The 140646-nt window shown below is 48.6% G+C and overlaps 4 protein-coding genes across 10 annotated transcripts in view; 3 read left to right on the plus strand and 1 right to left on the minus strand.

Annotated features, from left to right (window-relative positions):
• Positions 1-8350: 8350 nt before the first annotated feature.
• MRPL45 (mitochondrial ribosomal protein L45) lies at positions 8351-34373 on the plus strand. 2 transcript variants are annotated; one of them, XM_032163391.2, is made up of 8 exons: positions 8351-8505; positions 9708-9885; positions 10620-10737; positions 18109-18207; positions 30121-30169; positions 32019-32168; positions 33523-33696; positions 33904-34373. In XM_032163391.2, exons 1-8 carry the CDS (start codon positions 8371-8373, stop codon positions 33988-33990), a joined length of 990 nt encoding a protein of 329 aa, XP_032019282.1. In that variant the 5' UTR covers positions 8351-8370; the 3' UTR covers positions 33991-34373. The 2 variants fall into 2 exon arrangements, with proteins under 2 accessions (XP_032019282.1, XP_032019283.1); XM_032163392.2 differs by lacking the exon at positions 32019-32168.
• Positions 34374-36465: 2092 nt separating this feature from the next.
• Positions 36466-54624, minus strand: GPR179 (G protein-coupled receptor 179). The gene is made up of 11 exons (XM_032163394.2): positions 53663-54624; positions 51413-51521; positions 49627-49714; positions 48972-49207; positions 48070-48138; positions 47581-47690; positions 47023-47261; positions 46694-46832; positions 45928-46033; positions 45246-45392; positions 36466-43521 (listed from the first exon to the last, which is right to left on the minus strand). The coding sequence occupies exons 1-11, from the start codon at positions 54454-54456 to the stop codon at positions 38473-38475; spliced, it is 7086 nt and encodes a 2361-aa protein (XP_032019285.1). The 5' UTR covers positions 54457-54624; the 3' UTR covers positions 36466-38472.
• Positions 54625-62428: 7804 nt separating this feature from the next.
• Positions 62429-110907, plus strand: SOCS7 (suppressor of cytokine signaling 7). Of its 4 annotated transcripts, XR_009215175.1 has the most exons (11): positions 62514-63608; positions 72784-72848; positions 75825-75929; positions 76381-76482; positions 77359-77489; positions 78951-79119; positions 90155-90283; positions 106097-106232; positions 106640-106790; positions 108033-108072; positions 110601-110907. XR_009215175.1 is itself a non-coding variant. In XM_032163395.2 (10 exons), the coding sequence occupies exons 1-9, from the start codon at positions 62638-62640 to the stop codon at positions 106758-106760; spliced, it is 1929 nt and encodes a 642-aa protein (XP_032019286.1). In that variant the 5' UTR covers positions 62429-62637; the 3' UTR covers positions 106761-106790; positions 110601-110907. The 4 variants fall into 4 exon arrangements, 1 of the variants encoding a protein (XP_032019286.1); XM_032163395.2 differs by lacking the exon at positions 108033-108072 and having other exon boundaries at positions 62429-63608; XR_009215176.1 differs by lacking the exon at positions 76381-76482 and having other exon boundaries at positions 62511-63608.
• Positions 110908-129989: 19082 nt separating this feature from the next.
• ARHGAP23 (Rho GTPase activating protein 23) overlaps positions 129990-140646 on the plus strand; it is a 95720-nt gene continuing 85063 nt past the window's right edge. Inside the window, exon 1 of one of the 3 annotated variants that reach the window (XM_032163399.2) lies at positions 129990-130133. In XM_032163399.2, coding sequence (XP_032019290.1) covers positions 130125-130133 — 9 coding nt within the window. In that variant the 5' untranslated portion in view covers positions 129990-130124. Of the gene's footprint in view, positions 130134-138991; positions 139256-140646 lie in introns of those variants that run through there. The other 2 variants (XM_032163398.2, XM_032163402.2) reach the window with 2 other exon arrangements.

Consider the following 140646-nt stretch of genomic DNA (forward strand, 5'->3'; position numbering starts at 1 on the left):
AGTAGAGATATGGTTTCACCATGTTGCCCAGGCTGGTCTTGAACTCCTGAGCTCAGGCAATCCACCTGCCTTGGCCTCCCAAAGTACTGGGATTACAGGCGTGAGCCACTGCGCCCGCCCGGAACGTAGATTTTTGTATAGCAGGGTCATGCAGGGTAGAGGAAGGAATACAGACTAGAGAAAATGTGTGCCAAGCACTTGGTTCACAAGGGACCCCCAAAATGAGTCACTGTCAGTATATAAATGAGCTTAGGCCTTTGTACATTATTAATAGGGGCTCAATATACATAACACAGGACTGTAGGCCTTTAGGGCTCTAGAGGGAGACTTTTTTTGAGACGGAGTATCACTCTGTTGCCCAGGTTGGAGTGCAGTGGAGTGATCTCGGCTCACTGCAACCTCCACCTCCCGGGTTCAAGTGATTCTCCTGCCTCAGCCTCCTGAGTAGCTGGGACTACAGGCACACGCCACCATGCCCAGCTGTATTTTTAGTAGAGACGGGGTTTCACCATCTTTGCCAGGCTGGTCTCAAACTCCTGACCTCGTGATCCGCCCGCCTTGGCCTCCCAAAGTGCTGGGATTACAGGCGTGAGCCACTGTGACCGGCTAAGACTTTTTTTTTTTTTAATGGAGAAAATTAGTGATCAGAGAACAAAGTGACTTTGGGCAAAATGATTTGCCAAAGGCCAAAGGGCAAATCAGTGTCGGCAATGGTGGTACTAGAATCCATGTCTCCTGTCTCCCAATCCAGAGGTCTTTCCACTCTATCACCCTTCCTTATTTGTTGGTTGATTGATTTTAGCCATAAATTCGTGTGCATACAAGGACATAAAGGTTGTAGGTATAACCAGGAAATTATTTCTGCCTTCATCTGCCCACAATCCATACATTTTTCATTCTTTCATCCAACAGGCACATTTATAGAGTGCCTATTCTTGCCACACTAGGCATTGCTTTTCAAGTTTGTGGACCCTGTTACAGGGTACTCCAGCATATGAGAAGTTCCCAGGCTACTGGAACCCCATGCCTACAGCCCTCTAAGGCACTCCTGGAGCTTCTTTCCCAAGTTTCTAGCACTAAATTGTTAGGTTTATTTCTGTCTCCCTCCCCCTGGAGAGGTAATCCCTGGGAATGGAAGTGGGTTAGAAACAGATTACTCTGATCCAGGGGCTTTGCTCTCTCCTCCCTAAACATGGTGTGGGAGGTGGTGAATGTGGGGAGTTGAAAATAGCCTGAAATTCCCTTTTAGGATTATTGCTTGATTTAGCCATCTGGGGTGAAAGTGTAGCAAGAAGAGGTGAGGGATTAATTCTAGACCTAGCTTGAGCAATGGGATGCATGGGCTTCTTTTCTGGCTCAGCCAAGGTGAGTAAGCAACATCTCTTCTGAAACCTGTCTTTAGAATAAGGAATCTAGGGCAAACAAGCAGAAAGAGGTAAAGGAAAAGGATTTGTCCCCAGCAGCAGGGGTGAGTGGAAGGATAGATGGGAAAGAACAGCAGCTAAGAGAAGAAAGACCTTCAGCACAGGAATAAGGAATGACTTTTGGGCTTGGAAGCTACCTGCATTTCAGTGGTCTTAGCTTCAACAAAGGTGAGAACTGCTCTCTAGGGGAAGAGAGCTAACGCTCAGGGCTTCCTGTGGACTTCTTGTTCATCCATCCAACAGGAACTCTCTTGCTTTAGGCACACTGCACTGGGGTGGACTCTGGGGGCAGGGATGTTGTCTGTGTCCAGCACAAAGGGCAGTTACACTTACCAGGTTTCTGCTAGGCTCCTTATATCCCTTTCAGGGCTATGATGGGGCTCAGAAGCAGTAATTATAACTAACCAGAGTGGGACCATATATGAATTCACTTTATGAGTTAATAATGATTCTACTTAATAACCCCCTTCCTTTCTTACTTTTTTTTTCTTTGATACAGACTCTTGCTCGGTCGCCCAGACTAGAGCACAATGGTGCAATCTCGGCTCACTGAAACCTCTGCCTCCTGGGTTCAAGGGATTCTCCTGCCTCAACCTCCCGAGTAGCCGGGACTACAGGCACGCGCCACCACACCTGGCTAATTTTTGTATTCTTAGTAGAGATGGGGTTTCACCATGTTGGCCAGGCTGTTCTTGAACTCTTGACCTTGTGACCCGCCCGCCTCAGCCTCCCAAAATGCTGGGATTACAGGTGTGAGCCACCGCGCCCAGCCCCCCCACCTTTTTTTTGAGACGGAGTCTTGCTCTGTCGCCCAGGCTGAAGTGCAGTGGCGCGATCTCAGCTCACTGCAACCTCCAACTCCCAGGTTCAAGCGATTCTCCTGCCTCAGCCTCCTGAGTAGCTGGGGCTACAGGCATGCACCACCACGCCCAGCTAATTTTTGTATTTTTAGTAGAGACAGGGTTTCACCATGTTGTCCAGGATAGTCTCAATCTCTTGACCTCGTGATCTGCCCACCTTGGACTCCCAAAGTGCTGGGATTACAGGCGTGAGCCACCGCGCCCGGGCAATAACCCCCTTTCTATAGGTGAGGAAAAAAGGTGAAGCTAAGATGTAAACTCAGGCACTATAGCATTCTTAACCACTTTCACTATGTGAAAGCCATATACAGTCAACTCGAGTGACAAACAAGCTCTACTAATATTGCTAGCTAAAGATCAGCTGAAGCCGAGTGTGGTGGCTCACGCCTGTAATCCCAACACTTTGGGATACTGAGAGGTGAGGATTGCTTGAGCCCAGGAGTTTAAGACCAGCCTGGGCAAAATGGCAAGACCTTGTCTCTACAAAAAAAAAAAAAAAGCTGGATATGGTGGCATGCTCTTGTAGTCCCAGCTACTAGGGAGACTGAAGCAAGAGGATCCCTTGAGCCCAGGAATTTGAGGCAGCAGTGAGCTATGATGGTACCACTGCATCCCACTCCACCCCAGCCTGGGTGACAAAGCGAGACCCCATCTCTAATTAACTAATTAACTAAAGCTCAGTTGAGAATATTTCTTAGAAAGTCAGGATCCTTGTTTCTTCTACGGCACCTTATTTTGGACAATTCACTTATTTTGCTCTCCATAGTCTCACTTTAGGGAAGGGAAGTACAATATAAATACATGGCAAGCCTAGTACTTGCTTCAATTCTAGTATCATATTGTTTAGAATTGGATTCTTCCCAATTCTCCAGAAGAATTTTCCTGGTTCAAATCAGCTGTGCTTCTCCTAGAAAGTAGGTCACTATGCAGAATTTCAGAAGTTTCCATCTCTGATGTCATCTGCCACTGGGAGGGGAAAAAATGTAAGTGTGTGCTCCACTGCTTACATAGGAAGAGTCTCATTCTCTTTGGGCTCCATCTATTTTATTTATTTATTTTTTGAGACAGAGTCTCACTCTGTCACCCAGGCTGGAATGCAGGGGCACAATCTTGGCTCACTGCAGCCTCTGCCTCCCAGGTTCAAATTATTCTCATGCCTCTGCCTCCCAAGAAGCTGGGACTACAGGCTCATGCCACCACGCCTGGCTAATTTTTGTAATTTTACTAGAGATGGGGTTTCACCATGTTGGCTAGGCTGGTCTCGAACTCCTGGCCTCAAGCAATCCACCTGCCTCAGCCTCCAAAAGTGGTGGGATTAGAGGCGTGAGCCACTACACCCAGCCCTCTTTGGACTCCATTTAGAAATTTCAATAGGACAACAAGGGATTCCAGTAACCCACTTTACTAGGAAAAAGAGGAAATCAACTTTTCCTTCTGCCTCATCACATTTCTGGTTTTTTTTTTTTTTGAGATGGAGTCTCGCTTTGTCGCCCAGGCTGGAGTGCAGTGGCCGGATCTCCGCTCACTGCAAGCTCCGCCTCCTGGGTTCACGACATTCTCCTGCCTCAGCCTCCGGAGTAGCTGGGACTACTGGTGCCTGCCACCGCGCCCGGCTAATTTTTTGTATTTTCAGTAGAGATGGGGTTTCACCGTGTTAGCCAAGATGGTCTCGATCTCCTGACCTTGTGATCCACCCACCTTGGCCTCCCAAAGTGCTGGGATTACAGGCGTGAGCCACCGCGCCCAGCCTGCCTCATCATACTTCAACTGGGATTCTTCACATCTACTTATTGTATAAATAAATATTGGAGTGTCTACTATGTGCAAGACTGTTCTTTGCAAGACTGAGCCCCTAACAATTGATTCCTTCCTCTACTTGTACAATGAGTTCTCTTCTCTTGCTCCCATCATCATGACAAGATCTTTTTATCTTGCTTTTTCTGAAATGTGAACTACTAAGATTGTAGGATTAAGAAATACCCTTTTTGGCTGGGCACAGTGGCTCACGCCTGTAATCCCAGCACTTTAGGAAGACAAGGCAGGTGGATCACCTGAGGTCAGGAGTTCGAGACCAGCCTGACCAACATGGTGAAACCCCATCTTTACTAAAAATAGAAAAAATTAGCCAGGCTTGGTGGCGGGCACCTGTAATCCCAGCTACTTTGGAGGCTGAGGTAGGAGAATCACTTGAACCTGGAGGCCGACGTGGCAGTGAGCCGAGATCGTCCCACTGTACGCCAGCCTGGGCAACAAAATGAAACTTCATCTCAAAAAAAAAAAAAGAAAAGAAAAAAGAAATATCCTTTTGGTGTTACTTCTCTAGCAGACAGCTCCCAATTTTCTTCTCTTTCTTGCTTTTTTTTTTTTTTTTTTTTGAGACAGAGTTTTGCTCTTGTTGCCCAGACTAGAGTGCAATGGCATGATCTCGGCTCACCGCAACCTCCACCTCCTGGGTTCAAGCAATTCTCCTGCCTCAGCCTCCCGAGGAGCTGGGACTACAGGCATCCACCACCACGCCCGGCTAATTTCTTGTATTTTTAGTAGAGACGGGGTTTCTCCATGTTGGTCAGGTTGGTCGTGAGCTCCTCACCTCAGGTGATCTGCCTGCCTCAGCCTCTCAAAGTGCTGGGGTTACATGCGTGAGCCACTGTGCCTGGCCAGCTCCCAATTTTCCATGAAGCTGATGAGGCAGGAAGATATGAATTTTCCAAAACAGTAGCTCATCAAACAACAACAAAACTCACTTATAGCTCATCTCTAAGCAATTAAATGATATTGACTCCCCTATCATTATTTCATCCAGACTGATATGGAACAAGTTTGTATTAACTGAGAAACTGATCAGAGGGTGGGCAGAGATGATCTGGCATGTGCTGGCTACCGTGTGAGGCTAACATAAAACTCAATGGTGGAGGAAGTAATCTAAGATAAATTATATTAATGTTCTGCATTAATCAATAATCTCGGCCAGGCGCGGTGGCTCACGCCTGTAATCCCAGAACTCTGGGAGGCCGAGGCGGATGGATCACCTGAGGTCAGGAATTAGAGATCAGCCTGGCGATGTGGTGAAACTCCATCTCTACTAAAAATACAAAAATTAGCCAGGCATAGTGGCAGGTACCTGTAATCCCAGCTACTCTGGAGACTGAGGCAGGAGAATCGCTTGAACCCAGGGGGCAGAGGTTGCAGTGAGCCGAGATCAAGCTATTACACTCCAGCCTGGATGACAAGAGTGAAATTCCATCTAAAAAAAAGAAGAAAAAACAAAACAAAAAAAACTCTCTCATCCATGGAGTAAGGTTTCCTCACTTTGGTTGGGAATACCAGTAAAAATAATTCATGTTTTGGCCGGGCACGGTGGCTCACCCCTGTAATCCCAGCAATTTGAGAGGCCGAGGCAGGCGGATCACCTGAGGTCAGGAGTTTGAGACCATCCCGGCCAACATGGTGAAACCCCATCTCTACTAAAAATACAAATAATTAGCCAGGCATGGTGGCGGGCACCTGTAATCCCAGTTACTTGGGAGGCTGAGGCAGGAGAATTGCTTGAAGCCGAGAGGTGGAGGTTGCAGCAAGCCAAGATTGTGCTACTGCAGTCCATCCTGGGCAACGAGTGAAACTGTGTCTCAAAAGAAAAAAAAAATTCATGTTTTATTTTCTAGGGATTAGAGTAGATGGACAGGAGTCTGTTAAATAATCAGACATAGCTTATTTAAATGCTTAATAATATATATTCTATTTTTTTCTTTTTTCTTGTTTCCCTATGCTTCTATAGGCACTGAATAGCTCTGTTGCCCAGGCTGGAGTGCAGTGGTGGGATCTTGGCTTACTGCAACCTCTGCCTCCTAGACTTAAGCCATCCTACCACCTCAGCCTCCCCAGTAGCTGGGGCCACCATGCTCAGCTATTTTTTTGTGTTTTTTTTTGAGACGGAGTCTTGCTCTGTCGCTCAGGCTGGAGTTGAGTGGCACGATCTCGGCTCACTGCAAGCTCTGCCTCCAGGGTTCACTCCATTCTCCTGTCTCTGCCTCCTGAGTAGCTGGGACTACAGGCGCCTGCCACCACGCCCGGCTAATTTTTTTTGTATTTTTAGTACAGATGGGGTTTCACCGTGTTAGCCAGGATGGTCTCAATCTCCTGACCTCGTGATTAGCCCGCCTCGGCCTCCCAAAGTACTGGGATTACAGGTGTGAGCCACCGCACCCGGCCTAATTTTTTTATTTTTTGTAGAGATGGGGTTTTGCCATGTTGGGCAGGCTGGTCTCGAACTCCTGGGCTCAAGGGATCTAACCCACTTCCGCCTCTCAAAGTGCTGGGATTACAAGTGTGAGCCACCCCACACGGCCCCACATACTCTTCAACACATACATACAGCACCTAATTTCATGTCACTATTAATGTGTTGTGCTATAGGTTCAATACTGTGGCTAGAACTTGTAGGGAAATTCTTACCATGAAAGAATGCACAACATAGCTGAGAAGTCAAGCTTTAAAAAACGCCTGTGATCCCTGCACTTTGGGAGGCCGAGGTGGGCGGATTGCCTGAGCTCAGGAGTTAGAGACCAGCCTGAGCAACCGGTGAAACCTCGTCTCTACTAAAATAGAAAAAATTAGCCGGGCATGGCAGCGTGCACCTGTAATCCCAGTTACTCTGGAGGCTGAGGCAGGAGAATCGCTTGAACCTGGGAGGCGGAGGTTGCAGTGAGCCGAGATTGTGCCACTGCACTCCAGCCTGGGTGACAGAGCGAGACTCTGTCTCCAAAAACAACAACAACAACACGTGACCTCCAAACCCAAAAGTAATCTTTCATTTCCTCTGATAGTCCCCAGCACTTTGCTTCGACCTTTGTAGCAATTCTACTTCAGCCTGAAATTTCTTGTATGTACAGCCTGTAGCTCCTAACTTATTGCAAAGTGTTGTAGATAAGAGCTCTGTAAGCTGTAATTGGCAGAATAATAACCAACGGCTAAGTGTGGAAAGTGTCTGCCTTTCAGCAACGTTTACACTACTGAATTTACCAGGGTGATCCCAACATCACGAATCCTTTAACAACTTAACGTGAAGCAGCACGTAGCAGTTACCTGCATGGGTTCTGGAATTAGACTGCTTAGATTCGAATCTCGGTTCTGCCAGTTATTATCTATCTAACCTTAAGTAAATTACGTAATTGCTCTGTGACTCTTTTCCGAAATGACAAATCACAAATATTTTTGTCAATTCACGTGTCTTCTGCTTTAGTAAACATAGTAGAACATAGTAGTCAATCTCTTTTTTTTTTGAGACAAAGTCTTTCTCTGAGACCCAGGCTGGAGTGCAGTGGCGGGATCTCAGATCACTGCAGCCTCCGCCTCCTGTGTTCGAAGGATTCTCCTGCCTTAGCCTCCCAAGTAGCTCAGACTACAGCCGCCTGCCACCAAGCCCGGCGCTCTCTTGCTGGCGCATGACAACCGTGCGTTCCACTCTACGCCCAATTTTTTTTTTTTTTTAGACGGAGTCTAGCTCTGGCTGGAGTCAGTGGTGCGATCTCGGCTCACTGCAACCTCTACCTCCTGGGTTCAAGCGATTCTCCTGCCTCAGCAGCTGCGACTACAGGCAGCTGCGACTACAGGCAGCTGCGACTACAGGCGCGCGCCACCACGCCCGGCTAATTTTTGTATTTTTAGTAGAGACGGGGTTTCGTCATGTTGGCCAGGCTGGTCTCGAACTCCTGACTTCAGGTGATCCACCGGTCTCGGCCTCCCAAAGTGCTGGGATTACAGGCGTGAGCCACCGCGTACGGCCTACTTCTCCTTTTTTAACTAATGGAATAAACGGCAATGTGCCAAGCATACAGCAATGCCCATTCCCCGGCCTTCAGAAAGCCTCGCGCGCAGGCGCAGCTCGCGTTCAGGCGCTCTCGCTGGCGCGTGACAACAGTGCGTTCCACCCTACGCCAAACGCTGTCTCCCTGCGCACGCGCGGCCGTACGCCGCCTTCCCTACTCCACCCTCCCCCAGTCCCGCGAGCACGTGCGCGTCCTCGCTGCTCACATTTCGGCGGAGGGCGCGCTCCCTGGAAAATTCCACTCCTGTGCTAGCTCCACCCTATGCGGCTTTTCTCCAACCCGACGCTCTTCACTCTCAGCTCCCTTCCCGGCGGCCTTTGCGGGAACAAGATGGCAGCCCCCATACCTCAAGTGTTGTCTCTTTTATCGAGGGTTTTGGGCTGGTGGTCTCGGCAGGTGGGTAGGGACGGGGCCGATAGGACCCTAGGGGCTAGAGGAGGAGGACAGAGTCGAGGGAAATACTCTCTGTGCAATTGTCCTTGGTGAGCTGGGACAATACGAGTCATACCTAGGCCGGGGAAGAGGCTTAGGTGGACAGGACCTAGCTACTGAGCTCAGTGGTCGAATGCGGATAGCCTAGACAGGGCCGTGAGAGCGAGTGAATTAACGGGGATTACGTTTTTCCGAATTGGTTTGGGTCTGTCTGGCGAGGAGATATTAAAGGGGAGACAAGTAATGGGTTGGAAGGTGGACTCCCTAATCTTCGATTCTTATAAATGAACTACGTTGAAGAGTAGCCGAAAATGAGGGCGTCCCATACTGTCACTGCCCTTGTCTGAGCAAACCTCATGATCAGAGAGAAAAGGTCTGGTCTTTCGAGGGTTTATTGGTCAGTTGGGTGCTAAAACGACAGAATAAAGTTTACAGCGAGACTCCGGATAGAATGAGCAAAATGTCACGAGTAAATATGGAGCAGATGCCTACAAGAGGACTTTGCTTATGCTTTAAGAATAGCATTCAGGGCCAGACGCGGTGGTTCACACTTGTAATCCCAGCACTTTGGAAGTCCGAGGCGGAAGGATGGCTTGAGCCCAGGAGTTCGAAATGAGCTTGGGCAACATGTAAGACCTGGTCTTTACAAAAAAAATTTAAAATTAGCCGGGTGTGATGGCGCACTCCTTAGTCCCAGCTACTTGGGAGGCTGCGGTGGGAGGATAGCTAGAGCCCAGGAGGTCAAGGCTGCAGTGAGCCGTGATCGTGCCACCGCACTCCAGGCTAGCGATCTGCCTCAAAAAATAAAATAATAAAGAATAGTATTCTGCCCATTTCAGTGTTGAGTTGGCGTTTCCCCATCACCATCAGTTTTTGAAACTTGCTTTAATCAACTCAGTATCCGTAGGAATTAGCATAGTCCTGTACTGTGGAAAGTTCTAAAGGAAAGCCTTTAGTAAATGTGATGTTAATAAAGGTTGCTAACTGTCTTGTATTTAGAGACAGCCGTAAGTATTAAGGTCCTAATGCATTTTTCCCTGTGATATTGTTTTATAATTGTTCCTGAAGCATTCTTTGGATATTCCCTCTCTATAGTGCTTTGCTTAGAGTTTGTAAAAGATAGTAGATCTTTTTTCTAGGTTCCTAACCTTTCCTCTACCTTCCAGCCAGTTCTGGTGACTCAGTCCGCAGCTATAGTTCCAGTAAGAACTAAAAAACGTTTCACACCTCCTATTTATCAACCTAAATTTAAAACAGAAAAGGAGTTTATGCAACATGCCCGGAAAGCAGGATTGGTTATTCCTCCAGAAAAATCGGACCGTTCCATACATCTGGCCTGTACAGGTGAGGTATTTCTGGGACCCGACCTGGGATCCTTCTGTCAGAGATCTTTTGGAACTTGGGATGACTTAGACTATGATTGATAATATTTAATTAAGCACGAAGTCAGTTCAACGTCAATAATGATTAACCTTATACACACTGTATATCATGAAGCTGTTCTTTGAACTTACTTTCACACTGTCCCTAGAAGGCAAGAGTGAAATTTCTCCATTTTGTGGAAGTAGAAACTGAGGCTCTGAGAGAAGACTTAAATCTTTCTTGCTTTTTTGGTTTTGTTTTTTTTTGTTTGTTTGTTTGTTTTTGAGACAGAGTCTCATTCTGTCACCCAGTGGCACGATCTCGGTTCACTGCAACCTCTGCCCCCCTGGGTTCAAGCGATTTTCCTACCTCAGCCTTCCAAGTAGCTGGGATTACAGGCACCTGCCACTGTGTCCAGCTAATTTTTGTATTTTTAGTAGAGATGGGGTTTCACCATCTTGGGCAGGCTGGTCTTGAATTCCTGACCTTGTGATCCGCCCGCCCCGGCCTCCCAAAGTGCTGGGATTACAGGCATGAGCCACCATGCCCGGCCTTGTTCTGTTTTTTTCTAGTGTAACATAGTTCTCTCTACATGGAAGTCTGTTTCATTAGTCTACTTCATATCCACAATCCTTCCCAATTTTATATTACTTCAATTTTATGAGTTTTTCTCAGTTTTTCAACACTTTCTTAATTTTTTTCTTCCCTTATTGCAGCTGGTATATTTGATGCCTATGTTCCTCCTGAGGGTGATGCACGCATATCATCTCTTTCAAAGGAGGGACTGATAGAGAGAACTGAACGAATGAAGAAGACCATGGCATCACAAGTGTCGTAGGTGTCTGAGACAATTGGATGTTGGTATTAGAATAACAATTTCTTGTTGCTACTTTATTCCAAAGAGACCTTTTTGGGTTAATTGGGTTGGATATCATTCTCTTAATAACATGATGGTATTTTCTCCTTTGTACTAGAGTTTGTATTTAATGCAAAATAATGTGAGCTTTCTGATTCTCAGCATCCCTGCCTTTATTGGTAATTTTTGTCACATCAGTTAGGTAGTTGACTTTGGAGTGTATAGGATCCTTTTTTAATCATATATTTAATTTCTTTTTTTTTTTTGAGATGGAGTTTTGCTCTTGTTGCCCAGACTAGAGTGCAATGGCATGATCTTGGCTCACCGCAACCTCCGCCTCCCAGGTTCAAGTGATTCTCCTGCCTCAGCCTCCTGAGTAGCTAGGATTACAGGCATATGCCACCACGCCCGGCTAATTTTGTATTTTTAGTAGAGACACGGTTTCTCCATGTTGGTCAGGCTGGTCTTGAACTCCTGACCTCAGGAGGCTCGCCTCGGCCTCCCAAAGTGCTGGGATCACAGGCGAAAGCCACCACGCCTGGCCCCTTTTTTTTTTTTTTTTTTGAGACGGAGTTTCACTCTTGTTGCCCAGGTTGGAGAGCAGTGGCGTGATATCTTAGCTCACCACAACCTCTGCCTCCTGGGTTCAAGCGATTCTCCTGCCTCAGCCTCCCGAGTAGCTGGACTGCAGACGCATGCCACCACGCCCAGCTAATTTTTGTATTTTTAGTAGAGACGGGGTTTTGCCATGTTGGCCAAGATGGTCTCAATCTCTTGACCTCGTGATCCACCCACTTTGGCCTCCCAAAGTGCTGGGATTACAGGCGTGAGCCACTGCACCCAGCCGACCTGGCTAATTTTTAAAAGAAATTTTTTTTGTAGAGACAGGGGTCTCACTATGTTGCCCAGGCTGGTCTCGAACTCCTGGGCTCAAGCAGTCCTGCCACCTCAGCCTCCCAAAATTCTGGGATTACAGGTGTGATCCATCACACCCGGCCAGTCTAGCTCTGACTGTATTTATTCTTTTTTTAAAATTTGTACTGTTCATTGCAGAGCAGGGCCACCCCATAGGACAGTGTGCCCAGAGTAGCCGTTCTGACTATATCTAAATCATGTATAGGTTTATGTGCATAAGTATGTTGAGTCAGTATGAATTCTTCACATGGCCATGACTTATTTCTCTACATATAGATTTTATTGGCTGGGTGCGGTGGCTCTCGCCTGTAATCTCAGCACTTTGGGAGGCTGAGGTGGGCAGATCACCTGAGGTCGGGAATTGAAAACCAGCCTGACCAACATGGAGAAACCTCGTCTCTACTAAAAATGCAAAATTAGCCGGGCGTCGTGGCACATGCCTGTAATCCCAGCTACTCAGGAGGCTGAGGCAGGAGAATCGCTTGAACCCGGGAGGCGGAGGTTGCGGTGAGCTGAGAGCGTGCCATTGCACTCCAGCCTGGGCAACAAGGGCGAAACTCTGTCTCAAAAAAAAAAATAGTAAAAAAGATTTTATCATATCACCTCCCTGCTTAGAACTCTTTTATGGCTTCTTGTTAACCAAAGAATAAAATCCAGATATCTTCAGTGGTATACAAAGCTTTTATAATCTGGTCCTTGCCTTTTTCTCCACCATCATTCTTTGTCCTTATTCCATTTTTCTCATCCTAAATTTTAGCATTTCCAAACTAATTGCCAGTTCCTTGCCAGTACTGTACCATTCCTCTTTGTCTTTGCACATCCTTTCCTTTGCCTGAAATGTCTTTTTCCCCTCCTACTTTTTTTTTTTCTTCTTTTTTTGAGATGGAGTTTCACTCTTGTTGCCGAGGCTGGAGTGCAGTGGTGGATCTCGGCTCACCCCAACCTCTGCCTGCTGGGTTCAAGCAATTCTCCTGCCTCAGCTCCCGAGTAGCTGGGATTACAGGCATGTGCCACCACGTCCAGCTAATTTTGTATTTTTAATAGAGACGGGGTTTCTCCATGTTGGTCAGGCTGGTCTTGAACACCCGACATCAGGTGATCCACCAGCCTCAGGCCTCCCAAAGTGCTGGGATTACAGGCGTGAGCCACCATGCCTGGCTATCACGTTTGTTTCTAAGGCCTCCATGACTATTTTTGGTGCTGCCTTTGCTGTGATCATAATTGCACACTTGTATTTATTTCTCCTAATAACTCTGTACTGCAGTTTCCTCTTATGTATTTCTCTCCTGGACTGTGAGCAGGGTCCATGGTGATGATGAACAAAGCACATACGGTTTTACCATGCAGTTCTCTTCTAGGGGAGGAAAACAGTCATTAAATACTGATCGCACACAATTAAATAATTATAGGTGTAGTGAAGTAGGAGTGCCGTGGAGCATATGACAGGGAAAGATAATGGCCGGGCACGGTGGCTCATGCCTGTAATCCCAGCACTTTGGGATGCCGAGGCAGGTGGATCACGGGGTCAGGAGATAGAGACCATCGTTGCTAACAGGGAAACTCCGTTTCTACTAAAAATACAAAAAATTAGCCAGGCGCGGTGGCAGGCGCCTGTAGTCCCAGCTACTGAGGAGGCTGAGGCAGGAGAATGGCATGAACTCAGGAGGCAGAGCTTGCAGTGAGCCGAGATTGCGCCACTGCACTCCAGCCTGGGCGACAGAGCAAGATCTGTCTCAAAGAAAAGAAAAAGATAGCTTGGTCTGGGAGATCAGAGAAGACTTGCCTGAGGAAATGATATTTAAAGTTGGGATTGTGGCTAGATGCGGTGGCTCACAACTGTAATCCTAGCACTTTGAGAAGCCAAGGCTGGCGGATCACCTGAGGTCAGGAGTTCGAGACCAGCCTGGCCAACATGGTGAGATCCCATCTCTACTAAAGATACAAAATTTAGCCAAGCATGGTGGCACATACCTGTAATCTCAGCTACTCGGAAGGCTGAGGCAGGAGAATCGCTTGAACCCAGGAGGTGGAGGTTGCAGTGAGCCCAGATTGCACCACTGCACTCCAGCCTGGGCAACAGAGTGAGACTCTATCTCAAAAAAAAAAAAAAAAAGTTGGTTTTTTTTAGAGTTAGCCAGGTTGAGAAGTGTGGTGAGGAATAGCATTCTAGGGAAACAGAACAGTACAAGCAAGGCTTTGAGGTTAAAAGAGTATAAAGGGGTGTCAGATTTTGTCAAATGCTTTTTTGTGTCTATTGAGATGATCATGTGATATTTGTTCTTTATTCTGTTGATATGATGACATATTAGTTGATTTTCTTTTCTTTCTTTCTTTTTTTTTTTTTTTGAGATGGAGTCTTGCTCTGTTGCCCAGGCTGGAGTGCAGTGGCTCCATCTCAACCCACTGCAGCCTCTGCAAGTGATTGTCCTGCCTCAGCCTCCTGAGTAGCTGAGACTACAGGTGCACGCCACCATGCCCCACTGATTTTTGTATTTTTAGTAGAGACAGGGTTTCACCATGTTAGGCAGCCTGGACTCCTGACCTCAGGTCATCCACCTCCCTGACCCCCCAAAGTGCTGGCATTACAGGCGTGAGGCACTGTGCCCAGCCTTATTAATTGATTTTCAAATATTAAACCAACCTCACATCCCTGGGATAAATTCCTTTAACACACTTAAATTAACACTTTGATTAAATCAAATTCTCTATTTATATTGTTATAACTTGGAAAATGCTGTTGACAGCTGAGTTATATAGTACATTATGAATACTTTTTCTTTCCTGCATAATATATTTTTTTTTCTGAAGTGAAGTGTCTTAATTTGCTCATTTGCTTATGGAACTATGGGTTATGTAATTTCCTCTCTGTGCATTCAAAACATTAATCTTTTTTTTTTTTTTTTTTTTTGAGACTGGAGTCTTGCTCTGTTGCCCAGGCTGGAGTGCAGTGGCGCAATCTCGGCTCACTGCAAGCTCCACCTCCCGGGTTCACGCCATTCTCCTGCCTCAGCCTCTCCGAGTAGCTGGGACTACAGGCGCCCGCCACCACGCCTGGCTAATTTTTTGTATTTTTTTAGTAGAGACGGGGTTTCACCGTGGTCTCGATCTCCTGACCTCGTGATCTGCCCGCCTCGGCCTCCCAAAGTGCTAGGATTACAAGCGTGAGCCACCGTGCCCGGCCAATTTTTTTTTTTTTTTTTTTGAGAGGGAGTCTCACTCTGTTGCCCAGGCTGGAGTGCAATGGTGTGATCTTGGCTCACTGCAACCTCTGCCTCCCAGATTCAAGCAATTCTTCTGCGTTAGCCTCCCCAGTAGGTGGGACTACAGGTGTGTGCCACCACACCTGGCTAATTGTTTTGTATTTTTAGTACAGACGGGGTTTCACCATATTGGCCAGGCTGGTCTCGAACTCCTGACCTCATTATCTACCCGCCTCAGCCTCCCAAAGTGCTGGGATTACAGGCGTGAGCCACCACACCCTGCAACATTAAATATTTTATTTCATTTTTTTCAAGAAATCCCTCCTGGAGTCTTCTTACCTGTTTTAATCTGGACTAGTTTCTTAAGGCCAACTGTACATCTTAGGATCTAATATTCCTCTTACCTCCCTCTTTTTTCTTTTTTTTTTCGAGACTGAGTCTCACTCTGTTGCCCAGGCTGGAGTGCAGTGGCGCGATCTCAGCTCACTGCAACCCCCGCCTCCCGGGTTCAAGCGATTCTCCTGCCTCAGCCTCCTGAGTAGCTGGGATTACAGGCGCGTGCCACCACGCCCAGCTCATTTTTGTATTTTTAGTAGAAACGGGGTCTCACCATGTTGGTCAGACTGATTGCCTCCCTCTTAAATTGTATTCCCTGCTGCTTGGATCCTATGTCTTTATGGTTTCATAGTTTATTTCATTACTTTGGTGGAGCACATTTTCTAGCAGCTTCCTGAGAAAGGCTGCATGGTGGATAAATAAGATCTTGCAAGTCTAAAAAGAAGTCTTTCTTTTTTTCTCCCACTTCATTTATAATTTGCCCAGGTATTTAATTCTGCGATAGAAATAATTTTTTCCTCAATTAAAAGTACTGCTTGAAGTCTGGGCGTGGTGGGTCATGCCTGTAATCTCAACACTTTGGGAGGCTGAGGCAGGAGGATCACTTGAGCAGGAGTTGAATACCAGCTGGGCAACACAGTGAGACCTTGTCTCTACAAAAACTAAAAAAAAGTGAAAATTAGCCAAGCGTGGTAGTGCACACCTGTAGTTCCAGTTATTTGGGAGTCTGAAGTGGGAGGATTGCTTGAGTCCTAGAGGTCAAGGCTGCAGTGAGCCCTGATGGCATCACTGTACTCTAGCCTGGGTGACAGAGTGAGACCCTGTCTCAGTGAATGAATGAATGAATGAATGAATGAGTGAATGAATAATAAAAGCACTGCTCTGTTGTCTTTGTAATTTATTTTTATTTTTATTTTTTTTGAGACGGAGTCTTACTCTTTCGCCCAGGCTGGAGTGCAGTGGCGTGATCTTGACTCACTACAACCTCTGCCTCTTGGGTTCAAGCAATTCTCCTGCCTCAGTCTCCTGAGTAGCTGGGACTACAGGTGCTCGCCACCATGCCCGGCTAATTTTTGTATTTTTAGTAGAGACAGGGTTTCACCATATTGGCCAGGCCGGTCTCGAACTCCTGACGTTGTGATCCGCCCACCTCGGCCTCCCAAAGTGCTGGGATTACCGACCTGAGTCACCGTGCCCAGCTATAACTTCTTTTTTTTTTTTTTTTTGAGACGAAGTCTCGCTTTGTCACCCAGGCTGGAGTGCAGTGGCAGGATCTCAGCTCACTGCAACCTCTGCCTCCTGGGTTCAAGCGATTCTTCTGCCTCAGTCTCCCGAGTAGCTGGAACTACAGGTGCATGCCATCACGCCTGGCTAATTTTTTGTATTTTAGTAGAGACGGGGTTTCACCATGTTGGCCAGGATAGTCTTGATCTCCTGACCTCATGATTTGCCTGCTTTGGCCTCCCAAAGTGCTGGGATTACAGGCGTGAGCCACCGCACCCAGCCTGTCTTTGTAACTTCTAATGTTGCTGTTAGGAAGCCCAGTGTTGCCAGGTGCCATGGCTCAGGCCTATAATCCCGGCACTTTGGGAGGCTGAGGCAGGTGGATCACAAGGTCAGGAGTTCGAGACCAGCCTGGTCAGCATGGTGAAACCCCATCTCTACTAAAAATACAAAAATTAGTGGGGCGGGGTGATGTATGCCTGTGGTCCCAGCTACTCGGGGAGGATGAGGCAGGAGAATCGCTTGAACCCAGGAGGCGAAGGTTGCAATGAGCCGAGATTGTGCCACTGTACTCTAGCCTGTGTGACGGAGTGCGAGACTGTCTCAAAAAAAAAAAAAGAAGCCCAGTGTTATTCTGACTCTTTTTTTTTGAGATGGAGTCTTTCTCTGTTACCCAGGCTGGAGTGCAGTGGTGTGATCACTACAACCTCTGCCTCCTAAGATCAAGTATTCTCCTGCCTCAGCCTCCTGAGTAGCTGGGATTACAGACAGCACCACCATGCCCAGCTAATTTTTTTTTTTTTTTTTTTTTTTTAGATGGAGTCTCGCTCTGTGACCCAGGCTGGAATGCAGTGGTGCGATCTCTGCTCACTGCAACCTCTGCCTCCTGGGTTCAAGTGATTCTTGTGCCTCAGCCTCCAAAGTAGCTGGGATTACAGGTGCGCACCACCACGCCCAGCTTATTTTTGGATTTTTAGTAGAGATGGGGTTTCACCGTGTTGGCTAGGCTGGTCTCAAACTCCTGACCTCAAGTCATCTACCTGCCTCGGCCTCCCAAAGTGCTGGGATTACAGGCATGAGCCACTGCCCCTGGCCTATTTTGACTCTTGAGCATTTGTATGAAACCCGTTTTTTTTGTTTTTAGTGCATATGTTATCTTTGATTCTAGAATTCTGAAATTTCACTATGAGAAGTCTTAGTCTTTCTTTAGAGTGCTTAATTTAAGAGGGAGAAGATTGAATTTCCAGGACTTGACGCATTAAAAAATCAATTATTGGCTGGGCATGGTAGCTCATGCCTGTAATCCCAGGACTTTGGGAGGCTGAGGTGGGTGGATCCTGAGGTCAGGAGATCGAGACCATCCTGGCTAACGCGGTGAAACCCCGTCTCTACTAAAAATACAAAAATTTAGCCGCGTGTGGTCGCTGGCGCCTGTAGTCCCAGCTACTCAGGAGGCTGAGGCAGAATGGCGTGAACCCAGGAGGCGGAGCTTGCAGTGAGCCGAGATCATGCCACTGCACTCCAGCCTGGGTGACAGAGCGAGACTCAAAAAAAGAAAAAAAAAAAAAAAGCAAAACAATTATTAAGTGGATGGACATGAATGGAGGTCAGTGTAGGCTGTGAATTATTGAATTGTAAGACCTTTAGAAGTAATACTCAGGCTTAATTTTACAGAATCCGGAGGATAAAAGACTATGATGCCAACTTTAAAATAAAGGACTTCCCTGAAAAAGCTAAGGATATCTTTATTGAAGCTCACCTTTGTCTAAACAAGTAAGTGAACTCACTATCTTTACCCATTCTGTTCTCAGCAGTTAGCTATTATTTTAGGCATAGTTTTTTTGTTTGTTTGTTTGTTTTTGCTTTGCACGAATTTGTTTTCTGCCTTCAGGTAAGAGATCTAGAGTGAGAGAACTTCCTATATTGGAAGTAATTAGTGACTGAAGCTGCCTTTCACTCCCCTCTCTGCTTCTCGGAATTTCTACCATTTGGTCTGTCTCAGTTCCACCTGCAAGTGTTGGGACCTTGTGCGAATAGCTGCCTTTTTCACCCCTGAATTCATCCTGATCTTTTTTGTGTGTTTGTCTTACGTATCTTCATTTCCCTTTCCTTGGTTATTTTGAATATATTTCTTGTGAAAATTTCCAGCTCTCCCTCCACTTTTATTTTTTTATTTTTTATTTTGAGATGGAGTCTCACTCTGTCGCCCAGGCTGGAGTGCAATGGCACAATCTTGGCTCTCTGCAACCTCCACCTCCCTGGTTCAAGCAACTCCCCTGCCTCAGCCTCCCAAGTAGCTGGGATTACAGGCACACGCCACCACATCCAGCTAATTTTTTTGTATTTTTAGCAGAGATGGGGTTTCATCATGTTGGCCAGACTGGTCCCGAACTCCTGACCTCAGGCAATCTGCCTGCCTCGGCCTCCCAAAGTGCTAGGATTACAGGCGTGAGCCACCATGCCCGGCCCCATTTGTTTTTTGAGATGGAGTCTCACTGTTGCACAGTCTGGAATGCAGTGGCATGATCATGGCTCACTGCAGCCTTGACCTCCTGGACTCAAGTGGTTCTCTCAAGGACTCTACTTAGTCCTTCAAGTAGAGCTGGGGCCACCAGCATCTGCCACCACACCGAGCTAATTAAAATAAACTTTTTTTTGTAGAGACAAGGTTTTGCTATGTTGCCTAGACTGGTCTCAAATTCCTGGGCTCAAGCAATCCTGCTGCCTTGGCCTCCCAAAGTGAAGAAATTATAGGCATGAGCCACCATACCTGGCCACCCAGCTTTTTCTTGATTCATCCAAGTTAGGGCTGCTAGGAAGATGAAGAATCAACATTAGGAGGCTAGAATATCTTAAGTACTAGCCGTGGACTGTTGCTGGCATTCTTTGATCTGTGGCTCCTATGGCTAGGCTTCAGGTGGGACCAAAAACCTGTAGTCTAAAATCCATTAATTATTTAATTTTACTTTTATTTCTTTAAAAAAAATTTATTTATTTTGAATAGAGATGGGATGTTGCGATGTTGCCCAGGCTGTTCTTGTTTTTGTTTTTTGTTTTGAGACGGTCTCGTTCTGTTGCCCAGGCTGGAGTGCAGTGGTGCAATCACAGCTCATTGCAGCCTCAGCTTCGGGGCTCAAGCGATCCTCCCATCTCAGCCCCTTGAGTAGCTGGAACTCTGGGGGTGTACCACCACACCCTGCTAGTTTTCATATTTTTGTAGAGATGGGATTTCACCATGTTGCCCAGGCTATGTAAGCCGGTCATTTTTTTTTTCCCCCTTTTTGAGATGGAGTCTAGCTCTGTCACCCAGGCTGGAGTGCAGTGGTGCAATCTTGGCTCACTGCAGCCTCTGCCTCCTGGGTTCAAGCAATTCTCCTGCCTTAGCCTCCCAAGTAACTGGGATTTCAGGCACATGACACCACACCCAGCTAATTTTTGTATGTTTAGTACAGATGGGGTTTTACCATGTTGGCCAGGTGGTCTGAAACTCCTGACCTCAGGTGATCTGATCTGCCTGCCTCAGCCTCCCAAAGTGCTGGGATTACAGATGTGAGCCACTATGCCCAGCCTTGTTTTATTTCTCAAAACATTGGTTTTTTTTTGTTGTTTGTTTTTTTTGAGATGGACTCTTGCTCTGTTGCCCAGGCTGGAGTGCAGTGACGTGATCTTGGCTCACTGCAACCTCTGCCTCCCAGATTCAAGCAATTCTCCTGCCTTAACTTCCCAAGTAACTGGGATTACAGGCACACACCACCACACCTGACTATTTTCTGTATTTTTAATAGAGACGGATTTCACCATGTTGGCCAGGCTGGTCTTGAACTCCTGACCTCAAGTGATCCGCCCACCTCGGCCTCCCGAAGTGCTGGGATTACAGGCGTGAGCCACCTAATTTTTGTATTTTTAGTAGAAACGGGGTTTTGCCATGTTGGCTAGGCTGGTCTCAAACTCCTGACCTCAGGTGATCCACCCTCCTCAGCGTTACTGTTGTTTCTGTTGAGAAATTAACTTTTTTTTTTCATTTTGTTAAAATTTATTTTTACTTCGTGTGCTTTTATTTATCTTTTTTTTTGAGACAGAGTCTCGCTCTGTCGCCCAGGCTGGACTGCAGTAGCGGAATCTTGACTCACTGCAACCTCCACCTCCCAGTTTGAAACGATTCTTCTGCCTCAGCCTCTTGAGTAGCTGGAACTACAGGTGCCTGCCACCACGCCCAGCTAATTTCTGTATTTTTAGTAGAGACAGGGTTTCGCCATATTGGCCAGGCTGGTCTTGAACTCCTGACCTTGTGATCTGCCCACCTTGGCCTCCCAAAGTGCTGGGATTACAGGTGTGAGCCACCATGCCCAGCTGACCTTGTGTGCTTTGAAGATTTTCTCTCGGGCTGGGCGTGGTGGCTCTCGCCTGTAATCCCAGCGCTTTGAGAGGCCGAGACCGGCGGATCACAAGGTCAGGAGTTCGAAACCAGCCTGGCCAATGTGGTGAAACCCTGTCTCTACTAAAAATACAAAAAAAAAAATTAGCCAGGTGTGGTGGCACATGCATGTAATCTCAGCTACTTGGGAGGGGCTGAAGCAGGAGACTCGCTTGAACCCGGGAGTCAGAGGTTGCTTTGAGCCGAGATGGTGCCGCTGCACTCCATCCTCAGCAACAGAGCAAAACTCCGTCTCAGAAAAAAAAAAAAAAAAAAGATTTTTTTTCTTTCTCTTTAGTATTCAGTAATTTACTGTGATTTATCTATGGGTATCTCTGTCTTCTTAAATTTTTATTTATTTATTTATTTATTTTTGAGACGGAGTCTCGCTCTGTCACCCAGGCTGGAGTGCAGTGGCACAATTTCGGCTCACCGCAAGCTCTGCCTCCCGGGTTCATGCCATTCTCCTGCCTCAGCCTCCTGAGTAGCTGGGACTACAGGCGCCCACCACCATGCCCGGCTAATTTTTTGTATTTTTAGTAGAGACAGGGTTTCACCATGTTAGCCAGGATGGTCTCGATCTCCTGACCTCATGATCCACCCGCCTCGGCCACCCAAAGTGCTGGGATTACAGGCGTGAGCCACCGTGCCCGGCCCTTTTAGTTTTTTTGTAGAGACAGAGTCTGGCCTTGTTGCTCAGGCTGGTCTTGAATCCCTGGCTTCAAGCGATCCTTCCACCTCAAACTCCCAAAATGCTGGGATTATAGGCATGTGCCACCACACTGGGCCATGTGTGTGTCTTTTATCCTGCTCTGGGTTCATATTGCTTCTTAAATCTTTAGGTGCTTTTTTTGTCAGTGTTGGAAAATTCTCAGTCAGAACTCATCTCTTCAGATGTTGCTTCTGCTCCACTTTCTCGTCTCCTTGTGTAGTTCTGAATACACATATGTTAGATCTTTCACTGTGTGCCAAATGTGTCTTCAGCTCTTTTCTATATTTTTCCAACCTTTTTTTCCCCCTCCAGCTTTAGTATGGATATTCTCTGATCTATCTTCCTGTCCTCTTTTCAGTTGTAGCTAATCTGCTGTTAACCTACCTATCGAGTTCTTAATTTTATATTTATTTTATTTATTTTCTGTTTTTCACTTTTAGAATTTTCTTTTTTTTTTTTTTAGTGTGTCCAGATCTCTGGTAAAATTCTCCATTCTGTCATCTAATTTCTTGAACATACTAATCACAATTATTTTAAAACCTGTGTCTGATAACTTCAAAATCTATGTCTTCAATAGGTCCATTTTCTCTTGTCTTATTTGTTTCTTTTGGGTTTTGGTTAGTTCTTGTCATTTTTGTTTTTGTTTTTGTTTTTTTTTTTTTGAGATGGAGTCTTGCTCTGTCGCCTTGGCTGGAGTGCAGTGGTGCGATCTCCGCTCACTGCATCTTCCGCCTCCCGGGTTCAAGGAATTCTCCCTTCTCAGCCCCCGGAGTAGCTGAGACTACAGGTGCATGCCATGATGTCCAGCTAATTTTTGTATTTTTAGTAGAGACGGCATTTCACCATATTGGTCAGGCTGGTCTTGAACTCCTGACTTCAGGTGATTCACCTGCCTCAGCCTCCCAAAGTGCTGGGATTACAGGCATGAGCCACTGCACCTGGCCTTGTTTTTGGTTTTTGAGACAGGCTCTTGTGCTGTCACTCAGGCTAGAGTACAGTGGCTCGATCACGGCTCACTGCTGCCCTGACCTCCCAGGCTCAAGTGATCCTCCCACTTCAGCCTCCCAAGTAGCTGGGACTTAGTACATGCCACCATACCTGGCTAATTTTTAAATTTTTTGTAGAGACAGAGTCTTGCTATGTTGCCCAGGCTGATCTCGAACTCTGGCCTCAAGCAGTCCTCTCACCTCGGCCTCCCAAAGTGTTGGTACAGTTTTCTTGATATTTTGTATTCCTGCATTTTTTTTTAACAAATAGATATTTTAGAAAAATCTAAGACAATCATTTATCTTAAAAATTATAAGATTAATAATAGCTTTTATATATTTATGGTAAAATACACATAATATACAATTTACCGTTTTAATTATTTTGAAGTATATAATTCAGTGGCATTAAGTATATTCACAATGTTGTACAATTCTTACCACTATCCATTTCCAGATTTTGTTCATCCCAGACAGAAATTTTATACCCATTAAGCAGTAATTCCCCATTGCCCTCTTCCCTTATCACCTGGTAACCTCCATTCTACTTTATTTCTCTGTGAATTTACCCATCCTGATACTATGGTCTGAATGTTAGTGTCTCCTGAAAATTCATTTGTCGAAATCCTAACCCCCAAGGTGATGGTATAGGCTGTGGGGGGACCTCTGGGAGGTGATGAGGTCATGAGAGTGGAGCCCTCATGAATGGGAATAGTGCCCTTATAAAAGAGACCCGGGGGTCCGGGTGTGGTGGTTCACTCCTATAATCCCAGCACTTTGGGAGGCTGAGGCAGGTGGATCACGAGGTCGAGAGATCAAGACCATCCTGGCCAACATGGTGAAACCCCGTCTCTACTAAAAATACAAAAATTAGCTGGGCGTGGTGGCATGCACTTGTAGTCCCGGTTACTTGGGAGGCTGAGGCAAGAGAGTTGCTTGAACCCAGGAGGTGGAGGTTGCAGTGAGCTGAGATCGCGCCACTGCACTCCAGCCTGGCGACAGAGTGAGACTCCGTCTCAAAAAAAAAAAAAAAGAGACCTGAGGGAGCTTGTGCACCCCTTCCGCCCATTGAGGACACAGCAAGAAGTCAACATCTATGAGGAACGGGCTCTCACCAGACACCAAATTTGCCAGTGTCTTGATCTTGGACTTCCCAGCCTCTAGAACTGTGAGAAATAAATGTTGTTTATAAGCCACCTGGTTTATGGTATTTTCGTTATAGCATCCTGAACAGATGAAGGCATCTAGGTACCTCACATAAGTGGAATCTTACAGTTTTTGATCTTTTGTGATTGGCTTAGTTCACTTAGCATGATGTCTTCAATGTTCATATATATTGTAGCATGTGTCTTCTTATTTTTATTTTAATTTTTTTAATTTTTTTTTTTTTTTTTTTGAGATGGAGTTTCACTCTTGTCACCCAGGCTGGAGTGTGATGGCTTGATCTCCAGTCACTGCAACCTCTGCCTCCTGGGTTCAAGCGATTCTCCAGCCTCAGCCTCCCAAGTAGCTGGGATTATAAACGCCTGCCATCACACCTGGTTAATTTTTGTATTTTTAGTAGAGACGGGGTTCACCATGTTGGCCAGGCTGGTCTCGAACTCCTGACCTCAGGTGATCTGCCTGCCTCAGCCTCCATAAGTGCAGGGATTACAGGTGTGAGCCACTGTGCCCGGCCACATATGTCTCCTTATTAAGGCTGAATAATACTTCATTGTATGTATATACACCACATTTTGTTTATCCATTCATCTAGTGACGGACATTCAGGTTGTTTCTACCTTTTATTGTGGCATAATGCTCCTGTGATTGTTGGTGTACGTGTATCTGTTTGAGTTCATGCTTTCAATTCATTTGGGTATATACTCAGAACTGAAGTTGTTGGATCACATGATAACTCTATGTTTAACTTTTTGAGGGGCTGGGTGGTGGCTTATACCTGTAATCCAGCACTTTTGGAGGCCGAAGTGGGAGGATTGTTCTGGGCAACAGAGTGAGGCCTCATCTCTATAAAAAATTTAAAAAATCATCCAGGCATGGTGGTGCATGCCTGTAGTCCCAGCTATTCAAGGTGCTAAGGCAGAAGGATTGCTTGAGCTCAGGGATTTTTGAGGCTGTGGTGAGCTATGATTGTGTCACTGCACTCCAGCCTCAGTGACAGAGTGAGACTCTGTCTCAAAAAAAAACCCAAACTTTTTGAGGAACCACCATATGGTTTTCCTTAGCAGCTACACTGTTTTACATTCCTACGACCAATGCACAGGGATTCCGGTTTCTCTACATCCTCACTGATACCTATTGCTTTCCTTTATATATATATATATATATATATTTTTTTTTTTTTTTTTGAGATGGAGTCTCGCTCTATTGCCCAGGCTGGAGTGCAGTGGCACGATCTTGGCTCACTGCAAGCTCTGCCTGCCGGGTTTAAGCCATTCTCCTGCCTCAGCCTCCCGGGTAGCTGGAACTACAGGCACCTGCCACCACGTCCGGCTAATTTTTTGTATTTTTAGTAGAGATGGGGTTTCATATGTTAGCCAGAATGGTCTCAATCTCCTGACCTCGTGATCCACCTGCCTTGGCCTCCCAAAGTGCTCGGATTACAGGCGTGAGCCATCGCGCCCGGCCACTTTCCTTTTTATTTAAAAAAAATATATATATATGTGTATATATATATATGAGATGGGGTCTCACTGTATTGCCCAAGCTGGTCTCAAACTCCTGGGCTTAAGCAATCCTCTTGCCTTGGCCTCCCAAAATGCTAGGACTACAGGTGGGAGCCACCACGCCCAACCTTTTTCTTTTCATAATAGGCATCCTCATGGGTGTGAAGTGTGGTATCTCATGGTTTTGCTTTGTATTTCCCTAATAGCTAGTGACATTGAGCATCTTTTCATGTGCTATTGGCCTTTTGTACGTCTTCTTTGAAGAAAGGTCTTTTTTTTTTTTTTTTTGAGATGAAGTCTTGCTCTGTCGCCCAGGCAGGACTGCAGTGGCACGATCTCAGCTCATAGCAACCTCCGCCTCCTGGGTTCAAGTGATTCTCCTGCCTCAGCCTCCCAAGTAGCTGGGATTACAGGCATGCACCACCATGCCCAGTTAATTTTTGTATTTTTAGTAGAGACGGGGTTTCACCATGTTGGCCAGGCTGGTCTCGAACTCCTGACCTCAGATGATCCACCCGCCTCAGCCTTCCAGAGTGCTGGGATTACAGGCATGAGCCACTGCACCCAGCCCAGAAAGGTCTATTTTTAAATTAGGCTGTTATTTTGTTGTTGAGTTATAGGAGTTCTTTATATATTTTGGATATTAATCCCTTATCAGATATATGCTGTGCTAATATTTCCCCCCATTTTATGGTTTGTCTTTTCACTCTTTTATTATTATTATTTTTTGAGATGGAGTTTTGCTCTTGAAGCCCAGGCTGGAGTGCAATGGCGTGATCTCGGCTCACTGCAACCTCTGCCTCCTGAGTTCAAGCAATTCTCCTGCCTCAGCCTCCTGAGTAGCTGGGATTACAGGCGTGCGCCACCATGCCTGGCTAATTTTGTATTTTTAGTAGAGACAGGGTTTCACCATGTTGGCCAGGCTGGTCTTGAACTCCCGACCTTGGGTGATCCACCTGCCTTGGCCTCCCAAAGTGCTGGGATTACAGGCGTGAGCCACTGTGCCCGCTGTCTTTTCACTCTTGATAGTATCCTTTGATACAAAAAAGTTTTAAATTTTGATGAAATCCAGTTTTTCAAGTTTTTTTCTTTTGTTACCACATCGGGTTTTTCTTTTGGTGTCATATTCAAGAAATCATTGCCAAATCCAGTGTCATGAAGTATTTCCCCTTCCTTTTTCTCTATGATTTTTATAGTTTTAGCTCTCACATTTAGGTCTTTGCTCCATTTTGAGTTCGTTTTTGTATATAGTGAAAAATATGTGATGTTTTTGCTTTTTTTTGCATGAGAATATTCATTTTTCTAGCACCATTTATTGAAGAGATTGTCCTTTCCCATTAAGTGGCCAGGCTGGTCTCAAACTCCAGACCTCAGATGATCCACCCGCCTCGACCTCCCAAAGTGTTGGGATTACAGGCATGAGCCACCGCCCGTCCTCAACAGTGGTTTTTGCAGAAATAGAGAAACACAGCCAGGCGCGGTGGCTAGTTCAACCTAGTTTGAATAGTATCAACTTAGTTTCAATAATATACAAACACTCTGCTCCTATATGTCTCTCTCTCCCACTTTATTATGTGTCTCCTGCTTCATTGTCACAGATTACAGTTTTATGCTTTGGGTGCCCATTACATTAATTCATAATTATTGTTTTATGCATTTGCCTTTTAAATCATATAGGATGAAAAATGAGGAATTATAAACCAAAAGTACAGTAATACAGGCTTTTATATTTACCTATGTAGTTACTTTTACTAGAGTTTTTTGTTTTTTTCTTGTGGTTTTGAGTTACTTTCTGGTGTCCTTTCATTTTAGCCTGAAGGATCCCCTTTAGCCTTTGTTTCTTTCTTTCCTTATTTCTTTCTTTCTTTTTTTTTTTCTAATTTTTTGTAGAGACAGGGGTCTCGCTTTGTTGCCCAGGCTGGTTTCGAACTCCTGGCCTCAAGTGATTGATCCTCTTGCCTCTGCCTCCCAATGTGTTGGGATTATAGGCATGAGCTGCTGTGCCCAGCCTGTTGCCACTTTCAAGATTCATTCTTTGGGTTTTGACACTTTGGTTTTTTTTTTTTTTTTTGAGATGGAGTCTCGCTCTGTCACCCAGGCTGGAGTCCAGTGGCGCGATCTCAGCTCACTGCAAGCTCCACCTCCCGGGTTCACGCCGTTCTCCTGCCTCAGCCTCTCTGAGTAGCTGGGACTACAGGTGCCTGCCACCACGCCCGGCTAATTTTTTGTATTTTTAGTAGAGACAGGGTTTCACTGTGGCCTCGATCTCCTGACCTCGTGATCTGCCCGCCTCGGCCTCCCAAAGTGCTGGGATTACAAGCGTGAGCCACCGCGCCCGGCGACACTTTGGTTTTAATGTTTCTTGGTATGGATTTCTTTCAGTTTATCTTGCTCTTGCTAGGAGGTTTTTGAGCTTCCTGAGTGTACATATTAATGTCTTTCATCAGATTTGGGATGTCTGCAGCCATTATTTCTTTTTCTCTTTTTTTTTGCATGCTATTTTTATTTTATTTTATTTTTTGAGATGGAGCTTTACTCTTATTGCCCAGGCTGGAGTGCAGTGGCCCGATCTTGGCTCATTGCAGCCTCCGCCTCCCAGGTTCAAGTGATTCTCCTGCCTCAGTCTCCCAAGTAGCTGAGATTACAGGCGCTTGCCACCACACCTGGCTAATTTTTGTATTTTTTAGTAGAGATAGGGTTTTACCCTGTTGGCCAGGCTGGTCTTGAACTCCTGACCTCAGGTGATTCACCCACCTTGGCCTCCCAAAGTGCTGGGATTACAGGTATGAGCCACTGTGCCTGGCCACATTATTTCTTCAAATTTTTTTTCTATCCATTTCTTTCTTCTTTTTCTGGGACTTCTATGATGTGTATTTGGTATACCTGATGATATCCCACAGGTCCCTCAAGGTTCTGTTCATTTTTCTTCATTATTTTTTCTCTTTGCATTTTAGACTATGTAATTTTAATTACCTTATCCTCAAGTTCACTGATCCTTTGCCTGCTTAAATCTGCTGTGGAACCCCCCTAGTGAATTTTAAAATTTATTGTACTTTTTAGCTCCAGAATTTCTGTTTGGTTCCCTTGTTTAATTTCTGTCTCTTTAGCGATATTCTCAATGTGTTCACACATTGTTTTTCTGATTTCATTACTTCTTTGTCCATGGTTTCCTTTGCTCATTGGGCATATTGATTTGTGTCTTTACTAATAATTACAATGTCTGGGTTTCCTTAGGGGTGGTTTCTGTCAAATTATTTTTTGGTCAGGTGTGGTGGCGCATGCCTATAATTCCAGTACTTGGGGAGGCCGAGGCGGGCAGATCAGTTGAGTCCAGGAGTTCGAGACCAGCCTGGCCAACATGGTGAAACTCCAACTCTACTAAAAATACAAAAATAAGCTGGGTATGGTGGCACACACCTGTAGTCCCAGAGTCTCACTCTGTAGCCCAGGCTGGAGGGCAGTGGTGCAGTCCAAAAAAAAAGTGTATTTGTCTGTTTTACATTTTATCCAACGTTTCCTTTTTTTTTTTGAGACGGAATCTCGCTCTGTTGCCAGGCTGGAGTGCAGTGGCGCGATCTTGGCCCACTGCAACCTCCACCTCCCGGGTTCAAGCGATTCTCCTGCCTCAGCCTCCTGAATAGCTGAGACTACAGGCGCGTGCCACTGTACCCGGCTAATTTTTGTATTTTTAGTAGAGACAGGGTTTCACCATGTTGGCCAGGATGGTCTTGATCTCCTGACCTCATGATCCTCCCGCCTCAGCCTCCCAAAGTGCTGGGATTACAGGCATGAGCCACCGCACCAGGCCCATTTTATCCAACATTTCTAAATGTTTATAGTAGAAGTAGTTTTACATTAACTCAATCTGTTATGTTGCAGAAGCAGATGTCTACCTTTTCAGAGTAAATTCTCTTGCAAAATAGTAAGTGAACTCATGGAAAATGGAGTTTATTTCCACTGAAGACTTCTATGCCAGGATAGTGAGGAGGAAGAGTTCACTCAGAGGTGCCAGTGGTGGTCATCATGGTAGTTGTCACCACAGCTCAGTCTAGTCTGGTCTGTTCCTACAGTAGAGAAAATGACTTGGAATCTTTCCTATTAGGAATAGAGATGAAAGGGAAGCAGATAGACATGTTAGAACTAATCCCTTACCCATTCTGGGCTTAGAGAGCAAGATTTTTCAAAGGGGACAAAGAGTTAAACTAAACTGCTCATAGTAAACTGGAAAAGTCACTTGTGTATCTGAAAGAAGCTAATCTATGGCCTTAGGTTTGAGACTCATCAGCTAGGAACCCTCCTAAAATCTTGTATCTATAGGAGCTAGGGTTTGTTGTCTGTTTTGTGTTTTGTTTTGTTTTGTTTTTGAGACGGAGTCTCGCTCTGTCACCCAGGCTAGAGTGCAGTGGCGTGATCTCAGCTCACCGCAACCTCTGCCTCCCAGGTTCATGCCATTCTCCTGCCTCAGCCTCCCGAGTAGCTGGGACTACAGGCGCCCGCCACTATTCTCAGCTAATTTTTTTTGTATTTTTAGTAGCGACGGGGTTTCACCTTGTTAGCCATGATGGTCTCGATCTCCTGACCCCGTGATCTGCCCGCCTCAGCCTCCCAAAGTGCTGGGATTACAGACATGAGCCACCACGCCCGCCTTAAACATAATTTTTTTAAAATTTATTTTTTATTTGTAATATAATTTTATTCTGCTACTAGATCTCAGGGTTTTCTGGTAAATCACGTTATTGTTTGTCTTTGTGCCCCTAGAATTTAGCATATTTTATACCTGGCTTATACTAGATGTGCCGAAAACATTTGTAAAAATGAATTGTTTTCCATTTTCAGGGCCATTTTCAATCTTCATACAGAGTATTTTAAGAGCAGTAGTCAAATGATATTTATTGCTTTCTTTTCTAGCTCAGACCATGACCGACTTCATACCTTGGTAACTGAACACTGTTTTCCAGTAAGTTCTCATCCTCCTTAGAACTGTGGGGTGACTGAGTGGGCAGATTCTAGATGTCATCTCTGGTTTTTCTTTTCTTTTTCTTTCTTTCTTTTTTTTTTTTTTTTTTTTTGAGACAGAGTTTCACTCTTGTTGCCCAGGCTGGAGTGCAATGGTGTGATCTTGGCTCACCGCAACCTCCACCTCTCAGGTTCAAGCAATTCTCCTGCCTGAGCCTCCCAAGTAGCTGGGATTACAGGCATGCACCACCATGCCTGGCTAATTTTTTATTTATGTATTTATTTATTTTTTTTTTATTTATTTATTTATTTTGAGATGGAGTCCAGTGGCGCTATCTCGGCTCACTGCAAGCTCCGCCTCCTGGGTTCACGCCATTCTCCTGCCTTAGCCTCTTGAGTAGCTGGGACTACAGGCACCCGCCAGCACACCCGGCTAATTTTTTGTATTTTTAGTAGAGACCGGGTTTCACAGTGTTAGCCAGGATGGTCTCGATCTTCTGACCTCGTGATCCGCCCACCTCGGCCTCCCAAAGTGCTGGGATTACAGGTGTGAGCTACTGCACCCGGCCTAATTTTGTATTTTTAGTAGAGATGGGGTTTCTCCCGTTGGTCAGGCTGGTCTCAAACTCCCGACATCAGGTGATCCACCTGCCTCGGCCTCCCAAAGTGCTGGGATTACAGGCATGAGCCCCACCGCACCCTGCCTGGTTTTTTCTTAAGAAGGATCAGTTTTAAGAGTGTAGGAAGTTTAAGGCACAGGCTGAAGGTTCATTGCTTGTAGCTGAATGATAATGTCTTGACACAGACTCTGGTAAGGGCCCTGGCAAATGAAAGAAGTCCTTCAACAAGCAGTAATGACACGGCAGGAACATAGGTCCTGAGGCTTGGATATGGGCCATACTAGGCCACATCTCCATATGCCTGCACTATCATGAGGGATTTAACAAGAGTTCATGAGGCTTATATTGAGTGGTTACAGGAGTGTGAGGCACTTGGAGGGACCCCCAAGGATAAGAACTTTGTGGTTCAGTTAGAGATCCAAGAATAAGAACTTGGACCTGGGTGCGGTGGCTCACGCCTGTAATCCCAGCACTTTGGGAGGCCGAGGCGGGTGGATCACGAGGTCAGGAGATCAAGACCATCCTGGCTAACATGGTGAAACCCCGTCTCTACTGAAAATCCAGAAAAATTAGCCGGGCGTGGTGGCGGGCACCTGTAGTCCCAGCTACTCGGGAGGCTGAGGCAAGAGAATGGCATGAACCTGGGAGGCGGAGCTTACAGTGAGCCGAGACTGCGCCACTGTGCTCTAGCCTGGGCAACAGAGCAAGATTCCCATCTCAAAAATAAAAATAAATAAAAAAAGAACTTGGGTTTCTATCAGTAGAACTTCAGTTTCTATCGGTCTTCCCAAGTCCTAGCAGTTTAGCCCTTATAGCCCTGTAAAATTCCCACTTTTCATTGTTAATAGGTGAGTGGGAAAAATATATATATGCGTCAATACAAGTACATGCAATAATTGCCACATTATGAAAGTGTATGGGAGGGATGATGGTGTATTGGGCATGCTGGCAGTTTGCAATGTGGTTCTCATTGATTTGGAGAAGGGTCCTCAAAGAGAAAGGTGGGTCTGAAGTTGTGATTTAGATGAAGAGAGAGTTGTCAGGTGAGCTTGACCAATAGCTTAATCGAAACTTGGGAAGATGCGAGAGAAAATAGGCACAAGAGAGCATGTGGTGGGAAACGTGCCGCCTGTTGGCTGTAGTCTTGCAGGAAGTGAGAGCAGTGTGGCAGCACCAGCTTCCTTAAAGGGAGGGAAAAATGCAGTTGAACTTGTTCTCCTCTGCCCTTAGGACATGACCTGGGACATCAAATATAAGACCGTCCGCTGGAGCTTCGTGGAATCTTTAGAGCCCTCCCATGTTGTTCAAGTTCGCTGTTCAAGTATGATGAACCAGGGCAACATGTATGGCCAGGTCACCGTACGCATGCACACCCGGCAGGTAGAGGCACTAGTCTGCCTTCCTCCCAGCTTTTTTTCACTCTGAGCTTGGGCACCTCCCTCTGGAGTGCTGGGTATGGTTGCCCCAGGACTGTAGACAGTAACAAAAGGTACACTGTGATCTGTCTTCCTTGCTGTGCCGCTGTCCCCTTCCCACTGTTACATGTAGGCTCTACTAAGACATGTGTGAGGATATTCTCTCCCACTCTTCCTGATTTTTTTTCCCCCCAAGAAAGGGTTTCATTCTGTCACCCAGGCTGGAGTGCAGTGATGTGATTATGGCTCACTGCAGCCTCAACCACCTGGGCTCAAGCAATCCTCCCACCTCAGCCTCCACGTAGCTGGGACTACAGGGGCACGCAACCATGCCTGGCTAATTTTAGTATTTTTTGTAGATACCGGTCTTGTCATTTTGCCCAAGCTGGTCTCAGACTCCTGGGCTCAAGTGATCTGCCCACCTCAGCCTCCCAAAGTGCTGGGACTATAGGCATGAGCCATTGTGCCCCACTCCTTGGTCTTGACTTCCCCCTCTCTCTGCCCCCTGTCAAAGAACTTGTAAGAATAAAGTGTCAGTAGTTGATCAGATAGTCCGAGATTCAGAATTCTGAGATAATTTTTTTTCTACCCATTAAGATTTTTTCTGGCTGGGCACAATAACTCATGCCTGTAATCCCAGCACTTTGGGAGGCCACGGCGGGCAGATCACAAGGTCAGGAGTTTAAGACCAACCTGGCCAACATGGCAAAACACTGTGTATACTAAAAATAGAAAAATTGGCCGGGCATGATGGTGTGTGCCTGTAGTCCCACCTACTCAGGAGGCTGAGGCAGGAGAATCACTTGAACCTGGGAGGCAGAGGTTGCAGTGAGACCATACTGCACTCCAGCCTGGGCAACAGAGCAAGACTCTGTCTCCAAAAAAAAAAAATTAAAAAAAAAAGATTTTTCTTATGGTGGTTTCAAAAATGGTTGTGTGGCAGGCTGGGCGTGGTGGCTTATGCCTGTAATCCCAGCACTTTGAGAGGCCGAAGCGGGCGGATCACCTGAGGTCAGGAGTTGGAAACCAACCTGGTCAACATGGTGACACCTCGTCTCTACTAAAAAGTACAAAAAAAAATCATCCAGGAGTGGTGGCACGTGCCTGTAATCCCAGCTACTTGGGAGGCTGAGGCAGGAGAATTGCTTGAACCCAGGAGGTGGAGGTTGCAGTGAGCTGAGATCATGCCACTGCACCCCAGCCAGGGCAACAGAGTGAGACTCTGTCTCAAAAAAAGAAGGTTGTGTGGCAATAAAACAAACAACTCACGCTCACACACCAAAAAATCTAAGAGGCCAGATTTGCTTTTATCCTTGCAGACTCTGGCCATCTATGACCGGTTTGGCCGGTTGATGTATGGACAGGAAGATGTACCCAAGGATGTCCTGGAGTATGTTGTATTCGAAAAGCAGTTGACAAACCCCTATGGAAGCTGGAGAATGCATACCAAGATCGTTCCCCCATGGGCACCCCCTAAGCAGCCCATCCTTAAGGTAAGGTGGCTTGTATGATTTAAGGGAGCTGAGGCACTCGTGGTCTCCTAAGCCACTCTGTCGGGCTCCACCTAGTGGCGAGAGGGGGTGATGCACCACCCGGGAAGGGAAGGCTGGGTGGGTTGGGTGGGTGGGAGCAAGGCGTGAAGCTCTTCTGGGTTAGCCATGGCCTTGGTTGGTGGGTAACTTGGCATCCTACTCTTTCAGACGGTAATGATTCCTGGCCCTCAGCTGAAACCAGAAGAAGAATATGAAGAGGCACAAGGAGAGGCCCAGAAGCCTCAGCTAGCCTAATGACAAAAATGACTTCTAGGGTGAAGCCTGGGTGATGAGGCTGCTGGAAGCTTTGAAGTCTCCCATTCCCATCATGCTATAGAAAGAACTACTTTTGTTCTCTCCCATCCTGCTCAGGTCTTTTCAGCAGTCTCATCCTCAGCAACCACGACTGATGACTGGGCCCTAGCAGGTGGTAGGTATAACATGGCCATGGACACTCTTCTTTTTTAAATTTTATGTCTAGCTTCTGAGTCTAGATGAAAGACAGTATGTTTCAGAGAACATTGGATATCAGTTTTTCCCACAGCAAGGACTGTGAGAGACAACCAGCAGCATCCTCTTTGTAATCACAAGGCAGGGATCAGAGTTTGAAATAAAATGCTGTCATTGTGTTGGAAAAATTTTGGTGAGTTCTGTACATTTCCCCTGGTTCAGGCTGGGCATAGACCAGCCTTCAGATGGCAGAAGTGGAAGATGAGCCTACTTGTGAGTGATGTGACTTTAAGGAAATCCAGACTGGGAAAGAATAATTAGTGTTTATAAGATATTTAAGGGACCCTTTTTCATATACTGACTCACTGATGAATTAGTATTTGCATTTTATGGAAAAATATAAATCCAAAGAAATAATTTATCCCTTAGCCTTTGATTGTGTTCTTAATTATTAGCTGTATCAGGAACTGTTAGGGGAGGCAGGGGCCATGGAGAGGTTGTTACACTTGGAAAATTCATCTGCAGTACTTGGTTCCCTGATTTCTAGCACCACTTGGAGATGGGGATTGTTCTTTCCAGCCCAGTATTGAAGGTGAGTATACAAAAGTATGAACCTGTGCAGAGGAAAATAGGCCAGCCCCTCCTTGTTCCTTAGCTCCAGATGGGCTGTTAAAAGGTCGTGGGACCTCACATGCCCATGTATCCTAGTTCATCTGAGTGTGACAAGAGAAATCACTTTGTTTTTGTTTTATTTTGTTTTTTAGAGATGGAGTCTTGCTCTGTCGCCCAGGCTGGAATGCAGTGGCATGATCTCGGCTCACTGCAAGCTCCACCTCCCGGATTCAAGCTATTCTCCTGCCTCAGCTTCCCACGTAGCTGGGACTACAGGCATGCGCCACCATGCCTGGCTAATTTTTTAATTTTTTTTTTAGTAGAGATGAGGTTTCACTATGTGTTGGCCAGTCTGGTCTTGAACTCCTGACCTCAGGTGATCTGTCTGCCTCATCCTCCCAAAGTGCTGGGATTACAGGCATGAGCCACTATACCGCCCGACCAGATAAATTACTTTGTACCAGCAATAAACTTAGCTTATAGTACTGTTGCTTTTATCAGTCCAGTGTGGGCTCCTCTTGAAAAATAGGACCTAAATTCTCATACTTCTCTTTCTCAAGCTTAAAATTTTCTTTGAAGAAATCTGTCACTTAAAGTAAAGATTAATCTATACTGACCTTGTCCTGAGAGTAGAGTCCAAAGAAACTGGAATCTGGTCAAGGATAAATAACCTAACTCTCCAGTCTCTATAAAGCTACTACCTCAGCAAAGCAGCAAACCAGGCTTCACTAGGGAAGACTGATGTTTTTACAGCAGCTGTTAAGTGGTTTTTTTTGTGTGTTTTTTTTTTTTTTTTTGAGACAGAGTTTTGCTCTTGTTGCCCAGGCTGGAGTGCAATGGTGCGATCTCAGCTCACTGCAGCCTCTGCCTCCCAGGTTCAAGCACTTCTCCTGCCTCAGCCTCCCAAGTAGCTGGGATTACAGGCAGCGCCATCACACCCAGCTAGTTTTGTATTTTTAGTAGAGACGGGGTTTCACCTTGTTGGCCAGGGTAGTCACGAACTCCTGACCTCAGGTGATCCACCTGCCTCGGCCTCCCAAAGTGCTGGGATTACAGGTGTGAGTCACCATGCCCGGCCTGTTAAGTGTTAACTATAGAAACAAAGATAGATATGCTTAGGGAAGAGACAGCCCTGGTGTCTCTCATCAACCACTCTCATCATGCTACTTAGTCCCAACCTTTTTGGCTTAAAGTGTACATCACTTTAATTACTGCCCAAGCGAGGTTTGGTCACATCCTATTTGCCTGAGCCATGGATTAAGGCAAAATGAGAAGGGACGTGCTTTGAGCAGGACCCGCTGCCAGGGAGTATGGAGGAAGGGGAAATAATCCTTGCAGGGTAAGGAAGCAAAGAAATGAAAAAAAAAACCAAAACACTTAGTGGGCAAATGATACATTGATTCCTTTGAATATGTAAAAATAGTGCTTCAAATAAGCTGTTTCATCCCACTCCCCTGGATATGTCGGGTTTCTCTAGATAATCCTAAATAGGAGCTAAGCAGTAGCTGCCACCAGAGAGCCACAGGATGAGTGCAATTTCCATTTCCCTTTGGGATTAAATCCAGCTGAGCAAATGGCCTCCAGATGTGAGGGGCTGGCTAGAAGGACCAGGCAGAGACCATCTGCAGTGTCAGCACTGACCTGGGCACTAGCAGAGCATTAGCCAGATAACCCAAAGTCCCAAGACTGCAGTGCACTGTGAGCTTTGGAGCAGGCATTGTTCTTTCCTTATCTACTGTTACTGTTTAAAAATGCTAAAAAAGATAATCATCATTATGAATAAACTAGAGCCAAATGCAGTGTCAAGAAAAAGCATTCTTTATTTCCGTCCCCCCATGGTTTATTTCACAAGAGTGTGTTTGGTGGCAGCTTTGCTGTTTCCAGCTAGACCAGACCCAATGGGATTGTTTTGGGGTGCACAGCGAAATCCACTTTAGCTCAGAAGCTGTAAGGCTAACTAGCCAGAGCCCAGAACAACAACACACTTCAATTACTGCTCCAAAAGCCCAGAATAAGGGCCCTAGGTAAGAGAATGAGGACATCTGGTCCCCAAAGGAGAGTGGATTACTCCATTCCATTGTTCCCTTATGGAAATGGAGTACTTTGTTACTTCTCTGTGAAGTCCCATAACCGCCCAGCATATTTACATGCAGACTAGATGTTAACGGCTCTTTTTCCCTTTGGGTATTTGGTCTCCCTGTTTCATCTTTTTCTCCCCATGAATGACGTCAGTGTCTGTACTGTTGTACTGTTAGAGGGTGTGACTTACTGCCATCTTTAGTGCCCCTGTCCAGCTCTGCCTTCTCTAGCTGCCCCTTCCCCCCCTCTCCCACCTCCCTTTGCCAATCATGGGACTTCTTTGTATGTTTTTCTCCTTCTTCCTTTCATCTAATCCCAGCAATTTGTAATCTAGTACTGCTTAAGCAAGTGTAGCCTGAACTGATGAGAGAAGGGAGTCGAGCCAAGAAAGAGAGAGCTCCCTAAGAAAGAAGGCTTTGTCTTCACACAGTGCCCTTTTCCCGGCCCTCAGGCTTCTAACCTGCCCCGTAGCACTCCTCTTTCAGAGGGCAGAAGAAGTAGAGTGCTGGCTGTGTACAGGACCGCCTTTCTTGAGCTCTGGAAGGAGATTGATGTGGCCTCTTGTTACTGAGCAAGTGATTCGCGGGCAGGGAGGGGTGGGGGACGGTGGGTGGGTCTTGCATCAGAACCAGAGATTCCCCTTGACTCCAGTTGCATTGACAAAAGAGAGAGGTCCTGTTGATGGCAGCGTTGAAAAGCTAGGGGGAAGGAAATGAGCCAGTGAGACGAGCTCTGGAGACTGGTGAGAGCTAGGGCAGGAAGAGGGGGAGACCCCCTAAAAAACTAGCAAGAGGCACACAAGGATGTCTGGAAGGAAGAGCTCCCTTGACTGTGGGGAGGACCTGGGGAAATTGCTTTTCTTCTGTGTTCTCTCTCTCTGATGTTGCTTTGGATGCCAGATGCTAATAAGGGTGTCAGTGTGCCTGATTGTTTCTGCTTCAGCAGTCAAGCAGGGCAGGTATGAGAAGCAATAAAGCAGAAACAGGAGATTCAAAGTCAAAATGACAAGGTCCTTAAAGCATTTTCAGGCCCCTATTTTGAGTCATTTTAGCTTTTCCCCCAATTTATCTTTCAGCTTCAATTAAATGGCTCTTCAGCTTCCTATGGTGGCCTTTATAGCCTTCTATGGTCCACCATCCCTCTGTTGCCAACACTTTGTATGGTTTAGTTTCTTCTCAAAAAATGCTCCATCGTAGACTTCAGAGAATTGGGTCTCCCTGTGAGAGAAGGTAGGCTGGGCACAACTGACTTTTTTCATCCCTAACACTGGCTTTGTGGGTGAGTGTCCAGACTTGGGTGGTTTGTGTTGTGAATACTGTAGGTGGATGGGAGGAGTCCTTAGAAGCAGAATGTCCAGTCTTTGTTTCCTCGAACAGGAAGAAAAGTTAGAAGTAAAGAGAGGGTGGGCCTTCCCACTGGGGTCCAAGCTGTACCCTTTTCATACAATTTGTCTTTGGGATGAGTTGACTTCTGGTCTTCTCAAGGAGGGGAAGTGGCCAAGCTGTCTTTGATCCAGCTCTTTGGGAACACTTGGACTTGGAAAGGGCCTTGGCTCCTGAAAGCTAGGTCTGTGTTTGACCTCACCTAATAAGGCTGTTACTCCCAATCCCAAGGATAGACAGTTGGAGGGGTGAATTCTTCATACTGAGCTTCAAAAGCCACTTGGCCTGAGTCTTCAGTTAAGGACGAAGACTGAGCCTCAGCTTCCTGGAGACTTGGCTCTGGGGCTAAGCTGGTCCTTGGCTCAAGCCCTGAAGGTCCTTGTAGTTCTCTGACACCTTCTAGAGTGAAAGTACTGGCTGGCCTGCTTACCTTGGGGCAGGGCATTTTGCTTTCTGGCAAGAAGTGATCCAGAGGCCCATGGACTAAAAGGCATAGTGGTTTTTCAGGAGCTGTGGGGAAAAATTCTCTCCGAGTTGCTGTTAAAGCCAGGAGGCCAGATTCCTCAGATGGGACTCCAGTTTCCTCTCCAGGACAGATGTCTGCCATGGTACCCTTTATTTTATTTCCTTCTGGATCTGTGATTTCCCATTGGCACAGCTCTGCCATCCTGCTCCCCATGCTGCCTGCTTCCTCGGGGCTGACTTTGAGTTCTGGGTCCAGGGCACCTGACTGGGGCAAGAGCCCTCCTGAGCCTGTGCCTTCCCCAGGGCAGACTGCCTCCTGCTCTCTGGGCTTTGCTGCTGCTTTTGAGAAGTGTTCTTCCATCCCTCCAGGTCCTGCCTTCTGAAGGAACATCTCTCCTTGCTGTTGTGATTCTCGTTCCAGTTCCCCTTCCTCTGCTGCTCTTCCACCCGCCTCCCAAGAGCAGATCTCTGCTTTCTTGGCAGAGGGAGCCTCTACCACTTCCCACGGACACACTTCCGCTACCCTGGTCTCCACACTGCCTGCTGCCTCAGAACTGCCTCTGCTTCTGTCAGAAGCATCTGGGGCTGGCTGTGGGGACAGACCCTTCCCATCTTGACTCTCCCAGGGACACACAGCCTCCTGCTGCCTGAAGTCTGCCATCTCTGGCTTTTTCTGAACTGGCACACCTTCGGGCTCTGATTTTTCTGGGGCTCTGCCTTTCTCCTCTTGAGAGTCCCCTTTTCCATCCTGCCTTGACACCCCTTTGACAGGGATTCTTTCAGTCACTTCCCAAGGACAGGTCTTGGCCTTGGCACTGCTGTCAGGTTTATACACACCTGCATCAGGAACATCCCAGGGGCACATGTCAGTGGCCCTGCCCCCAGTGCTGACCAGTCTCTGGGAGCTGGCTTTAGGTTGGTCAGGGCACTGTCTGTCTAGGTGAGAGAAGGAACCTGCTGGGGCAGTGGTCTCCCATGGACAGACGGATTGTAGCTCATGGTTTGTTTTTTCCCTATCTTCAGTAGTAAATTCTTCTGTGTCTGCGGCTGGAGCTTTTTCTTGGGTTATGTGTTCTGGGAAGGAACCTGTCTTTGGGTCTTGTCTCAGGTCCCCCTTCTCTGTTGCTTCCAAGGAATGTCCCTCTGCCACTTCACTACTCATGCTGCTGGGCAAGTCTGAGATCTTGAGGGCCTGAGCAGGGGATTCTCTCAAGTCCTTGTTCTTCCAAATACAAATAGCTTCCTGTTCTTGACACAGTTTTGCCATCCCTTTTGATACATCTTCTCCCAGGGAAGTGAGTCTCCCCTTTTCTAGAGCTTTCTCCCTCTGCTCTGCTGATTGACTCCCTGTCTCTTGGTCCAATCCCTTCCCAGTAGTTCCTTCATTTACCTCCCAGGGACAGATCTTGGCTTTTTCACTGGTAGCAGCTTCCTGTGCTTCCCAGGGACACACTTCACCTGGCCTGCACCCCATATAATCCAGTTCCTGGAACCCAGCTTTTGGTCCATCAGCATCTAGAGTACCTGAACGCTGAGAACAGGCCCCTGGACCCACACTCCCCCAGTGACAAGCCACCTCCCACTCTGGGGTTGGCTTCTCTGGAGCAGTAACAGCTGTCTCCCTGGGTCTAAGATCTGCAGAAGCCTTTCCTGTATCATTTGGAGATTTCCTAATGGCCTCAGCTCCCAAAGCCCTTTCCTCCCCTGCTCCAGCACCCACCTCCCAGGGACAGATTTCTGCCTTCCCAGCCGTCAGAGTTTCCTCCACATCCAAAGGGCAAATGTTGACAGCTTTGCTTCCCACACTGCCTGACATCTGGAGAAGGGTTTGGGGTCTCTCTGTGTCTTGAGGACGTGATTGTGGGGAGAAGCTGCCAGGGTCCACACTCTCCCAGGGGCCGACCACTTCTTGCTTTTGGATCTGCGCCTCACACTTTTCCCAAGCTGTGACATCTTTGATTTCTGATTTTCCAGGCATTTTCTCCTTGTCCTTTTGAGATTCTCCTCCTCTTGGCGCCTGTGCGGATGTCCATTCCTCTCTTGTTCTTTTATTTACCTCCCAGGGACAGATTTCTGTTTTGGCAGGTGTTGCTTCCTGTGCCTCCGGCCTGAGATCTTCCTGTGGACACACCTGCATTGCTCTGCTTCCTCCATTGCGTAGGAATTGGCCACCAGCTTTGGATGAGGAATTATCTAGACATGGGCTGGAGTGCCCAGGGACCGTGCTGTCCCCGGGACTAACTGACTCCTGCTGTTGACTTAATTTCTGCACTGCTTTTACAGTTTGTTCCCCCATCTCTCCAAAGCTTCCTTTTCTGGAGGCTTTTTCCTTTTCTTGAAGAGATTCTCCACCTGTCCGCAGACTCACCATTTCCTGCCCCATCATGTTATCATCCAGCTCCCAGGGACAGATCTCTGCTTTCTGGATAGCAGGAGCATCTCCTGCCTCCCACGGACACACTTCAGCAATGCCACTGCCCAAACTCCCTGAACACTCTGAGCTTCCTGGGGCCTGAATTGAGACTGCTGAGGGGCCCCGGAAATCTGTACTCTCCCATGGACAAAGAGACTCCAAGTCTCCTCCCGGTTTCTGTTCTTTCCAAAAGGTTGCTCTCCTGGTTTTCTGCTTTTCCTGAGGGAGATCCTTCACTACCTCTTGGGCTGGTTTCCCATCTTTGCCTCCTTCACTTGCCTCCCAGGGACACAGCTCTGCCTTGGTGATGTCAGGGGTATGAGCTTCTGGGCCAGCAGCTTCCCACCAAGGCTTCTCCACCTTCCTGGCCTCCACACTGCCACCTGCCTCAGATTTGTCTCTGATTCTGCCAGAGTCCTGAGGAGCTGACCCAGGGGACAGACCTCCTCGATCGGCACTCTCCCAGGGACACACTGCTTCCTGCTCCCTCACTGGCTTTTTCCACATCATGGGAACCACATCTGTGGGCTCCGATTTTCCCCGGGCCTCCCCCCTCTTTTCTTGGGAGTCACCTGGGTCTTGTCTTAGTGCCCTCGACTCAGGGGCTCCTTCACTCGTCTCCCAGGGGCAGATTTCGGCCTTGTTGCCACTGTCTGGCTGACGCGTTTCTGATTCAGTGAACTCCCAGGGGCATACCTCTGCCACCCTGTGGTCAGCGCTGCCCAGGGACTGGAGGCCAGCTTTGGGCAGTTCCTGCCACCCGACAGGGGCTTCTTTTGATTGCTCAATATTTTTGTCCCTGGAAGCTTGCCTCAGCGTGGCAAGCCCTGTTTTACCTGCTCTCTCAGCTTTCCGCTCCCCTAGACCCTGGGTCGTCCTCCTGCCTCTGTCTTCTTGTTCCCTGCTGCCCTCCCGTTGACAGACTTGGAGCATCCTGCTGGTGTGAGCATTCTGTTGGTTCTGGAGGGACTCCTCGTCATCGGAGGGGACAAGAGCGGCCTGCTTACTCACCGCCTTGGGCCGGCCTAGCCTGGGCGATCGGGAGGGTGCCCCCACACTGTCTCCCGCGGTCCTGCTGTTCTGCCCCTCAGGACTCTCCTCCACACTCTCCTTCTCTCTGTAGGTGCTCCGAGAACGGGTCAGAGCTTTAATCGCCAGCCCCAGGCTGCGCATGGAACCCTGCTGAACAGGGGTCTTGAGGCTGTGGGATTTAGGGAAGATCTTGGGCCTGTCTTCGTCCACATCGTTAGCTTCCCTCTGGTGATGTGCATCCTCTGCGTCCATCTCATTCTCCCCAGCCCTGCTTTTCTCTACTGCGACAGAGAGGGCCCTCCAGAGCCTGGCTCGAGCTGGGGCAGGGGAGTGGTGGCCTTGCTCGGGCCCTGAGGGGCCTTCCTGGGGCACATTTTCTTGCTTGACTGGGAGTTCTGCGTTCTCCCAGGGACAGATGTAGGTGAGTAAGTTGGGGCTTTGGGGGGATACTGGGACTGGTGCCAGGGCAGGGGCTGGGGTTGGAGCTACAGCTGGCAGCAGAGCTGGAGCCAAGGTGGAGGTGGGAGATAGCATCCTTGGCTCTCCCAGGCCCCCAGACAGGGCCAAGATGGGGGTAGAGACCTGGTGCCGGATGGGTGGATGAGGCAGCCTTCTCCCAGCCTCCTCATGAAGCCTCCCAGAGGTGTGAGAGCTGTCCATGCTGCTGCTCTTGGCAGGGGAAGGTGGAGCTGACAGGGGGGGCCCTCGAGGCCGCTCCAGCCTCCTGGCTGATGGCCTCCGCACCAGGCTGGCCATGGCCGCCTCGGCCTTCTTCCGCTCCTCCCGCTCCTTTGCTTGCCGGTAGGTCTCCTCCAGGTAGGCCTGGCTGGCCATGAGCAAGGCCTTTTCCCTGGAGCCGGCCACACTGAGCGACTTCTGCAGAGAGGTGGGCCGGGCTCTGGGTAGCCTCTCTCCCACCGCCAGGTTGTGGGCGCTGGCTGACCTGAAGGCCAGGGCAGGGGGCCCCTCCACCGACTCCCGGCTCTCTGTTCGAGAGGCCTTCTTGGCCAGCTTCCTCCTCAGCAGTGAGTCAGGAAGAGGCGGGTCCTGCTCCCTGCGCTGGTCATAGGTGCTGCGGGACTTGCGTAGAGCCGGTGTCCCCTCGGGTTCCTGGAGGCTGGAGCTGAGGAGCCGGCGGCGGGAGGAGCCGGGCAGGCTGCCGTGGCCTGGGGAGCCTGAGTCCCGGGAGTGCTGCCTGGCCAGGGCCTCAGGGAATTCTGCCAGGTACCTCATGAAGGAGCGGCCCAGCCCCTGGCGTGAGCTGCCCCGCTTCTTGGGCAGGTGGGGGTTGTTCGCAGCCATTTCCTTGGTTTTGTGGACCTCTAGCTGGGCGTAGAGCTTCTTCAGCTCGTCCTGTGGGTCAGCAGGAAGGAAAGCAGGGCTGCAGGTGAGCTCTCTCCATCCCCTGGCCGTCTGTTCCTCCACCCTTGCTTAGACCTTTTTCCCTTAGGGATCTCTTTCCATCAAGCTGTATCTCTTCCCTGCTTCTAAAACTCTCAGAATTCCCCTCTTTGTTCCTGTGAGACCGGTTGCCAACCTGAGTCCCAGCCAGATCCAGTCAGCTTGGAGGACTCAGGTGTACCCCCTTCTCTGGGGCATTGTGGTCTAGTGGGAAGTTAGTAGCTTGGGGACACTCAATGTGCTGTGTCCCTGGGGGCTGTTTTCATGACCCCTCCCTCTGAGCCTCTGGATCTTCTGTAAAGCAATGTTACCTGGGTGACCAGTGTTAACTTTCTTAAGAGCATTATATGAGATTGATGAGACTAGTGGATATGAAATGTGCAGTGTTCAGGTGTAAATGATCGAACGGGGCTTTAAAAGTCTTCTGTTCTGGGTTTCTCCCCAGACCCAGCATAGGGGCCGCAGATTGGCTTGTGTTCCAGAAAGTGGAGGGTCGGGGTGGAGCTGCCCCTCCATACTCCCTGGCCCTTCAGCTGGATTAGGGTCTCAGGAGGCAGGGCAGGCAGAGCTCAGAGGGTGAGGACACAAGGGAGAAACAGGCAGAGGCAGTTGGGACAAGGAAGGACTCGGGAGATGTGAAGGACTCTGCTTTGTGAGACTGTAAACAAGTCAGGTGTGAAGAGGGCCCCAGTAGAGGTGGAGGGGGTGGACAGAATGGCTTCCCACGATGGTTCCTAGACTCTGGATTGTATAAAACAATGGGCTTAGATTATCAGCTCTCCTTGTATCTTACCCACTGAGCCTCTTGTTAGGGTTCTGGTGACTATAATGATACCCTTGAGCACAGAAATGAGAATAAGCATGCTCTTCCAGTATAGACCCAGGAAGAACTTCCTCTCTCTAAGACCTGCCAGGTCCAGGGAAAGGGGATCCTGGTGGCTACTCACCGCCTGAACTACCCAACCCCACAGCTGGCCCTAGGCTGGCCCTAGGTGCCCTAGGCACCAACCATCCTGCTTTGCTGGGGGCTGAGGTTTATTTTGTGTGTGTGTGACAGAATCTTACTCTTTCACCCAGGCTGGAGTGCAGTGGTGTGATCTCAGCTCACTGCAACCTCAACTTACCAGGCTCCAGTGATCCTCCTCCCACCTCAGCCTCCTGAGTAGCTGGGACCACAGACATGTACCACCATGCCTGGCTAATTTTTGTATTTCTAGTAGAGACGAGATTTCACCATTTGGCAAGGCTGGTCAAACTCCTGGCCTCAAGTAATCTGCCTGCCTCAGCCTCCCCAAATGCTGGGATTACAGGCATGAACCACTGTGCCCGGCCAGCTGAGGGGTTTCTTAGTCTGCCCCCGACCTGATGCCCCTGCTGAGTGAGAGTGGAGGATGCGAAAGAGTAGGGCTCCACTCTCGGCCCTGCCTCTAGCTTGCCACATGGCCTGAGCCTCCAGGATCTGGTTCTGGGGCTTCGGGGTCTTCCCACTTGGGTGTGTGTGGCCTCCTTTGAACAGAGTCAGGGGAATCAGTTTAGGCCAGTGGAGAAGGGAGAGGGCAGGTCTTGGAGGGAAGAGGACTTGCAGTGGCACATAGCCCAGGTGGCAGGGCCCAGTCCTCCCTCTGCCCAGTTCCTAAAAGCTAGCATTGAAAGGAGGCAGGGAGGGTGGCACATACCCGAATGTCTCCAGGGTCCAGGCTGTGCTCACTCCAGGCTGAGGCGATGCTGCTGCCAAGGTAGGAGCCTGAGTGCTGCAGGTCCAGCTCATCCTCACACACCTCATCCACCATCTCCTCCCGGGGAGGAGCCCCCAGCTTCCAGAACTGGCAGGGGCACATATGAGTGGGAAAAAGACTCGCCCTGGCTCCCTGTCCACTCCTGCACTCACCTGCCCTGTGGAATGCGTCCTTACTTTGTGACACTTCACCCCCTTCTCTGATTTGGAATTCTGGGGATCTTTAGAGTTTTACTCCCCTCATCCTCCCTGACCTTCTCTAGCTCAGAGAGCAGGGTGGTTCCAAGCCCCTGACCCTGCAATTCCTAGCCAGGTCCTTCAGCTCTCCCACCTCTCCCTGTATACCTGCTTCTGAGTAGATTTTCAGAGTGTGCCAACCTTCCAGCTGCAGGAGGGAGCCCCTCCAGCCCTGGCTTTTCTTTCCCTTGCCCAGGAACTGGAAGCAGAGAGTGTCCCCACTCAAGTCAGCTCCTAGCTTAGGGCCCCTGGCACTGTGCTCACTCACCCAGCGCCTTCTGTCGTCCTCACCCTGGCCTGCAGAGGGTGCTGTGGGACAACAGCTCCACAGTGCCCCTGACAGAGGGGCTGGGGTCCACCTCACAGGCAGGAGGGGAGGGCCTCACCTTAGGGATGAAGATCAGAGCCAGCGTGGCGGTGACTGTGCTGTGGGTGTGGAAGAAGAAGAGGAGCAGGGTCCAGTCTGGGTGCAGGGAGGGAACCAGCACAAACCTGGGGCGGGATGGGGGCACAGGTCATTACTGCAGGCAGGAGTTGCCTCTTCTGCTTTGCCTTCTCACTAGCGTTTCACCGCAGCCCCAACCCTGATACCCTTAGGACGAGGGGGCATTCTGCCCTCTCCTGCCCTCTCCAGGATTTAGGTACCACTGCAATCCTGTTAATCCGGACCTCCAAGAAGCCCTCCCAGAGTACTCCAGCTCACTTTCTTTGGCTGTGTATAGCACAGACCTGTGCTCCAGACTCTTAGGCCCACTCTGGGTTAACTCTGCCTCCACCACAGGGCCTGGTCCTTATGGACAAACAGCAGCCTGCTGCTTTTATGGCTGAGGAGTGAGGGGAGAAGGCAGGGAGGACTGAGCATGTGTGGAAAGGGGTATGTTGGGGTGCTGGAGAGGTGCTTTGGGAGGGGTGAGGAGTTAGGAGGAAGGTCCTCTTCCTCTTGTGTGTTGGGGGCCTCCTCACCTGGGCCAGGCATGGAGTACAGAAGGGGCATCTGGGGGGTAGGGAGAGAGCTAGAAGTGGGGGCCTTCCTCAATGTGCTGAGGCATAGCAGTGTTGCCAGGATGGCATGGGATGGGGGCACCTCACCTGGGAGAGGTGAGGAGTGGTGTTAGAGTGGAAGGGGGTATGGGTAGGTGAGTCCGTCCTCACCTGGCCGTGTGGAAGGCACTGGAAAGCAGCAGCTCATTGTGCAGGGCGATGCCCATGTAGCGTGGCTCGTGGAAGGCCGAGAGCACAGCCCGCGTGGCGTAGCAGAGGAAGCTGCCCCAGCACAGCAGCAGCAGCTCAGCTGCGGGGAGGCGGGGAGGGAGAGAGCCGGCACCACCTCAGCAGCCGTCCCACCCCTTTCTCTGAAGGATGTGCTGGGGGGAGCCTGGGCTAGGGGTCTGGGGACAAGACAGGAGAACCAGAACAAGAGGACCCCTGGAGGCACAGAGTCAGGGACCAGCATAAGGCTGGGCTCAGCAGAAGCAGCTCACCCACAACCATGATGTAGTCCCAGCGGTCGTGGTGACAGAGGTAGAAATGGTGGCCACTGGGAGTGTGGCCTCGGATCACCAGAGGTGCATGCTGGATGCCTCGCTCCAGGGCGCCCACGGTCCACACAGCCAGGAAGCCCAGCACAGGTAGCAGGAGCAGCCCCAGGTGCCGCAGCAGCCGCCTGCTGCTCAGAAGGGTGCTCCGCTGGGCCGTTCGAGACAGAAACAGCTGCAGCACTCTACGAGGGTTAGAATACACAGGGTGGATGGCAGGGACCTGGGTGGATCACAAAGAGGGTGCCAGCGCCCTGGTCTCTGTCCATTGCTGCCCTCTCCTCCACACAGGTACTTGTGCTTCCATCCTTTTTGTGATTTGCTGCCTCTTGTTACCCCCCCACAAAGTAACATGGAGGACAAGGCTATGGTGATGGGGGTTGGCCTTGGGGGTACAGGGGAGTGGGGCTGGCAAGGGTCTGGCTTTGAGAAACACCATTCCATGAGTGAGCTAGGGTGGTCTGGGATGAGCAGCATGAGAGCAAAGTCTGCCCCAGGCCGTACCTGTAAAGCTTGAGTATGATGGTGCCATAGACGATGGCAAAACCCAGCAGCCGCACCCAACGAAGAGCGATGCAGCGGAATACACTGGGCTTGAAGTATAGGATGAAGACCTGGTGGAAAGGGGCAAAAATCTCTGCTTTCCACTGTGCTTCTGCTGTGGGCCAGGCCTATGCTAAGCACACTGTGGATCCTCCCACAGCCCTGCAACAGAGCCATCACCACCTTCATTCTGCAGAGGAGCAGCTGAAGTGTCAAAGAGGTTAGGTAACTTGCCCTAAATCACACTGCAAGTCACAGAGCTCCTTTAAGCCTGGGGCTCCAGAGCTCACAGACCAGCTTGCCATTTGTGGGTAAGAGTAGGGGAAATCTGTGATCTCTGAATCCCCTCCAGAGGGCAGAGAAGAAGAAAGGTTCTGGGGCTTGGAGGGTGCCAGGTTTTGGCTGTGGGGGATGCTGGAAGGTGGGGCCAGCCTCTGGCCACAGACTCACAGGAAAGTAAAGCAGCAGGAATCCAAAAAGGACAGTTTCCAGCAGGACCACCCCAGATGTCCAGATCCTCTGTGAAGCAAGGAGAGAGGCATGTGAGCAGAGTCTGGACGATGGTTCTAGAGGCTCTCAGGCCTATGTGAAGGGTCACTCAGTGACCCTGAGCTAAGGCTTCACCCTGTAACACTGGCTCTGCCCTCGTTACTCACAGCCATGCCCCCTGTTACCCCAGGCTTAATTCAACTGGCACTAAACATGGCTTAGGCCAAGGCTTCACATCATTCCCACACACACATCCCTGTGTTCCTCCCAGTCTCGCTCAGGGCCTTGCTGCAGACCGAGGCTCAAATCAGAGGCTGCTGGAGCTGGAAGGAATCTCATGCATTCCTCAAGCGTTGGGTCAGGCTGCTCCCTTGTCTAGAATAGGGTACCCCTTCTTGGCCCAGTAAGTATCCAGTTAACCTTCAAGCCTGGCTCATGTCACATCCAGAAAATCTTTCCCATGCCATCTCAGGCAGGATGACTTTCTATAAGCTCCCACAGCACCTGACAGACACCTCCATCCTTGCCGCCATCTCACTGTGCTGTCATTTTATTTACATGTCTGCTTCCTCCATTAAACTGGGAGCTCCATGCAGGCCCAGATCACTTCCACTCAAGCCTAGGCAGTGTTTTGCTTAGAGTAGATACTCAACTAGCATTTATTTAATCAAGTTCAATGCCCTTATTTTACAGATGAGGAAGCAGGTCCAAGGCGGAGAAATCACTTGCATCATGCTACATAGTGAGTTAGATTTAGAATCAAGATTAGAACCAATTTCTCCTAAATTCTGGTCTTAGGTAGTCTCAGGCCTCCAGCTGAGATGGGTCGGACATGTGTGTAGGAGATGTGGGGCCTTCCTTGCCTTGTTCCGGCGGCAGCGGTAGGAGACCAGCATGCTCAGGAAGATGGCCAGCATGCAGCAGGCCTGGCAGGCCAGCACAGCGGTCCGCAGCGCCACGGCCTCTTCCACCAGGCACGGTGTGGCATCCATGCAGCTGGTGCAGCCCTCAGGACATGGCAGGCACTGCAGCAGTCTCCCAGATCTGCCTTCTGGGGACCCAAATTGCCCGGTAGTCTGGAAGTCACTCTCCTCTAACCCTATAAAGAACAAGATGGGTGCATGGAGAGGGGCCCAGCTAGAGCATCCTGACATCCCAGGTTTTTCCCTGATAGTCACCACAGCCCTCTCCCTGTTCTCCTGTGATCTGGGGCTCCAGGGACAAGTGGGAATGGGTACTTCCTCAGGAGGGCAGAGTACCAGGAAGAGGTGACACCAGGCTAGGGCTCCTTGAGAGGCCAACTTGCATCATATTTGCATGTTATAGGCTCATACTCAGAAGGTGTAGACACCCCCACACTGCAACCTGCTTGCCTCTCCTGCCTCTCTCAACCTTTTGCCCTTGCCCCACAAGTTCCCTCCCAGTGTCTCACCCCAATCTGGCTTTCTTCCCCAGATGTACCCTCCCAACCAGCCTCTCCTGTAAAACGCATGCCTGGCCCCCACCACACTTACATACCCCCAGAGGGGCTTGCCCCGTAGAATCCAGGTCGGCAGCGGCAGAGGTAGCGGCCAAGAACAAAGCCCTGACTCTCCAGGGGGACACACTATGGGGACGACAAACACAGTATATGTTTATGTGGAGCTTTCTCTGGAAGAACTTTCCCTCCTGGGAGAGATGGAGGGTCCATCTACCTCCCTATCCATGTGACTTGGGTCCACATTAGGGAATCCCTCCAGAAGCCCTCTCTAGTCCTTGGGAAGCCTTCCCTCTGTGGAAACCCTACCTGACCCCTGCTGTTGTCTCTCTTCCCAAAGAGACCCTAAGCAAAGAAATCACCCTTTAGTTCAGACTGGCAGTGACAGGAGCCTCATAGGACCCATTTCCTAGTGGCCAGCTCTTGCTAGGGCAAGGTACTGGGGGAGATGGAAGTAGGGAAAGTTCTGAGCCCAGCCATACCTTGTGTGCCTACATCCTACTTCAAAGGGTCCCCATCAGCTTCCATCTTTGGCACACAAATGGACTGGAAAGGCCCCCCAGGGAGGAGCAGCTTCCTTCATCAGGGACCATCTGGCTTTGGCACAGGACTGTTTTTCCCAGCCTTAATGCCAGGCTAATGCCAGGCTGGTGGGATGCCAAGGCCAGCCTTTATTCCACCTCCTCCTATTGATGTTTGCCCAGCAGGGGACAGAGCAGACCTCAGAGCCAGGCAGGGAATATGAGCAAATGAGGTCAGATCTATTGTGGGTAGTGGCTGGGAACAGACATCAGTGATGCAAATGAAGGGGTTAACCTTGGAAGATTCTATATCGAGCCCCTGTCCTCACCTAGTAGGGTTAGCGTGTGGTGCTTGTGAAGCTGTGGCCCAACTTCCCCTCTTGCTTGGACCACTGGACTACACTCTGTTCCTGCCACAGTCTGCACAATTAGACAAACACGCACCCAGAGAAGTGAATGTGTCTGGGTTAAACAGTGACCTGGGTGGTGGGAGCCCTTTTCCATCCCTCCACCTCTAGCTGCAGACACATGTGCCCTGAAGAGCAGTAGGACCACCTGTGCACACAGAACAATATGCCCACCAGCCCCAGCAGGCCACAGGGCTCTCCCTGGCTTTGGCTCAGCTCGGGAACAAGCACGCAGTGATTGTAACCATGGAGCAGGTGAATTCACTGGCCTCCCAGTTTCCCAGTACTGGGTTGCATGATTACCAGCCAGTGCTCTCCCTCATTGTGAGTCACCTGCACCCGTAGCTTTGAATCTACCTGCATCTGGCCCAGGTTCCATCACATTCACTGGTCCCAGGCCTCTTCGAGCTCCTTGGTTGGTTAGATTCCTCCCATACCCTAACCAGCAATTCCATTTATTTCAGCAATATGGAATATCCTTTTGTAGATAGACCAATGGAACATCCTTTGTGGGCCAAGAGGAGCCCAGAGCTGTGTTACATGAAGAATGTGTTCCCGGGGGAAGGAAAGGAGATAAGTAACTGAGGCTCAGGAAGTCGCCCTGGGGAGGGGTCCTGGAGCACTGAGTACCAGAAAGGAGAGCAGACAGGAAGAACACTAAACTTTCAAAAGAATGAGGGCAGGAGTAGGGGGAATAGGGGGTGGGAGGGCAGGCTGTAGGTGACCTGACTTTTTAAAAGCCTGGTATCTTACCTCTGCCAATCACTAGGAACTCCCCTGAAGCCCTGAGATGCTGGGGTAGCTTTGTCTGCTGCTCCTGGGAGGTGCGTGGTGGCAGTGATGGGAAAAGGGGAGGGAGGCAGGACTCTAGTAGCGCCCCCCATCCTCCTCATCCTTACCTGGGTGCTGTTGAGATCACACAGGTGTGTATTAGAGTACCAGCCTGGGCCACTTGCACACTGATTGATGTCCACACTCTGGAGATCTACGTCCATCTGCACCTGCCCCCTGCGGCAGTGAATTGGCAATTAGGGGCACAGTGATGGATGCCAAAGTGGACGTGTGTCCCTGGGCATTCTTGGGGCCCAGAAAATGATGCTCCGAATTATGGCACTTTGGCATGCTGAGGACTTTGAACTAAAGGAGATTAAAAGGGCTCAGAAGTAAGGTCTCTCCGACCTTCTCCTTCTCTCTTGTCTCCCGCCCCTCTTCCCCCACGCTGAAGTGAGTTCTAGAAACCAGAATTCCCCTTCCCCAAAGCAGGTCATAGAAACTAGAATTCCCCTCCCCCAGAGCAAGATATAAAACCAAGAACTATTACTCTCATCTTCCCCTGCCTGTCTGTGTAGGAGCTGGTCATAAAGAAATTCTCTGACCTGCCTTGACTGATAGTAAGTAGGTCATATGATCCTCATTCCAGAGGGATCCTGCCCTGTACCTGGGAGGAAGGATGCTACATAGACAGGCCAAGAGGAAGCTGAACAGAGGCCTGGCTGAGTTTCCCTACTTGGTCTACTACCATTAGATCATAGCCTTTTTTGTCCAATCACAGTTCTACAGGGCTGACCATGCTTCATAGAATCTAAGCATAACAATGAACAGTTTTCCCTGAGTCTATTTTTTCTTTTTTTTTCTTAGACACACGGTCTTGCTCTGTTGCCCAGGCTGGAGTGCAGTGGCATGATCATAGCTCACTGCCACCTCCACCTCCTTGGCTCAAGTGATTCTCCCATCTCAGTCTCCCAAGTAGCTGGGACTACAAACATATGCCACCATGCCTGGCTAGTTTTTAAAAATTATTTTTAGTGGAGACGAGCTTTGGTTATATTGTTCAGGCTGGTCTTGAACTCCTGGACTCAAGTCATCCTCCCACCTGGGCCTCCTAAAGTGCTGGGATTATATGTGTAAGCCACTGAGCCTCTGCCACTGGGTCTTCATTTCCGAAGGCTCCTGTGTCATGTAAAACTTTGGCTAAATAGGCAGCGTGCAGTGGCTCACGCCTGTAATCCCAGCACTTTGGGAGGCCGAGGCGGGCAGATCACTTGAGGTTAGGAGTTCGAGACCAGCCTGGCCAACATGGTGAAACCCTGTCTCTACTAAAAATACAAAAAGTAGCCAGGTGTGATGGTGTGCACCTGTAATCCCAGCTACTCAGGAGGCTGAGGCAGGAGAATCATCTGAACCTGGGAGGCTGCGGCTGCTGTGAGCCGAGGTTGCACCACTGTACTGTAGCCTGGGTGACAGAGCGAGACTCTGTCTCAAAAAAAAAAAATAAGTTTTCCTTCTCCTGGGAAGCCTCGTTTTACAGCTCTCAATTGCTAGAGAGCAGCAGGCTGAACCCCTGGAGTGCCCACCCAGCTCTCCACTGACAAGCCTGGTGCATAGATTGTCACTGTCATCCACACCAAGACCTCTCCTGCCTCTTGTACTCCCTCCTCAGGCCTGGAGGCCAAGATCTCTGCCTGTCTATACTGACACATCTTTTTTTTTTTTTTTTTTTCTTCAGACAGAGCTTTGCTCTTGTTGCCCAGGCTCGAGTGCAATGGCATGATCTCAGGTCACCACAACGTCTGCCTCCAGGGTTCAGGTTCAAGCGATTCTCCTGCCTCAGCCTCCTGAGTAGCTGGGTTTACAGGTACGTGCCACCACATCCAGCTAATTTTCTATTTTTGGTAGAGACGGGGTTTCTCCATGTTGGTCAGTCTGGTCTCTAACTCCTGACCTCAGGTGATCCACCTGCCTCGGCCTCCCAAAGTGTTGGGATTACAGGCGTGAGCCACCGCACCCGGCTATACTGACATATCTCTACACACATGTGTACACCTGCATATAGATGTATGCTACGTATGTATACCTATTTGTATATGCACAGGCTCACAGACATTCCTGCATGTGCTCAAGCACATAAACCCAGATAAATATGGATTGATTTATACACATGTACACTCACACCTGTTATGTGTTAACAGATAGTGACAGATTCCCAGAGCCGACTGTGAGTACACACAGCTGAGTACAAATACCCACATCTGTGTGCCCCTTAGGCATGCACATGTTCATGCCAAATGGCCCAGGCACAGCTGAGGGGACCTGTACTTCCTTCCCCTACATCCCCACAAATGCATCAAATTCTGCACAAACCCACTTACCTGACTTCTGGGCTGAGGTCTGGCTTGAGTCCATAGAAGGTGGCAGAGAGTGTGATCAGCCATCCAGGTCGGAGCCGTCCCTCCTGGCATTCCAGGAAAGGAGGAGACAGCCTCACCTGCTGCGTGTCCCCCACATATCCATCTGCCTGTGGCCACTTGGGGCTGCCGAGGCTCCCTAGGTCATTGGTCAACACCCGCTTCTTCAGGGCAGGGGTGTCCAGGTCCCCAGGTGGGTTCTCCTCCTGCACCCAGTTCCCAGACAAGTCCTGAAGGATGGTTTCCTCCCCAATCCGTGTGGCCTGCAGGGCCAGCTGCAGGTGGCTGGCCCCTGGTGGAGGGTTAAAGGTCAGCAAAGCCCTGTACACTCTTGGGTCCCCCTCGGCCACACTGCGGACCAGTGCCTGGTACCATTCCACATCCTCCTCCACGCTGGACTCACGGATGTCGTTGGCTTGCAGCAGCATGTTGAGAAAATTAGCGGCTTGGGCAAGGGTGCCCGCTGCCCCCTGTAGGCTTGAGGGGAGCCCTGGCATGGCTCCTGCCCCACGCACTTCATAGCGCTCACTGCAATTCACCTGCAATAGCTGCTGGGCATCTCCAGAGTAGAGATAAGCAAGGGCAGCCTCGGCCCCCTCTGGGAGCACCTGCATGGACACAGATCCTGGCTTGACTTGGGAAGACAGAGGGGGCAGAGAGCGGATGGGCCGCGGACCCCCCAGAGCCCAGCCACAGACAAAACAGCAGCCCAGCAGCCCCCACATAGGAGGGGTCATGACCGCTCCCCTGGTGCCCATCCTTGGGGGCAGCTGTCAGGACCCTGGGGTCCAGGCTCAGGAGAGCCCAGGCAGAGGCTGGCTGCAATCTGCGGGCTGTCTGTCTCCACGCCTCCTATGCTGGCGTTCCTTCTTCCTCTTTCCCTCTCCCTCTCGTGCTGGTGCCGGCTTGCCTGCTTTTTTCTTTTCTCTAACGTCACCAGCTGGCTTCTGGATGTAGGTATGAGGGCCCTGCCCCCTCCTCTCTCAGTGCAGCCCCCTATCTCAAACCTCTTAATCCCGGCACCCCACTCTTTCCTCCCCTCCTATCCAGTATCCAGGCTCCCTCCATCCCCCACCCACATCTGCTCCCGAGAGAGAGAGAGATGGGAGGGAAGGGGAGACGAAGGCACCAGTTGTGCTCTTTCTCCCTCCCTCCCTCTGCCTGCCCTTTGCTCCATTAGGAGAGATGGGCAAATCCAGGATGGGGCACCATAGCAACCACAGATGAGCTTATGCCCCTCTCTCCACCCCTCTGCTCCACTCAGGCTCCTGGCAGCAATTGCAGCAGGCACACTAAAGGGCCAAGCTGCATCTCCTGGCAGTCTACTCTGGCTGCCTGCACCCCCGTGACCCCGTGCTGCTGAGCTGGGATTTGAGAATGGGGATGTCGAGGGTAGGAAAGCCAGCCTAATAGTACCGTAATCGGTCTTTGTACAGACTGAGGCAGATTATAAAGTGCTTTTCATGTGCCTTATCTGAATGAATCTTCCCCACAGCCATGTATAGTGAATGTTCTTATCCCCGTTTCACAGATGCAGACACTGAGACTCACCCAAGGTCACAAAGCAGCTCACTCAGAGATTTACATCCAGAGCTCTGACTCCCCTACATTGCCCACCCAAACCACCACCATCACCGTTACTCAGCCTCAGGGACTATAACAAAGCCTCCTCGCAGAGGGGTCAAGGGACTTCCCTAGAACCACAGTGTTGTTTGTGACAGGTGTCCGTCCCCACCATCCAGGCCTCCTTCTGAACCACAAAGTCGACAAGCACAGCGGCAATGCTGGCGGGAGAGAGGTGGGCAAGGAGAAGACAGTGAACACAGTTTTGCCTCCACTTCTTACACCTTCATTTTGTCATCCTAACTTCTATACCTTCTTTTTTTTTTTTGAGATAGATTCTTTCTTTGTCCACCCAGCTGGAGTGCAGCGGCGTGATCTCAGCTCACTGCAACCTCTGCCTTCTGGGTTCAAGCGATTCTCCTGCTTCAGCTTCCTGAGTAACTGGGACTACAGGCGTGTGCCACCATGCTCAGCACATTTTTTTTTTTTTTTTTGTATTTTTTAGTAGAGACGGGGGTTTCACCATGTTGGCCAGGCTGGTCTCGAACTCCTGACAAGTGGTCTACCTGCCTCAGCCTCCCAAAGTGCTGGGATTACAGGTGTGAGCCACCGCACCTGGCCCCTTCTCCTTTTCTTCATGAAAACTGTGGCTACTCTCTCTTGCTTTTCCCCGTTTTCTTACCCCTCACCTCCTTCCTGCTAGGCACAGTAACTGGGGGGCCCTGAGTCAGTGCTGTCTGAGCCGGCCTCCTTGGATCTGGAAGGGCATGGATTCTTGGGGAAGCCACAGAACAAAGCTCCTGCCTGCCCACCCATCACTTTTCCCTCGATGATGGGCTTCCTGCTTCACCAGGCAATCTGGCCCTGCAAGCGCAGGCTGTCTCTTGGCTTCTTCCCTTCAAACCCCCGCCAAACCCCCAATGTCTGGAACCTTTGATGTCCAAGATCATTGAGTGTATGTCGGAAAGGATGGGTGGTGGTTGCTAAACATGTCCCTTGCTTTCCAGTTGACCTCTGCAAACAACAATTCTTTTTTTTTAGACAGAGTCTTGTTGCCCAGGCTGGAGTGCAGTGGCACAATCTCGGCTCACTGAAACCTCTGCCTCCCAGGTTCAAGTGATTCTCCTGCCTCAGCCTCCCAAGTAGCTGGGAGTACAGGCGTGTGCCACCATGCCTGGCTACTTTTTGTATTTTTGGTAGAGATGGTGTTTCACCATGTTGGCTAGGCTGATCTTGAAACCTTGACCTCAGGTGATCTGCCTGCCTTGACCTCCCAAAGTGCGGGGATTACAGGCATGAGCCACTGTGCCTGGCCTTGCAAAGAACAATTGTGCTGTGCAACCTAAGTGGGAGTGCCCAGGCTGTGGGGATAGGGGGGCTAGAGGACAAGCCCCCAGGGGAATCTCTATGATGGCAAAACTAGCAGGGCCCATAGCCCAGACTTTTTTTTTTTTTTTTTTTTAACAAATTAGGAAACTAAAACACTGTAAGGAAAGTGACATTCACGAGGTCACCCAGCCAGTTAGTGGTACTGCTGGGAGCAGAAACCTGTATTGCACATCCATGGCTCTTTCCTTGGCCTTTCTGAGTGACTTATTCAATTTCTTGTTATTTATTACTGGTTACTGTTAGTTGAAGGTCAACAAAACACACTGGGTGAAGACAATAGTAACTTATTATCATGAAAAGCCTCTTGGGAAAAAATGTATTAACTAACATTTGTATAGCACTGTAGAATTTATTAAGTACCTTTACATGTAAGTTTTCATTTAATTCCCCACAATAGCCATGTCAAGGGGGGATTATTACTGACCCATTTTTACAAATGAAACACAGGTTCGGAGATGTTTAATTATTTGCGTTTGCTCATATATTCAGAAAGTGGCATGATTAAGACTAACTAGATCAACCACAAAGTCCAGAGGGGCAGGGATTGTGTCTGTCTCATTTATCACTGCATCCCCAAACCTAGTCCATTGTTGAATGACCAAATGAATCTCAGAACTTCTTTAGATTCTTTATCATTTTTTTGTTTTGAGGCAAGGTCTCGCTCTATTGCCAGGCTGGAGTGCAGTGGTGAGATCATGGCTTCCTACAGCCTCGGCCTCCCAGGCTCAAGTGAGCCTCCCACCTCAGCCTCCTGAGTAGCTGGGACTACAGGCATGTGCCACCACACCTGGCTAATTAAAAAAAAAAAAAAAAAAAGCTGAGCATGGTGGCCCACGCCTATAATCCCAGCACTTTGGGAGGCCGAGGTGGGTGGATCACGAGGTCAGGAGTTCAAGATCAGCCTGGCTGGCCAGGCGCAGTGGCTCACGCCTGTAATCCCAGCACTTTGAGAGGCCGAGGTGGGCGGATCACAAGGTCAGGAGATGGAGACCATCCTGGCTAACACGGTGAAATCCCATCTCTACTAAAAATACAAAAAAATTAGCCGAGTGTGTGGCAGGCGCCTGTAGTCTCAGCGACTCAGGAGGCTGAGGCAGGAGAATGGCGTGAACCTGGGAGGTGGAGCTTGCAGTGAGCGGAGATCGCGCCACTGCACTCCAGCCTGGATGACACAGCGAGACTCTGACTCAAAAAAAAAAAAAAAAATCAGCCTGGCCAATATGGTGAAACCCGGCCTCTACTAAAATACAAAATAATTAGCCAGGCGTGGTGTTGGGCACCTGTAATCCCAGCTACTCGGGAGGCTGAGGCAGAGAACTGCTTGAACCCAGGAGGCGGAGGTCGCAGTGAGCCGAGATCGCGCCACTGCACTCCAGTCTGGGCAACAGAGAGAGACAACGTCCCCCCCGCAAAAAAAATTGTGGAGATGAGGTCTCACTATGTTGTCTAGGGTGGTCTCAAACTCCTGGGCTCAAGTGATCCTTCTACCTTGGTCTCCCAAAGTGCGAGGATTACAGGTGTGAGCCACTGTGCCAGACCTTAAATTCTTTAAGTCATCCTTCATAAAAGTTTTTAACTAGGACTCTATCTCTGTAGGGACCATTTTTTTTTTTTTTTTTTTGAGACAGGGTCTCGCTCAGTCACCCAAGCTGGAGCATCTGTCGCCCAGACTAAAGTGCAGTGGCACAATCACAGCTCACTGCAGCCTCCGCCTCCAGGGCTTGCTTAATGGATCCTCCCACCTCAGCCTCCCAAGTAGCTGAGACTACAGGTGCGTGCCATCATGCCCAGGTAAAAAAATATATATATATATATATAAATTTTTTTTTTTTTTTTGGCGGTGGGTATAGTGATGGGGTTTTGCCTTATTGCCCTGGCTGGTCTCAAACTCCTGGGCTCAAGTGATCTGCCCACTTCAACCTCCCAAAGTGTTGTGATTATAGGCGTGAGCCACTGTGCCCACCTTATTTTCTATTTTACTTTTTTGAGACAGAGTCTCTCACTCTGTCACCCAGGCAGGGGTGCAGTGGCATGAACACAGCTCACTCCACCTCTGCCTCCTGGGCTCAAGTGATTCTCCTGCCTTGGCCTCCCGAGTAGGTGGGATTACAGGTGCATGCCACCATGCCCAACTAATTTTTTTTATTTTTTGTAGAGATGAGGTCTCACAACATCTTCACAACATTGGGTCTCTTTGTTGCCCGACCTGGTCACAAACTCCCAGACTCAAGTGATCCGCCTGCCTTGGCCTCCCAAAGTGCTGGGATTATAGGCTTGAGCCACCACGCTCGGCTGAGGGCCACTTTTATAGTGCTCAGTGAAAGAGGTGTATTTAGACATAAAATCAGCTCAATAAACATAAATTTGGCAGGGCGCAGTGGCTCACGCCTGTAATCCCAACACTTTGGGAAGCTGAGGCAGGTGGATCACTTGAGGTCAGGAGTTTGAGATCAGCCTGGCCAACATGGCAGAACGCTGTTTCTACTAAAAACAAAAAAATTATCTGGGCCTGGTGGCATGCGCCTGGAATCTCAGCTACTCAGGAGGCTGAGGCAGGAGAATCACTTGAACCCAGGAGGCAGAGGTTGCAGTGAGCCGAGATCATACCAATGCACTCTAGCCTGGGAAACAAGAATGAAACTCTGAGGCCGGGCGTGGTGGCTCACGCCTGTAATCCCAGCACTTCGGGAGGCTGAGGCAGGCGGATCAATGAGGTTGGGAGTTCGAGATGAGCCTGACCAACATGGAGAAACCCTGTCTCTACTAAAAATACAAAATTAGCTAGGCGCGGTGGCGCATGCCTGTAATCCCAGCTACTCGGGAGGCTGAGGCAGGAGAATCGCTTGAACCCGGGAGGCAGAGGTTGCAGTGAGCCAAGATAGCACCATTGCACTCCAGCCTGGGCAACAAGAGCAAAATTCTATCTAAAAAAAACAAAACAAAACAAAACAAAACAAAAACAAAAGAATGAAATGCTGTCTCAAAACAAACAAAAAACCCAACACAAATTCAAGTCATACAAATGCAAAGATACACTCTCTTTGCTTGGAATTTAACTTTCAATGTTTTTTCCAGGATCTGGGCTACGGAAATTGACAATTATGGAAATGGGAAAAGTCTACCCCATGGCTTGCCCTGCCTTAGAAAGAGCTCGCGTGTGTTCCTCTGTACCTCTGTGCACTCCGTGCAAGTAGAGATACTCCAGATAATCGACACAGTCCTCTTCTCCCGTGGCCAGGAAAGCAGCTGGACAGCAGAGGGCGATGAAGAGCCAGGGACCTTGCCTGTAATTAGCTTGTAATGGGCTCTGAGGCCAGAGAATTTCTCAGAGAGAAAGCTAGGGATCTTGGGTAGTCTTCTTAGGCCTCAGGTGTTGTGTGATTCTATAGCAATTTCTCTTCTTTTATTCATTTATCTATATAGAGACAGGGTCTTGCTCTGTCACCCAGGCTAGAGTGCAGTGGTGTGATCACAGCTCACTGCAGTCTCCACCTCCTGGGCTCAAGCAATCCTCCTGCCTCAGCCTCCTGAGTATCTGAGACCACATCTGGCCACACCACCATGCCTGGCTAATTTTAACATTTGTTGTAGAGACACAGTGTTGCTATGTTGCCCTGGCTGGCCTTAAACTCCTGGCCTCAAGTGATCCAAGACCTGCCTTGGCCTCCCAAAGTGCTGGAATTACAGACGTGGGTAAACATGCCCCTCTCAATCGCTCTTCTTTTCTTCAGAAACCTGAGTGACACCTGAGAGGCAGCCAGGGGAAGAGAATGAACTATCTGGAGTCAGAGCTGGTTTTGATTTTCACTGCATCCTTTTGAATTGAGTGACTTTAGCTAAATAACTCACTGAGGTTTACTTTGTCTCTTTATGTGTGAGGAAAGACAATTAATTCTGTTGTGCAGAATTTGTCTCAGGAGACTCTTACAGGGCTTAAGGTTGAACAACAATTCCAGGCACTGTCCTTGGCACTGGAGAGTCCACAAGGGGCAAAAAGCAAACACAGCTTCTGCTCTCATAGAATTTACAGTTTAGTAGGGAGGACAGCTTTTAATCAACTGACCCCACAGACAGATTGCAAATTACACCTGCGCAAGTAAGTGCAACAAAGGAATGATCTCAGCCTGGGGAGGAGGAATGGCCCAGGCAGGGAGATTTCCCTAAGGTAGTGAGGAGTGAGTTCAATCTGAAGGATGAGTAGGAGTTTACTAGCAAAAAGAGAAAAGTCTTGCAAGCAAAGGGAATAGCTTTTCTTGCCCACATGTGTGGAAGCCTGCCGCAAGGCTGATGGGAATGCAGGGAACAGAGAACAAGGTGGAGCTTAGCGAGGGATGTGGCTAGAGAGGCAGGGGTTAGATCACACAGGGGTCAGATCACAAGATCATACGTTAGCCTAAGAACAATGGGAAACCATGAACAATTTTAATCACAGGCTATGAACACATTTCCATTCTGAAAAGGTCCCTCTGGTTGCAGGACTCAACCCTCCACCCTCTTCCCCTCAATGCACCCTCAGGTATTAGAAGTCACTGAGTTCTGCGGCTGATCCTTCCTCCTTTTCCCTTGCATCTCTCAATATCTCCCACTGGGACTATTTCAATGGGCTCCCTCCCTCCAGTTTCACCTCCTCCACACGAAAAGCTTGATCTTATTTGATCCTCACAACATGCCTGCAAGCAAGCAAAATTGCAATCCTTATCCCTATATAAAGATAAGAAGGCCGGGCGCAGTGGCTCACGCCTGTAATCCCAGCATTTTGGGAGGCCAAGGCGGGTGGATCACCTGAGGTCAGGAGTTCAAAACTGGCCTGGCCAACATCGTGAAACCCTGTCTCTACTAAGAATACAAAAAATTTCCTGCAGCGAGGCAGGAGAATTGCCTGAACCCGGGAGGCAGAGGTTGCAGTGAGCCAAGATCGCGCCACTGCACTCCAGCCTGGGCAATAGAGCAAGATTCCATCTCAACAACAACAACAATAAAAACTTAATGTGTTGTCTGTAGCCGTTACATTATGAATAGCACAAAAATTGAGTAAATATTCTTCCAGTATTTGAAACCGTTTTCTGACTCAGCAAAGAAGTTGCTCCCATCATTGACAATCCAGTTTTGTCTTTTTCACTTTTATCAACCAACGTTCACGTTTACAATTACACTCCTTGGTCAACTGCAATCAGTTTGGCTACCCATATAAGAGTTTGGCAAAAATCAATGAAAGCATTCTGTGAGAAAGAGTTATATGGAATTTGCCAATTTACTATTAATTGTAAATTGTGAACTACACATCCTTTATGTCAGTAAAACTTAACGACAAATTTATGTGCCTATATAAGTTCATACATTCCCTTTCTCCCCCCAGAGAGCTGGTTGTTACACATTTATCAGTACAGCACTGGGTCTAGAACACGATTCATGTAGTGATTCTACAAACATTCACTGGGTGCCAGGAGGGAGATACAGATTAATGATGAAATGACTCAGCCAAGGTCACACATCGCAAGCGGCGCAGGTGGGAGAACCATATGTGCTCCCAAGGCCAGCGGCGCGCTCCCAGGACCAGACCATGGTTTCCAAGGCCTCTCCGCTCTACCGAATGGGATGGCCTGGGCCTGGGTGCCCAGGAAGTGAAAAGCAAGGACTGGGAAAGGAGACCAACGCTAGCCAACAGACAGCTCACCGCCAATAGCGGCCCCGGGCGCGCGCGACGTCACTCGCCGTGGAGGCCAGCGCGAGCACGCCCTGGGGAAAGTGGCGTGGCTAAGCCCTTCCGGAAGTGACGTCGGCTTGGGGGCGGTGCTCGGCGGTGGCGGAGCGCGGCCCGGGCTCGCGCTGGGCTCCGCGCGCCCCCCGCCCCCCTCTATGAGGCAGAGGCCGCGGCGGCCGTTAGCGCTGTCGCTCCGGGGGCCGCGGCGGGCGGGGCTCCGGCGGGGCCCAGCCTAGTCCCCACCCCAGCCCGGCTCCCAGCCGCCCGCCCTCCCTCCCTCTCCCCGATGCAGGGGGCCGAGCTCCGGGATGGCGAGGCGGCGGCGGCGGCCGCTTCGTACCGCGTCCTGAGCCGCCTCCTCGGCTATGGAGAGGCGGCCCCCGAGCCAGGCCCGCCGCCACCGCCCCCGGGCCATGGCACCCCGCCGCCACCCTTCCTCGCGCGGCCCGGCCCGCGGGGCTCCCGGCCGCCGCAGCTGATGGTGTTCCGCAACGTGGGTCGGCCGCCGGAGGAGGAGGACGTGGAGGCGGCCCCGGAGCCGGGACCCTCGGAACTGCTGTGTCCCCGGCACCGCTGTGCCCTGGACCCCAAGGCCCTGCCGCCGGGATTGGCGCTGGAGCGGACCTGGGGCCCGGCGGCTGGACTAGAGGCTCAGTTGGCGGCTCTGGGGCTCGGGCAGCCGGCAGGGCCGGGGGTCAAGACAGTCGGTGGGGGTTGCTGCCCGTGTCCGTGTCCCCCTCAGCCGCCCCCTCCGCAGCCCCAGCCGCCTGCTGCCGCCCCGCAGGCCGGGGAGGACCCCACGGAAACGAGCGACGCGCTGCTGGTCCTGGAGGGCTTGGAATCGGAGGCCGAGAGCCTGGAGACTAACAGCTGCTCGGAAGAGGAGCTCAGCAGCCCGGGTCGCGGAGGAGGAGGGGGCGGCCGGCTTCTGCTGCAGCCCCCAGGCCCTGAATTACCTCCGGTGCCCTTCCCGCTGCAGGACTTGGTCCCTCTGGGGCGCCTGAGTAGAGGGGAGCAGCAGCAGCAGCAACCTCCCCCGCCCCCGCCTCCTCCCGGGCCCCTCCGGCCACTCGCGGGTCCTTCTCGGAAGGGCTCCTTCAAAATCCGCCTCAGTCGCCTCTTTCGCACCAAGAGCTGCAACGGTGGCTCCGGCGGTGGGGATGGGACCGGCAAGAGGCCTTCTGGAGAGCTGGCTGCTTCAGCTGCGAGCCTGACAGACATGGGAGGCCCTGCGGGCCGGGAGCTGGACGCGGGGAGGTGAGACCGGCCGGGGGCTGGCCGACAAACTTCCTTTTCTTGTTTCGTTTCCCTTTTTATCTACTGCTACCGCGATCCTGACAGTTCTTAAGATAGGGTCTTCAGGAGGAGGCAGAGACTTGGGACCAAAGGTGGTAACATCTCGCATAAGGTCAGCGCTAATTGTGGAAACAGCTTTCACTCTTAAAGAGTGCACACTCCGTGACACTTCTCAGCTGGTTTGCATCTCTCTTGTTGGAAGATGGTTTCAGACCATCCTCCCATCCCCACCCTGGCATGGCTTTTAAGTTTTTCCAAGGCGGCTGTGTGCCATTATCCCTGGAAGGGAGATTGCTGGAAATGTTTGGCCTTTGGGGCAAAAAGCTGGTATTGCATCTTGACCGCCATGCTTATTCTGTGTACCAGCACCGCACCTCCCTTCACACTCATGCATGCAAATGACAGGAGAATCTTCAAATGCAGTTGCAGGCCAGCAATCAATTGGACACCGCTATTCAAAGTTTTAATGTTTTTCTGGTTGTTCCCTTAGATGAACTTGGCATATCAAACTTAGGTGCTGACCACTGTCTCTGAGAATAGAAAATAGCAGACCGGGCATAGTGGCGCACACCTGTAATCCCAGCACTTTGGGAGGCCGAGGAGGGCGGATCGCCTGAGGTCAGGAGTTTGAGACCAGCCTGGGCAACATGCGAAACCCCATCTCTACAAAACAAACAAACGAACAAAAAGTAGCCCCCATCTCTAAAAAAAAAAAAAAAATACAAAAAAATTAGCCGGGAGTGGTCCCAGCTACTCGGGAGGCTGAGGCAGGAGGATCACTTGAGCCCAGGAGGCAGAGGTTGCAGTGAATGGTGATCGTGCCACTGCACTCCAGCTTGCGTGACAGAGTGAGAGCCTGTCTCGAGAAAATAGCTTTGCGCTCTCTAAAAGCCATTTGAGAATTCTAAGTACCAGTAAGATATAGACAAGGTACAGACAGGTACATGAGTTCTAGGCCAATTGATGAAAATTCCAAACGTAGACGTTGAGTTTTTTTCCTGCATTTCTGAGGGGTGGACTGATCTTTGGCAACGAGTGTTACATCTGTAGCGTTGGTTTACAAAGCTGTCAGCTTTGGTGTCAGTGAAATGAGTTACCTTGTGGTAACTGCCATTGTGGTTTGTACTTCTTTGAGCGGGTTCTCAGAAAGATTGGAATGGGTTTTGTTGTGGATTACGTGATGGATTCTTGAGACATACTGGCAGCCATAAACCAAAGCTAAAGAACAGGTATAAATTGATAACCTTACTGTGAACTAAGATCACTTGGGGAGCTTTTTGAAAAGCCTAAAAGTTTGAATTTTTTAAAAGCTCCCCAGTTGATCCTGAACTGGGAACCAGTCATCCATAGACTTCTGTTTTCAAGGGAACTTGGGTACTCCAACAAGAAAATGTTGGGTGGATTTGGCTTTCTTGCCCTTTCTGAAGAGCTGTGCCATGGGCTTATCTTGGGGATCAGGCCAAATCCAAACTTTCTAAAGAAATCAGTGTGTTGCCCCTTTAGGTAGGCCGGTGTTTCTGCTTTGCCTCCCAGTGAATTCATGCTGGGAGTTCAGATCTTGAAAAGTGGGTGGCTGCTGAAACAGCTTTTTTTGTGGTAGGCTCTATATTCGATGCTCCACTTACCAGCACAGATGAAATTTTCATCAGATGCAGGGAAGGGCGGGATTAAAGCTATGGGTAATGACATGGGATAGATTGCTAATTTTCTTGTGGTTTGTCTTGCCTTTGTTCCATATTGACCAGGAGTTCGTCTGAGATTCCAGAGACGCCAAATACGAGGTGTGGCGTGAAATTAGCTGCTACGTCTAATAGATTAGGAAGAGGAAAAGGCATATAACATTATACGGTTTTTTGCCTTTGGAAGCAGAATTTAATGGTCATTGGCTGCTCTGTCACCAACCCTCACACTAAGCACAATACAGATTTCTGCTGCAGAGCAAATTGGGCTGTAGCTTTGCAAAGAAGCTTAGTTCAGGGCACTGGAGAATTACATTTTTTGGTCCAAGGGCTTTTTTTGATGAATTGGAGAAGAGCTAGTTATTTGTGTATAAACGTTTGGTTGACTGCTGTTTGGAGGCAGCATGCTGTATAGAGAATGTTAAAGTCTAGATTCCATGTAAATTCCAACATCAGCTGAGAGATGACCAAATTTGTCATCTTCCTGCTTCCCTTTTTCCCCATCTGTAAAATGGGTGAGCATTGACTGCCTTGTTCCTGTCCTTATAAGAGTAGATTTTCGAGAAGAGAAATCTAGATGGAATATTTTGTGCTTTTTAGAAGATAAGTAATAGGACTGAGCTGGTAAATTTTTTAATGCTTAGGATTTGGTGCTGCTTGTGAGCTTTTCAACAGCTTACTATGTGCCAGTCTTGCTGGCAGCCTCGCAGCTGTGAGAAACTTGGTGAGTCTGGCCAGGGTAGTTGTGATTTCTGTGGATCTGCACCTCTTAAGTCCGCAATAGTGGGAAGATGAGTTTGGATTTTTAGCTTGTTCTCTTGTTTTGATTGGTAGGACCTGGAAATGGTGAGAAATTTCAGTCTTTTGCCAAAGGGTATATGCCTTTGTCCTCATTGTTGATTGGAGTTAATTATGGGCTTCTGTAGTCTTTGCTGTATAATTTGGGGCATTTACAGTAACCTCTGGGCATAATTCCCTTTGCTATTCCCAACATCTGCCTTCCTACAATCATTTTAGAAGGTTTAACAATTCCCATATTTTAGCACTAAGCAAAACTTCCTTTTAGTTGCTTTTGAGTCTGGTAAGTGGACCTACCTGGATATATTGTCTTTAGTGTAGTATGAGTTAGCTTAGAGAACTCTTTTTGTTTTGTTTTTTGTTTTGAGGTGGAGTCTTGCTCTGTCGCCCAGGCTGGAGTGCAGTGGTGCGATCTTGGCTTACTGCAACCTCTGCTTCCCGGGTTCAAGCAATTCTCCTGCGCCCAGGCTGGAGTGCAGTGGTGCGGTCTTGGCTTACTGCAACCTCTGCTTCCTGGGTTCAAGCGATTCTCCTGTGTCAGTCTCCCCAGTAACTGGGATTACAGGGGCCCACCACCACACCCGGCTCATTTTTTTTATTTTTTATTTTTAGTAGAGCTGGGGTTTTGCCATGTTGGCCAGGTTGGTCCTGAGCTCCTGACCTCAGGTGATCAGCCTGCCTTGGCCTCCCAAAGTGCTGGGATTACAGGCATGAGCCACCACGTCTGACGAACTTAGATAACTCTTTTTAATTGTGGTAAGAAATGGGTCCACCAGTTGGGTGTGGTAGCGCACACCTGTAGTCCCAATACTCGGAAGGCAGAGGCAGGAGGATTACTTGAGCCCAGGAAGTTCAAGAGCACAGTAAGCTATGATGTGCCACTGTACTCCAGCCTGGGCAACAGAGCCAGACTCCATCTTTTTTTTGGGGGGGGGGCGGGGACGGAGTCACGCTCTGTTGCCCATGCTGGAGTGCAGTGGCCCAATCTTGGCTCACTACAACCTCCGCCTCCCGGGTTCAAGCCATTCTCCTGCCTCATCCTCCCGAGCAGCTGGGACTGCAGGTACACGCCACCACGCCTGGCTAATTTTTTGTATTTTAGTAGAGATAGCGTTTCACTGTGTTGCCCAGGCTGGTCTCGAACTCCTGAGCTCAGGCAGTCCGCCCACCGCAGTCTCCCAAAGTGCTGGGATTACAGGCGTGAGCCACCACGCCCAGCTGACTCCATCTCTTTAAAAAGAAAGAAAGAAAGAGAGAGAGAGAAAGAGAGAGAGAAAGAGAGAGAGAAAGAGAGAAAGAAAGAGAGAAAGAGAGAAAGAAAGAGAGAAAGAAAAAGAAAGAAAGAAAGAAAGAAATGGGCCCAGCAACTAATCAGGTTTCTGTTCTGGGGAACTGGGCTAGGGCTTATAACACACATATGTTGGAATTCAAAGAGCTGGGCTTGATGCCTGTGGTCCTCAGTGTAATCTAGCATTGCTATTTCAGGAAAACCAGTGGAGTTCCCATGTCTGTTTCTCATATGTTGAGCTGATTGCCTTCCTTTGGATTTGGTGAGAGATCTAATTTGATCTGACCATTTTGAATCATCACGTAATACACACTTGGTTGGAAATAGGTACCTTGTTCACTTTTCAAGATTTGTTTTTTACCAAGTTAACAGATGAGGCTATTACTGGCTATCTTCATGGTAGTGAGGTGGAGAAATGGAGGATGGTTCTGTAGTGGTTTCCTATCTATTTATTTGGGGGAAAAAAAACAAAATATAGAATTCTGGAAAGAGAGGCAGACTGCTTTGGCATCCATTTGGGGCCCTGCTGTCGTGGACAGACCTGGCCGACGTGGGAAATCTTTTTCACTGTATCCTTGGGTCTTCAGATCTGAAGGGATCTTTTTGAGTAATAGCATGACATGCTGAGAGCAAAATGATTTTATGGTGTGATGAGGAAGTTCTGATTTTATGTTTGGGTTTTGGGTCCACACACTGTTGATCTTTTTAACTATTTTTTCCATGAAGTGGTTGTGGTTGCCAGCTCTCCTTTAGAACGAACTCCTGGGCTTAAAAAAAAAATCTCTGTCCATTTGAGTCCTGTGCCGTGCTTCTCACTCCTTAACATTCTGTCTGCCAACATCGTTTCTAAGGTTTTAGACCTTGAACCATGCCTCTTGGCTTTTTCCCTGGAAGTTCCCTCTGTAGGTTCTTTAGTTGGTTTATGATGGAGTTTTGGATCTGACCTTGCTGCACAGATGTCTGTGTATTGGAACTAAAAATGAACACATGGTTTTTGTGCCTGTAGCACATGAACAGACACTGGCTTATGACGTGTTGGAAATGGCACAGGCTGGCTGACTTGGCACTGTGTGCTTTAGCAGGGGCAGAGGTACATTGGAGCCATAAAATCTGGTGTTTGGACATCCTAGTTTGGAAGTTACTTTAGAAAAGGACATGTGTAAATCTTAGGGCATCAGTACAGGGGATTTATGAGCAAGATAGGTTATTATTATTTCATTGTTTTTATTTTAGGTTTCAAGGAATTTTAAAACCGGCCAATGGTTACATCTATATGTTGTTGTTCTGTCTAGTCTAATGCTTTTAACTCCTTTATCCCATAAATCTGTTGCAGTACAGTTAATAATTTGCAGGGTAAAAGTGGACAGAGGCATCCTGTTTTTTTGTTACCTACAGCATAGGCAGTAATTTAGCTGACACAAAGGACTGCTGGCCTCAAAGACCTTTGCCTAAGGCCTTCTGCCCTGTCCTTTTCTGTCACCTGAAGCACAGCCCACCAAATGCTATTCTGTCCCACCCTACTCCTCCAGTCTTTGTTGCTGCTAAGATGAAAGTGGCCTACTGGCAAAGATAGAGGGGTATTATAACTTTGCACCCTAATGTTTGTTGAGGTGATCTGAGGAAGAATAAGTAACACGGGAATGTAGTATAGAGGGTTAGTTTAAAATGTTATCTGAAATTCCATTGTTCATATTGCTCTCCAAAATATAGTGTGTCAGCTTAGAATGGCCTTTTATCATTCCAAATGGTTCATGTATACAAAAGGGGATATATAAAGTGTATGTCTTTGAATAATAATAAAATACAAACATAGGTACCCATCACTAAACTTAACAAATAGAATGTTATCAGTACCTTTGAAGAGTGTTGCTTTCTAATTACATCTTACCCCTCCCCCAGGTAACCACCATCCTCAATTTTATGTTAATCAGTACCTTGCTTTGTTGTTGTTGTTTTTTTTTTTATAGTCATCTAGATTGGTTTTTTCATGAATGACTGCCATTAGAATGCTGTCAGGATCCTTGAGACAGATACTGCTTTGGGTTTGTAGTTAGGCTTGTCTCCCCAAAGAGAGAAAGAAGCATGCATATTTATTAGTAGCCTTTTGGCTTCCTAGACTTTAGACCTTTTACCTTTCCAAGCATCCAGCCATGAGGCCCCCTTATTTGCCAGGAAAAACCATTCTGGCACTCTCGAACAGCTCTCCCTGGATTCAGATGTTTTTCTTTTTCTAGATCCTAGAAACTATGATTTTTCTTCTTCAAAATGCCGGGGGTGGGGGAGAAGATGAGCTGAAGTGAGAAGGCCTCCGCAAGATGTGTGCATTTGGGTCCTGCCGTTCTTCAGTGCTTGGCACTGAAGAGACTCGTCCCCAGCATGGGCAGATGGCAGAGTAATGCAGCTTCCTTTGAAAAGAGGCAAACGGCCAAATGGCTGAGGTGTGAACCTTTTGAAAGGCCAGTGCTTTAGGTTTCTATTTGCTGGGTTTAATGTTGTACCCACAAGTTATCAAATAAAAATCAGCTTGGAAGCTCTTCAGCAGTCCTAAAGTTCATGTCCAGTGGAATTAACATTGCGTTTCAGTCCTCTGGATTTTTGGAACTAAGCTGCAGTCATGAGCCACTTTTATGAGCAGAGAAACTGTGTGGCCATATCTTATTTTTATGTAGCCACCTCTCCTGTGGGTGCTGTGGGTGGAATATTCATAGTGAGCGTGATCATCAGACCCCTCAAGTATGGAAGAGGTTGCCAAGGGAATGTAAAGCTAGGTCAGGAGAAAGACAGACCAGGGTTTCAGCTCTTTCTGAATAAGATCTTCATGGTATGGTTTTAGAATTTTGTTTGAGGTGAATTCTGAGAAGCTCAGATATCAGTGTTAAAACATAAATGCATAAATATCTTCTGAAGTCAAATAATTTAAAATAGAATTTCATTTTGGAATTTCTTTGCTTTTGCCCCTCTCTATTGGTGCAGTTTATAGTTGAAAAGAGTTTAAGTTCTATTTAGACCTTTGGGTAAGAGTATTTTTGGAAGGAGAGCCAGCTACAATGCTAGGAGACAGGCACTCAATTCTGGGGTAGGATTTTAAGTCTGTTTTACTGTTATTTTCTATATATATATATTTTTTAATTTTTAATTTTTTAATTTTTTTTTTTGAGACAGTGTCTCACTCTGTCACCCAGGCTGGAATGCAGCGGCTCAATCATGGCTCACTGCAGCCTTGACCTTCCCAGGTTCAGGTGACCCTCCCACTTCACACTCCTGAGTAACTGGGACTAGAGGTGTGCACCACCACGCCCAGCTAATTTTTATATTTTTTGCAGAGACGAGGTTTCACCATGTTGCCCAGGCTGGTCATGAACTTCTGGGCTCAAGCAATCTGCCCACCTCAGTCTCTCAAAGTGTTGGGATTACAGGTGTGAGCCATTGCACCGGGCCTGAGGTATAATGTATATACCGCAAAATTTACCCTTTTAAGTGTCCAGCTCTATTAATTTTGACAAATTTATATATAGTCATCATAACCTCTACCATAATCAGCATATAACATATTTCTTTTTCTTTTTTCTTTCTTTCTTTTTTTTTTTTTTTGAGATGGAGTCTTACTCTGTCATCCAGGCTGGAGTGCAGTGATGTGATCTTGGTTCACTGCAACCTTCACCTCCCGGGCTCAGGCAATTCTCTTACCTCAGCCTCCTGAGTAGCTGGGATTACAGGTGCATGCCACCATGCCCAGCTAATTTTTGTATTTTTAGTAGAGATGGGGTTTCATTATGTTCGCCAGGCTGGTCTCGAGCTCCTGACCTTGTGATCCGCCCACCTCGGCCTCCCAAAGTGCTGGGATTACAGGAGTGAGCCACCTGCCCAGCCAGCATATGGCATATTTCTTTTTTTATTTTTATTTTATTTTACTTTATTTTGAGATGGAGTCTCGCCCTGTCGCCCAGGCTGGAGTGCAGTAGCATGATCTCGGCTCACTGCAAGCTCCGTCTCCTGGGTTAACGCCATTCTCCTGCCTTAGCCTCCCAAGTAGCTGGGACTACAGGTGCCCGCCACCACGCCCGGCTAATTTTTTGTATTTTTAGTAGAGACAGGGTTTCACTGTGTAGCCAGGATGGTCTTGATCTCCTGACCTTGTGATCCGCCTGCCTTGGCCTCCCAGAGTGCTGGGATTACAGGCGTGCGCCACCGCACCCAGCCAGCATATAGCATATTTCTATCACCTCGACAAGTTCAGTCATTCTGAGGTGAGTTTTTTTAGTTTAACACACTTCTGGCCATAATGTCTTTGTTGGAGTCTTTTGAGTTTCTTTCATTTCTTGCTGAAAAGCCACTTGAAAATGTGGTAAGAAGTGAAGTTATCTAGGCCGGGCGCTGTGGCTCACGCTTGTAATCCCAGCACTTTGGGAGGCCAAGGCGGGCGGATCACAAGGTCAGGAGATCGAGACCACGGTGAAACCCCGTCTCTACTAAAAATACAAAAAATTAGCCGGGCATGGTGGCGGGCGCCTGTAGTCCCAGCTACTCGGAGAGGCTGAGGCAGGAGAATGGCGTGAACCCGGAAGGCGGAGCTTGCAGTGAGCCGAGATTGCGCCACTGCACTCCAGCCTGGGTGACAGCGCAAGACTCCGTTGCAAAAAAAAAAAAGAAGTGAAGGTATCTTTGGTATACTAACCAAAAGATCTGGGTTTTCAGACTGGTTCCCTGAAACAGCATCAAGAAGTCATGGGGAGGGCTGTCTGAGTGGCAGCTCAGAGAGAGGAATGGGCCCTCTTGTATGCTAGGCAGAGCCCCTAATCTGAGGAGGCCCACTTAGTACTGATGACTTTGACCCATGCCTTGGGGCAATTGTGCAGAAATCAGAGGTCTTCAAGGTTGAAGACTGCATGTGCATCCTGCAGTGCTATTCTCAGGTCAGAATCTGTTCCTTGGTTCACTTTGGGATGACCTATCCTATAGGCAAGCCCAGAGGGAAAATTTGCTCTGAGCTGGTGCCTGTTCAGGTCAGGAGCCCTTTTCTTGGCTCCCAGATGGAAATTAGCTCTGCATCAGACTTCCTGCCTCTTGAAATGGACTTGCTAATTACCACTCAAGGTGTTTTACTCTTTTAATGTACTGGGTATGGTGAGCTCCAAAGGGATTCCTCATTGCTTTGTAGGCTGGTGAATTCTTTAGCCAAATCTATTTAAGGAATTGCCTTAATTATTTTAAATTCTCCCCCTTTATTTTATGCTTTATTACAAGAGTGTTGCTGACAACGACTAGGGTTTGCTTTATTTTTCAGTGCATCTGGAACTGAGTGTTGTGGTGACTTAAATGCATATGTGTTCATTTCTCCCCTCTATTCTCTCTCTGCTTTCTCACTCCCTAGGAAACCCAAGTTGACAAGAACTCAAAGTGCCTTTTCTCCGGTCTCCTTCAGCCCCCTGTTCACAGGTAAGGGTAATATCTTTCTCTCTTCTGACATCTGAAAACAGGGGCGTTCTGAGACCTGTTGGGAAACACAGATGCATCACAGGGAGCTGTAGGCGTGTCTGCAGTTATTTCCTTCATTCCATGCTTAGTGGGTTTGGGGTGAGGCTATTTTTATGGTATGGAATGTGTTCTTGACTTTGGATGCTTTATAGTTGGAGGTAAAGGCTGCTTGTTGGTAATTAGGTGGCCTGGGTGGCCCTAGCAGTTACGCAGTGCTTAGTTCAGGGTCATCACATATAAATTAAAACTAGAAATTACAAATTTATGGGCTCACAGTGCATAAAAGACTCTCTAGAAGTCATACAATTTCTGTCTCCGCTTCCAAGGGAGTTCATGGGTTATCTCATAAAAATGATCCATGATTATCTGGTCTATTTTTAAAGACTTTTTTGGGCAAAGGGGATTACTTGAGCTCTTGTCTTTTTAGGGGCTTGCAGTTCCTGCAGCTGTTGGAGTTGTTTATTGAATCTAATTTAAGTCTGCCCTCTTGCAGCAGGGAACACAGTTGCTAAACTAGGAAGGCTGTAGAATCTCCTTTGGATGATGGGTAACTGCCTTCTCATTTCGTAGGGAGCTTTTTCAGAGAGGGAGACCTTCTGTTATATCAGTCACAGGTGAAGCTCCTGCATGAATAAGCTGTAGAAAACTGGGGCTTTGCCCATGTCTCAGAAACTGAGTACTTCTCATTGGTTGTGACTGAGAAGCCTTTAAAAAAAAATCCCAATCTCAAACTCCTTTGGATATCATGTCCCTCAAAAAGGTGATTGGAAGACTTATGATTTGGGAGTGGATGCTTCCAGGAAAATGTTAAGCAGGCCAATGAGACTTGCAGCTGGGTAGATTGTGGTGAACTGTCAAAACAAGTGAACTGGTAGCTGTATACACATCTACTGTAGTGGAGAAGGAGGTTTCTGTTCTTATCCCAGCCCAGAATTAAAAAATCTTATTTTGTGATACCATGTCTTTCTAGTTAATAGTTGTTTCCTCATTAAAGTAAGGAACATGGCTGGTCATGGTCACGGTGGCTCATGCCTGTAATCCCAGCACTTTGGGAGGTCGAAGTGAGCAGATCATCTGAGGTCAGGTGTTTCAGACCAGCCTGGCTAACATGGTGTGAAACCCCGTCTCTACTAAAAATACAAAAAATTAGCGGGGGCATGGTGCCGCATGCCTGTAGTCCAGCTACTCGGGAGGCTGAGGCAGGAGAATTGCTTGAACCTGAGAGGCTGAGGTTGCAGTAAGCAGAGACTTTGCCACTGCACTCCAGCCTGAGTGACTGAGCCTCTGTCTCAAAAGAAAAAGGAACACCACCTACATTTGTAGTTTGAGGTTCAGGTCAGCCTCAACCCTCTTGAATGACATCCTTTATGTTAAGTGCTCTACCAATAGTCTAGACTGCTCTGGCCTGTCAGGAAACACACTTGTCTGGCTCCATTGCATTGCTCTGGGCAGCCAGGCTCTCAGTTACCAAGCTATATGGTGAGTCTGGCACCAGCTTTCTAGAACTTCCACTGATGACTTTTGTTTGTTTATTTTTGACACAGGGCCTCACTTTGTCTCCCAGGCTGGAGTGCAATGGTGCAGCCTCAGCTTACTGCAGCCTCGACCTCCTAGCCCCAAATGATCCTCCCACCTCAGCCTCCAGAATAGCTGGGACTATAGGCATGCACCACCATACCTGACTAATTTTTTTATTTTTGTAGAGACGTGGTCTTAACATGTTGCCCAGGCTGGTCTTGAACTCCTGAGTGCAAGTGATTCGCCTATCTTGGCCTCCCAAAGTGTTGGAATTACAGGTGTGACCCACTGCACCTGGTCTCACTGATGACTTTTAGAAGAGCTTTTCTGTTTATCTTAATTAGTATTCAAGACCTTTGTAAAAAAAACTGTGTATTTAGGTTCTGAAAACCCAGTTCCCTTTTGTTAGATATTGGTCACCTCATTTTCTTAACAGGGAAACATTAAAATACTAGCTGAGGGGCTCATTCAGCCCTGAATAAAAAAAAAAGGTGTTGGAAGGAACACCCTAAGGGCTAAATTAGAGAAATCCTGAGTTCTGACCTGGGAATCAGGCCTGCCAAAATAACCCTATTCCTGGCTATCAGCTTGTGTTCATATTAATAAAATACCTTTCATCCTCTCGTGACTCAAGTGGAGAGGGAATAGACAGAGTTGGGTGGCAAGGAGTACTGTATATGGCAGGGAACAGAACTGCATGACATGCTGGGAAGAAGAGAGGCCATGTGCCGCCTCCCACCAAGTTCCTATGGAGAAGCTGCCTCTTGATTACCTGACTTTTGTCTGACTGTGAAAGTAGTTAATTTTTAGGACTATAAATTGTACTTTCAGCCTTTGTGGCCTCAGCTATTAAGAACAGATATCTTATTCAGGTGGATTCTCTTATGTGTGAATACTCTGGAAAATCAAGATACAGCATGCCCTCTAGGAAGAAGTTAGGACTAACATTGGGAACTTTTATCTGCATTCAGCTTACTGTACAGTTCTTAGGTTTTCTGGCCCTTGCTTTCCATGTCTGCTTGGGCATATAACAAGCCACTTGGCTTGCTTCCTAAGGCAGAAATTGATACACAATTCTGAAAAAATAAATGGTATGGGTTCCATTGGATAAAGAAGACCCCTTGTTTGAGGGTACGTTGTAAGTCAGTGGCAGAGCCAGAATTAGATGGTTTTTCCACTGTCAGTCCCATGGTTTTGTCCTAAAGAATCCTTGACCCTTAACAGGGCAAAGGAATGATAGAATTTAAAAATTGACTTCCTGGTGTTGGGGTGATTTCAGCCCTGGGGGCATTAGGTTTTGAGCTTTCTGAGAGCAGCAGACCCCCCAGCCTCGCCTGCTTGTCCTTTGCTTCCCTTTGCTTTCTGCATCAGCTTTGGGCAAGGCGCTTCTGTAACTTGCTTGCTCCATGAATCCCTCAGGTGAAACTGTGTCGCTTGTGGATGTGGACATTTCTCAGCGGGGCCTGACCTCTCCACACCCTCCAACTCCCCCTCCTCCTCCGAGAAGAAGCCTCAGCCTCCTAGGTATAGTTTCTTCCCCTCTCCGCCTTCTTGCCTAGTGGAAGGGTGAGCTCCAGGGACTTGTTCTTTGCTGGGGGCCGACCATGCTTCTGGGTTTCCGATGATGACTCAATTATTTCCCAGCTCTTTCTCAGCACCCCGTCATCTCCCTAAGCAATTAAATGGGTCTCACCCGCATGCTGTAATACTTACTATGCATATATTAATTCTATTTACATTTATCTTGCCTTGAACCCACTGCTGTTGGGCTGCATTAGGAATATCCTTACTACCCTGCTTTCCAAAAGCAAACCAGAGTGAGATGATTGTTGCCCTCTGTGCAAAAAGACTGGGTGAAGGTTGGGCCATCCTGCCCCAGAGGGCAGCCTGATAGTCCTTCTCCCTCTCCTCTGCCTTCAGCGTGCTCATTCTGTGCTCACATTTCTGAACCTCTTGCTTTTGTTCTCTCTTCTAGATGATATCAGTGGGACGCTGCCTACATCTGTCCTTGTGGCTCCGATGGGGTCTTCCTTGCAGTCTTTCCCCCTACCTCCGCCTCCTCCACCCCATGCCCCAGGTTAGCTTAGTTTAGAGGCAAGACTTGTAAGAGTTGGGAGTACAAAGTGATACTTTGTACCATAGAAGGATGGGAGAAATCTATTTATGGAATAACAGCTTAGTAGAAAGTTTAAATCTTTTCCCCTTGGCTGGACCAGACTCCTTGGAAATGAGGCCAAGAACTGGTTTTCCTAACCCGTTTTCTTTATGGAGGTCAATCTGATTTTTGTTAGGGATAAAAGACTATTGAATTTTTCATCAGTCTTTGCTGCTGAGACTGTTTTGCAATCCTAGAGTAGATATCACTTAAGAAACTGCCTTAATTTCAGGATAGTGAGGTTTAATATGTTGGTGGTTTTCAACATTCTGTGGTTTTTCTAAGCTTTTAGTATTTACTGCAGCCTTGTAAATAAGTACCAAGCATTTAGCAGCCCATACTTGCTTTGCCAGCTTACAGTACCCAAGGAATAAAATGAATGAAATCAGCATTCTTTTCTACTTGCCTGGCAAAATCGTTACTCTTCCTGGGCAAGTAAGCGAGTCACTATTTCCAAGGCTGCCTTATCAGCACTTCACTTCGAGGTGGGAGAAGTTGGAATCGCTCTAGGCTGGTGAAGCCCCTGAAGTAGTCACCTTAGTCAGGTTAGTGAGCAGCTCCCCTCCCCCTTTCCTGGGGTTAAGTGCCCCCATCCATCCTTCACAGCTTACACAAGCCCACACAGCTTTTTGTTCCAGCCCATCCAGCTCTTTCCCACTGCTTTGGCTTCTACCCTTTCCAGCTTAGCTTCTAATGCCTTGCCCTCTTCAGTTAGCATCCTCTGTTTTTGGGGGAGGGTCTATTTGTGGTTGGGAGCAGTGAGGGTAAACAAGTGACCACCACTGTCTTGCCCTGCAGATGCATTTCCCCGGATTGCTCCCATCCGAGCAGCTGAATCCCTGCACAGCCAACCCCCACAGCACTTCCAGTGTCCCCTCTACCGGCCTGACTCGAGCAGCTTTGCAGCCAGCCTTCGAGAGTTGGAGAAGGTAGGTGGTACCTAAGGACTGGCAGGTCACTTCTCCCTCCTCCTGTTAGCTAAATTCTGTACTCGGACACACCTTTATTTATTTGTTTATTTATTTTTAGAGACAGGGTCTGGCTCTGTTGCCCAGGCTAGGGTGTGGTGGCGTAATCATAGCTCACTGTAGCCTCGAACTCCTGGGCCAAAGGATCCTTCTGCCTCAGCCTCCCAAGTAGCTAGGACTGCAGGCATGCGCGACCAAGCCCAGCTAAAATTTATTTATATTTTTTGTAGAGACTGATCTTGCTGTTTCCCAGGCTGGTCTTGAACTCCTGGGCTCAACGTGATCCTCTTGCCTCTGCCTCCCAAAGCTCTAGGATTATAGGCCTAAGCCACCACACCCAGCCCCTGTTTATTGTTTTTAGAGGAAGAATAGTTTACTTGCTTCCATATTTACAGTGACAAAAACAGTGTGCTCCTGCTATTAGTTCCATGAGATGTAATAAAATTGAATTTGGGGAAAAAATTTGGACATGATAAAGGTTGTTGGAGAAATGTTTACATAGTCCAAGCTGATTTTGATAGATTAACTGACCCAATTCCCTCTTCTTTTCTTGGTAGGGTCTTTGGTAACGGAATTGTAGAATTATTATTCTTTGTTTTTTGTTGTTGTTGTTGTCTTGTTTTGTTTTTGAGACTGAGTTTCACTCTTGTTGCCCAGGCTGGAGTGCAGTGGCGCAATCTCAGCTTACTACAACCTCCACCTCCTGGGTTCAAGCAACTCTCCTGCCTCAGCCTCCCGAGTAGCTGGGATTACAGGCGCCCACCACCATGCCCAGCTAATTACTGTATTTTTAGTAGAGATGGGGTTTCACCATGTTGGCCAGGCTGGTCTTGAACTCCTGACCTCAGGTGAGCCACCTGCCTTGGCCTCCCAAAGTGCTGGGATTACAGGTGTGAACCACTGCGCCCAGCCATTTTTTTTTGTTTGTTTGACACAGAGTCTCACTGTGTAACCCAGGCTGGAGTACAGTGGCGCAATACCAGCTCACTGCAACCTCCACCTCCCGGGTTCAAGCGATTCTTCTGCCTCAGCCTCCTGAATAGCTGGGATTTTACAGGCATGTGCCACCAAACCCAGCTAATTTTTGTATTTTTAGTAGAGATGGGTTTTCACCATGTTGGCCAGGCTGGTTTCGAACTCTTGAACTCAAGTGATCCGCCCGCCTCAGCCTCCCAAAGTGTTAGGATTATAGGCATGAGCCACAGCTCACGGCCAGAATTATTATTCTGTTACTTTGGAGGGCTAAAAGTATAGTGAGCCTGATGTTCATTGCTAATGGTTGAGACACTTGTAAGTGGCTTTTACGTATTGAAATATTTTGGAGAGAATGCAGAGGGTTCTCCCATGTTAAGATAGATTGCGCTGAAAACTTTGACATTTCTCTGTCCTGATAACTGGTGGACTGCTTCTTGTCTTTGATAGTGTGGTTGGTATTGGGGGCCAATGAATTGGGAAGATGCAGAGATGAAGCTGAAAGGGAAACCAGATGGTTCTTTCCTGGTACGAGATAGTTCTGATCCTCGTTACATCCTGAGCCTCAGTTTCCGATCACAGGGTATCACCCACCACACTAGAATGGAGCACTACAGAGGTAAGAGATGCTGGTAAGAGAGCCTTCTTCCCCCCTTGACTTGCTCTACCTTTGCTGTCTGACTTTTTTGTGGAAGAGATTCATAGGAATGGAACTACAAATAGGGGAAAAATTATCTTAAACTCAGTTGAATATTGATATGAGCACTGATTTCCATCACTAGAAGAAATGGAGAGGGTAGGGAAGGGAGAGTAAGGGTTCCATTTAAAAGTCTTGTCAGCAGCATCTTGTTTCCTAAATAGGAGGGCCTGAACAAAACTATTGGAGCGGCTCCCAAGAATTGAGCCAGTAAAACTCTTTAGGTAAAAGGAAGAAAGAACCTAGGACCATTAGGCAAATTCTCACAAGCTTTGTTTGTAATTAAACTTATCATCTAGAGATATTTTGTTAAATCACATATACAAAGAGGGTGAATTTAGTGTTGATCCTATAACTGTTCTGTTCTGAATTTCTTTCTTTTTTTTTTTTTTTTGAGGCAGAGTCTCGCTCTGTCGCCCAGGCTGGAGTGCAGTGGTGTAATCTCAGCTCACTGCCTCCTGGGTTGAAGTGATTCTTCTGCCTCAGCCTCCCATGTAGCTGGGATTACAGGCATGTGCCACCATGCCTGGCTAATTTTTGTATTTTTAGTAGAAACAGCGTTTTACTGTGTTGGCCAGGCTGGTCTCGAACTCCTGACCTCAGGTGATCCACCTGCCTCTGCCTCCCAAAGGGCTTGGATTACAGGTGTGTCTGAATTTCTTTGTCTGATAGTCACTTTCTCCCAGGCAGCATGGTGATAATTTCCTCTTTTTGTCAGTGTTGTAGTCTCTTAGGAAATATTTATTAAAATGTTGAGAGTTTGTGGGATCAACGTGCGTTAGACTATCTGCCATCCTCCTAGTGGTACCTATTCCTTTGTAATCAGGTGGTACTTCATGTGCCAGTCATGCCTAGAAGCCGACTTGTTAAACACAGCTCTCTGGATTGACTGTGTATCGAGACATTCTGTATTTAACTTGGGCCAGAAACTTGTGATGGTCATTGGTTCTGAGGCTGGGTAATACATCCTTTGTCAAAATACCTGTGTATGCTACAAATTGAAAAAGCGTAGAGAAGTTTGGTGTGTTTCAGGGACTTGCTTCCCATCCCTCACAGTCTTCCTGTGGTGGTCGACCTTAAGTGAATGCTCTGAGACATTGCATCTGAGGTAAGAGCTTCTGTCCTGCCTCTTCTCAGGCCCCACAGCATCTTCCCCACTCAGCCCACACTGCATCGGGTTCTCTTGTGAGGCAGGAAGTAGCCGTTAAGGTCAGCATAGCTTTGTCCATGGTTTCCTCTGTACTCACTTCTACCTTAGAGATAACACTAAGAGAAAGGAACTTCAATCCAATGATCTGGGAATGAATTAGATAACTAGGTGGGATAGGTGAGGGGGACTGCCTCCTGTTCTGCTGTTTGTGAAAATGAAAACACACAAGCAAAAAAACAAAATATGAAGCAGAGCATTTCAGAGTGAAGTATTTTGTTAAACCTATTCAAATGACTAGGCCCTGGGAATTATAAATAAATACTTGACTTTTAAGTTCTTGATAGGTGAGATGCCAGGAATAAGAGGTCTTTCAAATAGTTTTCCGATTACTTTTTTTTTTTTTTTTTTTTTTGAGATGGAGTCTAACTTTGTCACCCAGGTAGGAGTACAGTGGCGTAATCTTGGCTCATTGCAGCCTCCATTGCCTTGGTTCAAGCAATTCTTTTTTTGTTTTGTTTTGTTTTTTGAGACAGAGTCTCGCTCTGTCGCCAGGCTGGAGTGCAGTGGCGTGATCTCGGCTCACTGCAACCTCCGCCTCCCGGGTTCAAGCGATTCTCCTGCCTCAGCCTCCCACATAGCTGGGATTACAGGTGCCCGCCACTATGCCCAGCTAATTTTTTGTATTTTTAGTAGGGACAGGGTTTCACCATGTTGGTCAGGCTGGTCTTGAACTCCTGACCTTGTGATTTGCCCACTTTGGCCTCCCAAAGTGCTAGGATTACAGGCGTGAGCCACCATGCCTGGCCGGGTTCAAGCAATTCTTGTAACTCAACCTCCCAAGTAGCTGAGATTACAGGTGTGCACCACCACGCCCAGCTAATTTTTGTATTTTTAGTAGAGGCAGGGTTTCGCCATGTTGGGCAGGCTGGTCTCGAACTCCTAGCCTCACATGATCTGCCTGCCTCGGCTTCCCAAAGTGCTGAGATGACACACGTGAGCCACCTCACCTGGCCACCAGTTACTTTTTGTTAAAGGGACTTTGCTTCCTTGAATAAGTAGAATTTCTTTTTTTTGAGATGGGGTCTCACCCTGCTGCCCAGGTTGGAGTGTAGTGGTGAGATCACGCCTCATCATAGCCTCAACCTCCCAGGCTCAAGCGATCCTCCTATCTCAGCCTTGCTAGTAGGTGGGACTAGTGTGCATCACCATGCCCAGCTAATTTAAAAAAATTTTTTTAGTAGACACAGGGTCTCATTATGTTGCCCAGGCTGGTCTTGAACTCCTGGACAGGAGCAATTCTACTGCCTTGGCCTCCCAAAGTGCTGGGATTATAGACATAAGCCACTGTGCCTCGCCTATAACTGGAATTTTTTTTTTTTTTGAGATGGAGTCTTGCTCCATCGCCCAGGCTAGAGTGCAATGGCGCGATCTCAGCTCAGTGTCAACCTCTGCCTTCCAGGTTCAAGCAATTCTCCTGCCTCAGCCTCCCAAGTTGCTGGGACTACAGGCACCCACCACCATGCCCAGCTAATTTTTGTATTTTTTAGTAGAGACGGGGTTTCACCATATTGGCCAGGCTTGTCTCGAACTCCTGACCTTGTGATCCGCCTGCCTCGGCCTCCCAAAGTGCTGGGATTACGGGCGTGAGCCACGGCGCCCAGCCTTATAGCTGGAATTTTTAATGGAAACCTTGTGGGCCTTTCAGTTACCAGTTTGCAGTGGAGCATTTGTCTTTGTCTTTTTTAAGTGATACTGTAAGAGGAGGTAGAGAGACTCAAATCTGCAGTTCTCTTGACTAGTTAGTATCCCTTTTTTGTGTTTTTTTGTTTGTTTGTATTGTTTTATTTTTTAAAGACAGGGTCTGGCTCTGTGCCCAGGTTGGAGTGCAGTGCCACGGTCTCAGCTCACTGCAGTCTCCACCTCCTGAGTTCAAGCGATTCTCCTGCCTCAGCCTCCTGAGTAGCTGGGATTACAGATGGGTGCCACCATGCCCAACTAATTATTTTTTTTCTTTTTGAGACGGAGTCTCGCTCTGTTGCCCAGGCTGGAGTGCAGTGGCGCGATCTCAGCTCACTGCAAGCTCCGCCTCCTGGGTTCAGGCGATTCTCCTGCCTCAGCCTCCTGAGTAGTTCCTGGGCGCGCGCCACCACGCCCGGCTAATTTTTGTATTTTTAGTAGAGATGGGGTTTCACCATGTTGGCCAGGCTGGCCTCGAACTCCTAACCTCAGGGGATCTGCCCACCTCAGCCTTCCAAAGTGTTAGGATTACTGGCGTGAACCACCATGCCTGGCCAGGATGGGGATTTTTCGGTGTTGTCTAGGTTGGTCTTGAACTCCTGAGCTCCAGTGATCTGCCCACTTTGGCCTCCCAAAGTGCTGAAATTACACGTATGAGCCACTGTGCCTGGCCCTTTTGTGTGGTTTTTTTTTTTTTTTGTGGGTGATTCCTTTGGAATCTGGTGCATCAGTTTTTTGAGGTTTTTGTTGTTTTATTTTTTTAAGTCATAGGAGTTCAGATTCCCTTTTCCATTTGGGATTTTAAAGTTCAAGGTGGGATCTTTGTAATATGTTGGCATGGGGTTTTAAAGTTAAAGAAGGAAAGACTTAGATTTCTATTTTTTGCACTCAACACACACATGAATGAATGAGACCCACAAAACTGCTATTCCTGTCTTTCCTCGACTGTTCCGTATGGTCTCTAAGAAGTATATACAGTTGACCCTTGAACAACCTGGGTTTGAACTGCGCAGATCTGCTTATATATGGATTTTAAAAAGTAAATATATTGGAATGATTAGTTAATGGGTGCAGGAAATCAACATGGCACATGGATACATATGTAACAAACCTGCACGTTGTGCACATGTACCCTAAAACCTAAAGTATAATTTAAAAAAAAAAAAAAAAAATATATATATATATATATATATAGGAAAATTTTTTGGAGATTTGTGACAATTTGTAAAATCTTACAGATAAACTGTAGCCTAGAAATATCAAAAAAGTTAAAAAGCTATGTTATGAATGAATAAAATATATGTGGATACTAGTCTATTTTAACATTTGCTACCATAAAATGTATACAAATCTATTATAAAAAGTTAAAACTTTATCAAAACTTATGCACACAAATCGCACATGGCACCATTCACTGTTGAGAGAAATGTAAACAAATATGAAGTTGCAGTATTAAATCATAACTGCATAAAATTAACTATTACATACTGGATGTACTACAGTAATATTTTATAGCCAACTCCCTGTTACTATTGTGGTGGGCTCAAGTGTTGCAGGTATCCGCTTAAAATGCTGTGTGACTGTAGTATCACCATGTGAGTGTTTATCTCTCCAGCTAATTGTGTATCACAGTAAAAATTGATCTCTCATGGTTCTTGTATAGTTTTCATTGTGTTTAGTGCAATACAGTAAACCTTGAATAATACTATGGGACCCACTAGTGCCACTAGTGTTGCTGGAAGTTCTCCTAAGAAGCAGAGAAAAGTTAGAACATTACAAGAAAAATTGCTCAGTTTGTACATAGTTTGAGGTCCACAGCTGCGGTTGTTCTCCATTTCAAGATAAGTGAATTCAGCATAAGGACTGTTGTAATAAAAGAAAAAAGGCTGGGTGCAGTGGCTCACACCTGTAATCCCAGCACTTTGGGAGGCCGAGGCAGGCGGATCACATGAGTTCGGGAGTTCGAGACCAGCCTGACCAACATGGAGAAACCCCATCTCTACCAAAAATACAAAATTAGCCATGTGTGGTGGCGCATGCCTATAATCCCAGCTACTCAGGAGGCTGAGGCAGGAGAATCAATTGAACCTGGGAGGCAGAGATTGTGGTGAGCCGAGATTGTGCCATTGCACCCCAGCCTGGGCAACAAGAGCAAAACTCTGTCTCAAAAAAAAAGAAAAGAAAAATTCATGAAGCCACTGTTGCAGCTTACATTTATTGTGAAATACTTTTTAATCTCATAGTGAAAATGCAGCTTTTATGTGGGTGCCAGATTGCTACTATAAGAAATGGATACCTTGGCCGGGTGCAGTGGCTCATGCTTGTAATCCCAGCACTTTGGGAGGCTAAGTCAGGAGGATCACTTGAGGACAGGAGTTCAAGACCAGCCTGGGCAACATAGATCTACAAAAATATTAAAAAATTAGCTGGGCAGCCGGGCACGGTGGCTCAAGCCTGTAATCCCAGCACTTTGGGAGGCTGAGGCGGGTGGATCACGAGGTCAGGAGATCGAGACCATCCTGGCTAACACGGTGAAACCCCGTCTCTACTAAAAACACACACAAAAAATTAGCCAGGCGTGTTGGCGGGCGCCTGTATTCCCAGCTACTCGGGAGGCTGAGGCAGGAGAATGGCGTGAACCCAGGAGGTGGAGGTTGTGGTGAGCCAAGATCGCGCCACTGCACTCCAGCCTGGGGGACAGAGAAAGACTCCGTCTCAAAAAAAAAAAAAAAAAAAAATTAGCTGGGCATGGTGGTGCCTGTCTGTGGTCCTGGCTACTCACGGGGCTGAAGTGATAGGATTGCTTGAGCCTGGGAGGTCAAGGCTGCAGTGAGCCATAGTTGCTCCACTGCACTCCAGCCTGGGTGACAGAGCAAGATCCTGTCTCAAAAAAGAAAAGAGAAGGCCGGGCATGGTGGCTCACGCCTGTAATCCCAGCACTTTGGGAGGCTGAGGCGGACGGATCACGAGGTCAGGAGATCGAGACCATCCTGGCTAACACGGTGAAACCCTGTCTCTACTAAAAAATAGAAAAAATTAGCCGGGCATGGTGGTGGGTATCTGTAGTCCCAGCTAGGGAGGCTGAGGCAGGAGAATGGCTTGAACCTGGGAGGCGGAGCTTGCAGTGAGCCAAGTTCGTGCCACTGCACTCCAGCCTGGGCGACAGAGCGAGACTCCGTCTCAAAAAAAAAAAAAAAAAAAAAAAGCAAAGCATACCTATAGATAAATATGATTTAATAAAAGTAAAGTCATTATATGACAACTTAAAGCAAGAGGAAAGTGAAGGAACTAGAGCTGGAGAAGTTAATGCCAGCAATGGATGGTTTGATAATTTTAGGACAGTTTGACTTGAAAAATGTCAAGATAACAGAAGACGTAGCTTCTACTGACCAAGAGGCAGCAGACAGGTTCCCAGACACCATGGGGAAAATCACTGAGGAGACAGGATATCTGCCTGAACCGGTTTTTAATGAAGATGAAAGTGCCCCATTCTGGGGAAAAGAAAATGCCACAAAGGATATTTATTAGTAAGGAAGAGAAGTAAGAACCAGAATTTAAGGCAGGAAGGGGTAGGCTAACTCTCTGGTTTTGTGCAAATGCAATTGGGTTAATAATTAGGACTACCTTTATCTATAAAGCTACAGTCTTTTGGTTGTACAGCAAGAAAGCATGCACAATGAGAACCTTTTTTTCTGGATAGGTTTCATTAGTGCTTTGTCTCTGAAGTGAGGAAGTACCTTGCCAGTAAGGGACTGCCTTTAAAGCTCTTTTGATATTGGTCAATGCCTCTGGCCACCCAGAACCCCATCGGTTCAACACTGAAGGTGTCAAAGTGGTCTACTTGCCCCCAGACGCAACGTCGCTGATTCAGCCTCTAGATAAGGTGGGTCATAAGGACCTTTAACACTCATTGCATTTGGTACTCTATGCAAAGGATTTTAAGTGCTGTGGAAGAAGACACCGACAGAACATCATGAATGTCTGGAAAGATTCCTCCATTGAAGATGCCATAGTTGGCCGAGTGGAGTGGCTCACGCCTATAATCCCAGCACTTTGAGAAGCCAAGGTGGGTGGATCACCTGACGTCAGGAGTTTGAGGCCAGCCTGGCCAACATGGCGAAACCCTGTCTCTACTAAAAATGGAAAAATTAGCCAGGCCTGGTGGCATGCTCCTATAATCCCAGTTTCTCAGGAGGCTAAGGGAGGAGAATTGCTCAAACTTGGGAGGTGGAGGTTACAGTGAGCCAAGATTGCTTCATTGCACTCCAGCCTGGGTGACAGAGTGAGACTCCATCTCAAAAAAAAAAATGCCATAGTTACAGAAGTTGTGGGCCAGGTGCAGTGGCTCATGCCTGTAATCCCAGCACTTTGGGAGGCCAAGGCGGGCAGATCACTTGAACCTGGAAGTTAGAGACCAGCCTGGGCAACGTGGTGAAACCACATTTCCACGAAAGATACAAAAATTAGCTGGGCATTTCATGCGTACCTGTAGTCCCAGGTACTCGGGAGGGTCAAGGCTGCACTGAGCCGTGATCATGCCACTGCACTCCAGCCTGGGCAACAGAGTGAGACCCTGTCTCAAAAGAAAAGAAAAAGTTGTAAAAGCCATCAAGCCCAAAACAGTAAATTCCTGCTGAAGAAAACTGTGTCCGGAAATTGTATGTGACTTCATAGTATCTGTGACAGAGCCAATCAAGGAAATCATGAAAGAGATATGGCAAAAAAGGTGAAGGGTGAAGGATTTCAAGATAGGGATCTTAGAGAAATTCAAGAACTCATAGATACCACATCAGAGGAATTAACTGAAGATGACTTGATGGAGGTGAGTTCTTCTGAGTCAGTGCCAGATGACGAGGAAGAAGACGTAGAAGAAACAGTGCCAGAAAACATTGATGTCTGGCAATCTGGCAGAAGGGTTCAGGTTATTTGAGACTGCTTTTGAGTTATTTTAGACTTGGACCCTTCTATGATATGGGCACTAAAACCAAAGCAAATGGTAGAAGAAGAATTGGTACCATATAGAAACATTTTTAGAGAAATGAAAAAGCAAGCCAGAGTGTGGAGGCTCATACCTGTAATCCCAGCATTTGGGAGGCCAAGGCAGGAGGATCATTTGAGGCCAGGAGTTCAAGACCAGCCTGGGCTGGTAGCTTCAGCTATGCAGGAGGCTAGGGCAGGAGGATCACTTAAACCCAGTAGTTGGAGGATGCAGTGAGCTGTGATCACGCCACTGCACTCTAGCCTGGGTGATAGAGTGAGACCCTGTTTCTAAAAATATAAAAAGCAAAAAAAGTCAGACAAATTATAACATTTCCGTAAATTTATACCACGTGTGCCTTCTTCTCCTGCCTCCCACCTTCTCTACCTCTTCTACCTCTGCCATCCCTGAGACACCCCCCTCTTCCTCTTCCTCTTCCTCTTCCTCCTCAGTCTATTTGGTTTGAAAACAATGAGGATGAAAACCTTTATGATGATCCACTTTATGATCACTTTATGATGATCCACTTCCATTTAATGAATAGTAAACATATTTTCTCTTATTTTTTAATAGTATTCCTTTTTCTAGCTTAATTGTAAGAATACAGTATATAATACATATCACATACAAAATATATGTTAATCAACTGTTTATATTATTGGTAAGGTTTTCAGTCAACAGTAAGTTGTTAGTAAGTTTTGGGGGAGTCAAATGGATTTTTAAATGTGGATTTTTTATTTTGGTGGGGTTGAGGAGGATGTTGGGCCATTGGGATTGGGTTCATGCCCCCCCACATTATTCAAGGGTCAGAGTACATATGTAAGTTGGTCATTCCTCACTTAAAGGTCATTAACAGGTTCTTGGAAACTGACTTTAAGAAAAAGGACGTATAACAAAACCAATTTTTTTTTTTTTTTTTTTTTTTTGAGACGAAGTTTTGCTCTTATTGCCCAGGCTGGAGTGCAATGGTGCGATCTCGGCTTACTGCAACCTCTACCTCCTGGGTTCAAGCAATTCTCCTGCCTCAGCCTCCCGAGTAGCTGGGATTACAGGCATGTACCACCACGCTTGGCTAATTTTGTATTTTTAATAGAGATGGGATTTCTCCATGTTGGTCAGGCTGGAATAAAGACCAAACTTCTAAATAAAGACCAAAACACTTCCAATATTAAACAGTGAAATATATGTAAACTATACACACATATAAGAAAGATTAATGAAAATAAGTTAGATAATCATTTACCCAAGTATTCCAGCTCAGGGTTACAAGTGGCCGGAGCCTATCCTGGCAGTTCATGCTGCAAGGCAGAACAACCCTGGACAGAACACCGTTCCATCGGGGTGCGTATACCCACACACCCACACTCAGACTGGCACAGCTTAGCATGCCATTTCACCTTACACGCACATCTCTGGGATATGGGAGGAAACCAGCATACCCAGAGAAAACCTGTGCATATGTGCAAACTCCACACAGACAGTGGTCCTGGCTGGAAATCAATTTTTTTTTCTTATCAACGCTACAAGGAAACAAGCATGGTGGCTCACATTTGTAATCCCAGCACTTAGGGAGGCCGAAGCGAGTGGATCACTTGAGGTCAAGAGTTCGAGGCCAGCCTGACCAACGTGGTGAAACCCTGTCTCTACTAAAAATATAAAAATTAGCCAGGCAGGCCGGGCACGGTGGCTCACACTTGTAATCCCAGCACTTTGGGAGGCCGAGGCGGGCGGATCACGAGGTCAGGAGATCGAGACCACGGTGAAACCCCATCTCTACTAAAAATACAAAAAAAATTAGCCGGCCGTGGTGGCAGGCGCCTGTAGTCCCAGCTACTCGGAGAGGCTGAGGCAGGAGAATGGCGTGAACCCAGGAGGCGGAGCTTGCAGTGAGCCGAGATTGCGCCACTGCACTCCAGCCTGGGTGACAGAGCCAGACTTCGTCTCAAAAAAAAAAAAAAAAAATTAGCCAGGCATGGTGGCAGGTGCCTGTAATCCCAGCTACTCAGGAGTCTGAGGTGGGAGAATCACTTGAACCCAGCAAGTGGAGGTTGCAGTGAGCCAAGATCACGCCACTGCACTCCAGCTTGGGTGCCAGAGCAAGACTCTGTGTCAAAAAAAAAAAAAAAGTTGTAAGGTAACAACACTGAACAAAATGTTATTCAAAGACCTACTTATATGTGTACACAGTTATACACTGTGTAGCAACATTTTGGTCAATGATAGACTACATAAATGACAGTTGTCCCATAAGATTATATTACTGTATTTTTACTGTACTTTTTCTATGTTTAAATATGTTTAGGTACATGAATACTTACCGTTGTTTTTAGAGTTGCCTCCAGTATTCAGCACAGTAACATGCTATACAGGTCTGTATCCTAGGAGCAGTAGGCTGTACCACATAGCCTAGGTGTGTAGTAGGCTACACCATCTAGGTTTGGATAAGTACACTCTAATGTTCGCCTAATGATGCATTTCTCTGAACATATTTCTGTCATTAAGTAATGCATGACTCTACCTATACTTAATATACATAATAAGTACTTATATATAGAGAGAGGAAGTCTGTGATTTAAAGATTAATGTTCATTCTTGATGAAAAATTTTCTTTTTTTCTGATTTGAAATTATTAAAGGTTGAGTATCCCTAATCTGAAATCCAAAATGCTTAAAAATCTGAAACTTTTTGCACACTGACATGATGCTCAAAGGAAATACTCATTGGAGCACTTTGGATTTCAGAGTTTTGGATTAGGAATGTTCAACTGGTAAGTATAATGTAAATATTCCAAAAATATGAAAAAATCCAAAATCTGAAATACTTCTGGTCTCAAACATTTCGGATAAGGAGTACTTAGCTTGTATTTACTTAACAAAAACCTTGTAAGACCTAATTTATGCCTTACAGAAGGCAACATCTTTTTACAGTTAACTGTGAGATAAGCAGGAACAGGTAGCTTCAGAGACCTTTCAGCCAGCTTGCCTCCAAACTGCCCTCCCAAAAGTGAGAATCATTGTTAAAATATTCAAACCAGCCTCTCATGTCTTCTAAAGTAAGTTTTAAAATTTTTACTTCTTAATTTTCCATGGCAGGAACCTTCAGCCTGTGGTGTCATCCCAAGTTTGAGGACCGCTGTCAATCTGTTGTAGAGTTTATTAAGAGAGCCATTATGCACTCCAAGAATGGAAAGTTTCTCTATTTCTTAAGATCCAGGGTTCCAGGTAAGGCTGTACTTCTGTTAATTATTTAACTTAAGTTGGGTATGATCCAGTTTAGCGTCAAAAAACACCATCCCCACAAAAGGCCACGGTTAAGCTTTTTTTCCCTGGCTGTTGTAGCCACCACTCCTCTTACAGAGTCCCATGGTTAATCCCCTGCCTTTGTACATTAATCTCTCAGCATACTGAGGAGGAATCTTTGCTTCTCTGACCACATGAATGAGAAAACTGCTTCCACCTCTGATGTCCAGGCATCATGTGAACATTTGACATTTGGAGGTATCCCTGATCTAGGCATCTCAACATTTATAAGTGAAGCAGAAAGGTGAGAGCTCTGAGGTCCTACCCATAGGAACGGGGAAGGTAGGAGAATGTTTACCAGAAAGGCAGGGGCAAGTGTCAGTGGGGCTCAGTATGGCTAGGCGTAGTGGCTCATGCCTGTAATCCCAGCACTTTGAGAGGCCGAGGTGGGAGGATTGCTTGAGCCCAGGAATTTGAGACCCCATCTCTTAAAAAAATAAAAAATTAGCAGGCATAGTGGTACATGCCTATAGTTCCAGCTAGTTGGGAGGCTGAGGTGGGAGGATCACTTGAGCCCAAGGGGTTGAGGCTGCAGTGAGCCGTGATCGTGCCACTGCACTCTAGTCTGGGTGATAGAGCAAAACCCTGTCTCCCCCAAAAAAGAAAAACTAAAGGCCAAATACAGTTCCACATTGCACTCTGTTAGGAAGTATCTGCTGTGGGTTTGCCCATGTTGTACTAAACTTGCTGCTGAATAGTAAATACTTTGTTTTGTATCTTGCCATCCCTACCATTGATAAATACAAGACCTCTCTCCATTGGGAGCACTGGGCAGTTGCTATCCTTGCTAGTGTGATTGTATAGTCTTCCTGCCCACTAAGTTAGGGTGGTGTCTGTATATACTGTGGAGGGCAAGAGGGGATTGTTTGGAGCAATCTGCCTTTATAGTGTTGGGTAAGACAAAATGAGAAGACATTAATATGAGGAACTTGTAAGATACAAACAACTTAAGCCAGGCATGATGGCTCACACTGTAATAATCCTAGTACTTTGAGAGGCTGAGACAGGCAGATTGCTCAAGTCCAGGAGTTCAAGACCAGGCAACATGGTGAAATCATGTCTCTACAAAATACACAAAAATTAGCCGGGTGTGATGCCGGGCGTCTGTAGTCCCAGCTACTTGGGAGGCTGAGGTGGGAGGATCACTTGAGCCTGGGAAGCAGAGGCTGCAATAAGCCAAGATTACACCACTGCACTCCAGCCTGGGTGACACAGCGAGACCCTGTCTTAAAAAAAAAAAGGCAGGGGGTGGTGGCTCACACCTGTAATTCCAGCACTTTGGGAGGTTGAGGCGGGCAGATCACCTGAGGTCAGGAGTTCAAGACAGCCTGGCCAACATAGTGAAACCCCGTCTGTACTAAAAATACAAAAATTAGCCAGGTATGGTGGTAGGTGCCTGTAATCCCAGCTACTCAGGAGGCTAAGGCAGGAGAATTGCTTGAACCTGGGAAGCGGAGGTTGCAGTGAGCTGAGATTGCGTCATTGCACTCCAGCCTGGGCGACAGAGCCAGACTCAAAAAAACAAAAACAACAAAAAAGAAACAACTTAAAATGAGAACTTCATGCTTTCCCATTGAATCAAATTAAGATTCTAGAACAGAATGCCTAGAAATTGCTCTAAACTGTAGGAGCTCAGGGGAGCCTCAGGCAGAAGACTAGGAACAGGATTGAGCCAGGTGACAGGAATGTTTCTTGTAATCTTGGTGATTTAAATAAGGTATAACAGGGTGTGAACTGTATTAATTCTCACTTCATTTAGTTTTGCCTCAGTGTTGTCAACACAGTTGGGTCTTGTGCAGTTGACTTGCTTAAAGGGAAAAGTTAGATTCCTTTCTTATAGGAGTTGACTCTGCTTAGCAGTTTTTAACGTTTATGGCTTTTTGGGGGGTTTTTATTTAACAAACATTTATTTTGTAACTTAATTATCAAAAATAAGCTACATTTCTGCCTTCAGAGAAGTCATAGTCTCAAAGAGGGGACGGGAAGGAAAACAAAGGTAAGAACACATGGTCAAGTCAGTATAAAGCATGTGGCGGTGACCAGAAAGAGTAGGGTAGTCAGCTCTGCCTGTGGGCAAGCCCGGGAAATCTCAAAGAAGATTCTGGACTCTGGAACATCACTCTATTTGTAGAATATTGAGAAACTTCGTGGAATATTGGACTCCTCAGGTACAGCTTATTTCATTCTACAAATGTACCCTGTCTGCAGATATTTTAACCAAGATTCTTAGCATTCTTTTAAGGGCTAGAGTGTGTAGTGTTTGCCACTGTTAATATTGAGTGCCTGTTAGATGCCAGGTACTTGGCCAGGTTCTTTATTTAAATATATTGACATTTTTACAACAACCTCAAAGTTAGGTAATATAGATCAGTCTATTAACATAATATGGCCGGGTGCGGTGGCTCACGCCTGTAATCCCAGCACTTTGGGAGGCCAAGGTGGGCGGATTGCCTGAGCTCAGGAGTTCAAGACCACCCTGGGCAATTGGTGAAACCCCATCTCTACTAAAATACAAAAAATTAGCTGGGCATGGTGGCACGCACCTGTAGTCCTAGCTACTTAGGAGGCTGAGGCATGAGAATTGCTTGAGCCCTGGAATTGGAGATTGCAGTGAGCCAAGTCATACCACTGCACTCCAGAGACTCTGTCTCAAAAAAAAAAAAAAAAAAAAAAACTAAAAAAACTAAACCCCTAACACCAGACAGCAGTGAGAGTGTGACTGATTTCACGCAAAACCTCTGATCCTATTAGAGCCAGGCTAAAAGCAGACATACCCTTTTTAATTGAGAGAATCTTCATCTGTAAAGTTCATGAAGAAAAAAAAATCTTTAAAATATCATGCTTTGATCAGGCTTGGTGGCTCACATCTGTAATCCCAGCACTTTGGGAGGTAGAGGTGGAAGGATTGTTTGAGCCCAGGAGTTCTAGACTAGCCTGGATAATATAGAGAGACCTCATCTCTACAAAAACAAAACAAAACAAAACAAAGAAACCTAGCCACACTTGGTGGTGTGTGCCTTTGGTCCCAGCTGCTTGGGAGGCTGAGGTATGAGGATCTCTTAGGCCTGGTAGGTCAAGGCTGCAGTGAGCTGTGATTGCGCCACTGCACTCCAGCCTAAGTAATAGAGCGAGACCCTATCTCAAAAAAAAAAAAAAAAAATCACGCTTTGAATTGGACAGCTTATTTTTGTTTGTTTGTTTCAAGGTGGAGTCCCCCTCAGTCACCCAAGCTGGAGTGCAATGGCACGATCTCGGCTCACTGCAACCTCCTCTGCCTCCCAAGTTCAAACGATTCTCCTTCCTCAGCCTCCCAAGTAGCTGGGATTACAGGCACCCGCCAGCACACCCAGCTAATTTTTGTATTTTTAGTAGAGATGGGGTTTCACCATGTTGACCAGGCTGCTGTTAAACTCTTGACCTCATGGTCCACCTGCCTCGACCTCTCAAAGTGCTGAGATTACAGGCGTGAGCCACTGTGCCCGGCCGAATTGGACAGCTCTTTAAGGAAATTGGTTACTTCCTCTTTTGTAACCCTTGTTAAGTTTATAATTACTTGTTCAGTGACATGTCTTCCTTGTTTACCAGGGTTTCTCAGCTCAGCATTATTGACATTTTAGGCTGGACAGTTTTTTGTTGTTGGGTCTGTCCCATGTATTGGAGGAAGCCCTAGCTTTTCCCCACTAGATACCAGGAGCACTCACCCCCACCCCAAGCTGTGACAATCACATTATGTCTCCATATGTCCCTGGGGGCCAAAATCATCCCCAGTTGGGAACCATTGTTATATACCATAGGGGTTAAAAAGTACAGGTTCTGGATCCAGAGCACCGAGTGCTACCCCAGGTCCTGCCAGTTACTAGCTCTGTGATCTTAGGCATGGACTGAACCTCTCTTGCCTCAGTTTCCTCAACAGTAAAATGGGGATGATTATAGTACCTCACTTATAGGGTTGTTTTGAGAAATGTAAGAGTTAACTCATGTAAAATATTTAAGACAATGCCTGACACAGAGTAAGCACTCAACAGATGTTACTTTTCTCAGTGCTCTCTAAGATGTAGGTGCATAGGAAGTGTTTAAGGTGGTATCTCTGGTGTTCTCCTGGCCCTATAAAGGTGGTACTCAAGATATATGTGTTGAATGATACTCTGGGTGGCCCCTCAGATATCCTTGTGATACTTTGAGATGCCCTTTGTCGTTATTTTATCTTACCTATCTGATTGCCAGGTCATCCAGAGCAAGAACTGTCTTTCCTTAGCTCTATATTATTTTGAGATGAAGTCTCGCTTTGTTACGCCCAGGCTGGAGTGCAGTGGCGTAATCTCAGCTCACTGCAACCTCTGCCTCCTGGGTTCAAGCAATTCTCCTGAGTAGCTGGGATTACAGGCACCCACCATCATGCCCAGCTAAATTTTTGTATTTTTTAGAGACGGGGTTTCACCATGTTGGTCAGACTGATCTTGAACTCCTGGCCTCGGCCTCCCAAAGTGCTGGGATTACAGGGGTGAGCCACCGTGCCCAGCCTGCTCTATATTATTTTGTATATTAGAACACTCAAACATTTGCTGATGAGATATTAGACATATTCAGAAGAGATTATTTCAGTTATGCTTGTAAAAGAAGCCAGGAGGCCTTTCCTGGGGATTTGTGACCAGTGTCTCTGAGCATCTCCCCGGTAAGCGGATTGTCCATATTTTATAGGTACAGAGTCATGCCACTGATTGGGCTCTCCTCCTTGCTCTGGCTGCATGACTCCCTCTAGCAACACTGTAAGACTCCCTTGAGTATATTTGCAAACTAGACTTATTCCTGGCTTATTACCTTCTTTATGTTTATTTGTTTGGTGTGCAGAATGGTATAATAAACCCTGTGTATCCATCACCCAGCCCCAGCAACCATCAGCCCATGGCCACTCCTGCCCTGTTTGTATACCTGTCCACTTCTTCATTACATATTAGTGTTTTGTGTTTAAATATACTTTTGTTTTGAGACAGGGTCTCACTCTGTCACTCAGGCTGGAGTACAGTAGTGCAGTCATGCCTTGACCTCCCAGGCTCAAGTCCTGCCACCTCAGCCTCCCGAGTAGCTAGGACTACAGGCATGGGCCACCATGCTCGGCTAATTTTTCAATTTTTTTGTTGAGACAAGGTGTTTCTGTGTTGCGCAGGCTGGTCATGAACTCCTGGGCTCAAGTGATCTTCCCTTCTTAGCCTCCCAAAGTGTTGAGATTACAGGCGTGAACCACCATGCCCAGCTTCTTTTTTTTTCCTTTGAGATGGAGTCTCCCTCTGTCACTCAGGCTGGAGTGCAGTGGTGCGATCTCGGCTCACTGCCACCATCCACGTCCCAGGTTCAAGCGATTCTCCTGCCTCAGCCTCCTCAGTAGCTGGGATTACAGGCACACACCACCACACCCGGCTAATTTTTTTATTTTTAGTAGAGACAGGGTTTTACCATGTTGGTCAGGCTGGTCTTGAACTCCTGACTTCGTGATCCACCCCCCTCAGCCTCCCAAAGTGCTGGGATTACAGGCGTGAGCCACTGCACCCAGCTCTTTTTTTTTTTTTCAGATGGAGTTTTGCTCTTATTGTCCAGACTAAAGTGCAGTGGTGCAATCTCAGCTCACTGCAACCTCTGCCTTCCGGTTTTGAGCAATTCTCCTGCCTCAGCCTCCCAAGTCGCTGGGATTGCAGGCACCCGCCACCACGCCCAGCTAATTTTTTTGTATTTTTAGTAGAGACGGGGTTTCATCATGTTGGTCAGGTTGGTCTTGAACTGCTGACCTCGTGATCCACCCACCTCGGCCTCCCAAAGTACTGGGATTACAGGTGTGAGCCACCGTGCCCAGCAGCACTTCTTTTTTAATTTGTAGTTTTCTTCCTCCATTTCTTTCTTTTTCCCTTTTTTTCTTGCAATTTATATATTAAAAATATTGTTCTGTCTGGAGTTTACCTATTGCTTCTCCATGGCATTGTTTAATATGTTCCTCTGTCCTTTGAATTTCCTGTAAAATGGTAATTGAATCCAAAGGCTTACCCAATTTGGATTCGTTGGGGAGGGGGAGCGGCATGACAGCACTACTTCATCTGAATTTCTTTTCTTTCTTTTTTTTTTTTAATAAAATAGAAAACCACAAAAATCATATGCATGGTTTAATATTATTATAAGGTGAACACCACTCAGGCAAAGGAACCAAAACTTTTCCAGCCACTCCAGAAATCCTTCCATGTGCCCCATACTAATCTCTCCACCTGTCCTTATAATAATCACTTCCTTTCATTTTTCCATGAATGCTTTTATCATCCCCATGTGTATCCCTGAGCACTATAGTTTGATATTGCTCATTTAAAAAAGAAGTCATGTCTTAAATCTCTTAATCTGTGGATTTTTCTTTCATTTCCTTACAATTTACTTATTGAATAATTGGGCTGTTTGACCTGGAAATTTTCCTTGGATTTTACTAATTACATACTGTTGTTGGAGTTTAGCATGTTGTCCTGTCTTCTGTATTTCTTACAAATTAGCAGGAGTCTGATTCAAACTCAGGCTTGGCTGAACATATAATAGTAGCTCATGCCTAAAATCCCAGCACTTTGGGAGGTGAGGCAGGAGGATCGCTTAAACCCAGGAGTTCAAGACCTGCCTGGGCAACATGGTAAGACCCTGTCTCTACCAAAAAAATAAATTAAAAACTAGCCGAGGCCAGGTGCAGTGGCTCAGGCCTGTAATCCCAGCACTTTGGGAGGCCGAGGCAGGTGGATCACCTGAGGTCAAGAGTTTGAGACCAGCCTGGCCAACATGGGGAAACCCTGTCTCTACTAAAAATATAAAAATTAGCCAGGCATGGTGGCCCAGACGTGTAATCCCAGCTACTTGGGAGGCTGAGGCAGGAGAATTGCCTGAACCCAGGAGGCAGAGGTTGCAATGAGCCAAGATAGCACCATTGCACTCCAGCCTGGGTGAAAGAGGGAGGCTGTGTCTCAAAAAAAAAAAAATAAAAAAAAAAAAAATAGCCAGGTGGCTGAGGCAGGGTAATTGCTTGAGTCTGTGACGTCAAGGCCACAGTGAGCTGTGTTCATGACGCTGCACTCCAGCCTGGGTGACAGAGTGAGACTGTATCTCAAAAACAAACAAACAAACTGAGGCTTGATCCTTTTAGCAAGATTATGTAGGTAGTATTTGGCATGCCCATAGGAAACACATGATGTCTGGTTGTGTCTCTTTTTGTGATCTTAGCAGCTGTTCATTGGGAGTTGCAAAATGATGATACTCTAATTTTATCACTTTTTATTTATTAGATGGAATAGTTTTATAGAGACATTTCTCCTCATCTATTATTTACCAAATTCATATAGAAAAAGCAGAATAAATGCTTGATTCTTTTTATTTATTTACTAATTTTCAAGATAATGAATTGGTTCCCTATCATCCTTTGAAGGTGACCATTTAAAAAATATAATTAATGGCTGGGCGCGGTGGCTCACGCCTGTAATCCCAGCACTTTGGGAGGCCCAGCTGGATGGATCACGAGGTCAGGAGATCAAGACCATCCTGGCTAACACGGTGAAACCCCGTCTCTACTAAAAAATAGAAAAAATTAGCCGGGCGTGGTGGTGGGCGCCTATAGTCCCAGCTACTGGGGCAGCTGAGGCAGGAGAATGGCGTGAATCCGGGAGGTGGAGCTTGCAGTGAGCTATCGTGCCACTGCACTTCAGCCTGGGCGACAGAGTGAGACTGCATCTCAAAAAAAAAAAGAAAAAAAAATATATATGATTAATTCAGCCAGGTGCAGTGACTCATGCCTGTAATCCCAGCAGTTTGGAAGGCCGAGGCAGTTGGATCACCTGAGGTCAGGAGTTAAACACCAGCCTGGCCAACATGGCGAAACCCCATCTCTACTAAAAATACAAATAAGCCGGGCGTGGTGGCAGGCACCTGTAATCCCAGCTACTTGGGAGGCTGGGGCAGGAGAATCACTGGAACCCAGGAAGCGGAGCTTGCAGTGAGCCAAGATCACCCCACTGCACTCCAGCCTGGGTGACAAAGACAGACTCTGTCTCAAAAAAAAAAAAATATATATATATATAGATATATATCTATATATCTATATATATATGCTATATATAATATATACTATATACAATATATACTATATATTACATATGTAACATGTACTATATAATACACACCATATATTTTATATATACAATATATTGTATATATAATATTGAATATATAATGTATATATACTATATTGAATATATATAACATGTATATAGTATATATAGTATATATATATAAAATTCATGGAATTAAACATACTTAATGGCTTTTTTTTTTTGAGACAGAGTCTCGCCCTGTCACCCAGGCTAGAGTGCAGTGGCGCGATCTTGGCTCACTGCAACCTCCGACTCCCGGGTTCAAGCGATTCTCCTGCCTCAGCCTCCCATGTAGTTGGGATTACAGGCACGTGCCACCACGCCCGGCTAATTTTTTTGTATTTTTAGTAGAGACGGGGTTTCGCCATGTTGGCCAGGCTGGTGTTTAACTCCTGACCTCAGGTGATCCAACTGCCTTGGCCTCCCAAAGTGCTAGGATTATAGGCATAGGCGTGAACCACCGTGCCTGGCCCACTTAATGGCTTTTAATTCATTACAGTTATAATTACTGAAGCTCGTATTTTCTCACCTTTGACCAGCAGAAGACTCTTCATGTTGGGATATTTCTTTTTCCCTCTCTCCCTCCCTTCCTTCCTTGCTTTTATCTAACAGCTTTATTGACATATAATTCACATAACATGAAATTCACCCATTTAAAATGTGTGATTCAAGGCCAAGGAAGGTAGATTGCTTGAGCCTAGGGGTTCAAGTCCAGCCTGGGCAACATGGCATGAAACCTCATCTTGATTAAAAAAAAAAATACAAAAATTAGCTAGGAGCGATGGTGAGCACCTGTAGTCCCAGCTACTCAGGAGGCTGAGGCAGGAGAATTGCTTGAACCCAGGAGGCAGAGGTTGCAGTGAGCTGAGATCACGCCACTGTACTTCATCCTGGGTGACAGAACAAGACTGTGTCTCAAGAAAAAATACTGTGCAATTCAGTGGTTTTTAGTATATTCACAGAGTTGTACAACAATCACCACAATCAATTTTAGAATGTTTTCATCACACCAAAATGAAAACCTCAGGCTATTAGCAGTTGCTCCATCTTCCCTCTACCTCCTGGCCCCTACCAACCACTAATCTGTTTTCTATTTCTATGGATTTGACTATTTGGTACATTTCACATAAATGGAATCATACAATATTTTTATGTCTTATTTCTTTTACTTAGCATAGTGTTTTCAAAGTTCACCAGTGTTGCAGCATCTGTCAGCACTGCATTCCTTTTTTTGACTGAATAATATTCCACTCTGGATGTACTACATTTTGTTTCTCCATTCTTTAGGTTGTTTCCAGTTTTTGGCTATTATGAAATAAATAATGCTTCTTTGAACATTCATGTACAGCTGTTTATGTGAATATCTTTTCAATTCTCTTGGCTGTATTCCTAGGCGTGAAATTGCTAGGTCATATGGTAATCCCATGTTTAACCCCATGCCAGACTCCCAAAACAATTGCACCCAAGACTTTGTTATTGTCCATCTTTTTGAATATAGCCATCCTAGTGAGTATGAAGTGGTATCTCATTGTGGTTTTGATTTGCATTTCCCTAATGACTAATGATGTTAACATCTTTTCATCTGCTTATTGGCTATTGTATCTCTATTCACAACCTTTGCTCATTTTGTAATTGAGCTATTTGTCTTCTTATTGAGTTATGAGTTCTTTACAGGCTGGGCATGGTGTCTATAAGCCCAGTACTTAGGGAGGCCAGGGTAGGAGGATTGCTTGAACCCAGGAGCTCAGGACCTGCCTGGGCAATACAGGGAGACACTGTCTCTACAAAAAATTTAAAAATTAGCCCAGTGTGGTGGTGCATGCCTGTAGTCCTAGCTACTTGGAAGACAGATGGGAGGATTGCTTGAGCCCAGGAGGTAGAGGTTGCAGTGAACCGAGATCACACCACTGCACTCCAGCTTTTATTTTATCTCAAAAAATAAAGTTCTTTATATATTCTGGATACAAGTCCCTTGTCAGATATAATTTACAAATATTTTCTCCCATTCTGTGGGTTGTCTTTTTACTTTCTTGATGGTATTCTTTGAAGCATGAAGGATTTTGATGAGTTCCTATTCCTACTTTTTTTTTTTTGCTTGTTATATTTAGAAAAGTTTGCCTAACCAAAGGTGATGGAGCTTAATGCCTATATTTTCTTCTAGGAGACTTAAACTTTTAGCTTTTACATTAGGTCTACTATCCATTTTGAGTTAATTTTTGTTTTTTAATTTTTTTGTTTGGTGTATATATATATAGAGAGAGAGAGAAAGACAGAGTCTCTCTCTGTCACCCAGGCTGGAGTGCAGTGGCACGATCTTGGCTCACCGCAACCTCTGCCTCCTGGCCTCAAATGATCCTCCCACCTCAGCCTCTCAAAGTGCTGGGATCACAGGTGTGAGCCACCACTGTACCCAGCCTTGAATTTTTGTGTATGGCATGAGAAAGGAGTCCAACTTTATTCTTTTTCATGTGAATATTCAGTTGTTCTAGCACCATTTGTTGAAAAGATACTCCTTCCCCATTGAATTGTCTTGGCATCCTTGTTGAAATCAGTTGATTGTAACTGTGAAGGTTAATTTCCAGACTCAGTTCTATTCCGTTGAGTTGTGTGTCCATCCTTATGCCATTACTGTCTTGATTCCTATAGTTTTGTAGTACGTTTTGAGATGAAAAAGTGTGAGTCTTCAACTTTGTTGTTTTTCAAGCTGGTTTTGACTATTTTGGGTCTCTAGCATTTCCGTATGAATTTTAGGATCAGATTGTCAATTTCTGCAAAGAAGCCTACTGAGATTTTAATACCCCGGTGTTGACAAGAGTGTGGAGTTGAGTCTGTACATCAATTTGGGGAGTATTGGCATGTCAACAATATTAAGTCTTCTGATCCATGGACATAGGCTGTCTTTCTGCTTATTTAGGTCTTTTTAAAAACTCTGAACAATGTTTTATATTTTTTCTTTTGTTTGTTTTCCTTCCTTCCTTCCTTCTCTTTCTGTCTTTCTTTTTTTTGTGTGTGTGTCCCACTGTCACCCAGTCTGGAGTGCAGTGGTGCCATCATGGCTCACTAACTACAACCTCCACCTCCCTGGCCCAATGTGTCCTTCACTTCAGCCTCCTGTGTAGCTGGGACTATAGGCACACACAACCATGCCCAGCTGATCTTTATATTTTTAGTAGAGATAGAGTCTCACCACATTGCCCAGGCTGGTCTCTAACCCTTTGGCTCAAGCCATCCACCTTGCCTCAGCCTCCCAAAGTGCTGAGATTATAGGTATGAGCCACTGTGCCTGGCCCGTATTTTTTCATAATATAAGTTTTGTATTTCTTTTGTTAAATTTATTTTTTAGTATTTGTTTTTGATCCTATTGTAAATTGAATTGCTTTCTTAATTTTAATTATTTTTGGATTATTTATAGCTAGAGTATAGAAATTTAATTGCTTTTTGCATATTCCTCTTATATCTTGTAACCTTGCATAACTCATTTATTAGTTCTAATATGTATTTCTTTTTAAATTGTGAAATAACATGTATGTTGTAAAAAGGTCAAATAGTGCCCAAGGGAATATAAGGAAAAGTGAATCTTCTGCCCTCTCACCCCTGCTCCCACTAAACTAAACTATTGTTTAGTTTTTCTTAAGCTGTTTCAAGCTGAAGAAAGAAATGGGATATTAAAAAACAGTACTTCACTGTTAGCTGAATATCTTTTTTTTTTAGACAGGGTCTTACTCCATCACTCAGGCTGGAGTGCAGTGGTAAATCATAGCTCACCACAGCCTCAGCCTCCTGGGCTTAAGCAGTCCTCCCACTTAAGCCTCCTGAGTAGCTGGGACCACTGTTGTGCACCACAATGCCTGGCTAATTTTTTTAATTTTAATTTTTGTAAAGGTAAGGTCTCCCTATGTTGCCCAGGCCAATCTTGAACTCCTGGGCTCAAGCAATCCTCCCACCTCAGCCTCCCAGGGTGCTGGGATTACAGGCGTGAGCCACCACACTGGGCCTTCTTTTACTTTTGACCTTGTGCTTGTTTTTTTCTTCTTGGAGGATTACATACACGTCAGCTAGACTCCCTAGTTTATTCTCTTTTTACTTACACTGTTAAGAAAATGAGACCTGGAATGTGAAACAGATGTGATTCCTGATCTGATTCTGTCTTCAGGGGTCAGAAAAACCTTTGGTGTGGCAGAAAGACATGGGTGTTTGGGTGTTTATACCTGGAAGAGATTTCTTACCCCTAACATGATCTCTGTTAGAAGAAACGAAAAATAGTGCATGGCTAGAAACTAGGTTTGTGCCCAGGACCTCTGGCATGAGGACTGGAAGAAAGTTACTGACAATTAATGTTTGACTTCACCCTTACTCTTTTAGCCCCATTTGGGTCTTATCCTGGATTCTTTACATTTTTAACTGCTTCTGTTAGCATGCTCTAAATGTGAGAGTTCTAATTGTTTGTTGCGTTTGTGGGCAAACAGTAAATGGTCAGATTAACACCAGAGAATATCAGAAAATTAACAGGTTTCAAATTGCTATTTGTAAACCTAAAGGCTAAAAGTAATACAATTAAATAGGCAAGTATATGTGGTCATTAAAATTCAAGTAGGCAAACAATCAGTTAATTGTATGTTGCCTATTATCCCGACCTGTTTAAGCACAGTGTTATCTTTGGGAATAAATTATTAGATGTATAAATTACTTTTATCTCTGAAACATCATGTTGAGTTTACCAGTATTACAGCCAACCCCCCAAAGCTTTCTGTTTGCCATAGTTTAATTTACTAAAGAATATATAAATACCAGTGAGGGACAGGGCAAATTCAAAGAGGTATTTGAACCCAAAATTATTTCTTAAAACCACTTGAGTTAAATATATTCAAGTGAGAAATTCATGTGTGAGTTCTTTTTCTTTTCTTTTAATGGAGAGGACCAACCATGTGGGTGGAGGAGAGAAGTAGGGCTTCAAAATACAAGACTTAGTTTTGAAGGGGTGGGAGTGCCAGGGAGGGGACTAGGAGAGGCTGGTCATGAACCAGAGTGCTGTGACTGTCCTGGACAACCTCCTTGTTAGATGGGCAGAGGTGCAGGCACTCCAGAGACCCTCCTGGAGAACCCTGCTGAGAGGTTCCCCAGCTATGGCAGAGCCACCGATAATTCTTCCGTAGGGCAGGTGTTCAAGGCACGCCGGCTTTATTGGCTCCAAGCTACAGCAAGTTCTCTAAGCTCAGTGGGCCTCAGTTTCTTTATATGTGAAATGGGGATGGTGGTGTTTGCCTCAAAGTATAGTTTTAAAGACTAAATAAGTTATCATTATTATTATTATTATTATTTTTAGAGACAGGGTCATGCTTTGTCACCTAGGCTGGAGTGCAGCGGCACGATCTTGGCTCACTGTAGCCTCGAGTTCCTGGCCTTAAGTGATCTTTCCTCCTTGGTCTCCCAGAGTACTAGGATTATAGGCGTGTGCCACTGCACCCAGCCTGAGTTAAATGTTTTTAAGATGACCTTAACTTGTTCAGTATAAAATAATGTATTTTGATTTTTTTTTTTCCCCTGGAAAGTCTGTTGTCAGTGATCATGAAAAGGCTTTGGGATGCAGTGCACATGCTTTCATTTGTTTTGTTTTCATGCCTTCAAACAAAATTTTAAAACTATCTGGGCCGGGCACGGTGGCTCACGCCTATAATCCCAGCACTTTGGGAGGCTGAGGCAGGTGGATCACCTGAGGTCAGGAGTTCGAAACCAGCCTAGCCAACATGGTGAAACCCCGTCTCTACTAAAAATACAAATATTAGCTGGATGTGGTGACGGGCGCCTGTAATTCCAGCTACTCGGGAGGCTAAGGCAGGAGAATCGCTTGAGCCTAGGAGTTGGAGCTTGCAGTGAGTTGAAATTGCACCACTGCACTCCAGCCTGGGCGACAAGAGCAAGACTCTGTCTTAAAAAAAACAAACACTTTGGGAGGCTGAGGTGGGCAGATCACAAGGTCAGGAGATCGAGACCATCCTGGCTAACACAGTGAAACCCCGTCTCTACTAAAAATAAAAAAATTAGCCCGGCATGGTGGTGGGTGCCTATAGTCCCAGGTACTCGGGAGGCTGAGGCAGGAGAATGACATGAACCCGGGAGGCAGAGCTTGTGGTGAGACGAGATCACGCCACTGCACTCCAGCCTGGGCGACAGAGCAAGACTCCACCTCAAAAAACAAACAAACAAAAAACTATTTGAACTTAAACCCCAATAATAGTAGATATTTTATTTTCCAATCAGTTGTGTCTATAGAATGTCTTTTGATATGACAATGGCTGAGAATTCTTTGACAGGTTTTGCAACTCAGATTTTCTCAAAGAATCTTGTTTAACTTCCATAGCCCCTTTGTTTATTGAAAGCAAAATATTCTTAGTTCCCTTGAACCCCCGTGTTCCTGCCATTCTGGATGTCTCCATGCCTGTGGCGTGGGGCCCTTTTTGGGGTGGGATTCCCCAGCACAGAGCCTGCTAATACATAAGGGTATGGTACTCCCATTGAGTCTATTTGGCATCAATCAGCAGGCAGGTTTGCACTAAGTAGTAGTAATCCTAGCTTGCCCAAGCTATTGTAGTTGTTGTTCTTTTAAAGCATCATCTTTTTTTGGTCTCCTGGCCTAAAATTTCAGAAGCAGGAACTGGGGGTTATAGAGGTTGGGTATAAAAGGTAGCTAAACCTGACTGTCCTGGCTTGAAGTAATGGCAGGAATAATAGGCTTGTCAAATTTGATCCCAGCTGTTACCTTCTACTTACCAGCCTCTCTGCTGAACCAATTGGAATTTGGTGGGTACTCCTCTGAATGGCTTTTCTGGGTCCTCACCTTCAGGATACTGCTAGATGTGCCCAATGAGTATCTCCCATTCCCAGCAGGGATCCTTTTGATTCTTGGCCTTCCCGAGAGCCTCAGGCCTGGGATTGGCCACTTGGGTCCAAGCAGTGTCTCTAGTTTGGCATCATTGGGCTATTCCAAGGAGCAGGACTCTCAGCTGTTACGAGTGATGCTAGGAGCCAGGCACAGTGGCTCACGCCTGTAATCCTAGCACTTTGGGAGGCCGAGGCGAGTGGATTGCTTGAGCCCAGGAGTTCGAGACTAGCCTGGGCAACATGGGGAAACCCTGTCTCTACTAAAAATACAAAAATTATCTGGGTACGGTGGCATGCACCTGTGGTCCCAGCTACTCAGGAGGCTGAGGCAGGAGGATTGCTTGAGTCTGGGAGGTCAAGAGCTGAGATTGGGCCACTGCACTCCAGCCTGGGTGACAGAACGAGACCCTGTCTCAAAAAACAAAACAAAACAAAAACAAACACACACACACACACACACACACACAAAGGTGATGCTAGGGAGGCCTTTGGCAGAGAATAGATTTCCTTAATTGTGAATGTGGTGGTGGTGCTTCTGGAAATGGAAATCAACAGCCCTTTGTGGAGGGGCTTTTGCACAGAATACATATATGAACCATAAAGAAGTCCCATTTCCCCTCCCTGGGTTCTCTTCATACAAGAAATGGTAGTTAGCTCCATTGTTTCCTCTGAATATTTTCCTTTGTTTTCTTTCTTGAAGGACTGCCACCAACTCCTGTCCAGCTGCTCTATCCAGTGTCCCGATTCAGCAATGTCAAATCCCTCCAGCACCTTTGCAGATTCCGGATACGACAGCTCGTCAGGATAGATCACATCCCAGATCTCCCACTGCCTAAGTACAATGGGGTTGTCAGGTTTGGGACAGGAATAAGTAAGGGGGTTGTGGGGAGGTAACAAATGTCAGTGAGGCCTGCAAGCTACCTTCACAGGCAGAGTCTGGCATAAAATATTTGCAGATACCATTCTTTCACATTTCCTGTGTCTTAGCACCTAACTCTAGAACTGTCATATTGCAGCCAGAGGGAGGAAGGTGTGTGTGTCAGCCTCCCTTCTGCAGTCTCTATGAAGAATAGAGTAGAAGTGGTAAGAGTAAGGAAGACAGAACTATGATAACTCAGTAGAAAATGAGAATTGTGTTAGGTCTCAACCATGTAGGGAGTGAAGAAGAGTTGAACAAAGGAGTTACTTCTTTTATATTTTGTATAAAAACCTTTTGTGTATATCCCTCATTTGTTCTTTACAGACCTCTGATCTCTTATATCCGAAAGTTCTACTACTATGATCCTCAGGAAGAGGTATACCTGTCTCTAAAGGAAGCGCAGCTCATTTCCAAACAGAAGCAAGAGGTGGAACCCTCCACGTAGCGAGGGGCTCCCTGCTGGTCACCACCAAGGGTATGAGCTCTCAGCCTCACTGCCCAGGCACATTTCTTCCTGGGCAGTCATTATCATGCATTGAGCCTTGGGCCCCCTCCCCACAACTCCCAACATGGATAGCCCCTATCCAGGCATTTGCCCATAGAATGACAAGATCTCACCATGTAGTCCTCAAGGGGCACACACCCCATTTGGGAGAAAAGCAGACAGACAAGAAAGACACGAAAGTAGATTGCCGCCGGGCGCGGTGGCTCATGCTTGTAATCCCAGCACTTTGGGAGGCCGAGGCGGGCGGATCACGAGGTCAGGAGATCGAGACCACGGTGAAACCCCGTCTCTACTAAAAAAATACAAAAAAATTAGCCAGGCGTGGTGGCGGGCGCCTGTAGTCCCAGCTACTTGGAGAGGCTGAGGCAGGAGAATGACGTGAACCCGGGAGGCGGAGCTTGCAGTGAGCTGAGATTGCGCCACTGCACTCCAGCCTGGGTGACAGAGCAAGACTCCGTCTCAAAAAAAAAAAAAAAAAAAAAAAGTAGATTGCCAGGAAACGTGCAAGCTAATCGCTGAATGTAAGGAGGGGGACACCCAAGTGTAGCTAAGAGTGCGGCCTCTGGCAAGGAGAGGGTAATTGAAAAAAATAAAAAGAAGAGTGCAGCCTCCTCTCATACAGACTTGGGTTGATCTCCCTGATAGCACACAAATGGCATATAAAGCAGGAAGCTAAAGGGAAAGGAAACTTCATCAAAGAGAACGCAAACATGCCTTTAATTGCAGTAGGCATGCACTTCAGTGAGACTCCACCATGTCCCACAGCTTGGAATATGGGGATGAGGAAAAACAGCCCACTCTTCTATTTAGCGTTCCATTTGGGCCATTACAAAGTAAAGTGTTGAAGAGAATAAATGAATTAACTAAGGAATTCATTTATCTACAAGGCTCTTCTCCCATCATTACACAGTTCTACTCATTTATTTTCCCATAAAATATCTTTCAATACTGGTTTGTGCAGATGAATTCCAATTAGTCTTTTAAATTGCACTAAAGTAAACATTGTGGGCCAAGTTCCTGTGTAGGGAACACAATTGTCAGGGAGCCATGACTTTGGTGGTGGTGGTGACAAGCAAGATTGACTGCCAGTGTGCAGTGACTGCTTTCTTCTGGTGTGGATCCTGGAGTAGATGTACAGTCTCATCATTTCTTCAATTATATGCAAATCGTATGCCTTTGGAAGTGACTAAACATCTAATGTCTTGTGTCTAGGTGGATTTCTCTGCATGATGGCTTTGCAGTTGAGATTAAGGTGAGAGGTAGAGAGAGCACTAGGGATGTCCACCTACCTGACTACCCTTGAAGAGTAATTAGGCCATTCGGTTAGAGGACCACGTCTGTGGGTGCAGTGCTGTAGAAGAACCCACATAAACAGGGAGCATGTTCAGAGAAAGGCCTTGTGGCATTGGAGAGCTCAAACTTCATCATATGGGAATAAATGGCCTAGAAAGAAATGTGATTAACCCAGAGCACAGAGGTTTTAGGGAGGGATAGCTGAAAGATGCATTTGATGGGTTTTCCTAAGGAAGAGAGTGATTAACCTCCTCTTTGTGGTTCCAGTGGGGAGCAAGATCAGCATTACGCTTATTCTTTGCCACAGCCAACAATCCTGATGTCACAGCAAAAAGAGATCCTGAGAGTTCAGTTCAAACCTTTGCCAGTGCATGACTGCTCCCAACACTCAAGACAAGTGGCTCCCCGCCAGCCTGTTCCTATCATGCCACACCCTTTCCAGCTGAGGCAGGGCCTTTATACCTCTAGTTCCCTTTGCCCAGAATGATATGCTCCAAGGTCCTCCCATGTCACAGCAAAAAGAGACATGGACAAGGACCAAAATGAATGTAAGTTACAAGGAACTAGATTTCAGTCCAACTTTACAAGAACCGTTTTAACAGAGAGGTCCAGAACTGCGATGGTTTTCCTCAAGAGCTTCCATTCAGCAGATAGCTGGATATTTGTGTTTATTCACACCCAGTATGAATTGAGAATAGAGTGCTGAGCAAAGCAAAGGCCCTGTTCTACTCAGCTTCCCTTCTCCTAAGGAAAGACAGGCAGCAAACATGAACATAAATGAATGAGCTAATTTCAGGTGACTGTAGAGTGTTGTGAGGAAAGTAAAACTGGGTAAAGTTTAGTGATTAGTGGTGGGATACTCCTCAAGTTTAGATGGTCAAGGAGAGACTTGTGAGGAGGTGCCATTTCAGCTGATACCCAAATATCAAGGAGCCAGCCATGGGAGGGCCTTGGAGCACAGCATTCTGGGCAAGAGGACCTAGAGGTATAAAGGCCCTGCCTCAGCTGGGAAGGACGTGACATGATAGGAACAGGCCAGTGGGTAGCCATTTGTCTTGAGTGTTGGGGGCAGTCATATATTGGCGAAGGTTTGAACTGAACTCCCAGGATCCCTTTTTGCTGTGACATCAGTATTGATGCCTGTGGCAAAGAATAAGCGTAATGCTGAACTTGCTCCTGGTGTAGACCCTAGGAGCCCTGGAAAGGGAGGGAGTAACAATTCCTAAGGGAAAGGTCTTTTTTTTTTTTTTTTTGAGATGGAGTTTCGCTCTTGTTGCCCGGGCTGGAGTGCAGTGGTGTAATCTTGGCTCACTGCAACCTCCATCTCCCGGGTTCAAGCAATTCTCCCACCTCAGCCTCCCAAGTAGCTGGGATTACAGGTGTGCACCACCACGCCCGGCTAATTTTGTATTTTTAGTAGACTAGGTTTCACCACGTTCATCAGATGGGTCTCAAACTCCTGACCTCACTCAAGTGATCCACCCACCTTGGCCTCCCAAAATTCTGGGATTACAGGCATGAGCCACTGTGCCCCATCGGGAAAGGTCTTTAGGGTATGAAATTTGGCCTTTATGACTTCTTGTTGTTCAGGCTGATTTTAATTTGGAAGTTCTGAATGGCCTGCTTGGTCTATGTATGCTGTTACCTGGGGAATTTCATGCCAGGGGGTTTGGAGTCAGGCTACAGAGTAATGGCTAGAACAGTGCCTGTCTCAAGTCAGAAGGTGGAAGCAACAGTGGCCTTTGTGTTTCTGTGTCAACCCTGTCCAGTTGACAGAAGCTGCAGAAATACAGAGTTCTCTGGCCAGGTGTGGTGCCTCACATCTGTAATCCCAGCAGTTTGGGAGGCCGAGGCGGGCTGATCACGAGGTCAGGAGTTTGAGGCCAGCCTGGCCAACATGGTGAAACCCTGTCTCTACTAAAAACACAAAAATTAGCCAGGCATGGTGGCACACGCCTGTAATCCCAGCTACTTGGGAGGCTGAGGCAGGAGAATCGCTTGAACCCAGGAAGTGGAGATTGCAGTGAGCCGAGATCATGCCATTGCACTCCAGCCTGGGTGACAGAGTGAGACTCCGTCTCAAAAAAGAAAGAAAGAAATGTAGAGCTCTTTCTTGGCCGGTTCAAAAGGGGTTATTCCAGGGGCTCACTTCCCTTTTCAGTCCCTAGAGCAATTGAGCCTCAGGGAAAAGTGGGTAGGAAATGAAGGAGTAAGGGAAAGAGAGAAATTATGCAATGTGGTAGGATATATTTATTAGTTATTTCAGGACCTTGTTTTGTCATCCAAGTCATAGGCTGCTCAGGTCCCCCTGACAAAGGCCACTGCTGCATCCCTAGTCACATGTGGCCCTGATGGAAGCGTTCAGCTCTCCAGGCTCCGTTCTCCTTTTGAGGTGTGCTGCTCCACCTCCAGTGGCTGGCTGTTCTTTCAGTCCATTTTGGTTCTATTCTGTTGAACTGTTTTAATTTTTTTTCCTTTTTTGCCTAGGCATTTTGTTGCCAAGCTCCAGCTTTGAAGAACCAAATTAAGCTACCATGAAAAGAAGATGAAAAATGAGGGAACGGGAAGGTTGGGATTCTCTGTGCAGAGACTTTGGTTCCCCACGCAGCCCTGGGGCTTGGAAGAAGCACATGACCGTACTCTGCGTGGGGCTCCAGCTCACACCCACCCCTGGGCATCTTAGGACTGGAGGGGCTCCTTGGAAAACTGGAAGAAGTCTCAACACTGTTTCTTTTTCAGAAGTTTTGTTTTTGATATTTGTATTACTTGGTATGGAAAACTTACCTTGAAGGCAGTTGGGGTTTGTGCCCGTTGGATTGAAAGTGGTGCGAAGGGTGAGCAGGTCCAAAGAAGGGGTGGGAGAACAGGGGATGGCCATTCAGCTGGTGCCAAAGGCAGAGTTAAGAGTCTGTGTCGTGGGCCTGGAAGATGGGAGGAGGGGCCTGAGGTTTGCAAAGGACTGAGAGCTCCTGAGGAAGGGGGAATCTGCCTCTTGTTGCCATGGGCAGCTGTTGTAGGAGCAGGAGAGAAAGGAGGGTGGGTGGTCTTGAAAAGAATATTGGGCAAAACCTAGCAATTGGCCTTAGCTGGGAGAAGTAGTGACTCCTGCATCCTTTTTTAAGGTTTAGGAACCTGAGTTCAGAAACACCTATCATGGAAGCTGTACTAGTTGTGATTTACTTAATTCCTTAAGTTCCATGACCTGAAGTTAACCCCGTTCTTCCTCTGCTCTCAACCCATTCCTCCTTGAGATAACTGTACATGTCACTCTGATCATGGTAACAGCATCCCTATTGCTTCTGCCAGCTGTCACGGCAATCGTGTTTCTCATCACCTGGGCGGTTCAGAGCCAGTCATGGGCTGCTAAATTTAATGGAGCATGCTTCCAGGTTCTTCATGGCAAACTGTACTCATGACTTAGGAGTGAGTGTTACTTCCATGTGCCTGTCAGCTTGTGAGGGGGAATGTGGAGGAAGGTGAGAAATGCAGCTCCCACAGTTGTGCTCTTCCTAGAGGAAGCTCTCAGAACGCAGCCCTCACGGGATTTCCTTAGGTCAGAGGAGAGCATCACATCTCACGTTTTTAGGTTTATCACTGCTGTCCCACTTCTGGGATGGGAGGTAGCAAGGGCTTCTATATTTTCCTGTGTTCATTCTAGCAACCCAGACATTTCCAGATCAGATCCTGCTGATCTCCACTCACTGGAAAGTCTGCCAGATGCCGATTTGAGAGCTGCCTGTCTTCCGGCTCTCAGGAAGAGCAGGGAGAAAAACTCCAATGGTCTTTAATGGTTTCTGCAGCTGGCCATGGCCAATTCATATGACATTGTGAGTTTGCTTTCTTGTAGAGCTGCTCTGGGGAGAGGTTTGCTATCGAGATGTTAACAGTGGAGCTGTTGGGTCTTCATGACTCCTTGGCATGTGTTCCGTGAGACACTCTTTCTGGGTTCCCCGTGCTTATAGCTGCCTCGTCTCACAAGACAGATACTAATGTCAGGTTTGTGGCTTCCTGATGGTTTGAGTGGGGCCTTAGTGTCTTGGTAATTTATAGGACTGCCTCATCTGGGAGCATTGCCTTCTTCCTTAGTCCCGCATGGAGTGACCAGTCTTCCTCGTAGCTGGACAGGGAGGAAACTTGCACCATTACCTGACTGTAGAAGGGTGGCCCACAAGATGAGCTGTGCACCATAAACACAGCCCACCTCTGATTTGTCATGTGGTACCTCTTCTTTCCTTGGCTTCCATGGTAGTATTACCAACTAAGCAAGATTATGATCCCAGAAATTGGTTTAGCATGTGAGTGTTGCCTCGTGAGAGTACAAGTAATATAACTCGCCATCTTGCAGGAAGTGCCACCCCAATATAGAGCCTGAAGTTGGAATCCATTGAGATCCTTGGGTGGCTGATATGCAGCCTGGGATCTTTCTTTTTTTTGTTCCTTTTCAACCACCCGTAATTTTAAGATTATTTTTTAGTGTGTGTGCCTGGCTTTGCCCTAGATATTGTAGAAAACAAAAAAGGTAAAAGACGTAATCTGTGGCCTAAGGGAGCTTTTAGGTGACTGCTGCACATCAAGCAGAAAATCAAGGACTATCTAAAGACGTTTATAGTGTAGATAAGATCAGGGTAGACCAGATGGTCTGGGAAAGTTCTCTGCCTCTGAGGCTTTGGGTTGTAGTCAATGGCAGGACAGACAGTGAGATGAAAAACACATGAACAAAAGCAAGGAAGCAGAAATCTGCATGGCATGTAGTGAACAGTGCACAGTCCTGTTAGAGCAACATGGTTAAAGAATCCTTTCCAGTGCGGTTGTCTAGATGGAAGCTTCCCAGCCACCAGGCAGACCTGAGTGCTGAGGGGTTATGATGGTGAGGTGGAGCCCAAAGCCCAAAGGAGTCAGGAAGGTTCCTGCCCATTGCCAGGACCTCACTATGGTCAGCTCAGGCCGTGTGAGGAAGGCAGAGCTTCCGCACCCCCTGTGTTACTGGGGTTTCTTCTGGAGAACTCATACACTCAGGTACAAAACAAACCAACTGAGGAGGTGTGACCCAACCTCACCACCCACCTTTCTCCTCCTGGGGAATGTCATGTTGAACTGTGTCTGTGATCTGTCAGTGCACTGGTCCCAGCCCTGGCCGCAGCCTAGTCCTTTCTCTGTGGAGTGGGCTGCAAAACAGCAGTGCAAGAGGAGACAGTCTTCATCAGGTGTGGGTGTTTGGTGCCTGCAATGGGTGGCCTTGCACAGAGCAGTTAGGGGAAGATGAGGGGGAGGCATGGGGCTGGGCCAGCTCTCTGGGATGCAGTCTGGTCAGAGAGTAAATGGAGCAGAGGAACAGGCACGGCAGCACCTGCCCTTCACCTCCCCGACAAGGCCTGCCCCTCCTTCGCCAGTGCTGTGCAGAGCTCATTTAAATGTATTCCTTTCTAGGTCTGGGTGCGGTGGCTCACGCCTGTAATCCCAGCACTTTGGGAGGCTGAGGTGGGTGGATCATGAGGTCGGGAGTTCAAGACCAGCTTGGCCAAACAGTGAAACCCCATCTCTACTAAAATACAAAAATTAGCTGGGCATGGTGGCGTGCACCTGTAGTCCCAGCTACTCGGGAGGCTGAGACAGGAGAATTGCTTGAACCCAGGAGGTGGAGGTTGCACTGAGCCGAGATTGTGCCACTGCTCTCCAGCCTGGATGACAGAGTGAGACTCCATCTCAAAAAAAATAAATAATTCCTTTCTGGTTGTATTTTCAAGTCACAAATTGTAAAAGGCTTACATCTAGGGACCCACTATTGATTTCTAAGTTGTGGGTGGGTGATACCAGTGGCCTCAGTTCCTGTATAACCCTCACCTGTTTATGACTGATCTACTGTAACCTTCCTCAGGTTGAGAGTGAGCCACTGTGAGCCAGTGACAACTACTGCTACAACTTGCTGTTACTTGAAATTCGTGTGCTATGTTGGTAGCACAGAAGTAGGCGGGCGGGGGTTTTGGTGTGGGCACTAGATAAGTGGGTGGCAGCTGGCTTTTTGGGACCACTGTGCTGACCTTGGCCTGGTCACCTGCCTGTGTCTAGGCAAAGTGAATGTTACATCTTGGAACCTGAGCCATGGAGGTGGCGCCACCTCCCTGAGGAGAAAGGTGTGGCCAAGGGAAGCTCCCGCATGGCTCCTGCTCCTTCCCCTTCCCTACATTTCACTTGGGCTAATGATGTAAGCCCCCCTTGAGGTTGGGGATGGTGTGGAGATAGCTGCAGACACCCCTGTAACAGATATCCAGGAAGAATTGGGGAGTGGGGGTAATTATAATTCCCAGGCCTAGGGGTGAGAGGTGGGAGTAGAACCAGAAGTGCCCTGGAATCCAGCGGTGTCATCCCTCGCCCCAGGGCCCCCAGGAAAGCATGGCCTGCTTGAAGCCCTCTGCTCCCTGCAGAAACTGGGGAGAGGAGGAGCTTTTTCCTTCAGTTAGATCTTTCCCTTCCCTGCTGCCTCTCTCCCTTAGCTTTAGAGCCCTAAAGTTAGTGGACAAGACACTGGGATAAAGCTCTATGGCTGCTGGAAGGAGGTCAGAGTCTGTGTGTGCGTATGCATGCGTGTGTGTGTGTGTGTGTGTGTGTGTCATTTGCAGAAGTCTTGCTACCAGTTGGGGTGTTAAGAGCATCTCCACTGGGCGGAGACCTGGCATTTGTTTTCCACTGTTAAGAGAATGACACGCCCCCTGTCATGTAAGGGAGGAGCTATTGAGTTAGACATTTTCCCTATGGGAATCCTCGGTTTGGTTTGTGGGAAAGGAGGGAATGGATAAGTGATTTTTATCTCTAATCGTCAACACAGCTGTTCTTCCACTGAATTTGTGCTATTGCATACATGTAGCCATCTTTCTTTTCACTGCAGCAGTGTTTATCAGTAGTTCAAAATGATTTATTTGCTCCTGGGGAGTAAAACCTTTTTTATTAAAAAAAAGAAAAAGAAAAAAAAAGAAAAGTGTGCCCCCCCTCCTACGCCATGATAGCTATAAAATGATTGGGCCACAAAGGTCAAGTCTGCACATCCCTGTGGTAGACCCTGCTTTCACATTGGAGCCTTCACACTCAGCACAAAATGATCGGAGGCCTTGATAAAATGGAGAGCATAGTCTTGGGAGCAGTGAAATGGGGGTTGGATCATAGAGACAGGTGCTGGGGACTTGGGTACCGCAGTTAGGAAAGTAGTGTTATGAGTTGTACTGAAAATGTTGATTCTCTAATCTGCCAGAAAAGGACCTGTCTTTTCATGCAGATTTCATATTGTCTTTGTCCTTTTCATTGCTTCTTGACCTTCCTGGTAGGTGTCGCTCAGTTTCTTCCTGTTTCCCTTCCTGTCCTCTCCACACCTGCTATCCCGTCCCACTCCCATCTACCTCCTGGGAAGCCAGCCCTGCATGCTGAGTTTGTGACCTGCTTCACTCCCATTTCATTTCTAGAGGGTTTAGAGGGGACCTGGAACCGTTCCCTTTCCCTCTCCTACCCCCTCCTCCACAACACCAAGAGGCCTGGAGGGGCAGACAGAAAGCAACCAGCCACGGCGGGAAGACATGCGTGTTTGGTTGCAGCTGGACTGCAATCGTAGTTCCTCCTGGAGATAGAGTGTGAGGAACTTAGGACATTCTTCCTCAGACTCTGGGATCATCACATACCACACTGCCCCGCTCAGAGCTTCGTCCTGAGTTCCCTAACCAGCTCAGGTGGAGCAGAAGCCTGGTCTCACTCCTCCATCTCTGGTGCTCCCTTGGGCGGGGACCTGCCCCTCACTCTTAGGCCCAGAACCTTGTCCAAGGGACAGGTAGGGTCCAGGTGCCACTTTGGGTAGCTGGCTGTTGAAATGCCCACACTGGTGCTGCCTGTGGCATAGCCACTGCTGTACGTTTTTGGTTGTTTTTAAGAAACTCGATGAAGAGGGGTGTCATTCTGGGCTCGGGGTGGTTGCCAATTTTTCACCAGAAAGGGAGCCACCCCTTGCAACCACTTCTGTCTCCATTAGCTCCCCCTCTGCCCTCCTCCAAGCCAAAGCGTGGCCTGGCTTTTGTCCTCCCATTTAGTTTTCCTCTTTTACCCTTCCTTTTGTGCTTAATTTATTAAAATAGTTGCTGTATAATTTATTTTCATAAACTATAAAAAAATACTAAATGGTTAAAATAGACTTGCAGGCCAATCTTAAATGGGGTGGGAGGGTCTGAGGGTGGGATGGGGAAAGGGAAAGAGGTTTTGATATAAGCAAAACAAATGCACTTTGGGTGTGTTTTGGTATTTTTCTGGGGTTAGAGGGGGTGGGGTTAGGGACGTCCCTGTAGATTAGTTCCAGAATGGGGTGTCTGTATATACTGTATTAATAGGCATGTTTGACTCTCGTAAACGGACATTAGTAGCTGCTGCAGGTCCTGTTTGGAAACTCCATGTACAATTCCCAGTTTTTTGTAAGTGTCAGTGCGAGAGACATTTGACTCTTGTGTTTGTATCTCCTTTTTATGATTGCTGTACCTACCCATGTCTTTTTGGGGAGGGGTGAAAAGAGATTTGAAATAAAAATGTTCAGAAATTATTTCATGTTCTTTGGTTTGGTGTTTTTCACTCCCTCTCCCATCTCATGTGACTCCTGACATGCCCCAGTAGGATCTGATGACCCAGCCCTGGGGAATGGGTGATCCCTGTGATGTCAGCCAAGCAGAGTGCACCCAGCACTAGGCTTGTCAGAATTAGAGGTGCTGAAAAATCCCTGAGGCTAATGGCCACTGCTCAGAGCTACCTTCTCCTTCTCTAGGAAGTGCAGGAGCATTCCCGAGAGCTTTCTGGGGCTGAGTGCCTGTGGCCTTTTTGTCTTGGTGAGCATTGGCGTGGGGCTCTACCTAGGGAGAGTTCATATTTACCATAGCAGTCATTCCTAGTATTCCCTGTGGCGGGCACCAAGGTTTTTCCTGAGTTTAACCCATAGCCCTCCTGCTGCCTTTCTAGCCTACTATTGCTTAAGCTGTGCTCTTCGGCGAGAAAGGGACCAGGTTGTTCCTCTGGTTGACAACGTGTGTATCGGCATATCCCGGGGATTTTGTGGGTTCCATTCCAGACGACTGCGATAAAGTGAACATCACAATAAAGCAAGTTGCACAAATTTTTTGGTTTCCCAGTGCATATAAAAGTTATGTTTACACTATGCTGTTATAAGTGTGTAATCTTAAAAAAAAGTGCATAATTTAAAAATACTTTATTGCTAAAAAATACGATCATCTAGGCCTTCAGCAAATTGTAATCTTTTCACTTATGAAGCGTCTTACCACGATGTTGATGGCTGCTGATGGATTAGAGTGGCAGTTGCTGAAGGTTGGGGTGGTTGTGGCAATTTCTTGTTCTTTTTTCTTTTTTTGAGACGGAGTCTTGCTCTGTCGCTCAGGCTGGAGTGCAGTGGTGCGATCTCGGCTCACTGCAAGCTCCGCCTCCCAGGTTCACGCCATTCTCCTGCCTCAGCCTCTCCGAGTAGCTGGGACTACAGGCGCCCGCCACCACGCCCAGCTAATTTTTTGTATTTTTAGTAGAGCTGGGGTTTCACTGTGTTAGCCAGGATGGTCTCAATCTCCTGACCTCGTGATCTGCCCGCCTCGGCCTCCCAAAGTGCTGGGATTACAGGCGTGAGCCACCGCGCCCGGCCTACTGTGGCAATTTCTTAAGACACCAATAAGGTTTGCTGCATTTATTTGACTCTTACTTTCAAAAAAGATTTCTCAGGCCGGGCGCGGTGGCTCACGCTTGTAATCCCAGCACTTTGGGAGGCCGAGGCGGGCGGATCACGAGGTCAGGCGAGCGAGACCACGGTGAAACCCCGTCTCTACTAAAAATACAAAAAAAATTAGCCGGGCGTGGTGGCGGGCGCCTGTAGTCCCAGCTACTCAGAGAGGCTGAGGCAGGAGAATGGCGTGAACCCGGGAGGCGGAGCTTGCAGTGAGCCCAGATCGCGCCACTGCACTCCGGCCTGGGCGGCAGAGCGAGACTCCGTTTAAAAAAAAAAAAAAAAAAAATCTGTAGCATGTGATGCTGTTTGATAGCATTTCCACACAGTAGAACTCCTTTCGAAATTGGAGTCAGCCCTCTCAAATCCTGCTACTGCTTTATCAACTAGGTTTATGTAACATTCTCATTTCTTTGTTGTCATTTCAACAAAGTTCACAGCATCTTCACCAGGAGTAGATTCTATCTTAAGAGACTACTTTCTTTGTTCATCCATAAGCAGTAACTCCAGACAGGTGTGATGGTACGCACCTGTAGCCCCAGCAACTCAGGAGGCCAAGGCAGGAGGATTCCCCTGAGCCTAGGAGTTTAAGGCCAGCCTGGGCAGCAAAGCAAGACCCAGTCTTGTCCCTTAAAAAAAAGCAACTCCCATCTGTTTAAGTTTTATCATAAAATTGTAGCAATTCAGTCACATCTTCAAGGCTCCACTTCTAATTCTAGTTATGCTATTACCACCACATCTGCAGTTACTTCCTCCACTGAAGTCTTGAACCCCTCATTGTAATCCATGTGGGTTGGAATTAATTTCTTTCAAACTCCTGTTCATGTTGATACTGTGACCTCCTCCCATGAATCATGAATGATCTTTTTTTTTTTGGAAATGGAGTCTCGCTCTGTCACCCAGGCTGGAGTGCAATGGCGCGATCTCAGCTCACTGCAACCTCCGCCTCCTGGGTTCAAGCGATTCTCCTGCCTCAGCCTCCCGAGTAGCTGAGATTTCAGGTGTGCGCCACCATGCCCGGCTAATTTTTGTATCTTTAGTACAGACGGGGCTTCACCATGTTGGCCAGGCTGGTCTTGAACTCCTGGAACTCCTGACCTCAGGCGATCCACCTGCCTTGGCCTCCCAAAATGCTGGGATTACAATTGTGAGCCACTGCGCCTAACATGAATATTCTTAATGGCATCTAAAATGGCGAGTCCTTTCCAAAAGGTTTCTAATTTGCATTGCCCAGATCCATCAGAGGAATCACTATGGCAGCTACAGCCTCATGAATGTATTTCCTCTTTTTTTTTTTTTTTTTTTTTTTGAGACACAGTGAGACTCTGTCGCCCAGGCTGCAGTGCAGTGGTGTGATCTCGGTTTACTGCAACCTCCACCTCCTGGGTTCAAGCGATTCTGCTGCCTCAACCTCCTGAGTAGCTGGGACTACAGGAGCCTGCCACCACGCCTGGGTAATTTTTTGTATTTTTAGTAGAGATGGGGTTTCACAGTGTTAGCCAGGATGGTCTCGATCTCCTGACCTCATGATCTGCCCACCTTGGCCTCCCAAAGTGTTGGGATTACAGGCATGAGCCTCCGTGCCTGGCATGAATGTATTTCTTAAATAGTAAAACTTGAGGGCCAGGCGGAGTGTCTCACGCCTGTGATCCCAGCACTTTGGGAGGCCAAGGTGGGCGGGTCACCTGAGGTCAAGAGTTCAAGACCAGCCTGGGCAACATGGTGAAACCCCGTCTCTACTAAAAATGCAAAAATTATCTGGGTGTGGTGGCACACAACGGTAATCCCAGCTACTCGGAGAGGCTGAGGCAGGAGAATTGCTTGAACCCGGGAGGCGAAGCTTGCAGTGAGCCAAGATTGAGCCACTGCACTCCAGCCTGGGCAACAGAGCGAGACTCCGTCTCAAAAAAAAAAAAAAAAGCTGGGGCTGGGCGCGGTGGCTCATGCCTGTAATCCCAGCACTTTGGGAGGCCGAGGTGGGTGGATCACCTGAGGTCAGGAGTTCAAGACCACCCTGGGCAACATGATGAAACCCCATCTGTACTAAAAATGCAAAAATTAGCCAGGTGTGGTGATGCATGCCGGTAATTCCAGCTACTTGGGAGGCTGAAGCATGAGAATTGCTTGAACCCAGGAGGCGGAGGTTGCAGGGAGCCGAGATCATGCCACTGCACTCCAGCCTGGGCAACAGAGAGAGACTCCATGTCAGAAAAATAAATAAATAAGACTTGAAAGTCGAAATTACTCCTTGATCCATCAGCTGCAGAATGGATGTTGTGTTAGCAGGCACAAAAACAACACTCATCTCCTTGCGCAGCTCCATCAGAGCTCTTGGGTGACCAGCTGCATTGACTTCCTGCCTCAGCTGCCTGAGTGGGTGGGACTGCATGTGCCACTACGTCTGGCTAACTTAAAAACTTTTTTTTAAATTTTGGTAGAGAAAGAGTCTCGCTACGATGCCCAGGCTGAAGGGCAGTGTCACGATCATAGCTCACTCCAGCCTTGAATTCCTGGCCTCAGGCAATTTTCCCTCCTTGGCCTCTCAAAGCACTGAGATTATAGGCATGAGCCACTGTGCCAGCCTAGCATTCTTTTGGAAACAATGGGCCCCAAATAAAACCCCTTCCCAACTGTCTTCACCTCCAAACCTGAAACTACCTGCTTCATCTCCTCATCACAAAGGCTGTTCCATCAAACGTCTGCAATGGAGTCTTCTCACGCACATACTTGAATTCAATGATAAGCACTTGGCAAGTAACAGTGCTGGAAATTCCTCATTCATTCCATTGTGTGTCCCCCCGATTGAAGGTGAGATGGGAACAGTAAGTTTTATGTCTCTTGGTTCCCTCCAGCCTCTCATAGTGTGAGCACCTCACATATAAGGATTCTAGTGCATATTTGTACCACGTGGATTCTGAAGACCAACTGTTTTCACTGGTGCTCAGCCAAAGGCACAAGAGTTGACTCCAGCTCAGGAGAGGCACTAGCTGATCCCTAATGGAGCCCCTCCCCAAGGGGTTTTTGAGAGGAATTTTGCAGCTTCCTCTGCTGCACAGATCCCCATTGAAGCTATGATTTCATCATCCATCTGTCTATTGCCATGTCTTCATTAGGCATTCTCCTTTGTGAACCTGGACAATTTCAACTGGTCTTCCTGCTTCCTGTTTCTCCTCTCTAGTCCTTCAAAATGTCCTTCTATAAGGTCTCACTGTGTTGCCCAGGTTGGAGTACGGTGGCTCAATCTCGGCTCACTGCAGCCTTAACCTCCCAGGTTCAAGCAATCCTCCCACCTCAGGCTTCTGAGTAGCTGGGACTAAGATACAAGCCAACATGCCTGGCTAATTAATCTTTTTGTAGAGACAGTGTCTCACTATGTTGCCCAGGCTGGTCTGGAACTCCTGGGCTCAAGCGTCCTCCACCTTGGCCTCTAAAGTGCTGAGATTTCAGGCATGAGCCACCATGCCCAATGGTGTCATTTCTTTAGTTTACAGTCTTTGATATCTTTCAACCAAGAGAAATCCCCATTGAAATCTTGACCCTCAACCTGCCTTCCAATGCTGTTTCTCCTTCCCTGACACGTAGGCTTCAGTCTGGCCACACGTGTGACCTGAAGTCTGTAATCATGGCATCCCTCCTGCCACTCTGCCTTCCCTCATGGTTCACCCTGTGCCTGGAGGACCCTTACCTGTCACCCTCTCTACCTGCTGAACTCATTCTTCAGGGCCCTGCCCCAGGGTCACTCTGTGAAATTGGAATTGTCACTAGCCACAAACAAATGGCTCTTTCCTCTCTTATGACATTTCTTCATCTATCTCTGCTTGCTTGTTCTGACTGTGACCTCTGCGAGGGACAGTGTCCTATTCATCTCTCTCCCCACTTCCAGGGCCTGGCACAGTTAAATGGCCGTGCCAAGGTGGTGGTAAGTTGAGGAGATGAGATCAGCCCCCTTCCCAGGAATGTTGCTAATATTCCCTGGTCTCTAGTCAGCCAGTCCTTAAACCTGGATCTCCACCTTTCACACTGGACAACTGGATTGTTTAGAGGTGGGGATTTTTAGTCATCAAATGCCAGTCTTTTTCTTCTTGTTTTTTTTGTTTTTGTTTTTGTTTTTTTTTGAGATGGAGTCTCACTTTACCACCCAGGCTGGAGTGCAGTGGTGCGATCTCAGTTTACTACAATCTCCGCCTCCCAGGTTCAAGTGATTTTCATGCCGCAGCCTCCAAAGTAGCTGGGATTACAGGCATGCGCCACCACACTTGGCTAATTTTTGTATTTTTTAGTAGAGACTGGGTTTTGTCATGTTGGCCAGGCTGGTCTCTAACTCCTGGCCTCAAGTGATCCACCTGCCTCGGCCTCTCAAAGTGCTGTGATTACAGCCATGAGCCACAGTGCCCGGCCCCAAATGTCAGTCTTCTGCAAAAGTTTCTCAAGAGACTGAAATTTTCATGGTTGGAGTAGGAGTGTGAAAGATGTGATGCAAGGTGAACGCGGTGGCTCACGCCTGTAATCCCAGCACTTTGGGAGGCCGAGGTGGGTGGATCACCTGAGGTCAGGAGTTTGAGACCAGCCTGGTCAACATGGTGAAACCCCGTCTTTACTAAAAAATACAAAAAATTAGACGGGCGTCGTGGCACATGCCTGTGTGTGGAGGATGAGGCAGGAGGATCGCTTGAACCTGGGAGGCGGAGGTTGCAATGAGCTGAGATCGTGACCCTGCACTCCAGCCTGGGCAACAGAGTGAGACTCTGACCAAAAAAAAAAGAAAAGTAAAAAGAGAGAGAGGAGAGAGAGAGGAAGGGAGGGAGGGAGGGAGGGAGGGAAAGAAAAAAGAGAAAGAAAGAAGTATACAGCGGTAACCCAAGATGTTCCAGAGGTGGGATGTGGATTGCTTCCTCTTGGCATCATAGAGGATGACAGAGCTGTCGCTGCTCTTGGATGGAAGATGCTACTGACCTCGGGTCAGCCAGCTTGGTCCAGTGGCCAGAGATTGCACTGAGCCACCTGCTACTCCCTGCTGAGTTATCACTTAACAGAAATCCTGCATTTAAGGAGAGCTCAACCCAGGCCCCCTTCTCACATCCTAGGCTTACATCCTGGGTTTCTCATCTCATCAGGTTCAGGGTGGAGGGTGGGTGTCAAGGCCTGGCTTCCTGGCCCCTGCACTGCTGAGAAACTTGATTTTATTTCTGGGCCCTTATTCTGCAGATCCAGGGATGACGGGAGAACGGGAGAGGCTAGCTAGGTTTATACTGGGAGAGAAAAGTAAGAGGGAATGGTAATGGCTGAGCTTGGGGGACATTGTTTGGAAATGGGTAGCTGTTGTCTTTGGCAACAGCTGTCCTGTGTGTGAGACCGATAAAGTCACGATGTTTCACTATGCGGTGGGTGTCATCTCTTGGTGCATCTTCTCCCCCATGCCCTGGTATTGAAAAACCTGAGATGTGGGCCTGGTGCGGTAGCCCATGCCTCTACTCCCGGCACTTTAAGAGTCAGGAGTATGGGGAAGGCATGGTGGCTCATGCCTGTAATCCCAGCTCTTTGGGAGCAGAGGCAGGTGGATCACCTGAGGTCAGGAGTTTGAGACCAGCCTGGCCAATATGGTGAAACCCCATCTCTACTAAAAATATAAAAATTAGCTGGGCGTGGTGGTGGGCACCTGTAATCCCAGCTACTCGGGAGGCTGAGGCAGAAGAATCACTTGAATCTGGGAGGCGGAGGTTGCAGTGAGCCGAGATTGTGCCACTGCACTCCAGCCTGGGTAACAGAGGGAGACTCGGTCTCAAAAAAAAAAAAGAGAGGAGCATTGCTTGAGCCCAGAAGCTCAAGACCAGACTAGGCAATATGGCAAGACCCCATCTCTAAGAAAAAAAATAAAAAATTAGCTGGGCATGGTGACGTGTGCCTGTAGTCTCAACCAATTTAAGAGACTGAGGAAGCAGGATTGATTGAGCCCAGGTGATCAAGGCTGCAGGGAACTGTGATTGAGCCACTGCACTCCAGCCTGGGTGACAGAGCGAAACTCTGTCTCAAAACAAACATACAAAAACCTGTCTGGATACGGGGCAGATATTTCTTTGACTGGGATCCCATATGGCTCTGGACATGTTAAACGCTGACTGCATGTGGCGAGTGGGCTCTGTGTCTTGCTCATCTTCTGGGATGACCCCCACCCCCCAGCCGGGCACATGAAGGGATACCTGTGAATGTTTGCTAAAAACCATGGAGCAGGTCAGCGGCAGAGCCAGGCCAGGAGGGAGGTGGCAGTGGGGAAAGGTCTGGGCTGGAATCACCTCTGGGCCTGGATCGGGGAGCTCCCATATTGGAATGGGAGTTTATGTGGGAACTGTTTTCAGCAATGCTGGTGAGTGAGACCGCAGAATGCGCTGTGGAGTCTGGAGGAGAGGCTTCAGGGATGGTGCTGTGGTTCTCAGCCAGGGCAGAGGCTTTGTGAACTTGAATCACTTAGACAACCTTTTCACATCTCACTCCCAAGACTATGACACCCTCCCAGGATCTCAAGGGGTTGTGGAGGAGAGGGGTGGTGAGGATAGCAGATGAGACATCTCAGGGGCATCCACAGGCTCTTTGCCTCCTCCCATGGCTCCTGCCTGCCTGTTAAGACTCCTGGGGAGGGCCTGGCCCAGGATTTGCTGACCCGAGTTTGAGTCCCAGCTCTACTACCTGCTGCTTGTGTGATCTTGGGCAATTTATGCTTTTTTTGGTCTGTTTCCTTCTGAGTTTTATTTCCTACCTCATGTGTGAGTAAACGAGGCATGTATGTAAAATGCCTGGTACATCTTGAGCACTCAATAAATATCCACAAAAGCCTGCACGACATAGCAGGACCCCGTCTCCATAAACAGTAAAAAATTAGCTGGGCATGGTGGCATGTGCCTGTAGTTTCAGCTACTCAGGAGGCTGAGGTGAGAGGGTCGCTTGAGCCTGGAAGATCCAGGCTACAGTGAGTGGTGATGGTGCCATTGCACTCCAGCCTGGGCGACAGAGCGAGACTCTGTCTCAAATGTGTGTCACCTCTCTCTCTCTCTGGGCACTGATTATGATCATTATTATTATTATTTTTTTTGAGATGGAGTGTCTCTCTGTCACCCAGGCTGGATTGCAGTGGCAAGATCTCAGTTCATTGCAACCTCTGCCTCCTGGGTTCAAGCAATTCTCCCGCCTCAGTCTGCTGAGTAGCTGGGATTATACGCGTCTGCCACCACGCCTGGCTAATTTTTGTATTTCTAGTAGAGACTGAGTTTCACCATGTTGGACAGGCTGGTCTCGAACTCCTGACCTCAGGTGATCCACCCGCCTCAGCCTCCCAAAGTGCTGGGATTACAGGCGTGAGCCGCCGTTCCTGGCCCCATGATCATTATTATTAGCGGGCTTTTTTTTTTTTTTGCTGGCAGAGGGAAAGAGTCTTGCTTACTCGTCACCCAGGCTGGAGTGCAACAGGGCTATTGTAGCTCACTACAACTTCAAACTTCTGGGTTCAAGCCATCCTCCCACCTCGGCCTCCCAAAGTGCTGGAATTACAGGCCTGAGCCACTGCACCCGGCCCTATTAGCAGTATTTTGAAAACTAGGATTGAGATTCTTTTTGCCAAAGGCAGAGGAAGAATGAAAAGCTCCCCTGACCGGAGGCTGCGCAGGGGTAGGCTGTAGGGAAAAAGAGAGGTGGGAGCTTCCAGGTGGGGAAGGGCCCGGAGGCTGCTGGTGGCCGCGGGCAGAGCTGGGTGAGTCATTGGGCTTCTCCTGCCACCTAGTGGCTCCTCAGGGCTAAGCCACCCTGCTGTTCCCTCAGGTCCCCTCGGTGGTGGTGGAGGCCAGACTTCAATATTCCTCAACACGGTGTCTCCAGTCCCCTTCGGTTAACCCATTAAACGCCCTGCCCTTTCAGGGACCCTGGCCCATGAGGCATCCCTCACCTGGCCCTGGCGTGTGGGACACGACCCCCTCCTCCAGGTAGAGGGAGAGTGAGAAGCCTTTGTTCTCCTGGCTCCGGGGCAGAGTTGGGGGGTCAAGGCAGACACCTGGGGACAGTGGATGCCACGCTCATGCACCCTGCCCCCGCTGGCTTGATGGCTGCTGATGGGAGATACTGGGGCCCGGGACCATGTCCGTGTCTGCTGCGGGTTCTAGTTAGTTCTATAAATAGGCACTGTTTTGTGCAGGCTCTGGGTTAGGGCTCTCCTGAACCTTCCCATCTCACCTTCTCGGAGGACTTTGCCCTTTTGTCTCCAGTATGGAGAGGGTGCGAACAGAGACCGGCCGCCCGAGGCCTGAGAGCCGGATGGGGCCTTGGAGACAGCATCATCTGGGCCTCTCGTCATGCCCCTCCCTCCGAGGAGGCTGCCTGGAGTGATGGCCTGGTTGCATCATGCCCGACTCCTGCCTATTAGGTGGCTGTGACTATTGGGGAGGGGTCTGGCCCTGGGTGAGGGGCTTCAGGAGGAGGCTGAGGGGCCTCATGAAGGGGCCACACGTTGGCTGTGAATCAAGGTCAGGCATCCTGCCCTGCTGCCCACTACCCTCCCCACCCCTGACACCCACTTCTCTCTCCCGGCCCTGCAGCCTCAGCTGCACCAGGCCAGGATTGCATCATTCTTGGCTTTGTTCTCAGAGCAGCAGGTGCAGGAGTGGGGCCCGCCCCCCGCCCCCCCTCTTCCCTCTCATCTCCTTCCACTCCCTCCTGGGTAATCCCCCTCCTTCCTCCCTTCCTAGGCCCATGGCACCCCGGGAGTTGTCTGCCTTACCTGTGGCTCTTAGCTACCTTTCCACCTTCTCCCTGTTCCCCAGGGAGCCCTGGAGGCTACCGAGGTGGAAGGAAGTAGGCTGGGGGGCAGGGATGAGCACCAGGCTGGAAACTGCCATTCTTCATCTCTAGCCCCCACCTGGCTGAAAGCAGGTGCCACCTGCAAAGGGAACACCTGGTTGTAGCCAGGGTATGGCCTCCTAGAATTTGGGGACAAGGTCAGAAATCATCACCTGCTGAACTAAAACTAATAATAATCAACATAAAATGAATTAATTCAGCCCTTTGTAGAAGGCACTTAACTTTTTTTTTTTTTTTTTTTTGAGATGGAGTCTCACTCTGTCACCCAGGCTGGACTGCAGTGGCACAATCTTGGCTCACTGCAACCTCCGCCTCCCAGGTTCAAGAATTTCTCCTGCCTCAGCCTCCCTAGTAGCTGGGATTATAGGCATGCTCCATCACACCTGGCTAATATTTTTTTTTTTTTTTTTTTTTGAGACGGAGTTTCGCTCTGTCGCCCTTTGGTGGAGAGAGGGTTTCACCATGTTGGCCAGGCTAGTCTTGAACTCCTGGCCTCAGGTGATCCGCTCGCATCGGCCTCCCAAAGTGCTGGGATTACAGGTGTGAGCCACCACGCCCTGCCGGTACTTAACTTTTACTGATCACTTCTGTGCCCACCAGTAAACCAAGCATTTTAGACTCACATTCTCATGTCATCTTTCAACAGCTCTGTGAGGTGGTGCAGTTAGCATGTCTGGTTTACAGATAAGGGAGCTGCAGGGCAGAGAGGTCAGAACACTTGCCCGAGACTATGTGAATATTAAATGGCAGGTCTGGGAGGTGAATCCTGGTCTGCCTCCCTCTTGAAGCCTCTGGAAGAGATGGTTGGAAAATTCGATGCTGACCCACCCGGAGCGTTTTTTTTTAAACCCCTAAAAGATTGTTTTTGGCCAAGACACTCATCAAGAGATAAGTATCTTATTTTAATTTTATCAAAGAGATAGAATAAATAATAAATATCCATGGAAGCCTGGGCTACATACTGAGACCCCATCTCTAAAAAAATAAAAAATTAGCCAGGCATGGTGGCATGCACTTGTAGTCCCTGCTACTCAGGCTGAGGTGGGAGGATCGTTTGAGCCTGGGAGGTCGAGGCAGCAGTGAGTAGTGATTGCACCACTGCGCTCCAGCCTGGGCTCATATCAAATGAGCCCTGCCCCTCTCCACACTGCTGTACCTCTGAGGCAACATTGTTGCTGAAGGTTCTGGTCCCTGTGGGGTGTAGAAGAAGAGAAGCACTAGGGGATCCAGCCTGCCAGGGAGGAGGGAGGACTGGGGGGCTGCACTTGTGGACCCTGCAGGTTGGCACGGAGACTGTGGGTGCTACTATCCCTTCCCTATTCAGGGGCTCTGCTTGTGAAGCTTCCTGCAGTGTTCAGGGTGTGTTGATAAGATAGCATTGGGTTTAGCAATCTAGCCACCATGACTTTGGTTAGTAGGAGTTTACTCCTGAGAGCCAGATTAGCATCTCTGAGGACAGACAGCCCCTGATCTTGCAAAGCCCAACACCAGACCCTAGGCCTGGCCAAGCAACAACTGTTTCAGAGGCCCAGCATAGGTGGCTACCGCCACCACCACCTTCTTGTTTTCACTTCCTCAGCACTGAAAGAGAACCTGAGGGAAACCAACTGGAGAGAATGGAGCATGGCTTCCACAGCCAGGGCCCCGCTACACCACAGCCCAGGCTTGCTGGCTGACACTCTTCTCTGTCTCCAGTCTCTTTAGCTCAAGACAGGCTCCTTCTGAAGGGACAAAGGGCCCCATTGACCTCATAGCCTTGTGACCCCACCCAAGTCTGTCCCTCCCTCCCCAGGCAGTCAGCAGGGTCCTTGAGTAGCAGACAGGAGCCACAAGGCCGCTGAGAGGGCACTGGCGGGGAAGCCAAGAGAGGCGGCAGCCAGCTGGCCGGGGAAAACTGGGAGTGCGTGGGCAGTGCCCACCAAATCGCCACCAGGGGAGGCCAGGGATGAGGGCTCTGGGTACTCCTGGCTGTAGTCCCAGGAGCAAAGCAGCAAATACCCTGCAGGGCCACAGCATGGGAAGCTGGGGGAGTCCAACTTCAGCCCCAAAGTGGGCTGCTCGGAGCTCAGGGCCTCCCTGGCCCACATTCCTACCTCCCTGCCCCCAACATGTCCCCCACACCCAGCCTATAAAGCCCCCTTTGTCTGAGCCACTGAGGATCTTAACTCTGCCCATCTCAGCTTCCCGCCCCCTCTCCCTCATCCTCTGGTGCCTAACAAAGAGGCCAGGACTCAGTGAGAAGTGGTGAAGCCACCTTCATGCCAGCCTGGGCATTGGCCCAGGGGGTGTGGGCAGCCAGTCCCTGTAAACCAATGCCTCCACCCCACCACCCACGTCAGGGCAGGTTAATTTCCACCCCTGTCCACTGGGGACTGCGTACCCCTGCCCGGGGCAGCGTGCCCACCTCTCACATGACCATTTATGTGATGCCCCTCTAAGTTTGCCCTGTCCTGTCAGAGGCAGAACAGAGGGCAGTGGGTGGTCAGGAGCCACCCCTGATGGAGGGTGTCAGAGAGCGAAGGTGTCTTTTTGCCATCTCCTTGGTCTTCACCAGAGTGGGTGGCCCCGCTGCCCACACGGTAGGTTCTCCAGTAGTATCTGGGGGTTCAGATCCCCCTTCTCTTGGAGTGGATAAACAGATCAGCCCCCTCCTCCTGCTTGGCAAGTGCCAGGAACATGGCTCACTGGGTGGGCAACAGGAATCCCCATCTCTTCAGAACACCCAGCCAAGGGCTTCAGAACACCTTCAACTATAGGCAACAGCTCCCTGTTCCCACAGCGATCTCGAGGTGGGGGTGGCACAGTGTCTCCCTGCGTCCCGGTAGTGCTCTGGGTGTCTCTGGCCTGCTGTCAGTCACCCCCTGCAGCGGGTCGTCAGCTTGGGAGGCAGTTGGTCTGGGATCAACTGGGATCAGCTCTGTTGCCAAGGTGCGGTGAGACCGCTGGCAAGCCCCTCTCTGGCTCTTGTAGCATGAGAGTGGGGTCCTTCCGACTCCGATGAGCCTCAGGAATGAGGAAAGGGGCTTCGCTTGCAGGGGTCTCTTCTCCCCTAGCAGCGCCCCCGGGACGGGCAGAAGAGGGGGTGCCGGAGCGGGCGAGCCCGGGATGTGCGAGGGTCGGGTGCGCGTTGTGTGTGTGTTCGAGTGTGTGAGCCCCCACGTGCGTGCGTGCGATTGTGCGGTTGCGTGTGAGCGCGTGTGCTCGCCGGTGCGCGGTGCTGCCACGGGCCGGGCGGGGTGAGGAGGGGAGGGGGCGGGCGGAGGGGCGGGGCCGGCGGGGCGGGGCGGGGAGGGGGCTCGGGCGCTGACACCAGCCGCTCCTTGAGCTTGGCGGTCGCCGGGTGCAGCTGCCCGGACAGGGCGCATGGAGGGGCCGCCTCCCCCTGCGCCCCCCGGGGCCGGCGCGGCGAGGACGGCATAGCAGGGCCCAGCATGGAGCAGGTGAGCGGGCGCCGGGCGTGGGTGCGCGGCCGAGAGCGGAGAGTGCGCGGCCGAGAGCGGAGAGAGAGCTGCGGGCGTTGTGACCCGGCGAGGTGGGCGCGCCGAGCGCCGGGGGCCGCCACCGAGGGAGGGGTTGGGGCATTGGAGCTCCGGGCGGGGCGGGGGCTCTGGGGGAGGAATGGGACTGATGTGACACAGAGCTCACACACACACACACACACACACACACACACACACACACACACGAGTACTCCCCTATCACTGACACCCAGGGAGGCGTGTGCAGAGGGCACCTCTCTCCCCACCCCCTTTCCAGAAAGAGATCACCCACACGGAGAAACCCCCATCCCCGCTTGGTAAGGGTACAGCCCCTGCTCCCTGAACCCAGGCCCAAGGAGGCTACAGGCTCCGCAGAATGAAGGAGTGGGTGGGCTCTGTGCCATATGACTACCGGTTCGTTGACCCCCAGTCCCTCCTGGTGGGACCTCAAGATACGCCGGTCCCCTCCCCCTACACATCAAGGGGTTTCTTCTAGCCCCGCTCCCCTCCTTTCCCAGTCACAGCAGCTGCAGCAGCTGCTGCCACCATTTCGTGTCAGTGAAAAGATGGGGTGGGCTAGGAGGCTTTCTCCAAATGCATCCCAAAGACAGAGCTGCAGCCCCAGCCAGGTTTTGGGAGGGGGATGCTGCCTTCCTTTCACACAGGCTCCATCAGAATACACTGAGTGTGGGCTGGGCTCGGCGGGCGGGGATGAAGACCCCCTCTGGTCAGAGTTCTCATTCCCTGCACGGAGCTCAGCAAATCCCAGACAAGCCGGACCAGTCCCCTTCAGTGAGCAAGGGGCTGTATCCTGACTTGCAGCCCCCTGATCTAAGAGAGGCCAGCAGCCTGATGGGGGGCAGAGCGATGGGGCTGCTCCAGGGGTTGCCCTACTCCCTTCCCAACCCCCACTTGGGGTGAGGTCTCAGGTGGGGTCTGGAGAGGTGGGATGAATTTTCTGTTTGGGACACGCCTTTCAGTGCTCAGCCGCCCTAACTCCCCTCTTTTCCTGGCCCAAGCTCTTTGGGGCTGTTCTGCCTAAAGCAGTGGCTGGGGGCCCTGGCTCTGAGACCCTCCCCTCCAGGCTGAGCACAGGCCCCCTGTCACTCTGGCAGAGGGCTTGTGGGTGGCCTGTGATGGTGGTGAGGAGAGGGGTGAGGAGGGGTGGAGGGTGAGGAGTCAGGGGGTGGTGGAGTCCACGGAAGGGGTGACCCTAAGTTCTGGGGAGTTGGAGAGGGGCACTGGGAGGCATAAAGTGCTCTGGGCATCCTCCCTGGGCTGGGTGTGAGTCTGGGGCGGGGCTGTGGCTGGTCCAGTTTCCAGGCCTGTTTGGCATCTTGGGTATTAATTTAAATGGCCAATGGCAGCTCCCCAGAGCACCAGGCCTGGCTGCTATTGTCATTACTGACTGAACACAAAAATAGTGGTAGGGCGGGGAGGGAGGGAAGAGTAGTAAATGTCACTGAATTGCTCACTATAAAATGGCTAATTTTACGTTATGTGAATTTCACCTGGGTTTTTTTTTAAAAGAGGGGCAGGGCTAGGGGCCACTACTACTTCCTGTCTAGAGAATCCTAAATGCATCTCACTGGGCCTGCAGCTCAGCCTGAGTTGTTCCTCCAAGTAGCCCATCTGCCCATCATTGGCCTTCATCAGCCCTCCCTAACTGTTCTGGGGATCAGCCTCTTCCCCTTTCCCAGAGGACAGCCTGCTCCCCTGTCCCCTCCCCTGGGAGGATAAACATCAAGAGGAGTCAGGACATTGGGCTTCTGCCCTTGGCTTCATTACAGAATCATTGGGAAGCCTTGGACATTCATCCTCCCTGGGCTGCTGTGAAATCTCTGCCAGCTATGCCAAATGGTGGCTTCTTGGTCCTTTCTAGATGTCCTAGGACACCTCTGCCAAGTACAGCAGCTCGGCCTGTCCCCTGGACTGTGAGGTCCCTCCCCACAGACATGGACTCTGATGATCGGCACACTCTCCGAGGTGCCTAGGCTGATGTGGTTAACGCCCAGCTTTCTGGATGCACCGGAAGCATGGTGTGTATGGAGTGCGTCTGAAATCAGAGCTTCTTTCATTGCACCAGGGGAAGCTCCTATTTTAAGTTTCCCATGTGTTGAGCCCTCTTGTAAAGCAAAGAATCCTTTTATAGTGCGTGAGCCGCCGATGTGTCTGTTTGGTATGTGTGGATTTTGGCATGGAGGGCTTCCTTAAAGGGGAGCATGCCTGGAATCTCTCACGGGGGCTGGAACTGCTGGGTGGGGTGAGTGCCAGGACTGAGGGGCTTGCCCCACTGTGGTCAGTCCCGCCCCTCTTTTCTCCTCATCTGACTCCCAACACTCCCACCCAGGGCTGGCTCAGGGCCAGACAGAGGAGAGGGGAGCAGCTGCAGGGGGATTTCCAGAGTTTCGACGGGGAGGTGGGAGCCTCCTCTCTAATCCCTTCCCCTTCGCTTCCTCTCTCTTCCCTTCCTCTATGTTCCCCTTCTTTCCTCTTTGCTCCTCTCCTTCCTCCGTTCCAGAAGGGCAAAATGGAGACAGGGAGGAGGGTGGGTTCCATGTGCAGTGATGTGTAGGGACCAGGTGGGGCTGGGCAGGGGCTGGGAGCCTGGAACAGAGGCAGGAAGAATTGAAAAGCCCTATGTAGAACCGTAGAATTTAGCACCCTGAGCTGGAATGAACTCCCTGGCCTGACCCCTCCCAGAGGGATCATTTGATAGAAAGAGCAACATCAGACTTCGGCTAGAATCCTGAATCCTAGCTGGGAGATCTTGGGCAAGCTACTTAGCCTCTCTGGGTCGGTTTCCTCATTTACATAGTGGGGCTAATAATACCCACCTTACAGTGTTGTCATGGGGACTAAATGAAATAATGTTGATAAAGAGCTTGGCACATAGTGGGTGCTCAACGTGTTTTAATTCCTTTCTTCTCTGTCTTGGTGTTTGCAAGCCCCTGCTGAGTGACCGCGTGGTTTTTGTAAGGCATCTTTGAGCCTTGCGCACACTCACTCATACACACGGTCCGTGCCACTGGCCTTCCCTGACGGGGTGTCACACAGTGAAAAGCCTGCTGGGCTGGGTTGCCCAAACGCAGCTTCCCTAAAGATGGCCAGTTCAGAGTGCCAGGGGTGGATTTTCTGTCGCCCACCTCCTGCCCTGACATGGGGCCTCGCTGGGTGTGGCTTGCTTACCCTGCTGCCAGCTCAGAGAAGATGCAGCCTCTCGCTCCTGCCGTAGCCAGCTGTCCAGAGGTTTCCTGCGTAGGCCCCAGCTGCTTGGCAGATTACCAGAGCTCTTTGGCCCCAGCCTGGCCATGGGTCTTCAGCCTCCCTCCCCAAGGGGTGTTCAGGTGGGATTCTTCTCACAGGATTCCTGGGGGGCCTGACACCAGGGATGAGTGGGAGCTGGCATCATCTTGAGTGGACCATTGCCCCACCCTCCATCATTAAAGATGCTCAGTGAGGTTCACTCTATGGGATGTCTGGGGCCGTAGCCAGCGCCTGCGCCCCACCCTCTCCCTCCTTTCTCTGACATTTGCTAGTAGAGGGCTTTGAGGTCTGGGACAAATCCTGCCTGCCTCCCAAGACCCCTTCTTCCTCCCCTAGTCACTGGAGGCTCCTTCTTGTTTTGCTCAACATTGTGCTTGCACCACAATCTCGGCACAATCCCAGGCACCCTTTGCTGTGTTTGTTGCCCTCCGTGGAATATGGGGATGGTTCCCACCACACCACCCAACACAGCAGTTTGCATGTACTAGGTGCTCAATAATTTTTGTTTTTGAGACGATGTTCTGCTCTGTCACCCAGGCTGGAGTGCCGCGGCACGATCTCGGCTCACTGCAGCCTCTGCCTCCTGGGTTCAAGCGATTCTCCTGCTTCAGCCTCCCAAGTAGCTGAGACTACAGGCACGTGCCACCATGCCTGGCTAATTTTTTGTTTTGCTTTTTGTTTTTTTTTTTGAAACAGAGTCTCACTCTATCACCCAGGCTAGAGTGCAGTGGCATGATTGCAGCTCACTGTAACCTCCATCTCCCCAGTTCAAGCGATTCTCCTGCCTCAGCCTCCTGAGTAGCTGGGATTACAGGCGCACACCACCATGCCCAGCTAAGTTTTTGTATTTTTAGTAGAGATGGGATTTCACCATGTTGGCCAGGCTGGTCTCAAACTCCTGACCTCAAGTGATCTGCCATCCTCGGCCTCCCAAAGTGCTGGGATTACAGATGTGAGCCACCGCGCCTGGCCAATAAATGTCTTTTGACTTGATTAAATGGGGCCCCTCTCACTTTGGAGATACAAACTGTGGTGGGGGTGTTGCCTGTGGGGGACAAGTAGAGGACCTGGGGGCTGAAGCCATCAAAGTGCAAGAACCGCTGTCCCCTTTAGTCCTGCCCTGCCATCCTTCTCCACCAGGGGATGCTCTTTCCCCTTTGGTGGAAGGGCCTGAGCTGGGGCCAGGTGTAGGTGCCCGTGCCCCATAACCCACCTTTCATACATTATGGTTTTTCCTTTTAAGCTCACAGAGTTTTTCAGATTCTTTGTCAAATGTGAGCCTCAAATCAGAGGCAGGCCGAGAAGGCCTTATCGTTTTCATCTTACAGAGGGTGAAATGAGGTTCTGAGAATGTACTTGTTCTCAAAAGTCATACAGCTACTGGGGGCGGGGGGGCAGGGAGGGTGCAGCACGAATTTGAACCCAGGTCTTCAGATTCTTGATTCAGTGCTCCTTTGAGGGCATCATAAACCTGGCTTCCTCCTCTGGAGCCCCAGCCTCCAGGTACTTTTTCCTCCAGTCCGCTCATCACGCCCTCCTGTGTCCCCTCCGGCTCTCTCTCCTTGGCACCTGCTCCTCAGCCCAACAGCCTGCTGAAGTCTTCCCCACCCAAACAGACACCTGCCTTGTCCACACCCACCTGTGCTGCCCGCCTGTCCCTTCCTGTTAATGCTCAGTGGGCAGATTCCACTCCCTCCTCCCTGGGGCCCCTCCTCCCTGCACAGTCTGACTCCCACACCCACTGGCCCCGAGGCTGTTGTCTCTGCCCCACACAGTGCCACCTTCTCTGGCTGCCTGCTTCCTCCCAGTCCTTGTTGCCTCCTCCTTCTCTGCCTACCCCCAAGCCAGGGTTCCTCTCACTCTTCACTCTCCCTGGAGAATCTGAACCACACCCCTGGTCTCAGGGACTACCAGAGTCTCTAGCTCAAGCCTCTCTTCCAGAAGATGGACCCAGGGTTTAAGCAGCCTGCCACCATTCCACCAGCCTCACAGCCTGCGGGTTAAGTGTGTAGACCCTGGAGCCCAAATGCCTGGGTTCAAATCCTGTATGGCCTTGGGTAAGATACTTGAGTTCTCTGGGCCTCATTTTCCTTATCCATAGAATGAGGATTGAGATGTATTTCACAGGCCTTTGTGAGGCTTAATTGGGATCTCACATACAAAGGACGTCGTGCCTGGCTTGTCCCCTGTCTGTGAACACCCTAGACAACCTGATATTCCAAGCCTTGGCCTTGCCCTGGACTCTTCCATTTCCTTCCTCCTGCTCACCAAGTCCCAGAGCCTCTGTTGTTTGTTGCCCCTGCCCCTTGCTTTGGTACGTTTCTCCCGGAATCCCTTTGCTTGCTGCCCTCCATTCCTGTTCCCCTTATGTGCCACGGTGGCCATGGCACATTGCTGCTTCAGCTCCCTGCCCCAAACCAGCTAGCACGGAAGCGCCTCTGGGCAGCCCCTCCAGCATCACACCCCCGCCTGTGTTTCCTTCCTCATCCCTCTATGCTTCCTGCCCATAGGCACCCTCCACTTGGCTCCAGCCACGATGCCGATGCCGGAGTCTGCTCTCTCTCCTGCCTCTTGGTTCGCCCTGAGCATCCCTCTCCCTGGAGTGCCTTTTTCCCTACTCCCACCCTCCCCTGCCCCATCCACGAAGCCCAAGAAGCTCAAGGCACCTCCTGGAGAAGCCTCCTCTGCTTCTCCAGCTGAACGTGCTCCTGTGCTGGGAGTTCTCCACAGAGTCACAATTGGAGAAGACCAGGCCCCTCAAGGGAAGGATCTAGGCCTCACCTCTGTATTCTCAGGGCCAACCTACCCCACCCTCTCCTCTCCTCCACCCCCTCACATAGTAGACCTTGTGAATGAAGGATGGTGATTGGGCTGGGGAAGGAGTTTGGAAAGAGGGGGAGTATGAGGAGGGTCCTCAACCAGGGAGACTCTCCCCATGTTGGGCTCTATGGCTCCAAACCCTAAAAATGAGGGTACAGGAATACAGTGGGTGCTGGGGCGGATGGCAGGATGCATGGAGTGAGACCCAGAGTGTCGAGACAGGAAGGGGAGCCCGGGTGGAGAGGAAGGTGAGGAGGAAGAACAGCTAGAGAAGATAGATGAGGTGGGCTGGGACAGGGTGGGGGTGCAGGTCAAGGTGCAGGAAGAGGTGGGAAGGGCGGCAGGGTGGGGAGAGAGCCACACTTTCTGGGAAGTGGGAGCGGGTGGGGGAGGCTGTGCAGTGCATTGTGGAGGGAGGAATTCGCCTGCCGGTCAGTGTGAGCTCATTTCCTCTCGCCCCCTCCTGCGGGGTCTGAGGGCATCAGGCTCTGGAAAAAGTGAGCCAGGGGCACCCCATGGCCACCACCCTCCCTCCTCCCCCATGGCCTCAGTTCAGTCTGATTTCAGATGCCAACCCTTCCCCCTCACAGAGACAACCCTTTATCCTGGGAGGAAAGGACCTCTGAGCCAAGGTGGCAACAAGCATTGGACCATTGGAGCTACAGGGCAGAAAGAGGCTTGAACAGGGACCTGGTTGAAAGTTAAGCAAGAAAATCCAGGCAGTAGGCCGGGCGCGGTGGCTCATGCCTGTAATCCCAGCACTTTGGGAGGCTGAGGCGGGTGGATCACGAGGTCAAGAGATCGAGACCATCCTGGCCAACATGGTGAAACCCTGTCTCTGCTAAAAATACAAAAAATTAGCCGGGTGTGGTGGTAGCCGCCTGTAATCCCAGCTACTTGGGAGGCTGAGGCAGGAGAATAGCTTGAATCTGGGAGGCGGAGGTTGCAGTGAGCCAAGATGGCACCATTGCACTCCAGCCTGGGCAAAAAGAGTGAAACTCTGTCTCAAAAAAAAAAAAAAAAAAATCCAGGCAGTATGACAGATTACAGTTAGACAGCAGGAAGGACTTTCCAGAAGTGGAGGCTAATTCTGGCTGCACATGACCTTGATGAAAAGGGATGAGGAAGGGAGAGGAGTCATTTAACTGCCCCTCCATTATTATGAAACAGAATCCCTTTCTCTTGACCGCCAGGGGATTTAAAATACATTAAATGAAGCATATGATCTAAACTCCAGTCAGTATCTCATTCCTCAGGTTCACAGGAGTAGGGATGGCCTAATTGTTGTCTGGGGCACCCCAACCCCTCTAAGACCTGAGTTCCCAACCCTTATCATGGGTAAAGGGGTGGGGGTCTTAGGGCTGCTCGGCTCTCAGGGGTCTCTTTGCCCAAGGAAGGTGGTGACTCCAGCAGGCAGAGCTGGCCTTCCCGCTTTCACTGCCTCCTCTCTCCAAGTCCTATTTTATCCTCCGCCTTCTTTTCTACATAATCTGGGAAAAGGAATATGAAAGGCCCTTAAACTGCAAAAGTCATGGGAAAGAGGTAAGCATAAGCTGCAGGAAGTAAGAAGCAGGAAGAATGGGAGTTAGACAGTAGAAAGAATTTTCTAGCTATTTTCTAATAACGAAGGACAAGGCCAGGCGTGGTGGCTCACACCTATAATCCCAGCACTTTGGGAGACTGAGGCAGGCGAATATCACTTGAGGTCAGGAGTTCGAGACCAGCCTGGCCATCCTGGTGAAACCCCATCTCTACCAAAATCCAAAAGTTAGCTGGGCGGTGTGGCATGGGCCTGTAGTCCCAGCTACTCGAGGAGGCTGAGGCAGGAGGATCACTTGAACCTGGGGGCAGAGGTTTCAGTGAGCCTAGAATGTGCCACTGTACTCCAGCCTGGGTGACAGAGTGAGACCCTGCCAAAAAAAAAAAAAAGAAAAGAAAGACAGAAGGACTGTACCTCCCTGGACTGTCAGGGGATGGGCTGGAGAGGGTCCTTCTGGGGGACAAGAAAAGAAGCTGGCTCAGGGCCAGGGCATCTCTTTAAGCCCAGCTCAGAGTGAAGCTAGGAAGGGTGGCTGTGGGGTGCTGGTGACTGGGAGCCTCTGCTGTCACTGCTGTTCACTGCAGAGCAGGACTGTGGGCTGGTCCCATGGCCTGAGCCCCAGGACTGGCTGGGTGGGGGTCCGAAGGGCTGGGGCACCTGCCAGCCTCTCTTCTATCCTCGACTCCCCTGCCTCTCTGGGATGCTGCGCTGAGACTCTGGCTGGGAGGGGCGTACCCTACACTGAGGGGCACCCCGTCTCCCCACCCCCTGCACTAAATCTGCCCTTGTGTCTCAATGTCTAGGGGTCTCTAAAGGGAAGGAGGCCTCTAAGCCTTTTTCTGTCTCCTCCGCTTTCTGATCCTGGGTCTCCTCATCTTTGTTTCTGACTTTCTCTGCCTCTCTCTGCGCTGTCTCTATCTTGTCTCTGCCTTTCTCATGCTTTCTAGGTCTCTGGATCTTTGTTTCTGACCATCTCTGGCTGGCTGTTTCTCTTTGCTTCCCTCTCCCTCCCTCCCTGTCCCTGTGCTAGTTCTGGGTTCGGTGCCCTTGTCCTCTTTCTTGGGCCTGGATGGCCCTCTATCTGGGCCGGTCCCTTAGAGGCCGGGCAAGCGTCTCCTGGAGGCCGCCTCTCTTCCCCAGGCTGGGCTCTGACGTCCAACTCTCAGGAAGCGCTCGCCTCTGCCTCAGCCCGGTTGCAGGTCTGTGGCCCTTGAGCGAGGCGGCCGGGGCACCCCGAAGGGAGCGCGGGGTGGGTGGTGGGAAGGGGGAGGGGCGAGGGGGCGGACCCCGGTGGGGCCACACCGCGCTGGGCCCCGCCCCCGGCCCCGCCCCTCCCAGGTCCCTGCCGGCGCCCCCAGCCGTGCCCCGGCCGCAGAGCCGCAGCTGCCACCCGATGAATGGAGTCGCCTTCTGCCTGGTCGGGATCCCGCCCCGCCCGGAGCCCCGGCCCCCCCAGGTGAGGGCGCTGGGCTAGGGAAGTGGGCGGGGCCGGTAGCTGCTGGGGAGCGGGCAGCCAGGCCGGGGTCGCTGCGACCCCGCTCGCCCTGCACAGCCTGGGGCGCACGGTGGGCGCGGGCACCGCGGGCTCCGCTGCAGGGAGCTGCAGCTGGTGGCAGGCCCGGGAGGGGGCCCGAGCAAGAGTTGTCCGGGGTAGAGGGGTGGGAAGGAGGGAGGCAGGCAAGGGGTCGGGACGGGCACGGGGCTGCCAGGGCAGGGGGCACAGACCCAGGTGGCGGTGCCAGGCCCCCAGCGGCTGGGCAGCGGGGGCGGGAGGCCCGCGGCTTTTGTTCGGGTTTTTCAGGCGGGGCGCCTGCCGCCGTTTCCTCTGCCCGAGTTTTCGTTTTCCGTTGGCGAGGCCCCGGCACAGCTGGAGGGAGAGGGGGTGGGGGAGGGGGTTCCCGGAGCGGGACGTCCTCCACCAAGGCGTCCGGACACCCCCTCCCCGCGCCACACTCGCCCCCTGCCGGGTCGGACTGCGGGACGGGTTGCCAGGCGCGGTTCCGCCGCCCTCCTGGATCCTGGGGAAGTTCTAGAAACAGGCCCGGGACCCCCGGCTCTGCCGGCGCGGCTGCCCTCCCCTCTGCCCTCTCCGACCGGCTGTGGGTGGGTCAGAGCGCGGGGTGCCAGGGGCATTACTCAGCGCTGGGCTGCTCTGCCTGGGTTCTTTCATCTGCCAGCTGCTGAGGCTGGGGAGGGGCCAGCAGGGGCCTCCCGGCCCCATCTCCCGATCAGGGCCATTCCCTTACCTCTGAGCCTGGCTGCCCGCCCTGCAGGAGCACCCCAGCAGGCCTCCCTGCTCCTAAGTTGAAGGGTTGAACACTGTCAGGCCAACAGTTTCCCTGAGCTCGGAAAAGAAATTCCACTGGGTCCAGGTTGAGGTCAAGGCCTGGGCTGAGGCCTGTTCCTCTTTAGACAGGGCTGAAAGACTTGGGGACCCTCCTCCCCAGCTTTCCCGGCAGTGTTGAAGGTGGGATCTGGTTCTTGCAACTCTTTCGGAGACTGGTGTGTTCCTTGATTACTGGATGTGTGTTCAGTTCTCCCTCAATCTGCATCTCTCCCCGACTCCCTTCAGCCAAAGTGTGTTTCCTAATTATGAACTTGAAATTCAGGATGGACGGGGGGTGGGGGGGAGGTCATTAAGCAGGAGTCCCTTGGATTCAACCCCCCACCAACAACACATACTTCATCTCTACCCCCTGCATCCCTCTCTGTCTCCACCCCAACCCTGCGGCCTAGCTGGGGGTGAGTGGCTTTTGATCCCATGTGGTTCTCCCCTCTGCCAGGGCAACAGACCCCATTCCCCAAAGTGACGGCTCTCACTGCCATGGGCTCATTGGCATGCAATTT

The sequence above is a fragment of the Hylobates moloch genome, unplaced genomic scaffold (genome assembly GCF_009828535.3).
Source record: "Hylobates moloch isolate HMO894 unplaced genomic scaffold, HMol_V3 SCAFFOLD_10, whole genome shotgun sequence".
Classification (NCBI taxonomy): Eukaryota; Metazoa; Chordata; class Mammalia; order Primates; family Hylobatidae; genus Hylobates; species Hylobates moloch.

Coding starts and splice junctions, on each gene's coding strand:
- SOCS7 (XM_032163395.2), top strand. CDS start 62,638: ATGCAGGGGGCCGAGCTCCGGGATGGCGAGGCGGCGGCGGCGGCCGCT. Junction 75,930..76,380: donor AAGAAGCCTCAGCCTCCTAG/GTATAGTTTCTT, acceptor TCTCTCTTCTAG/ATGATATCAGTGGGACGCTG. Junction 79,120..90,154: donor TAGAATGGAGCACTACAGAG/GTAAGAGATGCT, acceptor TTTCCATGGCAG/GAACCTTCAGCCTGTGGTGT.
- MRPL45 (XM_032163391.2), top strand. CDS start 8,371: ATGCGGCTTTTCTCCAACCCGACGCTCTTCACTCTCAGCTCCCTTCCC. Junction 8,506..9,707: donor TGGGCTGGTGGTCTCGGCAG/GTGGGTAGGGAC, acceptor TCTACCTTCCAG/CCAGTTCTGGTGACTCAGTC. Junction 32,169..33,522: donor TACGCATGCACACCCGGCAG/GTAGAGGCACTA, acceptor TTATCCTTGCAG/ACTCTGGCCATCTATGACCG.
- GPR179 (XM_032163394.2), bottom strand. CDS start 54,456: ATGGGCACCAGGGGAGCGGTCATGACCCCTCCTATGTGGGGGCTGCTG. Junction 49,715..51,412: donor GTGATCTCAACAGCACCCAG/GTAAGGATGAGG, acceptor TCGTCCCCATAG/TGTGTCCCCCTGGAGAGTCA. Junction 47,262..47,580: donor ATCATACTCAAGCTTTACAG/GTACGGCCTGGG, acceptor TAACCCTCGTAG/AGTGCTGCAGCTGTTTCTGT.